At 41.6% G+C, this 144,179-nt stretch overlaps 2 protein-coding genes across 2 annotated transcripts; one reads left to right on the forward strand and one right to left on the reverse strand.

The window, feature by feature from the left end:
• Positions 1 to 941: 941 nt before the first annotated feature.
• On the reverse strand, positions 942 to 40,433 carry Mdh1b (malate dehydrogenase 1B). Its single transcript, XM_032901218.1, has 11 exons — positions 40,364 to 40,433; positions 36,584 to 36,696; positions 34,047 to 34,181; positions 33,728 to 33,870; positions 31,975 to 32,471; positions 30,007 to 30,148; positions 27,195 to 27,358; positions 23,427 to 23,566; positions 23,090 to 23,141; positions 2,762 to 2,827; positions 942 to 1,293 (listed from the first exon to the last, which is right to left on the reverse strand). Exons 1-11 carry the CDS (start codon positions 40,383 to 40,385, stop codon positions 1,217 to 1,219), a joined length of 1,551 nt encoding a protein of 516 aa, XP_032757109.1. The 5' UTR covers positions 40,386 to 40,433; the 3' UTR covers positions 942 to 1,216.
• Positions 40,434 to 40,717: 284 nt separating this feature from the next.
• Positions 40,718 to 60,111, forward strand: Fastkd2 (FAST kinase domains 2). Its single transcript, XM_032901219.1, has 12 exons — positions 40,718 to 40,785; positions 41,496 to 42,317; positions 44,246 to 44,349; positions 44,957 to 45,065; positions 45,317 to 45,440; positions 45,832 to 45,971; positions 47,258 to 47,430; positions 53,451 to 53,614; positions 55,475 to 55,687; positions 57,342 to 57,426; positions 58,909 to 59,023; positions 59,921 to 60,111. Exons 2-12 carry the CDS (start codon positions 41,583 to 41,585, stop codon positions 60,026 to 60,028), a joined length of 2,070 nt encoding a protein of 689 aa, XP_032757110.1. The 5' UTR covers positions 40,718 to 40,785; positions 41,496 to 41,582; the 3' UTR covers positions 60,029 to 60,111.
• Positions 60,112 to 144,179: the final 84,068 nt, after the last annotated feature.

Consider the following 144,179-nt stretch of genomic DNA (forward strand, 5'->3'; position numbering starts at 1 on the left):
CTATTGGTTGTAATGACTTAACAGTCCCCAATGAAATGTTTCCTAATAATATTCTGCTATACTCATAGATTGGTGCCTAGCCCAATTGTCATCAGAGAGGCTTCATTCAGCAACTGATGAAAACAGTTGCAGAGACCCACAGCCCAACATTAACCAGAGCTCAAAGAATCCTGCAGAAGAGGGAAGGGAGGATTGTAGGAGCCAAAGGGATCAAGGATATCCCAAGAAAATCCACAGAATCAACTAACTCGTATTCATACGGGGCTCACAAAGACTGAACTGCCTACCAGGAGCTGGAATGGGACTGACCTCTGCATGTGTGTTACAGTTGTGCAGCTTAGCCTTCTTGTGGGATTTCTAACAGTGAGAGCTGATGCTGCTTCTGACATTTTTAAAAACTACTTTTGGGATCCTTTCTTCTTACTGGGTTGCCTTGTCTAGCCTTAATATGAGGGAGGTGCCTAGTCTTACTGCAACTTAATATGCCATGTCTGGGTGATATCCCTGGGAGGCCTGCCCTTTTCCCTGGAATTGGGAGGAGGATTTAGGGGGATGAGGTGGAAACTTAGTGTGATGGAAACTCCCAGGAATCTATAAGGGTGACCTAAGACTCCTAGTAACGGGGATACAGAAGGAGGAATGGATTGGTGGAAAGAGGAGAGGGGGACTATGGGAGGAGAGGAGGGAGGGGAAATTGGGGTTGGATGTAAGATATGAGAGAATAGATACATCAAATAAAAATAAAAAAGAGTAGCAGGTGGAAGTCAGTACTTGGGAGCAGAAGCAGGTGGATCTCTGTGAGTTTGAGGCTAGCTTGAGCCAATAGTGAATTCATAAGCTACACAGTGAAACCCTGTCTCAAAAAAAATTTTTTTTTTAAAGAATGTCAGGTAGGAGATAGGTGACATCCAGGCAAAGATGCAATGATTGACAACACTATGTTAAAGTCTTTAAAACAGTGGTTTGTGTTCATTTATTTTTGAGAACATACAGTAATTGGCAAAAGTGGTAGGATGTGACTCTACCAGGTTTGGGGCCTGTTTCATTTAATTGCTTTTCCCTAAGTGCAGACACTCGCCAGTCTTTCTGTCTTTCCGTCATGTTTGTTCTGATTGAAGCTTTTCATGGTCCCCATGTTTTCCATCAGAGTCTGTAACCGGAGGAAAACATGGGAAGATTGTAACTCTTTAAAACGAACCAGCAGCTCCTGTTTCTGCTATCTTTTACCTTTGTTCCCCTCTTCCTCCAGCCAGGCTTCCTGCATTTGGTTTGGTTCAGTGACTGAAAGGGGACCTGTGTGAGACAGATTCGGTGGTGAGAGAAAGTCATTAACCATTTTCACATGGTAGTGTAAATTCTGGCTTCCTTCCTGACTTAGCTGTTCCTGTGTGTGAGTTTCCCTGCTTTTGCTCCATGTTCTGAGCTGTGCATGCATCTACAGTCTCAGTTCCTTTCATCTCTGGGCCTTTCCTCAGTGCATTAATTCTAGTCCTCCATGTTCAATTCCAAAGCTCATCATCGTGCTGAGCACTTTCAGAATACAAAGTTCCCGGGATTGTGTCCACTGGACATATAAATACAAGGGTGGAGGTGTGAGTGAACATCCTCATTGGTCAGACAAAAAGAAAGCTACACCAACTTGTTCATAAGAAATAGGGGAGCTCAGTTAAATACTTTGGCAAAGAAAACTCACATGGCTCAACATAGCTCCTGGCTTTTCCCATCATTCATCCTGAGGAAAGAACAGAACCCCCATCATAGCCTTGGTTATTAAAGTGCAGAACTAGATTCCAGGAAAATGAGGCAGCCTGAATCTCAGTAATGTAGGGTTGGGGAGCAGCTGTTAAAAAAGAATCACACTGCAGGGAGCCCTGATCTTCTGCTAACCCATTCCATTTGTTGAAAAAGAAGCCCTTGCTAATGCTTTGTCTACGACGACGTACCATTTGTGGTTTCCTGAACTGATGACTTTTCGGAGGTGAGCTGATAACTCAGACCTGAAATAATCCTCTGCAGTGAGTAGAGTACCCAAAGAAGTAATATATAAACTGTGTCGGCTATGCGGCAGCCGTTCTCGTTTCTCCTACCTCATTCCTCCTCCCATGGCACTTCCACAGTGGCCTGGTTCTATTAGGAGCTGCAAGATGTGAGGGCACATCTGTCTCAGTCTAAGACAACAGCTTTTTCCTGGTCCCATGGACAATGGGTCAAAAAACATGTCCAGCCAGATAACTGTGTTGCAAGTCTCTGCTAACCTTCCACAAATGAAAGCTTACCAGCCTAAGTCACTGGGAAGCTACTCAGTGAGGCCAGCTCCCCTCTACACAGAGGGATTCAGGTACAGAGACGGTAAAAATGGGAATGCACTAGATCGTTACTGATCTGTGTGCAGACTTAGAAGACAGCCTTGCTTCTATATCAGCATCCTCAAGTTTTCTCCTCCTACTCCCCAATTCAACTACTTCCTTGGGTCTCTCAGGCTCCCCTCTCACTGACCTGCTGAAGAAGCTTCCCCTTTCCTCTTGGCTGTTTTGGGCTTTGTAAAGGAGAATTAAATAGAGAAAATCAAAAAGGGTCATACAGATGGGGTTAGGGCTGAGCTAACGTGTCTTGGGAGTTTGACGCATGACGCGATGAGAAAGCAGCTTCAGGATGAAAGCAATTGTTGGTGCTGTCATCCCCCTGCCTCAGAGTGTTTCTGGGTTTGAAGAGGAGAGGCCGAGCTGTTCCCAAGCTCTGACCGTGAGCCCCACCAACTTACTGTCAGACTCAGCTTGTTCCTTTTCTTCATTCAGGCCTGTAGGAGAAGGCGTGTTATCTTTGGGATCTGAAACCAATAATTTAAAACGTTAGTTTTCAAATATAATCAATAGCCTGTGAGATGTTCTGAGTTAGTGCTTTTCAAACTTTGTGCCAGAAGCCATGATAAAATGTGTGTGTTTTCTATCATAGGTTGTGTTTTTGGGTACGTACAGATTAACCAAAAATTACTTTCTACAATACTCTTTTCTAAATCCCTTCTATTTACCACCATCCTTTAAAAAAATATTTTTTTGAGAAAGGATCCTACTTGTAGCTCAGGCTGGTTTCTAATTCGGAGTAGAGTTAGGTAAGTGCTTACATGCTAGGGTCACAAGCATTCCTACGCTTGGATTTCATATATGTGTGTATAGCATTAATTAGCATCTATGAGTAATATGTATTCTTAACACACATATGTTTTCAATATTTTGTATATACTTTCAATATGTAAAAAGCTTACTTCTCTATTATTTTGTTTGTTTTCTTTCCTTTCACCATCCTTTCCTTCCTTGTATCCAGTCCTGTCCTGTTTTATCCTGGCATGGCCTGTTCTATCCTTTCCAAGTTCAGTGAAAAAAAGATCTGATCTTAACTCACCTGTTATCAATTTTATAATGTTTCAATGGGAAAGTCCTTGTAATTAAATTGGTTTTCTTAACCATTAATTTTTTGCAGTCAACATGAGGTTATATGTTTTTATGTTTTTATGACTCATAAAGACCTATATGCTATGTTTGATTTTAATGCTCATTCACAAAACACCCTCTAAGACTCTGAAATCAGTGCCATTTTCTCTATTCTGTCCGAGGACTCAAGTAACTTGAGTTCTGCAGAAGAGTCTCACTTTGCAGAAGCGCTAAGTACCTCAAGTTCTAACTGGCAACTTAAATGGGAGTTTTTCTAGAGGATGTGTTCTCTGCAACTTGGTTTCTCCCCTTCTCATCCTGGAGACAGGTCAGTCACCTTCTTTCTGACAGATAAGGATTTTTCTCAGCTCTCTCAGGACCTCGGTGCACTCCAGCTTCTCATTAAGTATTACTTGACACTGGTTGGCCTTCCTGGAGGAATCATGCCTATGTGCACATTTGACCTAGGCTTCTCGAGTTCTTCTGAGTCTGGTACTCAGGTCTTTGGACAGTGATGTGGTCTGGAAAATCCCTCCATAGGGCCGCCTATATGATCAAATTAGTTCAAAAGGCCTGGCCTCCAACTATTTCATAACCTTATGGTCATACAGCCCATGATTCCCACCTGTCTTCCCAGGTCTGTTAGTCTATTGTGTATCATCCGACCTAACCCAGATACCTTACTGTTTATAGGAGCTATGTGCTTCTGGCCTTGCCTTGGTTCCCTGCAAGGCCTCTCTGCCATGCTCTTTTCCCCCTGGTAGATGCTTTACATAATCCCCTTTGCCCTCTACCCTTCGCTTACATACTTTTGTTCTAAAGCACTTGAAGGAAGGAGCCATCATGGTACAGCCTAGCTGCCATGTCACCTATTCTTGGAAGTCGTTCTTGACAATTCCAGTTACCTACCCCATTTGCTTCCACCTATCCTGGGCCTCTGTCACAGGAATCAAATGCTTGAGTCCTGCACCCATATCAACTCCTCATGTATTGTAGTCTAAAATTCTCATATTATTATTGAAAGGTTGGGCGGTTAGAGGAGGATAGAACCTTCATGGATTCTTCAAAAACAGGCTCATGGGAACCCATTGCTTGTCCTTCATGTGAAGACAGATAAATAAATCGTAAAATTGGTCTTAACCACAGACTGAATCTGACAGTATCTTCATCTCAACATGTCCCTTGACCTATGGAAGTAACTTCTAGTTGTTTTTTAAAATAACAACTAGACTAAACATAGCCCTCTCTCAAAATTAAAATTTTCTTCTTTGCTCTGATAGTTCACATACTAAAAAGTGAGGACAGGTGTTTTCTTTGAAAACAGGTGTCTTAGTTTGGGTTTTATTGCTGTGAAGAGACACCATGACCAACAATCTTTTATTTTTTTTATTGGATATTTTTTTATTTACATTTCAAATGTTATTGCCTTTCCTGGTTTCCCATCCATAAGCCCCCTATACCATTCCTCCTTCTCCTTCTTCTATAAGGGTGTTCCCCCTCCCCAACCACCCCCACTTTCCCGACTCCCCTCCCTGATATTCCCCTACACTGGGGGCTCCAGCCTTGCCAGGACCAAGGGCTTCTCCTCCCATTGGTACCCAACAAGGACATCCTCTGCTACATAAGCAGGTAGAGCCATTGGTCTGTCCATGTATAGTCTTGTGGTAGTGGTTTAGTCCCTAGGAGCTCCTAGTGGATTGTACTTGGTTAATTTGAGCTTTTGGACTAATATCCACTTATCAGTGAGTGCATACCATGTGTGTATTTTGTGATTGGGTTATCTCACTCAGGATGATATTTTCTAGTTCCATCCATTTGCCTATGAGTTTCATGAAGTCATTGTTTTTGATAGCTGAGTAGTACTCCATTGTGTAGATGTACCACATTTCCTTTGTTGAAGGGCATCTGGGTTCTTTCCAGCTTTTGGCTATTATAAATAAGGCTGCTATGAACATAGTGGAGCATGTGTCTTTGTTATATGTTGGAGCATCTTTTGGGTATATGCCCAGGAGAGGTATAGCTGGGTCCTCAGGAAGTACTATGTCCAATTTTCTGAGGAACCTCCAGACTGATTCCCAGACTGGTTGTACCAGTTTGCAATCCCACCAACAATGGAGCAGTGTTCTCCTTTCTGCACATCCTCACCAGCATCCGTTGTCACCTGAGGTTTTGATCTTGGTCATTCTGACTGGTGTGAGGTGGAATCTCAGGATTGTTTTGATTTGCATTTTCCTGATGACTAAGGATGTTCGGCATTTCTTTAGGTACTTTTCAGCCATGCAATATTCTTCAGCTGAGAATTCTTTGTTTAGCTCTGTCCTCCATTTTTAATAGGGTTATTTGGCTCTCTGGAGTCTAATTTCTTGAGTTCTTTGTATATTTTGGATATTAGCCCTCTATCATATGTGGGATTGGTAAAGATCTTTTCCCAATCTGTTGGTTGCCATTTTGTCTTAATGAGAATATCCTTTGCCTTACAGAAGCTTTGCAGATTTATGAGGGCCTATTGTCGATTTTTTTTTCTTTTTTTCGAGCTGGGACCCAACCTGGGCCCGTTTGCTAGGCAAGCGGCTCTACCACTAGCTAAATCCCCAACCCCATTTGTTGATTCTTGATCTTGAGCCCTAAGCCATTGGTGTTTGTTCCAGGAAATTTTTTCTCCAGTGTATGTGTTCAAGATTCTTCCACTTTTCTTCTATTAGTTGAGTGTTTCTTGATGTGGAGGGTCCTTGATCCATTTTGGAGTTAAGCTTTATACAGGGCTAAGAATGTAGAAGAATAGGCAAATCAATCTTCTACATGCTAACCTCCAGTTGAACCAGCACCATTTGTTGGCAATGTTGTCTTTTTCCACTGGATAGTTTTAGCTACTTTGTCAAAGATCAAGTGATCATAGGTGTGTGGATTCATTTCTGGGTCTTCAATTCTATTCCACTGATCTACCTGCCTGTCTCTGTGCCAATACCATACAGTTTTTTATCACTATTTTTTTGTAATGCTGCTTGAGGTCAGGGATGGTGATTCCCCCAGAAGTTCTTTCATTGTTCAGTATAGTTTTCCCTATTCTGGGTTTTTTTTGTTATTTCAAGTGAATTTGCAAATTATTCTTTCTAATTCTATGAATAAATTGAGTTGGAATTTTGATAGGGATTGCATTGAATCTGTAGATCACTTTTGGAAAAATGACCATTTTTACTAAATTAATTCTGCCAATCCATGAGTGTGGAAGGTCTTTTTATCTTCTGAGATCTTTTTCAATTTTTTTCTTCAGAGACTTGAAGTTCTTGTCATACAGATCTTTCACTTGCTTGATTAGAGTCACACGGAGGTATTTTATATTATTTGTTCCTATTGTGAAGGGTGTTTCTCAGCCTGTTTATCCTTTGAGTAGAGGAAGACTATTCATTTGTTTGAGTTAATTTTATACCCAGCCACTTTGCTGAAATTATTTATCAGGCTTAGTAGTTCTCTGGTGGAACTTTTGGGGTAACTTATGTATGCTATCATATCATCTGCAAATAGTGATATTTTGACTTCTTCCTTTCCAATTTGTATCCCTTTGACCTCTTTTTGTTGTCTGATTGCTCTGGCTAGGACTTCTAGTACTATATTAAATACGTAGGGAGAGAGTGGGCAGCCTTTTCTAGTCTGTGATTTTAGTGGGATTCCTTCAAGTTTCTCTCCACTTAGTTTGATGTTGGCTGCTGGTTTGCTGTATATTGCTTATACTATCTTTAGGTATGGACATTGAATTCCTGATCTTTCCAAGACTTTTAACATGAAGGGGTGTTAAATTGTGTCAAATGTTTTCTCAGCATCTAGTGAGATGATCATGTGTTTTTTTTTCTTTGCGTTTGTTTACATAGTGGATTATATTGGTGGATTTCTTTATATTGAACCATCCCTGGATCCCTGGCATATAGCCTACTTTATCATGATGGATGATTGTTTTGATGTGTTCTTGTATTCGGCTTGTTAGAATTTTATTGAGTATTTCTGCATCGATATTCGTAAGGGAAATTGGTTCTCTTTGTTGGGTCAGCTCTTTGTACCCAGATCCAGCTGAAAGAATACAGGTTTACAGGAGTGCTAACACACAAGCTTATAGAAGGGTCAAGCCACTGTCAGAAATAGCTAACACCAGAGACATCCTGATGGTAAGAGGCAAGCACAGGAACCTAAGCAACAGAAACCAAGACTAATTAGCATCATCAGAGCCCAGTTCTCCCACCAGAGCAAATACTGAATATCCAAACACACTGGAATAGCAAGATTTGGATTTAAAAATCACATCTCATGATGATGATAGAGGACTTTAAGGAGGACATAAATAACCCCCTTAAAGAAATACAGGACAACACAGGTAAAGGCCTTAAAGAGGAAATGCAAAAATCCCTTAAAGAATTACAGGAAAACACAACCAAACAGGTAAAGAAATCAAACAAAACCATCCAGGATTTAAAAATGGAAATAGAAACATTAAAGCCATCAAAAAAGGAGACTACCCTGGAGATAGAAGGATCAGGAAAGAGATCGGGAGTCATAGACGCAAACATCATCAATAGAATTCAAGAGATAGAAGAGAGAATCTCAGGAACAGAAGATACCATATTAAACATTGGCACAACCGTCAATGAAAATGTAAAACACACAAAAAAGCTCCTAACCCAAAATATCCAGGAAATCCAGGACAAAATGAGAAGACCAAACCTAAGGATAATAGGTATAGAAGAGAACGAGGACTCCCAACTTAAAGGGCCAGTAAATATCTTCAACAAAATTATAGAAGAAAATTTCCCTAACCTAAGGAAAGAGATGCCTATAAACATACAAGAAGCCTATATAACTTCCAATAGATTGGACCAGAAAAGAAATTCCTCTCATAACATAATAGTCAAAACACGAAATGCACAAATCAAAGAAAGAATATTAAAAACAGTAAGGGGAGGGGTTGGGGATTTAGCTCAGTGGTAGAGCGCTTGCCTAGGAAGCGCAAGGCCCTGGGTTCGGTCCCCAGCTCCGAAAAAAAAGAACAACAACAAAAAAAAAACAGTAAGGGGAAAAGGTCAAGTAACATATAAAGGCAGACCTATCAGAATTTCACCAGACTTCTCACAAGGAACTATGAAAGCCAGAAAAATCCTGGGCAGATGTCATATAGACCCTAAGAACACAAATGCCAGCCCGGGCTACTATATACAGTAAAACTCTCAATTAACATAGATGGAGAAACCAAGACATTCCATGACAAAACCAAATTTACACAATATTGTTCCACAAATCCAACCTTACAATGGATAATGGAAGGAAAACTCCAACACGAGGAGGCAAAAATACACCCTAGGTAAAGCAAGAAAGAAACCAATGAAACCAAAAGAAGAGAGACGAACAAACATAATTCCACCTTTAACAACAAAAATAACAGGAAACAACTATTCCTTAATATCTCTTAATATCAATGGACTCAACTCCCCAATTAAAAAAATAGACTGGATACATAAAGAGGACTCAGCATTTTGCTGAATACAGGAAACACACTCCAGAGACAAAGATAGACACTACCTCAAAGTAAAAGGCTGGAAAACAATTTTTCAAGCAAATGGTCCCAAGAAACAAGCTGGAGTAGCCATTCTAATATCAAATAAAATTGATTTTCAACCAAAAGTTATCAAAAAAGATGGAGAAGGACACTTCATACACATCAAAGGAAAAATCCACCAAGATGAACTCTCATTTCTGAATATCTATGTTCCAAATGCAAGGGCACCTACATTCATAACAGAAAACTTATTAAAGCTCAAAGCACATATTACACCTCACACAATAATAGTGGGAGATTTCAACACCCCCCCATCAATGGACAGATTGTGGAAACAGAAACTAAACAGAGACACAGAGAACCTAACAAGTTATGAACCAAATGGATTTAAGATATTTATAGAACATTTCATCCCAAAACGAAAGAATATACCTACTTCTCAGCAACTCACAGTACGTTCTCCAAAACTGACAATATAATCGGTCACAAAATAGGCCTCAACTCATACAAGAAGATTGAAATAATCCCATGCATTCTATCAGATCGCCTCGAACTAAGGCTGGTCTTCAATAACAACAAAAAAAGAAAGACAGCCCACATACATATAGAAGTTGAACAATGCTCTACTCAATGATAACATTGACAAGGAAGAAATATAGAAATTAAAAACTTTTTACAATTTAATGACAACGAAGGCACAATATACGCAAACTTATGGGACACAATGAAAGCAATGCTAGGAGGAAAACTCATAGCATTTAGTGTCTCGAAAAAGAAACTGGAGAGAGCATACATTAGCAGATTGACAGCACACCTAAAAGCTCTAGAACAAAAAGAAGCAAATACACCCAAGAGGAATAGATAATAGGAAATAATCAAACTCAGTGCTGAAATCAACCAAGTAGAAACAAAAAGAACTATACAAAGAATCAAGAAAACCAGGATCTGGTTCTTTGAAAAATTGAACATGATAGGTAAACCCTTAGCCAGACTAACCAGAGGGCACAGAAAGTGTATACAAATTAACAAAATCAGAAATGAAAAGGGAGACATAACAACAGAATCTGAGGAAATGCAAAAAAATCATCAGATCCTACTACAAAAGCCTATATTCAACAAAACTGGAAAATCTGAATGAAACAAAATGAACAATTTTCTAGACAGATACCAGGTACTAAAGGAACAGATAAACCATCTATTTATTGCTTTCAGCTATCTTAGTTCCCAAGCAACTTTCAAGACATGTTTATGTTATTCTCCTTCATGTTAACCAATCTTTCTTCTCCCTCTGAGTATTAGGACTGCCAATCATGTTTCACAGTACATTTTGACATACAAAATCCTGTTTTCTTAAGCTCCTTAATTAATTGTGAGTCTTGGCACACCACAGGATCTTAGGTCTTTTCCCTGCACAGTTTGTGCGACTAGCACCTCTTTCCTGGCTAGTGTTAAGTCAAGCCTCAAGTCATTAGTGGGAGCCTCAACTGAGAAAATCACACCATAAGACCTGAAGACCAGTAGACAGGAACGACTACAGGACTGAAAACAGAACACTCTGTGCCCATAACTGGATGAAAGAGAACAGGAGGGGTTGGGGATTTAGCTCAGTGGTAGAGCGCTTGCCTAGCAAGCCCAAGGCCCTGGGTTCGGTCCCCAGCTCAGGAAAAAAAAATGCATTGCCCTGAGTGAGTCGGGCTGGAGAGATGGCTCAGTGGTTAAGAGCACCCGACTGCTCTTCCAGAGGTTATGAGTTCAATTCCCAGCAACCACATGGTGGCTCACAACCATCTGTAAAGAGATCTGGTGCCCTCTTCTGGTGTATCTGAAGACAGCTACAGTGTACTTATATATAATAAATGAATAAATCTTAAAAAAAAAAAAAAAGAGAGAGAACAGGAAAACAGGTCTACAGCACTCCTAACACACAGGCCTATAGGATGGTTTAACCACTGTCAGAAATAGCAGAACAAGGTAACACCAGAGACAACGTGATGGCAAGAGGCAAGCGCAGGAACTCAAGGAACAGAAATGAAGACTACATGGCATCATCAGAGCCCAATTCTCCCACCAAAGCAAACACCGAATATCCAAACACACCAGAAAATCAAGATCTAGATTTAAAATCACATTTGATCATGATGACGGAGGACTTTAAGAAAGACATAAAGAACTCCCTTAGAGAAATGCAGGAAAACACAAATAAACAAGCAGAAGCCTATAGAGAGGAAATGCAAACATCCCTGAAAGAATTGCAGGAAAACACAATCAAACAAGTGAAGGAATTAAAAATGGAAATAGAAGCAATAAAGAAAGCACAAAGGGAGACAACCCTGGATATAGAAAACCAAAGGAAGAGACAAGGAGCTGTAGATACAAGCATCACCAACAGAATACAAGAGACAGAAGAGAGAATCTCAGGAGCAGAAGGTTCCATAGAAATCATCGACAAAACTGTCAAAGATAACGTAAAACAGAAAAAGATACTGGTCCAAAACATACAGGAAATCCAGGACACAATGAGAAGATCAAACCTAAGGATAATAGGTATAGAAGGGAGTGAAGTCTCCCAACTCAAAGGGCCAGAAAATATCTTCAACAAAATCATAGAAAAAAACTTCCATAACCTAAAAAAAGAGATGCTCATAAACATACAAGAAGCCTACAGAACTCCAAATAGATTGGACCAGAAAAGAAACTCCTCCCGTCACATAATAGTCAAAACACCAAATGCACAAAACAAAGAAAGAATAGTAAAAATAGTAAGGGAAAAAGTAACATATAAAGGCAGACCTATCAGAATTACACCAGACTTCTCACCAGAGATTATGAAAGCCAGAAGATCCTGGACAGATGTCATACAGACCCTAACAGAACACAAATGTCAGTCTAGGTTACTATATCCAGCAAAACTATCAATTAACATAGATGGAGAAACCAAGATATTCCATGACAAAACCAAGTTTACACAATAACTTTCTACAAATCCAGTCCTACAAAGGATAATAAATGGTAAAGCCCAACACAAGGAGGCAAGCTACACCCTAGACAAAGCATTAAAATAATCGTTTTGCAACAAAACAAAGAGAAGACAAGCACAAACATAATCTCACATCCAACCACAAATATACCAGGAAGCAACGGTCACTATTCCTTAATATCTTTCAACATCAATGGACTCAATTCCCCAATAAGAAGACACAGATTAACAAACTGGATATGCAATGAGGACCCAACATTTTGCTGCCTACAGGAAACACACCTCAGAGACAAAGACAGACACTACCTCAGAGTAAAAGGTTGGAAAACAACTTTCCAAGCAAATGGTCTGAAGAAGCAAGCTGGAGTAGCCATTCTAATATCGAATAAAATTGATTTTCAACCAAAAGTCATCAAAAAAGATAAGGAAGGACACTTCATATTCATCAAAGGAAAAATCCACCAAGATGAACTCTCAATCCTAAATATCTATGCTCCAAATGCAAGAGCACCTACATACATAAAAGAAACTTTACTAAAGCTCAAAGCACCTATTGCACCACACAATAATAGTAGGAGATTTCAACACCCCCTCTCATCAATGGACAAATCATGGAAACAGAAATAAAACAGAGACATAGACAGACTAAGAGAAGTCATGAGCCAAATGGATTTAACAGATATTTATAGAACATTCTATCCTAAAACGAAAGGATATACCTTCTTCTCACCACCTCATGGTACTTTCTCCAAAATTGACTATAAAATCGGTCATAGAACAGGCCTCAACAGATACAGAAAGATAGAAATAATCCCATGTGTCCTATCAGACCACGATGGGCTAAAGCTGGTCTTCAATAACAATAAGGAAAGAATGCCCACATATACATGGAAGCTGAATAATGCTCTACTCAATGATAACCTGGTCAAGGAAGAAATAAAGAAAGAAATTAAAGACTTCTTATAATTTAATGAAAATGAAGGTACAACATACCCAAACTTATGGGACACAATGAAAGCTGTGCTAAGAGGAAAACTCATAGCTTTGAGTGTGTGCAGAAAGAAACAGGAGAGAGCATATATCAGCAGCTTGACAGCACACCTAAAAGCTCTAGAACAAAAAGAAGCAAACACACCCAGGAGGAGTAGAAGGCAGGAAATAATCAAACTCAGAGCTGAAATCAACCAAGTAGAAACAAAAAAGACTATACAAAGAATCAACAGAACCAAAAGCTGATTCTTTGAGAAAATCAACAAGATAGACTAACCAGAGGACCCAGAGCATGTGTCCAAATTAACAAAATCAGAAATGAAAAGGGAGACATAACAGAGCTAGAGGAAATTCAAAAAATCATCAGATCCTACAACAAAAAGCCTATATTCAGCAAAACTTGAAAACCTGGACAATTTCCTAGACAGATACCAGGTACCAAAGTTTAATCAGGAACAAATAAACCATTTAAACAACCCCATAACTCCTAAAGAAATAGAAGCAGTCATTAAAAGTCTCCCAACCAAACAGAGCCCAGGTCCAGATGGGTTCAGTGCAGAATTCTATCAGACCTTCATAGAAGACCTCATACCAATACTATCCAAACTATTCCATGAAATTGAAACAGATGGAGCACAACCGAATTCCTTCTAAGAAGCCACAATTACTCTTATACCTAAATCACACAAAGACCAAACAAAGAAAGAGAACTTCAGACCAATTTCCCTTATGAACGTCAATGCAAAGATACTCAATAAAATTCTTGCAAACTGAATCCAAGAGCACATCAAAACAATCATTCATTATGATCAAGTAGGCTTCATTCCAGGGATGCAGGGATGGTTTAATATATGGAAAAACCACCAACGTAATCCACTATATAAACAAACTGAAAGATAAAAACCACACGATCATTTCATTAGATGCTGAGAAAGCATTTGACAAAATTCAACACCCCTTCATGATAAAAGTCCTGGAAAGAACAGGAATTCAAGGCCCATACCTAAACATAGTAAAAGCCATGTACAGCAAACCAGTAGCTAACATTAAACTAAATGGAGAGAAACTTGAAGCAATCCCACTAAAATCAGGGACTAGACAAGGCTGCCCACTCTCTCCCTACTTACTCAATATAGTTCTTGAAGTCCTAGCCAGAGCAATCAGACAACAAAAGGAGATCAAAGGGTTACAGATTGGAAAGGAAGGAGTCAAAATATCACTATTTGAAGACAATATGATTTTATACTTAAGTGATCCCAGAAGTTCCGCCAGAGAACTACTAAACCTGAAAAACACCTTCAGCAAAATGGCTGGGTATAAAATTAACTCAAATAAATCAGTAGCCTTCCTCTACACAAAAGAGAAACAAGCCAAGAAAGAAATTAGGGAAATGACACTCTTCATAATAGTCCCAAATAATATAAAATACTTTGGTGTGACTTTAACCAAGTAAGTAAAGATCTGTATGATAAGAACTTCAAGTCTCTGAAGAAAGAAATTGAAGAAGACCTCAGAAGATGGAAAGATCTCCCATGCTCATGGATTGGCAGGATTAACATAGTAAAAATGGCCATTTTACCAAAAGCGATCTACAGATTCAATGCAATCCCCATTAAAATTCCAACCCAATTCTTCATAGAGTTAGACAGAACAATTTGCAAATTCATCTGGAATAACAAAAAACCCAGGATAGCTAAAACTATCCTCAACAATAAAAAAGACTTCTGGGGGAATCACTATCCCTGAACTCAAGCAGTATTACAGAGCAATAGTGATAAAAACTGCATGGTATTGGTACAGAGACAGACAGATAGACCAATGGAACAGAATTGAAGACCCAGAAATGAATCCACACACCTATGGTCACTTGATCTTTGACAAAGTAGCTAAAACTATCCAGTGGAAAAAGACAACATTGCCAACAAATGGTGCTGGTTCAACTGGAGGTTAGCATGTAGAAGATTGATTTGCCTATTCTTCTACATTCTTAGCCCTGTATAAAGCTTAACTCCAAATGGATCAAGGACCTCCACATCAAGCCAGAAACACTCAAACTAATAGAAGAAAAAGTGGGGAAGAATCTTGAACACATGGGCACTGGAGAAAATTTCCTGGGCAAAACACCAATGGCTTCTGCTCTACAATCAAGAATCGACAAATGGGATCTCATAAAACTACAAAGCTTCTGTAAGGCAAGGACACTGTTGTTAGGACAAAACGGCAACCAACAGATTGGGAAAAGATCTTTACCAATCCTACAACTGATAGAGGGCTTATATCCAAAATATACAAAGAACTCACGAAGTTGGACTGCAGGGAGACAACCCTATTAAAAATGGGGTTCAGAGATAAACAAAGAATTCACAGCGGAGGAATGCCGAATGGCTGAGAAACACCTAAAGAAATGTTCAGCATCTTTAGTCATAAGGGAAATGCAAATCAAAACAACCTTGAGGTTCCAGCTCACACCAGTCAGAATGGCTAAGATCAAAAACTCAGGTGACAGCAGATGCTGGCGAGGATGTGGAGAAAGAGGAACACTCCTCCATTGTTGGTGGGATTGCAGACTGGTACAACCATTCTGGAAATCAGTCTGGAGGTTCCTCAGAAAATTGGACATTGAATTACCTGAGGACCCAGCTATACCTCTCTTGGGCATACACCCAAAAGACACCCCAACATATAACAAAGACACATGCTCCACTATGTTCATAGCAGCCTTATTTATAATAGCCAGAAGCTGGAAAGAACCCAGATGCCCTTCAATAGAATAATGGATACAGAAAATATGGACTACTACTCAGCTATCAAAAACATTGACTTTATGAAATTCATAGACAAATGAATGGAACTGGAAAATATCCTGAGTGAGGTAACCCAATCACAGAAAAACACACATGGTATGCACTCATTGATAAGTGGATATTAGCTCAAATGCTCGAATTACCCTAGATGCACAGAACCCATGAAACTCAAGGAGGATGACATACATGCGAATGATTCACTCTTTCTTTAAAAGGGGAATAAGAATACCTTTGGGAGGGAGTAGGGAGGCAAAGTTTAGAACAGAGGCTGAAGGAACACCCATTCAGAGCCTGCCCCACATGTGGCCCATACATATACAGCCACCAAACTAGATAAGATGGATGAAGCAAAGAAGTGCAGGCTGACAGGAACCGGATGTAGATCTCTTCTGAGAGACACAGCCAGAATACAGCAAATACATAGGCGAATGCCAGCAGCAAACCACTGAACTGAGAACGGGACCCTCGTTGAAGGAATCAGAGAAAGAACTGGAAGAGCTTGAAGGGGCTTGAGACCCCATATGAATAACAATGCCAACCAACCAGAGCTTCCAGGGACTAAGCCACTACCCAAAGACTATACATGGACTGACCCTGGGCTCCAACCTCATAGGTAGCAATGAATAGCCTAGTAAGTGCACCAGTGGAAGGGGAATCCCTTGGTTCTGCCAAGACTGAACCCCCAGAGAACATGATTGTTGGGGGGGAGGGCGGTAATGGGGGGAAGATGGGGAGTGGAACACCGGTATAGAAGGGGAGGGGTAAGGGTTGGGGGATGTTGGCTGGGAAATCGGGAAAGGGAATAGTAACAAATGCAGGGACAAAAACGGAGCAGACACTGAATGAAAGGCCATTCAGAGACCATCCCACCTAGGGATCCATCCCATCTGCAGACACCAAACCCTAACACTCTTTCTGATACCAAGAAGTACTTGCTGACAGGAACCTAGTATGGCGGTCCTATGAGAAGCTTTGCCAGCACCTGATTAAGACATTTGCAGACACTCACAGCCAACCATTGGACTGAGCCCAGAGAACCCAGTGGAAGAGTTAGGGGAAAGGCTAAAGGAGCTGAAGGGGATTGCAACCCCATAGGAAGAATAGCAATATCAACTAACTGGACCCCTCCGAGCTCCCAAGAACTAAATCACCAACCAAAGAGTATACATGGATGGATCCATGGCTCCAGCAACATATGTAGCAGAGGATGGCCTCATCTGGCATCAATGGGAGGGGAGGTGCTCGGTCATGTGGAGACTTTTTGCCCAGCAAAGGTGGATGCTAGAGGGATGAGGTGGGAGTGGGTGGGGGAGCACCCTCTCAGAAGCAAAGGAGAGGGGGATGGGATGGGGGATTTACAGAGGGGAGACTGGGAGGCAGGACATTTGACATGCAAATACATAAAATATTTTTTCTTTCTTTGAAACTTGGTGAAAATTTTTAGATTAAAAGGAACATTTTTTTCCTACTTCGGTCTGCATGCCATTCATGGCCTTGGGCTCCTCCTGGTTGTCATCTTTGGAGGAGCCAGAGGCCTTTTGACTTTTTAAAACTTAGTGTATAGTCCAAACGCTAGAAAAGTATTAAATTGATCGATGATATTTTATAGTCTCCTTTTCATATATCTTCTCATCAACGAGTTAAAAAACAGAGATCTCCAAACTCAGAGATGCAATCTCTCATTATTTATAAGTTTCTGAGTTTGGGATATCTGCGGCAGGGGGTTTAATTCTTTTGGAGGGATACAAAATCATCTAGATCTTTGTTAATAAAAATTCAGTCTATACTTTGCCACATTATTTCACAAGACACTCTATAATCAAGGATAGTTGGAAAAATTAGTACCAGTTACCAGTCAATGAGTCATATATAATTTTGTAGCCATTTATCAAGTAAGAAAATTATAGCCCTAATCTGCCAAATGCAGGTAGCCACCCAGAGGACCTGTAAATTTTAAGAATAAAAGAGCTTGAGTTAAAGCCAGATGCCCTTGGGTTTCTTCAGCCTACAGCCCCCCTTCATCCTGCCTCTGGACTGTGTTTATTTTGGCTCCATCCTAGGGACTTGGTCATCAGCCAAGCTCGGAATTCCCCAGCCTCACACTCTGCCCACACCTCCGCTAAATCTTCTTTGGTCTGAACCAAGAGCCTTCTGCCATTTTCTTTTTTACTAGTTCATTCTGAAAGACAGCAACCATCATAGATGGTTAGAAGTCGTAGCGATAGGGTCTTGGATCTTTTAAAGATCACCTCTGGTTGGACTTTGAAAACCCGATTCCTAGTTATTTTTTTCTTATGTGCTATAGTCAATGTTTCTCATCTTCACCTTCATCTTCACCTCCTTGGCTTGCCCCTCTTCCTCCTCAAATGCCAAGTGAACAACAAGACTGGGCTTATTCTTCATTCCCACACTCAGTGCTGATGAGCAAAATCACCTCAGCATCTATTTAGAGCCGAAGTAATAAAAGAAGTAGAATATTGAGAAATTTGTTTCCGAGACAATTTGTTACTCCAAATAAAGTCAGCATGAGAGACTTCAGAATAATTTTTGGAGCACCGCCTTAAGTTTTGTCATTCTTACAGAACGGGACGGAAGTACACACTAATATTTGGGATGGATGTCCAGGCTAATATTTGGGGTATGTTCCACTTCTGCATCCAGAATTGGATCTGCTGGGAATTGTTCTTAGGGAATCCCACAACCACACGCAGGACTACCTCCACGCTTTGGTCTCTGACTTCCATTGAACTCTCTGTACCTTTTCTGTATGGTTTATCCCTTTTAAAATTAGCTATTTCAAACTGCCCTTCTTCACTGTGGTCTCTGAGTCTCAGGATCTGGCCTTGTCTCATGATTTGTTCTGTGCTCTCCTTGCCTGTACAGATACAGATACCTCCATCTGCAACCATTGCCTCTTCTAGACTTAACACTAGACATGTTCCTAGTTTAGGACTGGTCCTGTGTTTGTCTGGAGGACTCATCTCCCTACTCCCTTGTCGCTGCACCCCTTTCCTCTCCAGTGGTGCTTAAACATTGACATCCACCTATCCAGATAGCCACCCATTTCTTTCTATTTTTGGATATATAAGCAATGTTCATGAAACCAAGTCTGAAGGCATGAGAGACTACAAGTGAAATGTTCCTTCCCTTGTCACTTGGGACCTCTTCCTAGGGATAACCAGAGATACCAGTTTCTTCTAAGAAGTAATGATTGCTGATTACTCCATATCCTCATATTCTGCACAGTTCTGTCTTTATGCTCAAAGACACATGTTCATTGTTCAGTAGACATGCTCACTTACAGGATTCCTGAAAATCTTGTTCATCTCTATTCTTTTCCTTAGTCAGGGTTTCCCAGCCATTCTGGTTTTTTTTTTTTTTTTGATTTATTTAGTATTTATATGAGTACATTGTAGCTGTCTTCAGACACACCAGAAACGGCATCAGATCCCATTACAGATGGTTGTGAGCTACTATGTGGTTGCTGGGAATCGAACTCAGGACATCTGGATGAGCAGTCAGTGCTCTTTACTGCTAAGCCATTTCTCCAACTTTGACAGTTATTCTTAAGACTTAGCACACATGGCAAATGACAAGGGCAGTAGAGGCAACCAGCTTGGGGACTCTAACTTATCCAAGCTATTCTTAGGACTGACACCAATAACTCCACACTCCAAACCCATTGGTGGTCCACTATTGGAGGAGTTCTATTCCAGGGAATGATACATCTTAAGGCCCAAACCCCTGGGTACTGTGTGTGTGTGTGTGTGTGTGTGTGTGTGTGTGTGTGTGTGTGTGTGTGTGTGTGTGTGTGTTAACTCAGAGGTTAATGTCAGCTACCTTCCTCAGTTGCACTCAATCTTACTATTTGAGGCATGGTCTCACTGAATTTAAAGTTCACTGATTTGGCTAGCGTGTCTAGCAAGCCTCCCAATCCTCATACTTGCTAGCAAGCCCTTTACCTACTCAACCATTTTCCTAGCCCTTGGCACATTTTATACCCCCTTGGATTTTCCTTTTCCTCTCAAATCAACTGCAACTCTTTCAAGTTACAGTTCTATCTGTAGCTCTCTATATCACCATGGCCACCTCTTTGTCAGGCTCTTAGCATCTCTCCTCCTGCTACAGAGTTGGCCTTCTTGCTTCTTGATTTTTCTTTGGAATCACTCTCCCATTTCAGACAATTCAGGCAGCAACCATTTTAAACTTAAAATTTACCTCTCTCTCTCTCTCTCTCTCTCTCTCTCTCTCTCTCTCTCTCTCTCTCTCTCTCTCTCTCTCTCTCCTGTCTCAAATCACTCATTTGTTTAAAAATGTTCTAGTTCCTTTCCCTGCCTCATGACACTCCGTTCGTCCAGCCCTATTTTCTGTAAACTCGCAATCTATCGTCCCTTTTTCTCTTCTGGTTTCATTTCTTCCTTTTACATCCTATAAGATTATTTTCACCACAGCTGTGAGTGACTTCTCTGCCATCTATCCACTGGGGAAGTTTGGGGCCTTGCGCTATGTGACTGGCCCTTTTCCCACTGTCCATCATACACCTTAGTCTTCCTTCCATGACATAAGATCATCCCATCCCATCCCTCCTTCGAGCACCTTTGCCAACCTCTCCTATGCTATGTAGCCACCACAGGCTGGATCCCCCTTTATCCTCTTGTTTTCTAGATAGATCTGCCATAATCATGTATCCACCGCTGTCTATGAAGCAGTAGCTCCCAATTTGACAACCATAATCCAGTCCTGAACTCTGGGAAGTGCGGCATTCTCTATCTGATATTTCCATTTTAGACATTGCATAGGTTATTACACAGTTGGGATATAAAACCCTGAGTTCACTCCAGTTATGCTCATATTACAACTCCTCATGTCCCTCTCATACCTCCTCACTAACATACCTCATATGCTAAATCCCCTTCTCTGAATGATGATGACCTTTTTGCCATTCCCCTTGTCAATCCATCTCCATAGTTGCCCAACCAGAAAGAACCCAAGTCTTCTAGCTCTTTCCAGAATCAGTCCATCATCCAGTCTTGAAAATTTTATGTCCTTATAGCTTTCACGTTTTCATTATTTTAAGTTTTGGCTGAAATCACCCTTCCTTTGTGCTAATGTGCTGCCCTCGTGATACCCATTGTCCTTTATGTCCTGCTCTTGGAACCATTTACACAGCCATCCTGGCCTCATAGCTCATTCTGTATGTCTGGTTTTTCTGTTCCTCTCATTGCCTCTCTGTCACCTGCTTGTTGCCAGTGCATGCTGTACACAGAAGCCTTCCATTAACTAACAAAGCTATTCTTCATGGCTTGTTTCTCAGATATTCATTCCCCTTGGCCGTTGGTTACCCAAGATTTTCTGCAGTTTCCCCAAACAAGCTAATCTATGTGTTCCTGGCCTAGGTCTGTGTCTTCTATTCCCAGGCATAAGCCCTCTCCAAATCCCTTGCTTCTCAATCCTGAGAAAGATATTCTTTGTGTAAGGCGGGGCCACCGTCTATCTTATCTACCCTGTATTTCCAGTTTCTACTGATGAATCACCATTGTTCCTCCACAGATATTAGTGGAAAGAAAGAATCTAAAGTTTGAAAAGATAATTGCTTAATGCTTTTTGCACAAACAAGTGCACACATGTCTACTTTTCTTCTTCCAGATGTAAATTGAGAATTTGTTGTTGCTGTTCTGTTTTGTTTTTCAAGACAGGGTCTCTCTCTTCTGAGTCCCGACTGTCCTAGAACTCACTATGTAGACCAGGTAGGCCTCGAGCTCACAGAGATCTGCCTACCTCTGCCTAGAATTAACACACTAGGGCTAAAGGTGTACACCACCATGCTCAATTAAGGTGTTTTGATTGTTGGTTAGTTGGTTGGGTTCTCTTTTTTTAATGACAAAGAGAAGAAAAAAAAAGGGGAGATGGCAGCACTTCCTCACCAGTTTATAACTAGAGAAAATGTCAATGAGGAAATGGATTTATTGATATTTAATGAATTTTAAATAAAGGTATTTGAAAGTAAATATGGCATAACATGTTAGATTGTGGTTCCCAAAAGATACATTGCAGTTCTCACTGCTGGCATTTGTGTTTGTAAACAGAGACTTAGCACAAATAATCAATTTAAAATGGAGTCAGATGGGGGCTACAGAGATAGCTCAGCAGTTAAGAGCACTTGTCATTCATGCAGAGGACCAGAGATTGATTTTCAGCATTCACATGGAAATTCACAACTGCCAATTCCAGAGTGCCCAACACTCCCTCATGCATAAATTCATCTATGCACACACATACATATAATAAATAAATACAAAGACAAAAGTCAGATTCCATTAGGACAGGTCCTAAATGCAATGACTAGTCCTTGTGACTAGAGAGACATTTGGAAACACAAACATCTAGGAGACCGACAGAAGTGTTCAGGATGGCAGAGAATGCCAAGCATCTCTTCTGAGGCAAGGCCAGGTAAAGAGGGATTCTTCTCCAGATCTTGCAAAGAACATGGCTCTATTGACACCTTATTCTTAAACCACCTAGTATATGGTGATTTGTTATATTAGTTCTAGAAAACTAGTAAATGTGGAATATACAAAATTTATATGGTCATAGGTTTCTGAAAAGGAGATTTCTCTAGCATGTTTATGTTTTTTGTTAAAGATACACTAAACTTGGCAGCTTGCTCTACTTATAATTTAGTTTAAAAACATATGCTAGTATTAATAGTAATTCAGTTATAAGATGTAGTGTGTGTGTGTGTGTGTGTGTGTGTGTGTGTGTGTGTGTGTGTGAATATGACTGTAGGCACATGGGCCCACCCATATGTGCACAGAGATAAGAGGAGGAGGTTATATCTCTTATTATTGCTCTCTACTTTGTTCTCTTAAGACAGGTTTCTCATTGTAGTAGAGCTTGGGGGCAGGCAGCCAGCAAGCCTCAGAGACCTTCCTATCTCTTCCATGTGTGTGTGGCTACACTCACTTTTATGTATTAGGGGTAAGGATTCAAATTTCATATTATATTTGCACGGCAAGTGCTCATACCCTCATAGCTACCTCTCTAGCCCTATAGTACCTTTTTTAAAAAAAATAAAAGAGATTCATTTTTATTTTATGTGTAGAGAGTTTTGTCTATACATGAAAGTATAGCACATACATGTCTTGTGACAAAGGGGCCCAGAAAATGACAGTAGTTACCCTGAAACTGGAGTTGTGGATGGTTATGAGTCACCAAGTAGGTGTTGAGAACAAAACCTAGGTCCTCTGTAAGAGCTGCCAGTGTTCTTAACCACTGTGATATCTCTCCAGCCCCGCTTCCCCAGTGCTATCTTATCCCATCACCCAATGGGACAACATATTTATGAGATTACCTTCTTCAATTGGTTGAAAAGTTAATAAGTCTCCAGATGCCACAAGTTTCTCCTGTTGAAAAATTTATAATCAGAGAATTAAATGACAGTAACCACTAAGCCATTCTTTAGTAGACAAATTCTTTGAGTCTTGATTTAAAATAAATAAGTAATTTTAACATGCTGAAGATTATAAAACTAGATGCATAATGTACTTTTGCTACATTCTCCCAACCTGTGTTGGTGTATGGTGTTCAGGGATCTGATGCAAATTGAGCTCAGAGTGCCTTCTTATACAGAATCATTTTAGGATCATTCTGAAGGCCGTTTCCTTTGCAGACCTTCTTTCTGCCATTACCTGAATCAGATCACCTGTGAGCCTGTTTATTATCTTCTCGCTGAGCGAAAGGTCTTCCAAATCAGTAAGAACCACCCAAGTTCCATTCTCAAATTTCACTGGCATAGAAAAGACAATCCCTTCAGGAATGCCGAACTGGCCTGCAGGGAGCACACACAAGCAAAGCATAAACAAATACAGAAGGATTCGGAAAAATAGCTGAAAAGGACACACAAAATACATGATTTTCAGATTTTATCTGTGATGTTTGTCTATGTGTGTGCGTGCTTCCCCACCCCTGCTTGCCTGCCTGTGTCACTCAAAAGCATGTGTACACATGTGGAGGCCAGGAGAGGGTGTTAGATGCCCTGGATCTGGAGTTCTTGGTGGTGCCTGACATGGGTACTGGGAACCAAATTTTGGTCCTCTGCAAGAGCAGGACATGCTAACCTCTAGGGCAGTACATGACTCTTAAGGACACTGGTGGAGGTACGTTTCTGGAACCTGCTCTTTGACTAGGACTGGAGCACTCATTCAGGCCCAAGCACACACATGTCCTCGTTCTGACCATCCTCCATTCCTTCCTATCTAGGAGTTGATGTGGCCTTTCTTTTCTGAGGCTTGTGTGTAATTTGGGCCTGTTTTCCATAGCTGTCCCATAACTCTGCCTGGACCACTTGATGAATGTAGCCTTCTATTTTAGCTTACTAAGTGTTTTAGTTAGGGTTACTATTGCTGTGATAAGACACCATGACCAAAGCAACTTGGAAAGGGAAGGATTTATTTGGCTTATGCTTCATCACTGTATAAACTGACAATATGATTCATCCGTGATATGATTACGGGGATGGTTTTTATTAAGAGCCCAGCTGGAAGAATCCTGAGCAGAGACGGAAATAAACTGAACTTGACCAGCAGACTGAGACTGGCCATGATAGAAGCAGGAGAAGAACAGAGAGATAAAGAGAGAAAAGGGGATGTGGGGGGGGAAGACAGACAGACAAAGAGAGAGACAGAGAGAAAAATATCAGGGTTATATCGGGAGAATGACTAGCCCAGGGGAAGGAAGCTATTGAACTTGAGGGAAGAGGGAGGAGGGGAGGAGAGCTAGATGCTGGCACAGACTTTGAAATGTGTAACAGGTGCTTGTGGCACTGAAGGGGCCTGGAGGGCGGCATGCACTTTGGCACGCTAATGGGCACCACAAGTAGCCATCTGTCCCTTCTGCCAGAGTTAAGAAAATGACTTCCTTTGGTAGAGAAGAACCAGCTTCATGGATTCTTGAGGAATGCTGGCTTTTGTCTAACTGCTGAAATTCTCCTATAGTCGGGTTGAACCCATTTCTGGGTATTTGAACTGCCTTTTGGAGTTTGGGGATTGAAGTCTTCTTTGGCTCTAGCAATCACCATTGTTTGTAAGGAATTCAGGAAAGGAACTCAAACAGAGGAGGAACATAGAGGTAGGAGCTGATGCAGAGGCCATGGAGGAGTAATACTTACTGGCTTGCTCCATACGGCTCACTCGGCCTGCTTTTTTAGAGCATCTAGGGCCACCAGTCCAGCACAGGCCCCACCAACAATAGGCTGAGCCCTCCTGCATCAATCAATAGTTAAAAAGATGTCCCTTGCCTGCAGTCTGTATTTCTCACCTGAGGCTCCCTGCCCTCCAGTGACTAGTATCAAGTTGACAGGAAACTAGTCAGCACACTACAGCAGCCATGTTGGCCAGGTGTGTTGAACTGGGATTGGAAAGGAGGTGGACAAGATACCTGATTATTTTCTTAGCGCTTCCATTTCTCCACTTGTGTTCTTGAAAAACTAATTGTACTTTCTTCCTATTGTATTTACAGCCTATGAATGCTTTCAGTTAGTAAAGTTGCAAAGTCCTGCTGTTATGCATAGCAGAAGCATGGCTGTCAGCAGTCATGGCAGTCACATCACAGCTCAGCACTGGCTCATATCGGGCATGCCATGGTGTCATATGCAGCCTGAGTTCTTTACAGAGACCCCACCATAGAAGAGGCAAAGGTACTGAATCACCTTGAAGAAAACAACTTCAAGACAAGTCAACAGAAAGCAAACCTGGGTTTTCTAAAGCAGGTTTATTAAGTAAAGAGCTTCTGTAACACTTAGAGGGGGGAATGTATGCTTTTCAAGAGAATCACACTCCTGCCATCTTGTATAGTCATTTTATAGACAAACTTTGAAGAATGGAGATTTTATTCATGAGTTCAGGTAGAGAAAAATGTGAAAAATTATAGGAATATGTCAGAACTTTCTCAGAATTAGGTTTACTTTTTTTTTTGTCTTTAGATATAGTTTATTGGGTATGCCATGGTGTCAGATGCATAGTGGGAATACGTAATTTTGCAAGGCTAATGATATAGAAAGGCCATTATATGAAGGAGAAGAAAGTCAGTAGTACTGTGGTCTTGCATAGTACATGTGGATCCCAGCAGTCTAGGGTGATTTTGTGGTGACAGCTCGGTAATCTCACTTCCAACCGCTGCAAAGCTTGTCCTTTGGCCCTGTGTCTACCTAGCCTATTTCATTACCAACAAAACCCTAGTGCTCTGAAGAAGCCACACTAGCAGACTATTTATTAGCAGGCTTCCCAGACTGTTCAAGCTGCCTGCATCCCATCTGCAGAGAGTGTGCTTTAAGGGGATAGAATGTAGGAGAACTTATCTAATAATTGTTATTATTGTAATAACTTTTTTGGAATTGTGTTTTGTAATTCTAATAATAATTGTTACTTCAACTGTACATTATCTGCCAAATGTCACATAAGATACTTCTCCCATGGAGATTTAGAAGGTGACATATAGGAAGCCCTGTCCCCAGTGCACATATTCTAACATATGCATCTCAAAAGGCCCGTTAAGAGTATTGTGTCTGAGAGAAGAACAAGATGCTGTGTGAACGTAGAAGAGAGATGGAGATTAATTCTTACACTATGGATTGTTTGAAGATGTCTCTGAGGTGTACTGAAATTGGATCAAGGAGGAGACAGTGACACTGCTGTTAAATACGGGGTACCGGAGGTGGATCTGATTGGTTCAGGCTGTTGTTCATTGGGTTGACAGTATGCCATCCACATGGCCATGTTGCTGACCAACCAAGGATAGAACTCAGCAGAGAGTCGCAGGCCTGAAGATCAGAGAGTGAACAAGACTGACAAGAGCCAAAGAAATGCTTGTGGTAGAACCTACAAAGGATATAACAGCAGACACTGTCTTTTCCAAGTTTATAAGGATGTTGGAAAACTTGTGCTTTCTTCAGTTTACAGCACATCTCTGCAGTGTTCGCTGACAGGCAGCAGTCTTTCTACATTTCCCATTCTACCTGTTCTCCTGAAGCCTGGGTCTCCTTGCACATTCAGATCCCATCTCTGTGTCTTCACTCTTGGTGTTCAGTGCTCTCCCACACTGGCCTTCCAAGTCAACATCAAACATCTGGAGACTCCTTGCAATGCCTTCTCTTCACAAAGCCCACTCTGACACAAAGCATCCTGCTCCCTGCAGTGAATGGACTTGGTTTTCTCTTTCTCAGCCAGACGCAGTGAGAATGCATTGGAAGACAACTTGTAGAGATCTTTACCTCCTTCACTCTCCTATACATTTTCTGAAGCGTGAAACCAGGTGTAATCCCTTGTACATTCACAGTAAATGTTGCTCAATTTTTGAATGGCAACTGACTGAATGAATGCATGCATGGCAGCGTTGAAATCTACACAACTTATTGGTCAAGCTATGATCTAAATAGGGGTTTACAAAATGGGAATCAGTACCTTCACTCATTACACCCAAGGAAACGATCTCTCCAGGTGGTGAGCCACAGTACCAGTACTTCAGGGTGGTGGCTATGCTGTGTGCTGCCAAAATGCCTCCAAATTGTCTTCCGGTGCTGCTCAAGTCTTTAAGCGTCCTCACAAATTCTTTTGTTATCCACTCTCTGCATGAAAAAACAGATGAAAGGGCCATCTTCTGAGCACTGAAACTCAGCACAGAGAACTTTATCCGCTACCTACGCGGTAATGAGACAGACCCAAAGGTCACAGAAGCAATTTCTTTCATTATGAATAATTATATTTAGATGCTTTCCTGGGACCATTCATATCCTTCATTTAAAATCAAATACATTCATTAAACAGTGAATTGTTCGCCCTGAGATTTGGGACAATATGTTTTATTGTCTGGAGTATAAATTTGGGCAAGAGCTCAGCTGGGTGAGAGGGAATGCCCCAGATGCCTGTACTTGACCCTCGGCAATCAGGAGAGGAGCCCAGTTCACACTGTGCCTAGGCATGAATCACATTCCTGAGCACTGGAGACAGGGAGGAGATAAAAGACAAAGGAAAAAGAAAAGGAAAAGGAAAAGGAAAAGGAAAAGGAAAAGGAAAAGGAAAAACTGCAACTTGGGATCTGGATCAGGGATGTGATTGTGCTTCCGAGGAGCTCCTCTTTCTGCATTCTCATCAGAATGCCAGTGTTTACCTAGATGAATCTGTTTGTTTTCCTTTTTATTCTAAACAGAACAGGTCACACCACCATTTTCGTTCTATCATCGGAGAAGCTGGGGCTCAAATCTGATGTAACTTCACTAAAGCCACACCAACTAATAAATAATGTTGACAGATTTCAGGTTTGCAACCCCATAGGAAGAACAACAATAGCAACCAACCAGACCACACACCCCCACCCCCGCAGTGCTCCCAGACACTAAGCCACCAACCAAAGAGTACACATGGAGCTACCCATGGCTCCAGTCACATATGTAGCAGAGAATGGCGCTGTCCAGCATCAATAGGAGGAGAAGCCCTTGGTCCTGTGAAGGCTCAGTTCCCCAGTATAGGGGAATGCTAGGATGGTGAGGTGGGAGTGGGTGGGTGGGAGGGGGAGCATCCTCATAGAAGCAGGGGGAAGGGGAATGGGAGAGGGGGGAACCTGGAAAGGGGATAACATTTGAAATGTAAATACATAAAATGTCCCATAAAAAAAGGGGGGGGGGATTTCAGCCTGGAGGCTTCTTGCTCCTGGGATGCACCACTTTTCCTCCCTGCCTCTCTTGGGACTTAATGGTCCACCTGACCTGGTCTACTCATCATCTTAACTCCTTTTCCTACCAATGCTTCAATTCCCTTTCTCTTTGGCGATGTGCGTGTCTTTACATTAACATTTGCTTTATGTATACCTGCTTTAGAGATAATGGTAACAATATACAAAGTATTGAAAAGTAACCTGCAAGGATAGCCTGAAATATAAAAATTCATAACTTTAAAACAAATCAGATGGGGGTGGGGACCAACTGGCTACTACTCGTGGATTTTTCTGATTCTTCAATAGAAAGCACAGAAATATGTGTGTAAAGAATACATGTTAGTTTCATGCAGACTTTGCAAACTGTTTTAATGGTGCTTGCCAAGGACCAGCCTTGGCATGGAGAGGAGTTCTGAGAGAAGAGTTGTCTGGGAGCGGTGAAAACAATGACTTGAAGTCAAATTGCAGGTCAAAGGTGGTGGCCTAGATTCCGCTGAGATGGCTATCCAGACTCTGCGTTCCCTCTCTCTCTCTCTCTCTCTCTCTCTCTCTCTCTCTCTCTCTCTCTCTCTCTCTCTCTCTCTCTCTGTGTCTGTGTGTGTCTGTGTGTATCTGTGTATGTTCTGCTCTGTTGTAGACAGCTTTTTTTCTTGCTATTCTAAAAACTCTCTGGTTGAAACAGCTCTCCTAATAGTAAAAAATCCAAAAGCTATCTGGATAGCTCAAGGCTTTTCTAACCAAAATTATTGGATCTTCTGACCAAATCAGAGATCCCGTTAAGAAAATTTCTTGAAGAGCTGTATTGCTTTCCAGAGATCTTGAGACAGCTCAGCTCTCTCTAGAGAAAAAATTCTAAAGAACTACTGTCTCTTTTGCTGTCTCATCTCATGCAGACCAAAAGCCCAGTTTTTTATTTCCTTCTCAATTCAGTTATTTATTCCAGGTTTCCTTTTGATTATCCTATGAATCAGCATCCAATGACCCCAGTCCTTTAATTCTTAGGAAACAGCAAGCACATATTTTCTTTTAACATTGCAAAAGAATTCAGAGATCTGCCTGCCTTTGTTAAGATAGCTGGGTGGGGCCTACCCTGAAATTACCATTTCTACCACACTTGGGTCTAACCTTGCTCTGTCCTAGGAACTGGCTCATAGTATTCATTTTGTTCATTTAGATTCATGAAGCCCCTCCCTCATGATCCATATTGCATCCTTATATATGCATAGTTGAGAATACATATACATATACATATACATATACATATACATATACATATACATATACATATACATATACATCACACCATTATGTCCTGGACTCATGCTGTCTGATTACTATGGAGCCATTAACATTAACAGAGAGGACCTTCTTCAGAGGAATGTGAAAATGTGTACATTATTACATGAACAGGACTTATGCCCACAGCAGCCATCACTCTCATGGAGGCTCACATGGGAGCCCTGTCACTTTGTTCCCACTTTGGGGTCCACAGGTGCTTACAATTGTTACACATCTATTTCATTTATCTAACGTTAGTATACTTCACTTAGAAAAATACTCTACCTGTCAAAAATCAAGCTTAACACAGAGTGGTAATATCCAGGAGGTCCCTTAATAGCACTCTCATAGTTGTAAACTTTTGCTTTCCTCAGATCAACGTAGTTATTTCCAGTGATATTACCCCAAATTATCACATCTTTGATTCCTATGCAGAACAGAATCAGAAATTGTTAAAATAAAGTGTATCAATATAAAATGTATTCAAATCCAATGCTTTGTCTGTGTATTTGTTTACAATATACAAACAATGTATATTTACATTGTTTTAGGATTGGTCCAGTGAAGTCCAAGCTCTCTAACCTGTGCAAAAGCTGGGGTTCACCTTGCTAAGTATCAGGGCTTGGTAGTCACTGGTGAACCGTGTGCTGGATGGGTAAGTCAAGGAATACTGAGGGGACTGCTGTGAAAGAAATTGTTAGTGAAAATTGTAGCATTTGTGCTGCTCTTAACTTCATTCCCCTTACACCACACACACACACACACACACACACACACACACACAGAGTGCATGACCACATGTGGATGAGTGTACATGTGTAAGCTAAAAATGGCATGGGAGACTGCCTCCAGCACTCTCTACCATGTTCATCAATGTTGCTGTAAGGACACAAAGGACCACCTCTAAGGATACAAAAAGCCAATGCTGATGTGATTCAGTGTTCCTTTTGTATGATTCTGATATCTACCAATTGGAATATCAATAACAAAAATTTAATTAGTTATAAAAACTTATACGTTTAATCTCTTTCTAAGCTTTATCTTGCATCAGGCATCTCTTATGGGCACTTTAGAAATACTGTTTGTGGTGGTTGTAATAAGAATAGCCCTCATTGGCTCATAGGTTTGACTATTTAGTACCTAGTTGGTAGAACTGTTTGGGAAGGATTAGGAGGTGTGGCCTTGTTGGAGTTGATGTTGGAGAAGGTATGTCATTGGGAGTGGGCTTTGAGGTTTCAAGAGTGCCCTCACTTCCCTATCTGAGCCTCTTGCTTATGGGTCAGATGCAAATCTTCAGCTACTGCACCAACACCACAGTTGCCTCCTGCCATGTTCCCTGCCATGGTGGCCATGGACTTACCCTCCGAAACTGTAAGCAAGCTCCCATTTGCAACCTTACTATATTCTGAGTTGCCTTGGTCCTGGTTGTCTCTTCACAACAGTAAAAAAGTAACTACCACACTATCTTATTGGATCTTCACATCAGTTCTAGAAGGGACTTGCTGTTTTGAAAGATAAATCTGAGGCACAGCAGTCTAATCTGACTGTTCAGAGTCAGACGAGGGCGAAAGGAGGCGAAACCATTTTAACATGGCCTTGGTGTTTTTTAAACAACATACCCTACTTTCCCCATTATTATCATGGAGAAATGGGATATTAGGTTAAAAATTACTACAACAAATATTTGCTAATTTTATGACAATGGACAGTCATAAGAGTAGATTGAAAGAAGTGTGCACAGCTGTCCCCCTTACCCATAGCTTCACATTCCATCCATAGCTCAACTAACTTGCAGTCTCTTCATTTCAGGGAGGGTGCAGCAGCACTGGAGATGGAACCTAGGCTCCCATGCATGCTCGTCAAGAGTTCTACCATTGACCTACCAGCCAGCTCTGTACTTTAAAATATGATAGGGAAGTTTTCAAAAACTAAGCAGCGGGTAAGCTGTAGATCATTTTCATTATTGTATGTCACTGTGATTTGTTTTATTAGGTTATTACCATTTATTCCTGCTGCCCTGAGTTTATGAATTAAACTGGACCACAGTATGTGTGTACAGGAAAAAGCTGGGCAAAGAAAGTGGGGTAGTCTAAGTGGTATCCCCTGAAAGAGGGAGAGCCACACTGGGTCCAATCCTTCCCTCCTAATCTATGTCGCATGTCCAGGATGGTCCTGGAGGATGTAGCTTTCTCTCTCTACTATTTGAACCCATGTTTCAAAACACAAACAAGACACTGATAGGAGTTCACTCACTGGATGGAATTGTTTTCATCTTTCGGGCCAGTACTGCTTTTGCTTGGCCTTCTAACCCCAGAGCCACTGCGATGATGTTGTTTGCGAGGCTAGGGGCATATTGTATGAGCAAAGTTGTTTTCAGATTCAGAAAGCTTTTCCCTCCCACGATGACTTTGACAGATTTGTGAGCATTTTTCTCTATCAGGTAACCATAGAGGCGGCACAGTGGTACCCTGCTTCGAAGGCAGCTCTCCATGTTGTACACTTCCTCGTCCGTGCTGTCATCCAGGATGATGATGACTTCAGCCTGAAGGAAGGCATCCTTTACCGTCGTGCAGAAGGAGACAGTGCGCAGGATTGGGGAGGCCAGATTCTCAGTTTCCATCACTATGTTACTAAGGCATTCCCTCCTCTGCTCCTGGTCAAACAGGGTCAGGCTGATCTCTGCCTGCATCCCGAACACTTCCCCACTTAGCAAGAGGGGAATTAAGTGGCAGCACACACGAGAACCTGCACTGTTGAAATGCAAAAGTTGGATGGAAAATGGTTAGATTCCTTGCCAATTCTGCATTTTATTCTTAACCAATGTTTCTGCATGTTTCCAGAGGATGAGTCACTATCTTACATGAGCAGTCTCACACTTGCACAGATGTGCCTAGGAATCCAAATCAGAACAGGGAAGTCTCACCACCCACTCCATCCCAGCATCTGAGGATACTAAAATGTACTGGTGTGTTAGATTTTTCAAATAAAAGAACTCTCCCACATGCAGAAAACAAAACAAAAAAATAAGCAAACAGAAGCTCCTTATTAGGTTGTTCTGCCTATAAACTCAGGTTTTCTTGTGAAAAGACTAAGATTCATGCTTCAGTTCCTCATTGTCCTTTATACCTTTATTTACTAATGAATGCCTTTAGTTTTGGACAGATTGCTTTTCTCAGTCTTACAAGGAAAATCCCTTACAGGGATGGGTAGAATAAGCAAAGGTTCTGTGCTCTATTTGAAACTAAATGTATCTGGATCTGCTATTTCAGTAACGATCGACTATAGGGGTTTGGAAAATGCATTTGTGAACTTTTATTTCTCTTGCTGGGTTTGGGAAGGGCACTGTGGTGATGCCCATTTTGGTGCTTTATTGTGGACAGGTTCATGGGTATGTGTGGTACAATTCTGAATCTTTTTAGTGTTTGTAGTATTCCATAGTTATGTATACTTCCTCAAAACGGGTATGTGTTAGGATTCACACATGTGGTGAGGAGGGCAGTATGAGGGAGATGGAGGGGCTGGAAGTGCAGAGAAAAAGAACAAAGAGAGAGGGTAGAGACGGAAGGAGAGGCAGTGACAAGTGGGGCAACGAGGAGGAGGAGCAGCCTTGGGATGGAGAAAGGGAGGAACCCCAGGACAGCTGGGTTGTAGACAGTTCTGAGCGCAGGAGGGAAAACCAAAGAAAACCAGCAGGCAGGGTGGGGAGAGAACAATGATCAGTGGGGAAAAACTCTAGGAACATTGCTTTAGATTGAGTGAAGACATGTATGCATGTAAATCCCATGGGGAAGGATGCTGGAGGCTAGACACCCAGAAACACTCATAACCATGTACAAACCAGATGTGTCAATACACACACACACACACACACACACACACACACACACACACACACACGTTTTTGAACCTGATTAGGTATTCTTCCATCATGAAATTAAGCCAATTACATTGTTATTTCTAAAAACAACAATCCAGACTCATAAATGCTGGGGCTTGACTATCCCACCTGGTAATCCAGACGTGTAAGGGACTGATGAGGTCTTTCAAGTTTTCTTTATCCAACTCTTGTTCTGTATGTGTCTCCATGTTTTCTTGGGCGATAATCATCATCAGCTCTGTCGTCATGCTGGAAGTGATGCCATAGTAAAGCTAAATACCAGGAAAGAAAAAGTCAGCCTCAGAGAATAGATCATTATCAGACAGAGCCAGAATAGAAAATAGAGTAGGAGAAAGAGGGCAGAATGTCTTGGAAAGCAAGAGTTTGAAATATAGAATAATGCTAAGAGAATGATATGTTTGAACACATAAGCAATGCCACCCGATACCTGGGCATGTTCCAGAAACTCATTGTATCCTCCCAAAAGCAAGCCCTTGCCTCCACGATCCAGCAACTCTCTCCAGATAATGGGGGAGATTCTGTGGTCCCACATATTCCTTTCACAGACATCTTCCAGCCACTCCTGTGGGAAAAGCCTCCAGTAAAAGTCATCTATTAAATCTGGCCAAGAATTCAATTTGATCTTGTAGGATTTAAACAACTGAGTAATGGCTTTATAAATTTTGCATTTAAAAGTATGTTTGTGATACATTCATATATCATCAAATGGTAAAACATAAAGGAGAAAATAGCAGCAAGCCTGGAGCGACTGCTCATGATACATAATTATAGCACCGTGGAGGCAGAGGGAGGTGGATCCCTGTGAATTCCGGACCAGTGAAGGCTGCACGGTGAGACTCTGTTTCAATGAAATAACAAATAAAGAAAGAAAATAGGGATGAGATAAATAACAAATTAATAAACAACAGGGAATATTCTCCAGGTCCAATGGCCAAATAAAGTGTGGGAACTTGCTTCTTTGCTGGAGTGCAAGTGCTTAACCTAAAGAGAGGCCATGTATTCTAAGTTGGCTGATTTTAAAGAAAAACACCAAGTTTTATTAATATATGAGTTGTTTCTAGTTTTATGGCCACATAAATTTTGACACTGCTTTTCAAATCTATGATTATAGCTCCTATGACTTAGGCTTAATTAATGAGCTAAAAGTTATCCATCTGATATTCTCATCATACTTATCAGAAAAAAGTTTGTGTTACCATTATCTGTTTGGGTAGACCCACTGCATTCTCTCCACAGTGCAAAGGAAAATGATTTGCCTGGATTGGATTCAACATGTGCTGGGTAGGGTATGGCCTTTTCTGCTTGTAATGCTTTCATCAGAAGCCCTGACTACACACTTACAAAATGTTTAACCTGACAATTAAGGTCTTGCACACATCTTTGAACCAAGGGGATCACTTTATAGGAAAAGTGGTATAGTACTGAGCATGTCAGTAGGGGATATATTGTCCTTATCACATAACACCGAACTTGGTAAAGGAGCAGGGCAGACCAGCAAAGCTGCAGACACCAGGTGGAAGACTGATATATGGAAGGAATGGTCTGGCTCCTTCAAGTTGTAAAATGTATTGTGTATCTGCAGTGTTTTCTTCTAATAGATACAGTACTTAGCATTAAAGAATCAAGGGGGCAGAATTAAGAGAGACCCTCTTTGCCATCATTCCCGGGAGCCTTCTTGGAGCATTTATGGTTCCCAAATTTCTTTACTTTAGCCTACGCGAAGGCTTTACATTTCCAGAGAGGAACTGTTCTAGCAGAGTAAGAGGAGTCTCGCCTTTCAGCTACAGCTGACATTGATCACAGTGAGATGAGAGGGCAGCAGGCAATGAAAGAAGCAATTTCTGGAGAAAGAGTAACTGGGTGTGCTCTTAAGGAGAGACCTACAACAGCTACTACCCAGACTAAAAACATCTAACATCTAGGTTATCATTTGGGCACCGTCCGTGATTCTCTGGCCCAATTTTGGACATACAAGGGAGAGTGTAATAGCCACGTCTTGAAAACGGACTGGGGCTCGCATCCCTTAGGTACACAGAACTAGGTCATCACACCTAACAAGTGGCCTAGAGCAGTAGAGGGAGACCCGTGATGGATGGTGGTGAGGAGAGATGAATGCCAGCTTGGCTCTGAAACTATGTGCAATGGGGAATACGGTTCATTAGCAAACCCTTCCTCTAATAGAGTTTTCCCAGGGATAGATCTTGATATGAATCCCAGAAGAGCTCTTACCAGATGGTGTGAATTTACTTAATGGAGCACACAGCTCCAGAGGCACAGTAGGTGGACTGTAGCTGATACTCATGAATAGTCCAGGTCCCTTCCCTCTTACAAGGAAGGCACTTGTGTCCTCAGTCACCAGGGATAGTAGAAGCCAATGGATTAACTGCCGAGTCTCTCTAGGACTGACCTCAGCTAAAGGGATTCCTCGTGACTAAGATTAAGCCCCCTTCTTTGGGGAGCCCTCATCGGGCGTCTAGTTGACGCAGGAATACAAAGGCTCAGCTACTTTTCTTCAGCATGGAATACCTTTGAAAGGATCCCCAACATGCTTTCCCTGTATGATCTCCAGACTTCTCTGTGGCAACTGTATTGTAGCTCAACTCCCCCGGTCCCCTACCTAATACTGCTACCTTCATCTTCATTCCTTCTCAGGATGTTCAGAGAGCACTTTCCAGAAAGACCTCAGCTTACTTGTACTTGTAGTGAAGTACAAACTACCTGTTTTCTTGGTAGGCCTGGGTGTGGAATCAGCACATTTATTCTACTTACTGCAGACTCCTTTGTGCTCTCAGGTATTAGCAAAAACCACGTCTTCAGATAGACGAGGAAGGACTCATTTTATGGGAAATCAAATATCATTAATATGTGACCAGTCATCCTCAGAACCTGACATAATATACTAGTATTTTATCAAAGTGGAACTTTATCTTGTGTAAGTGCATTTGACAACTGTAAGGTTCTTACCTCCCACTCGTCAGGATGTTTCGTGATCTTAAAAATCCGAAAGTCAGGAAGATTCTTTTGTAAATAGTCTGCCAGAAGTTCTGCCTTAGCATAATATGGGCAGTTTGCTTTACCTAGAAGAGTTCACGTTAGCTGTGCTTTCTTTTCAACACCCAAATTTCAGTGAGGTTATGAGGGTCTTATCATTATAACTATACACTTAGAGGATGCACCATGGCTACATAATTTTATAAGAAAATTGCAGAATAAACTTATTTAACACAAACATCTAATTTTGTTATATTAATAGAAATAAGGTGCATTTCATAGGTCAGAATCTTACACAATACAATTTTGCGGGAAAAGGAGAATGTTTTAAATATTTACTTTCCTCTAGTACTCTGCTGTACCACATAAGAGGTTGTAACATACTATATAAGCATGAGATACTAACAGTGAGCTATTCATTAGCATCTCCTCAAGGGCCCACTGAGAAGGCTCATCTGATAAAGACCCTTGCCAATAGGCCTCAAGACCCGAGTTTCATCTCCAGGACACATACTTCTGTTAGATTATTCTTTAACCTCTGCATTCCCCTGTATAAAATAAATAAATTAATGTTAAAAGAAATAACACTTGAAGGTAAAATGTGAGGTAAGGGGTGGAAATACAGTCCCTTTTAGACTTGATGTGTGGTCCCTATTGTGAGGAAGCTGAGGAAGAAGGAAGAATCTGGGGCAAACCTCTATTTTTGGGCTGACCTTAATGGAGAGAACTCATGGGTGAGAAATTCAGACAAATGTGTTAGTAAGAACGTACAGTGCCTGTGGAAAGGTGGGACTGGCAGGGCAGTCTGATGTGCAGGTGCATATGGAGAATGTTAAATACACTTTTTTTTTTGCAGTGAGGGGCACACAGGGAGTTAATCCCCCTTCCCCAGAAGTGGGATGGGTGTCAGTTTAGGAGGACAGGCTGGCTAAGTGCAGTACCTGCTGTGGGACATTCTTCCCCAGCTTCAGAGAGTCCTCAGCATCAATCCTGCTCAGCACCTCTCTATGGAGAAGCTTCTCTATCTAATTCAAATCCATTGTCAATTCATTCAAACTCTCTGTATGGCTCATGTTCAATGATCCTGTCCATTTTATTGAAAAATAGCTTGTAAAAGCCCTGTACCCAAGATGATCTCAATTACCTGCTTTCTCTACATCCTGGTTCCTTCTGCCCAGGCACCAATGAGATGATGGGGAGGTGGATAGAAAGAACAGAAAAGGAAGAGGATCCCAGCTCTGAAGCCCATACCTCCTGTCTTCTGGAAACCTTGCTGAACAAATTCTCCCTGCCCCATTAGACTCTCACTTCTGTTTCTAGTGTCTCATCTTGAGCATATTCAAATGCACTTAACTTAAGCTTCAGTTTCTCCTTCCTTTTATTTTTAATCAGTTAAATACAGAATTTTAATTCCATAGCTAAACAACGAAGGGTCAAACAACACATAGTTAGCATATCAGTCTAATGTACACAGCTATTATGAGTTACACAAGATATGGCCTAATAGATGCTAGGGAACTTTTTAAACAAGTTTTTACAAGTATTCATTTTCATCTTGAACATTAAAGTCATCACACATACAGGGCAAAGTCAGAACTTTTATATTTGTGTTTGCTCTTCACTTAACTCTTAAAACACTACTATAGTTGAATATTAAAACAAAAACAATGGTCAAGTAGTGAGCATATTATGATTACAGTCCTTCCCACATTCACTACTGCATACAGAAGGTCAAAGAGTGACTGGCCCATTAAGAGGTCTGACACTGAATGAACGCCACCTCTGGGGTGATGTTCATCATCCTCATATGCTTCTCCATTATAATGACGCCGTCTTTCCTGATTTGGATCAAAGTCCACCAGTTCTACCTGATCCATTCCATCAAGGGCAGCTCAGCTCAGGTTTTTTCAGAAGAGCTAGAGGTTCAAGGTCACTACCTGAAGGCTTTGAGTTTCCAGTTACAACCATATATGGTCTTTATAAGCGCACTCCAGCTCTACTCCCTATTATCCACGGCTAAATTGCTCAGCTTCTTCCTGAGTCTTTTCTGCTTGGTAACTCTAGTTGTTCAGGCATCTGGTTAACCACCTCTCCCACTGGGAAGCCCTTGACTAGGTAGACCCTCTACCACTGTTTCCTCTAGAACACTGTCCTGCTACTGTTATACACAAAGTACCCTGAATGTTTTATATATTTCTCTGAATATATAGTGAAGCAAAAGAACTTTCAAAGAGATGGTAAATGTCAACTCTGTGTAACAAAGAAGCCCAACTAAGACAAGACTGAATAGTTTTTCTAAGAAATCCTTGGTGATTGTGGTTGAAATAGTTTGTATAGGAGGTAAAGGAGAAGCCAGATTGAGTGGGGGAAAGGGGCTAGAGATAGAACAGCAGTGAGCTCTTTTAAGAAACTGGGAGAGTGAACTAGACTGTTGGGGGAGGGCGGCAATGGGGGAGGGTGGGAGGAAACACCCATAAGGGAAGGGGGAGGGGGGATGTTTGCCCGGAAGCCGGGAAAGGGAATAACACTCGAAATGTATATAAGAAATATTCAAGTTAATAAAAAAAAAAAAACTAGGAGACAGTGAACTAGATTGTTGGGGGGGAGGGCGGCTTAAAGGGGCGGAGTATGGGGAGGGAATACCCATAAAGAAGGGGAGGGGGAGGGGAGGGGGAGGGGGGGGGAGGGATGTTTGCCTGGAAACCGGGAAAGGAATAACACTGAAATGTATATAAAAATACTCAAGTTAATAAAAAAAAAAAAAAAAAAAAAAGAAACTGCATGGCACTACCTAAAGACTATACATGGACTGATCCTGGACTCTGACCTCATAGGTAGCAATGAATATCCTAGTAAGATCACCAGTGTAAGAGGAAGCCCGTGGTCCTGCTAAGACTGAACCCCCAGTGAACGTGATTGTTGCGGGGAGGGCGGCAATGGGGGGAGGGGGGGGAGGGGAACACCCATAAAGAAGGGGAGGGGGAGGGATTAGGGGATGTTTGCCTGGAAACCGGGAAAGGGAAAAACACTCGAAATGTAAAAAAAAAATACTCAAGTTAATAAAAAAAAAAAAAAAGAAAAAAGAAACTAGGAGAGAAAGGAGGAAGCGGGTGCAGCAAGCAGTCTGTCCCAGTAAATGGTAGTGTTGCTTCCAGCTGTCGAGATGCCTTTTAAAAATGCAGACTCATTGACACTTTGACATTATTTTTACCTAAATTCATTAATTGTGTTCAAGATTTAGTTCAAACTTTTTTTTAAAACTAAATGTTTGTCTAGTTTCTATTTGTAAGTCTAACCCCAGGCTCTGCCATACTCCAATATCCAGGCCCTCCATTCGACTATAAGTCTTCTAGTCTTTACCTTTATCTGGAGGTGGTTCCTTTAACAGCTCTCTAGTTAGTTCCTTCTCTCCTGCCATTCCTTATGCTCCCTATCCCGCCAACCCCGCAGAGGCCTGTACAGTTGTCATTACGTTAAACACAGCAGATCAAAGTGATTCCTTATACCTTTGTACCCCCCATGGGAATTAAAACTCTCTAAGGACAGAGGTGAGATTCCCCCCCCCCCCCAATGTGTTCCCACTGCTCATCAGACTTTGGCACATCCCCACTGTCTATCAAGCGTCTTTGAATAAATATATAGAAAGCCTGGGGTGATCCGTCTAAAGGATGGGGCTGCAGAATAGAAACTGGTTAACCAGGCTGGCGAACAGCCATGGGAAACGATCTGTGGGCTTACTGGAGAAGCACTCACCGGCGATCACAAATTTGGCCATGATTTCTAGCAAGACCTAGAAACTGGAACCCCGGCGTCACGGTTTCCAGGCAACCGCGGCGCCTACTAAAGCTGGCGCAGGCGCTCTCAGAGGAGGCTGCACCACCAGAGACTAGAAGTTCAAAGTCACTACTTGAATGTATTGAGTTTCCGTAAACAACTATACATGAACTTTATGAGCACCATGGTTTCCTACGGATCTCGGCTCTATCTCTTCATCCGAGAATAGAATCTATTCTTTCTGGCAGGTTTCCCCCCCAATCTACATGTGCCCTTCTACAGCCGCCGCGAATCTATACTTTTTGTCTTACAAAAGAATCCGTAGAACGTCACCAGACGCGCCGCTTGAGGCGGAACTGTCATGGCTGCGCCCGTGTGTAGGCACGGGGTTCTGTTCTAAGGTGAGTGGATGGCAAGTAAGCATAAGCGGAATCGTGGGCAGTATCGTAGTATTCTTTTTACTTAGGGGAGAAAAGTTTGAGAAGTGACCTCGTTCTTAAGTTTAGGGCGATGCGTTGACGCTGGGCGGCCCATTTGCGGAAGGACGCTGGCTCCGGTTTCGGGATCTTGATGAACCTGGCTGATTGTAGATTCTCGAGCAGGAAGAATATCGCTTCTCTTTTTTAATTCGGTCCCTAACCGAGGCCGAACTGCCCGAGTACGTTTTCTTAACAGTTTGCTTTTGGCCATGGCAAGATAGATCATCTAGTTGAAGTGTCCCATCAGTGAGTGATACACTTTTCAATGAAAGCCTCCAAAGTAGTTTCAACAAAGTTCCACTTAGCCGAGGAAGGAACATTCACACGAGCAATTCTTCTCTTCTTCCCTCCTCCTCCTCCTCCTCCCTCCCCCCCTCTATATATATGCTACTTTATCCGCATTTATTGATTGACTAATTGAAACTACTTTATCCACAACTCTAAAGTGACTTACCTGGGTACTTTACAAGGATGAAGTAAAAGTGGACAAAGCATACTGGGAACATGTTTTTACCATTTAAATATAAAGCTCTAGCAGCTCGTCAGTGCCCAGGCAAACCCCTGTTAGATGCGTTTCCCTCATTTAAGCAACAGTTTTTGACTTATTTCTTTTATTCAACTCTCCTCTACAGGACAGCCCATGGCATGTGCCCTTTTTCAGAAAGAAGTTAACTTGTGTTGCACTTTGGGTATTTGAAAGTGCGTTTGCAGATAGCAAAATGAATAACAGAGCACATGCCTTCTTATGGGGCATCAGACAATTCAGGACTTCACTTCCAAGAAGCAGAGCTTTGAGGACATATTCTTTGGGATTTTGCAAACCAGAAGTAATTCATTCAAAATGGAACCCAAGGAATCATCTGCTAAATGGTTTTGATGAGGGATTGCAGCCATCTGTTAGATACCTCTTTCAGGATATATTTATTTCAAAATCAGTAGCTGGCTGTACTCAAACTAGAGGCATAATCCATGCAGCTGGTTTTAAACTTGATAGAATACTTTGTCCTAGAAGACTGTCCTTTGACGCAAAACATTCTTTTGTCTCTGATGGGACATCTGATCATGATTTAATGAAAACAAACTTTCATCATACCTCCACTGAAGATGTGCTCACCAAGAAAATGAGACCAACTCCTGTGAATTATAAAAAGCTGGCCCAGGAGTGCAACTCTCTAAGCGATGTGCTGGACACATTTTCAAAAGCGCCTACATTTCCTGGTAGTAACTATTTCTTAGCCATGTGGATAATTGCCAAAAGGATATCGGAAGACAAGAGGCGCTTTGAGAAACAACTGATGTTCAGTCACCCCGCCTTTAACCAGCTGTGTGAGCAAATGATGAGAGAAGCCAAGATTATGCACTATGACCACCTTTTGTTCAGTCTTAATGCTATCGTGAAGCTTGGAGTTCCTCAGAATTCTCTTATGGTACAGACTTTGCTGAGGACAATTCAGGTAAGTGAAAAAGGAGACTAAATGTGGTTTTACTGTGTTTAACATATTTTTGAAGGAGTTCACGGGATGAAGATGTATAGCTTCCTTAAAAGACTATCAGCATAATATATGTTTTAATGTGCATTTCTGTATTATGTATTATATGGCTAGGAGATCTTAAGTTAGATCATTTCTTTTGCTTTGGAAATTTGTGAAAGCCTGCCCCACTTACTTTCTCTCAGGTTAAGTGGGAATGAGGGTTGGTTCATCAAAAGTAAAGAATGCTGGTGAGATGGGGTGAGATGGGGGGGTGGAGTGGGAGGACAATAGGCTTGAGTTGGGTAAAAAAGTAGTTGTGTATGTGCTGAGGGGCAAGGTCTTGAGGCTGAGAAAGATAGTAGCAAATAGTAAAAAACAATTTGTATGCCTGGTGGAGTTTGTATTTGCCCAGTAGGCACAGTAGTCCATTGGAGAATTTTAAGACAGAGATTGACATACTTAAGTTTGCATTTTCAGTTTCAAACAAAGGCGTCAAAAGCTTACTTGATGTTGTTTATATGGCACCAGATGTGAAGTAGTAATCATTTACTTTTTTACGAGTGTCCATGTTACTCTTAAACTTAATAATTAAGTATCTTAAAATGTATTAATTTCCTGGAAATAATCTGTCATATTTTGTTTCACTAGAGTTCATGAATTGAGTTATAGGTATATAACTTTTTAATTTTTTATGTAAACTCCAGTCATAGGTCCTCAAGCAAGAACTTTTAAATTTTGTGGTTTTGTAAGCCATAGAATAGCTGTTTGTTTGCTAGCATGGCATTCTTTTCTAATGTGGTAATTTAGAAATTGTCTGGATCCACTTTCCACTAACAGTGATGCTGTTTTGCATTAGACTTTTCATTCACATCTGTGTCACATCCTCACTGGGAACATAGTTGGAGTTAGAAAATCTGCATGTCATTGTGCTTCAGTAATGTGTGGGGGTGTGGTAAAGACATTTAGCCAGAGGTGAAAGGACAGTGTGCTGTCAGTGAATTTGAGTCAAGTAGCCTGACATTTTCCAGCAGATGTTATGAGGTACATATATAATATATACATATATTATGTATATTTATTATATATTATGTGTATTATATATTTTATTATTTTTATATTATGTATTATGATATATAAATTTATATAATAAAAGGTCTGTCTGTCTATGGAAACTCTCAAGGGAATGGTACCATTCCCCCAGTCCCTTAAAGCATTGTATTATTTCTGACTCAAAGCTTTATATGTAGTGATTAAGTTGTATTACTTTAGACAAGAGCAAAAGGCCTCCTCGAATATGGTCTTACTCTTGGGTTGTGGTTGAATTGTAGAGTACTAGAGAAGCTGTATCATCACTGTTCTCTTTCCAGAATGCCCCTGCCATTTCTGGAATAAACTAGTGCCCTAACTAGTTTATTAACTAGGTATCAGATAGTGGATAGTAAAATGCAGGGGGCCAGGTGAATAAGAAGATCCCCAAAGCAGTTGTAGCGTGATGCTCAGGAAAGGCTATGTGGAAATTGTGAGGACACAGTCTTCAAGGGTTCATTTAGGGGAGCGGTTTATCTATATACTTTCGTAGCTTTTCTGTTATTCTACTGTGCTGTCCTCCTGGTGGCTTCAGTGTTCACAAAGGGGTAAAAATTATATTTAATGCAAGTTATTTTCATAAGCAAAAGAATATAATATCAAATTGATTCCCAATGATGCTTAAGAAAGTGTTGGTGTATAGAGGATTATGTGTCCGTTATTTGGGAAAGTCACTGAATTGACATATATTATTCCCCAGAATAGATGTTTATTCTGGGGTTTGTGAATTACTGTTCTGGTACTTAGTGCTTTGAAAGTATGAGTTCAGAGGTTTTGCTTTGGAACTAATCACCTTTGGCCTATTTGTGATTATATTTTAATAGGAGCGCATCAGTGAGTGTGATGAGAGATGTCTTTCAATTTTGTCGACTGCTTTAGTGACCATGGAGCCATGCATGAATGTGAACGCGCTTCGAGCAGGGTTGCGGTAAGAATCTCTTAGACTTTCTTCACGTGGCTTTCTCAGTGTCCTTTAAATGGAGAATTACAAGACCCGAGGAAAGTTGAATTTTTGTTTTGGGAGGCACCGGTAAGGTACACATTGGTGGTAGTTAATACTTTGTTAAACTGAAAATTTTAATTCCGAATGATATAAAGCTGGATAGTACTTTTTTAAAGATGTGGGTGCTGTTGAAATTAGTTTTTCCTAGACTCTAGTACTGATGTCAGGGGAGAATTGACGTGTACTCAGTTCACAAGAGTTACTTGTATGCTATGGGGATTGCTCTACACTGGCTTATTTCAAGAAGATATAAAATTGATACAACTAATGTCATGGCACAGGTTAGTGGAGTTATGAGGAGACCTTTAATCTGGTGTGATTTGTTCATTATAAGGACAGTACAATAATGTAAGAGAAAGTGAACAGAATGATGTAGACTCTTCTTAGGTGATAACACCAGCTTGAGCAAGTAGACCACGTCCGTGGTTTTCATATCCTTGGCCTATTCCAAGTAGATGCTGGATCAAATGAAGTTGTCAGATTTCTGCTATGGAGATTCTAGGATTGTCCTGTTTCTTGTGTCTAATGACAGAATCCTGGTTGATCAGCAAGTTTGGAACATAAACGATATCTTCACCTTACAAACGGTGATGAGATGTATTGGGAAAGATGCACCATTTGCTCTTAAGAAGAAATTGGAGGTAAACACCTAACTTTTCTCTGGTGGGTGAAATTGGCAAAAACTGTCTTTGACTTGTCACTTCCTACAGTTATGTTTTTGGGTTTCGCTTTGCTGAAATAAATTAAGGCATATATATTTATTGGTATGTGTAAACATTTCTGTATATAATTTCTGTATGTGTCTATGTCATCTTTCGTAAGCGCCATCCTTGTTTTGTTAACATTAAACTTTTCACAAGTGTTAATTAAATGCAAGTTTGTTTTTCTGTAGATGAAAGCCTTGAAGGAGTTAGGCAGATTTTCTGTCTTGAATAGCCGGCATATGTTTGAAGTCTTAGCTGCCATGGATCACCGCTCTGTCGTCCTTCTGAATGAGTGCAGTAAGATTGTCATAGGTAAGGGAGGCCTTTCCTGTAGGACCTGCCACATCTGTAAGGTTGTCATAGTTAAGGGGGGCTTTCCTGTAGGACCTGCCACATCTGAAAGGTGGTCATAGGTAAGGGGGGGCTTTCCTATAGGACCTGTCACATCTGTAAGGTTGTCATAGGTAAGGGGGGGCTTTCCTGTAGGACCCGCCACATCTGACTTATTAACTGTTTTCAAACCTTGGCTTTTACAATGTAGAACTGATAACTGGTTTTATATAAATTTTATTTTTGCCTGTAGTTTTGTTTTCCTTCAAATACAGCGGTTTTTTTCCCCCCTAAAGAAGGTATTGAGTATCTTGAGTCTTCTGTTCAAAAACATTTGGTTGGTAACGCTTGTTTATTTAACTCATTCTTAAAGATAATATCCATGGGTGTCCTTTTAAAGTATTGATCAGCATACTGCAGTCCTGTAGAGACCTCCGATACCAAAATGAAGATCTCTTCAAAAGCATCGCAGATTATGTGGCTACAACCTTTGACATCTGGAAGTTGAAACACGTGAGTTTCAGGCCGGGCTATCCCTGAGCGACTGTCAGGAAGCTTGTTCATTCACTTGTTTTAAACATTTCTCCCTGCTTCGTAGAAGTCAGGCTTGAAAATACTCTAGTGCTGACTTATCTCAACTCCTTATCCTTCTGCAGGCTGCTCACTGATAGAGTCGTCAGTCTTTGATCAGTTTTCTATCTGAAAGAAACACATTGTTTAAAGTTCCTCTCTGGTTGGTTGTCAAAGGATTATATGGTAGATGGGCTAAATATTTAGCATTTTGTTTCCTATTTTCTTGTTAGCTTTTCAATAATAAAGATGGGTCTAAATAATAAGGCGTGACAGGTTTATGGTTTTGGAAGAGTAAAATGTAATAACTTCATGGTTTTATCTATTGTTTTCTTGGGAATAACAGCTTCTTAGTACTCACATTTAACAATCTCAGGCCTAACTGAAGCAGGTTGTAAAGCCTGCTTTTTCTAGGGAAGTATGTGGATCACTGGGTTCAGTCTGTTAAGGTCAATTTTGAGTTTATTATGACAATTGATTTCAGAGATAGTAATTCTTTTTTCGAAGCTGGGGACCGAACCCAGGGCCTTGCGCTTGCTAGGCAAGCGCTCTACCACTGAGCTAAATCCCCAACCCCAGAGATAGTAATTCTTATGGTAAATATTACCCTGTGGGAAATTGGAAGTGAAGTTTATGTTAATCATGATATTGTGCTCCTACAAATTAATATAAGATACAGAAATGTTTGAGTTACAAAAACAAATTTTGTTTGAAAATGCCATAGTGGAATCTAATACTGTGTATACTAATTTAAAAAAAAAAGGATTAAGATTCAGATAATCCAGTGGGGCATGATGGCACATACTGAGATCCCAGCTTCTCAGAAGGCTGAGGCTGCAGCATTGCAAGCTCAAGGGCAGCTTATGGGGGCAAAAAAAGAAAGAAAAAAATCTAAAAGTGAGTTGTGTCACCTACGAGAATGTAGGCAGTATTTGGAAGTGGGAGTAGTTCAAGATAGGGGTCATTGTGCAGAAAAGGCACAACTTAAAGTAATTTTCAGATCTGTCATATGAAAAACAGGTAAGAAAGGGTTTTAAATGAGATCATTGTATGTTTTGGTTCTCAGCTTAGAAGGAGATTGCTCATTAATCTGATAGCTGATTAAAGAAGAAGAAATTGTAATTGTTCCTTTTGGGGTTATACTTTGTTGCTTAAGTTCTTTGAGATTTAAAAACTTAGAGAGGCATCCTTTAGCCGTTGAGTAACTTCTTCTTCCTTCTATTTTTAAGGTTATCTTTCTCCTTTTGTCATTTGAAACTCTTGGTTTTCGACCTCCTGGTTTGATGGACAAGCTTCTGGAGAAAGTAGTCCTGGAGCCTGGCTCTCTGACCGTGAAGAACATTGTTTCTGTCCTTCATGTGTATTCTTCTCTCAATCATGTCTACAATGTCCAGAACAGAGAGTACGTATGCTTTTCCTTCTATGTCGTCACACGGTGTACTTAAAGAAACATCACAGATCTCGGCCTAACACGTTAGTGCACATGACCGTGCGCACAGACATCTCATCTAGAAGCACAGCAGCGTTTACTGACAGAGTTGAGCACTCTCACCTTTGAGGCTCTTTGTCTTGCTTGATGCTTTGTTCAGCCGTTCCTTCAGAGGTTTCATTTTGAACTTGTCCACTTTTCTCCTTTAACTCCTAAATTAATTGTTGTTTTTAACTGCCTCAAAAAGTTGAAAAATGTTTCTTTAAATTTATTACCTACTTATTATCTCTTTATTCATCCGTGAGGGAAGAGTTTTCAACACGAGCAATGCTCTCCTAGCACACTTTGAAGTGGGCAATACAGTGTTGCTGACAGCACAGCTGTCTGAAGCTGCATCCCCTCATCCTTGGACTGTCCCTGCCAAACAGCACCCCTCTCTTCCTCCCCCCTTCTCACCTCCATCCTACTGTTTCCGAGTTTGGAGTATATGTCCATTAGACTAACTTATTCACTTAACACAGTGTCCAAGCTCATCTGTATTATACCATATAAAAGAATTTTTCTTTCTTAAGGGTACATAACAATTAAAAATTTAATATCCCAGTTATATGTTTATACCATCTTCTGTCTATTCATCTGTCGATGGACGTTTAGGCTGTTATGTTTTGTGTTGAACACCAGAGTGTATATATCCTGTAGAGGTCCTGATTTTAATTCTTATACATCAAAATTTACTTGTAGCCATGCCTGTAATCCCAGCACTTGGAAAGCTGTGGCAGGAGGATTGCTGTAAGTTAGAGGCCAGCCCAGGCTACAGACTGAGGCTTTTGTTTTAAAAAATCTAAAACAAAAACAACAAAAAGGAGAACTATGCCTGAGTGTGGGTCAAGGAACCCTATGGTGGCCATGTCTCCCATCCCAGTTTTGTATTTGGATTTTTCCTTTTGGAGGAATCCTCACTGACGTAGGAGGTTTTCTCCGAGTAATGTGCACAGCGTGGAAGGGCTGTACCCTAGCACTGTGCACCATGTGGTGTGGAAGGTCTGTTACCCGAACAGTGTGCACCATGTGGTGTGGGCTGACTCCGACTGTTTCCTGTCTTCTTATGTGGCTTTGGTGGCCATCCAAACAGGTGCAGGGCACATCTTAGTCATTTGGGTTTGCATTTCCTCATGGCTGTTTGTGTAGCGCGACCTTTCTTATAGCTGTGCGGTGAGTGTCTGTTCTGGAGAAACATCTGGTACATCCATGCTGTAGGCATCCCTTCTGTTTTGTGGATTGTAACCCCCGTTGGGTATGCAGTTCATAAATATTTTCTGCTCTTCCCTTATTCTGTCGACTTTCACGTAGCAGAAGGTTTTTAGTTTGCTGTCGCCCCTTGACTATATCTGCATTTACTAAGGGTACTTTTTATATGGAAGTCTAAAATCATCGTTGTACACAATGTCATAAAATAAAGGTTTCCCATATATTTTTCTTGTAGGAGTTTTGGGAGTGCAAGTCTTAGGCCTAATCAGTTTAAGTTGATTTTTGTGCAAAGCGTAAGGCAGAGGTGTAGTTTTATTCTTTGTGGGCACATACCGAGTTTCCCCAGCCCTGCTGAAGAGACTGTCCTTTCTCCTTGTGTAGTCTTGCTGCCCTTGTTTGTTTTCATGCAGAACTGTGTGATCTTAAATTACCATAGCTTTGTAATATGTTTTGAAGCAGAAAGGTGTTAATTCCAGCCTATTTCTTTCTTCCCAGGATGGGGAAGAGAGTTCAGGCAACTTGGTTTCCATGTGAATTTCAGAATCACACTTATCTTCGTTGGGTTAAAAAAATGCTTTTGGGAGTTCGATAGAGATTTCACTGATCACTAAGTCATTGCTGATAATACGGACATTTGAAAACATTGGCTTGTAGTCTGGGGGTGAGAGAAGTGTGTTATTCGTTCAGCTTTAGTTTCTCAGCTTTATAGCCGCAGGGTGTAAGTCTCTCAAGTCCTTGGTTTACTCTTCTTGGTGTATTATAAAGGACACTGGACAGACAGCTCATTAGTGTGGGGACGTAAAGCAGATGCTATGTCTCTGTTTTGAATCTTATTTATTTCCTTTTCCTTTACCTTTTCCTGCTTAATTACTTATGTACCTAATTATTTTTATTTATTTATTTCGCTCTAAGCTAGAACTTCTAGTACTATATTAAGTAGAAGTGGGCAAGAAGAGGCATTCTGGTCTTATTTATGAGTTTATCATTTAACATGTTCCTGATTGTATTTTGTTTTTACATACGGCTTTATTATATTGAAGCGCATATCTTCCATACTAGATATATTGGGAAAGTTTATCCAGAAAGGTTCCTCAAGTGCTTTTTAAGGTAGTGGTGTGATTTCCTTTTAACCCTTTATTCTGTTAGTGTGGCTTCTAACATTAATTGGTGGCGTGTGCTGAGGCTACCTGGGTCTCAATTGTTTGTGGTCTATGTAGGCTCCTTTTTTATGTGTTACTGAATTTGGTTAGCTAGTGTTTTGTTTGTGTATAGCATGCTTGCCTACTTTTGATGTGAAGGTAATGTTGGTCTTGTGAGTTCTCTCTTATGTAGATGTTTGGATGAGTTTAAAAGGGTTGTGTTCATTTAATTTAATTCTTTTCCTTCTCAAGATCTGGTAGAGTTCACCAGAGTTTACCAGTGAAGTGCTTTGGTCTAGACTTTTTCATTGTTGAGAGGTGTATGAATGTTTTGCCCATATGTATGTATGTATGTATGTATGTATGTATGTATGTACACTAATAAGCCACCACCTCACCAGATTTTTTGGGGGGGGTAAGGTTTTATTGCTGATTTAATCTCTGTATTCATTGTTGGTCTATTTTGATTATTTTCCTTATGGTTTAGTTTGTTGATAGGTTATATGCATTGTTTTTTAAACTTGAGCTCACTATGTAGCCTCTGGCCTCAGCCTTCCCAGTGTTGGGGATTTTAGAGGTGCCCTACCGTGCCTAGTTTATGTGGTACCAGGGATCAAACCTGAGGCTCATGCTAAGCATTGTACCCACTATCTCCAGCCCCCTTCATTTTGTCTCCAGCATTAGTGTTGGTGTCTCAGCTCTCATTTCTACTCTTTGGATAACTGCCTTTTTCCCATTAGTTTTAGTTGCAGGTTCGTCAAGTCTTACTTTGGTTGATCTTTCCCTCTAGTTCCTATTGTTTCTGTTTAAATCTTCATCACTTTCTTCCTCTGCCAGCTCTGGCTTTGTTTTGTGCAGTTTCTAGTTTCCTCTCCTTTAAAGATTTATTTTCATTTTATGCATATGGATATTTTGCCTGTGCATATGTATGTATACTATATGTGTGCTGGTACTTGTGGAGGCCAGAAAAAGAAGTTGAGTCCTGGAACTGGAGTGTGAATAGTTGTGAGTAGCCATGTGGGAATGGAGCTCAGACCCGCGAGAGCAGCAGTGCTTGTAGCTGCCGAGCCATCTCTGCAGCCTCTTTTTCTAGTTTCCTGAGGTATAAATTAAGGTTTATTTGAATATTCTTTTTTAAAGGTAGCATTTATTACTGGAAACTACTATTGCTGCAGCTTTTTTAGAATACTGTTACTTTTGGTGTGCTGTGGCTTTGTTGAGATTTCTTTCTAATTTTCTATTTGAATTTTTTCCCTGTTATCCATGAGCTGTTCAAAACCATGTTGAATAATTTTTCCTGTGAATTTTCCAGTTTTCCATTTTTTAGTGATGTCTAACTTACTCTGTTGGACTGAACTGATATTAGTAAGATTTATACTTTCTTAACTGTATTAACTTTGTTGGGACCTCACATGCAGTTTGTCCTGCATGTGCTTAAGCAAGAGAGTCTGTTTTGATGATGTTCAGTGGGAGGTCTCTCTATCTGCACTCTCATCTTGAGTGTAGTATTGTTCAGGGTTCCTGTCTTCATTTCTGCATCGGGGATGATTGAATGAAGAGTAAGAACAGAACTCAGAATTACTGTATTACTGTCTGTCTGTCTGTCTGTAAGATCTCAATTTTGCTGTTTCCTCATGCCCCACTTTCATGATGAATTGACTCTTTTAGTAGAATGACTACTGTCTCTGTCTTTTGTGACAGTTTATGACTTTAAATATATGACCATCCTTATTATTCTTTGGTCACCATTTGCTTGTCCCATCTTTTATTTTTCTTCACTTTCAGATTGTGAACTTCTACACAGTATATAGTTAGACCTCACTTATATTGTTATCTGTTAAACTATTTTCTATCTTTTAATTGGAGAGTTTAATACATGTGTGAGTTACATTTCTTATTGCTGTGCTAAAATACACAATAAACAACTTTTGATCTGTTCCCAGTTTGAGAGTACAACTGATTCCCAGACAGGGAAATCATCATAGTAGGAACATGAGGCTGGTCACATGTCACCTACACCCAGGAAGGAGGGATGGATGCTATCAAGTAGTAGCTTTCTCATGTTTTATTTGGTCCAGGGTCTGAGGTCAGAAGATAGTGTTGCCAGATTGGGGATGGCTGTCTTCCCTTCTTAGTTCAGCTTTTCTGAAAACACCCTGGCAGACATACTCACAAGTATGTTTTCATGGTGATTGTGCATCCTGACAAGTTAACAATGAAGATTAATGACCACAGTACAGATATATTTAAAGCTTTTATTGGGAGAGCCCACTGCTATTTAGTTCCTGTCATTTTTTTTGTTTTTCTTTTGTGTGTTGTCCTTTGTAAGTTGTGTCTTTCTTTTCCTCCTTTGGTATCTTCAGTAGATGTTTTACTGGGGTTCCCGTGAGTCTTACATAATTATGCTGGTGTGGTAGGTAGTTTAGTCTCGTAACTCCAGTCACACAGAATATCTGGACAACTTTATTCTACCCGCTCTTTGTTATTGATTTTATAGTTTATATCTTTAAGATTGTGTAGTTATTAACTTTTAAATAATTAGTAGTTTTTCTTTTATCTTTTATACTGGAACTAAGAGTGGTTCACACTCTGCTGACGGCTGCGTGAGTCCAGAGTGGTCAGTTCCCAGTTTAACACCTCGGCCTGGCTGCTTTCTCCAGGCTGCTCATCCCATCCTCTGGTTCTTCAGTTCTCACCTCGCAGGCCTTCCTGCTGCCCTGCCCACTGACCAGTTTGATCTCAGACTTTGGCCTGCACACAGCCTTGTCCGCATCCCTGCTCCATGCCTTCATCCTGCTGACTTACTGCCCCGCAGTCTGCTGTCAGGGGTCCATTCAGATGATCCTCCCTACCCTTCAAATTCTCCCCCACACTCCTCTCTCCCTTCGACCCTGTCATAGTACCCTGTGTGTTTCTTTCTTTTTCTTCCCTCTGTTATGGTAGGGTTAACATATGCCCTGAGAGTCAGACTTAACCTGGATTCAAGGGAAGTCTGCCCTTCATTAACAGTGTCAGCTCCCCAAAGCATTCTGCTCCCAATCCATCTGTGCTTACCTGCTGGGTTCTGCTGCACAACAGTAGCTGCAACTCGTAGGGTTGGGCTTGCAAGTCAATACCAAGAATGTTGATAGCTAGGAATGTTTAATTGCTTATAAAACTGCAGCGCCAGTCCAGGCCTTATAGAAACTGACAAGTAGAAGGCTCTGGTGCCTGACCACTTAGGTTCTAAAACTGTCTCTATTTCTTGCCTATCTACTGTAATTAGTTCATGGATGAGTTACTCAACTTCTGGGCCTGTTCACTCATCTTTATTTATGAGAATAATAATACTGTTACCCCACAGGGTTTTAATAGGAGTGAAAGAACTGAAAGCCTGTAGAACGTTTTTATGCAGTACATTTGCAGGTATCTTTATTAGATATGCACACTTGCGCCTGGGTCTGCCACGTCTTGCAGTGGGTGTGGATGCTTATTTGCAAACCTGATTGTCTCATCTCATTTCTTTGCTTCCCTTGAAGACCTTGGGTCTGTATTATGGAGTCAGCTCTTCTGTGACGTTGTGCTATAGGCTTATTTGAAATCTGACTTTCCTTTGTTCCCCACAAGGTTCCTAGAAGCTCTGGCAAGTGCGCTGACTGGCTGTCTTCACCAGATCTCTTCTGAAAGCCTGTTGAATGCTGTGCATTCGTTTTGCATGATGAATTATTTCCCCCTGGCCCCTATTAACCAGCTTATCAAAGAGAACATCATCCACGAACTGCTGACCTCAGGTAGGAGTCACCTTGTCATTCTGAGTGGGATCTTTAGAGCAGCATTAGAGTACATGTTGCTGAGTACAGCTGGCAACAGTGAAATCAAAGGTCAGTGTTCCAAGCTACAAACCCACAGAGCTGTCTTTAGTGGCATCCCTACTGCAGGGGGAAGGGGTACAGTCTACACCGTCGTTACTCTTTAGCCTGCACTGTAGGCACAGGGTTCAGTCTGCACGTATCTAAGTTCAGGGTTCTTGAGTAGACATGCTTGCATTCCTTTCGTTACATATACTGTTAAAGCCAGTCCAAGTCAGCTAGGAACAGTTACTCCTCTATAATGAGGAGAGAGCCTGTTAGATCTAATGACCAAGGGAGTATTAAATTAGTATATTTATTTATTTATTTATTTATTGAAATCAAATCAATCATTGACTTTTTTTTTTTTTTTTTTGAGACCATGTCGATGTAGCCCAGGCTGGCCTACAAATCACAGATACTCACCTACCTATGCAGGTGGAATTCCCGAGTGTTAGAATTAAAGGTGTGTGTCACCATGCCCTACAGTCACTGACTTTAAATAAAGAAAACCAGTATTTGAGTAGATGTCCAAAATTTAATAACGTGTTTTAGAATAAAGCTATAATTCATTCTATAAATGATGTTATAAAGTTCTGAAATTGAGTTGTGATGAGTCAACACCATATATTGATTTTTAAAAAGCAGTTTGTGGTTGAAGAATAGACTTGGAGACCTGGATTCTAGTCCCAAATTCTTGAACAGTTTCCCTCCTATAAAACGAGAAGTTTAGATCAAGTCAGTTCTAACAATAGTTTAAAGAAGGAAACATTGGCAAGTGCAGGTTAGTGAGCTAGGTATTGACAACCAGGGAGTCACTGAGAAATAAAGAAGGGACATCAACTCTGTCCCCCTCCCTCTCCTCAGGGCTCACAGAGCTTTCCTCAGGAGGAGGCAGAAAGACTCTCAAGGTGGTGGAAGACTCTGAGGAAATAGTGCCTTCCAGACACAGTAGAACGGATACATTATACCACCCTCAAAGACTGTGGTAGCACACATAGGGTGTGCACAGGTTCCAGCCAAATGGGGTCCCAGCACTGAGGGGGAAGAGGACACGGGTCGCCATCCCTAATCACGAAGCTATCTGCAATTGATAGCCACTTGCAAAGTAAAAATTAGTGTTCTCCGATGCAGTCTCAATGGGCATACAAACCACGCTTAAGGGTGGGCTCCACGCCTAGCAGTAGATGGCCAACACAGAAAGAACTCAGCAGTAATTTTGTAGACATTTGTCTTATATTGGTCTGTTTGGGTTTTTTGTCATTGTTTGTTTTTGTTGTTTTTCTGTTTTTATTTTTTTGTTTTTTGTCTTACTAGTCTTTTGTTTGTATATTATAGTTTCTGATTTTGTGTTTTTATGCTTGTGTCTGTGTGTGTGTGTGTGTGTGTGTGTGTGTGTGTGTGTTTCCTGTATTTGTTTTTTAAAATTTTGGTTTGTGTCTTTTTTGTTTGCCCATTTGTTTTCTAAGGAGAGAGAAAGAAAGGCTATGGAGTTGAGTGGGGAGGGATGATCTGGGAGGAGTTCGGGGAAAGGAAACCATGATCAGAATATATTGTATGAAAAATATTTTGAATAAAATAATAGAGTGAAGTAGAGAGGGGAATGGGGGATAAGTGAAGGTAATGAGGTGAATATAATAAAAAATTCATTATATATATGCGTGCAGTTTAACCCGTCATTGTGTGCAGTGAACTAATGTGCATTAAGTAAAGGTTTTAAGAGGTGATTAGACACATAGATACATTAGTATTTTAAAGTATGACTTTAATGTTTTAATTGTGCATTTGCCTTTGTATTTTTAGGTGACACAGAGAAGAATATTCATAAGCTTCATGTTTTGAATACTTGTCTGAAACTTGATGAAAGTACTTACAAATCTATACATATACCGTTGCCACAGCTGCCACTGACAGCCTCACATCCAAACGAGAAGCTTGCAGAGGTGCTCAGCAGGCTTTTGGAAGGGGATGGATGCTTCTCGAGAAATGTGCAGTTGCCACATAATTATCACATTGGTATGGCTGTCCCTTTATTTTGTTTTATTTTTAAAATGTATTTTGTTTGTTCTGACAAAGGATTAGGAGAGTATATTCAACATGAGTGCCACCGTTATATCATTTCTACCCCTTTTTTCTTCCACCACGACTCCTGTGTCTCCTACTCTCTTGTAGATCCATGCCCCTTTAATTGCTGCTGTATGTGTATGCACAGGCACACACATGAGTATTAAATACAGCTTGCTGAGCCCCTTCGGTGTGGCTTGTTTGTGTATTTGTTTACCACTGACCACTCGGGACTAGGTAACCTATCGTGAGTTTGTCCCTGGAGAAGACTGTTCTTTGTCTCTCAGTAGATATTAATTGTCCGTAGCTCTTCATCTAGGGTAGGACTTGTGAGATTTTTTTCCCTATTCATACTGGCCTGTCAACAGGTGGTGGTGTTGCACAAGTCTTATCTCGGTGACCATACTGTAAAGATTTCTTGTCACGCGTAGAAGCCACTGTCTCACAGCAGATGCTCTGGTCCTCTGGCTCTTGGAGTCTTTCTATGCCTTCTTCTGAAATGTCCCAACCTTAGCTGAGGGACTGCTTTGTAGATGTATCAGCTGGGGCTAGGCATCCCCCAAGTCAGTTGTTCTCTGCAGTGGGAACACTTGGAGCTTTCTCTAAGAGTCTCCTTCAGAAAGAATCTTCTTTGGTGATGAGTGAGAGCTGTGCTTCTCTGCGGGTACGGGTAAATATTAGAAATGTTGCTGGGGGCCTGGAGAGATGGCTCAGCGGGTAAGAGCACCGACTGCTCTTCCAGAGGTCCTGAGTTCAATTCCCAGCAACCACATGGTGGCTCACAACCATCTGTAAAGAGATCCGATGCCCTCTTCTGGTGTATCTGAAGACAGCTACAGTGTACTTATATATAATAAATGAATAAATCTTTAAAAAAAAAAAAATGTTGCTGGTTTAGGAAGGTGGCAGTAGTAGGTTCTCTAGAGTCTGTGACCTCATCAGCTACAGGTTGATAGTATTAGGCATGGATTTACCCCACTTGAGCAGGCCTTCAGTCTAAGTAGACAGGTTCCTCCCAAAACATAGGTGTCACTATTGCACCGTGGGTGCCCTGCCATGCTGGTCATTATTGCATATCTGGGTAGGACTATTGATTGCTTTTCTCTCTTGCCAGCTTGCATGGGACCGCTGGACAGTGTGAGGGCTATGGAGGAGGCTTGAAAGTCAGTTCTAGCTCGCTTTCTCCCAAGTCTGTATATGAAGTGGTGGTGTCTTCAGCAATAGGATCTTACCTTTAAGTTCTAAAAGACAGCCAAGAGCAACTACGATAGCCTATATTATTTTGAGAAGCTCTTTGACTCCCCTAATCGATAGCTCAGGAGATTTCCCATGCCTGGCATGGGGTTTTGTTAGTAGTTGGATTCTTGTTTTATTACTTTCTAATATAATGACTGGAGTGTATATAGTATCTCATAGAACTGTGTGACCAGTGCATGAGATTCTACATGGCAAGTCCCTAGAGTAGAGTTTGCCACATTTTAAGTTCTCAGTTTTATCTTAGTTACTGTCATTGTTTTTCTGGTACTGTTGTTATTAGTCTTTTGATATGTGGAAATCACTTTGAGCAGTGTTTGAGAAATTAATATCAACATGTTTTTCCTTTCAGATTTTGAAATCAGAATGGATACTAACAGGACCCAAGTATTTTCATTTTCTGAGGGAGATGCAAGTTCTGCCACAAACATGCAGAGGTAGTTTTTACATACTTTATTTGCTGGGTGTTCTGAACTAAGATTTTTATGACGGAAGACTGAATATTAGATAGCAGTATCAAAAAGACCTTATGAATGCTTGTGGCTTGCATCATACCAGGGGCCTTTGCATACGGGAATCTGCTGCTTGTGGCTAATTACAACAGAGAGAAGTTGAAGCACCTGATAAATCAGATATTCTTTAAAAATCTAAATTTACATATTTTTATATATAAAGCCAACAGAACTATTAATGTAGTATAAACTTCAGCCAAGGTAATACAGTGACCACAAACTTAGGCATCTACAGAAATTAAATACCAATACGTTTCCCATCCTCCTTGTCCTTTCTTTATAGCTTTGAAATTAGTATTGTTTGTAGATCAGTGCACACTGAAGCTAATTCAAGTCATCAAGCCGTTTTCTTGACTCACTGTGCTGGCCGAAACATGGCTTTATATTCTGAGAATGTCCTGCCTGTTCAGGAGAAGCAGATCATGGACTCCTTCCACATGCATCTCTGTTGTCAGCCTTGTGGGAGGTTTGGCTAGGTCTGTGGGGCACACAAATATGAGTTGGATGTTCTGCCCCAGGGAACTTGTACCATGCTCTTCTCCCAGACAGGCAGGCACATGTGTGCAGTGAAGAGGAGGAGGAAAAACCTGGATGGATTCAAACTCTTCCTGGCCCATCCCCCTTCCTTCACACATCGTTCTGTCTTTGCCTGTTTCTACATCCATCTGGCTTATTACTATTTCTTGGTTAACTTTTTAAGTATTGTGTTACCCAAGTACCCTTAAGAAAGCCTTTTCTCATCCCGTTTAAATCACCTTTCCCTACTGTTCTGACGTAAAATGATATAGTAATTGGTAGCATAAGGTGCTGGGAAGTGCAAAAACTGAGTGGTCTGTGGTAAACATGAAATGCCTCTACTGGAAAGCAGTGTCTAGAAGATGGAATGGACATCTCTTTTGTTCTTTTTGTTCTTTTTTCTTTGTCCTGTCAGTGAACTTCCTGAGAGCCGAGAATGAGGAGGATCAGTGCGTTCCACTTTGTTGACGGAATCCCTTTTGGAGGAGCCTTGGTCTTAGGGTTTTCTTGTGTTTCATCTTGAGTTAGAAAGACCATGTACCATTCCTATCGTGTTCACCAGTAGTTCCACTAAGTAATTATATTTGGGTCAGAGCTTAGCACTGCCACAGAAACCCTTTCAATGGGTGTTTTCTTATTAGGAAATGTTCCTCCTTAGAAAGTAAAGCCATTCATAAAGAAGGCTGCAGAAATGTGTAAAACAGCATGTCAGGTTTGGGTTTACAAAGTAGCCATTGTATATTTGTTGTCTGCAGAGGCTAAGGAGCAGAAGTAAAGACAGTCGGACCAGCGGGAGCCAGGTCCGGAAGACTTGAGCCTGAGCTCCTGAGAGTGGGCTGCAGCGATTCCCAGAGCTCACCCGTACTGTTTGTGTTTGTTGTTTCTTTTCAGAGTGGCCGTGCTGTGTGTTCCTAAGTCTGCTTACTGTTTAAATTCAAACCACCTCAGAGGATTGATGGCCATGAAAATTCGACATTTGAATGTAATGGGCTTCCATGTCATCTTGGTAAGAAATAAATATGAATGGACCGTTTCTTGAGTTAGTGCTGTTCACTCTCCCAGCTGCCAGATGCCGTGAGTGAGGGTCACTAGGCTCCAGGGGAGCAGCCAGCATGGCGGCAACTCATGTTTTAGCTCTGGGTGTTTTTTTGGTTTTTGTTTTGGTCAGAAGGAACATTCTAGTATGTGATTTGGCTTCTACTCAGCTGGGTATTGTCATCTGCTCGGGAGTTTATAGATGGTATCTGGTCAGCCTTAATCTCTTTAATGAAGAAGAGGATAAATAATACCTTTTCATACTGAATTTAAGACACATGGAATTATCTCCAATTTTCAGATTATCTTGAACAAGGAATAATGTGAAGGCTTCTGTTTTCTGGGCTAGTGTGAAACTCTTATATTTTATATTCTTTGCCCGGAGACCTGGAAAATGATACTTCTCTTAGGCTTCCCTTTGACCCTCAGCACCACAGCTTTTCTCGAACAGCCTTTCAGATCCCCTGTCAGTTGCTAAGACCTTATGCTGATCTCTGGCTTTATCTGTGTGCTATTCCTGTGGCCCTGCAGACATCGTGAAGTGTAAACACACACGTTGTTGTACTTTAGTATCCAAAGGTGGGTTGGGCTTGGCTGACTCAGATGTGCTATGGCTCCTTTCTGCTGATGTCCTGGTTATTAGTTTAGAAAAGACCTTGCGTTGTTCAGAGAGCCCCTGAGGTTTTACACTTTAAGGTGTTAACTGCTTTCCTCAGTCCTAGGCTTATTGCATTCAGAATATGAACATTCGCTTGCTGACATTTAATCTTTAAAAGCTAGCTTGCTGCGACTCTGTGCTTAGGTCTCTAAAGAAGCTCTTATTTTATATGTTATCATTTCTTCACAAACTCTTTTCTTTCTTGGGAAGATCCATAACTGGGAGCTGAAGAAACTAAAGATGGAGGATGCGGTCACGTTTGTGAGGAAGAAGATCTATTCAGATGAAGCACTTGCCACTACTGACGAAAGCGTGTAAAGCTCGTATTAAATCAGACACTTGTCAGAACATGCACAGTTGTGAAATGACTTTAATAAAGTCTGTGATTCAGTCATCAGTGGAATAAGCTGGCTGATCACTGGAGCAGTGTTATTTCGGGTTGGGTTAAAGATGACTTTAAGAATGGAAGATGTGTTGACTCTGGTATTTTAGAGTACACTGAAAACACTGCAGAAGAGCCATTCTTCCACCTACATCTGCCCCGCTGACTGTCCAGATGAGGAGCTGTCTCTGAACTTTTTCTCACTGTCTTTGCTGTGTTAAAAGCTGGTTTCTTAGTTGTGTTGTGACGGGTCACATGTAAGTCTGTGTTGGGAGTTATTTGGAGTCTGAATATTTATACTTCTGTCAGCTGTTGTTAGACTCGGGTTTATACTTCAGATCATTCAAAGAGTGGCTAGGTAGCATTAGGTCATGCAAGAATTGGTGAGGTAGCATGTGAAATGTGAGTGAGGGACCTGGGGATGGTTCAGTGATTATGGTGTTTGTTGTGCAAATGTTACTCATGTGAAAAGCCAGGTGTGGATGGTTTTCTACAGTAACCTTGTGTGTGTCTAGAGGTGTGGGGGGTGCAGACAGGAAGACCCTAGGAGTTTGCTGGCCAGCTCTACTGTACATCCCATATCGGATGATGTGGAGAAGTACCGAGGAAGACATCCTGACCGAAACCTCTGGCTTCCACATGCTACCACATACTCACACATGCACAAAGCATGCACCAGAGGGTGGTGTGCACATATGTAGCATGTGGAGGACAAGTGGAGGTATGTCCTGGGCCACAACAGGAAAAACAGAAGGGAAGTAATCATATTTCTTAAAATGGACGGCTGTCAGTTGACATAAGGTTGGCCATTTTTGAGATTAATTTCTTTCTTTCTTTTTTTTTCCGGAGCTGAGGACCGAACCCAGGGCCTTGTGCTTGCTAGGCAAGCGCTCTACCACTGAGCTAAATCCCCAGCCCCTGAGATTAATTTCTTTGTCCTTGCCTCTCCCACTATTGCATGAGACCTATAAAATGTAAATATATAGCTAAACTATGAACGAGACATATTACTTTTAAATACTGTCTCCTTATTCTTTTGTTGAGGTTCGAATATTTTGTTCATTATATATGTCTGTCTATCCACTAACCATAGGATACAGTGGCAAATGTTTATGGTCATCCATGTAATTATAGCCTGCACAAGGAAGGATTATTCTATCCCTAAGCACCCGACATGTGCCTTCCTATTTGCTTGGCACGATTAAGTATGTGTTTGTGTTCTGTCTTCATTATCTTAAAAACCCTCTGAATCTAGCTGCTCTTAGGATTCTCTGTGGACTTTCATTTCCTCGTCTAGTATGTGGAGAAATTTTTTGTCAAGTCTACAGATAGCAAGGCAGGCTAGGGTTTGAATGTGAGCTGACAAACATAAGAATTGTGAGGCTTCCCCTAGCTGGCCAATTAACAAACCACAGTGGCATGACAACAGCTGTCAGATTTTATCAGTGTATCCAGATGCATGTAGAAAGGTCAGAGCTAAAAGGAAGTTTAGAGATCTCTAAGTGAACCCCCCCTCCCCCCCCACACACATACACTTAACAGATGAGGAAGTTAAGGTGCTAGGAATTTCATTTTTCTGAGTCGAGGTCATGCCATTGATCTCCATACCCTCTCATCCTCTGCTGCTCTGCAGTTTGTGTCCCAGGAGATCTGACTTCTGGTTCCATATTGGACATCGTCTAGCTTTGTGTGTGTTTAGCCAAGTGATCTAACCTTTATAAGGTTCAGAGTGAGATGGAAATACTGTTATTAAGAAAACCCAGGTTCATTCTTTAAATGTTAAGTGTCTATCAGTCTCTTCTAGTGGCTAATGATGATGCATATTCCAAGGACTGGACAGATTTATCGAAGCTCGTTCCCTATCTACCCCATGGACAATGACAAGGAAGCATTTATTTGTATACTTTTTATCCTCTCGAGAATCTCATATATGAGTACTGTATTTACATGTCTTCTACCCCTCCTCCTTCCTTCAACTATTCTTACTCCACCTTATTTCCTCTCAAATTCATGACTATAATTATTGTTACATATATGTGCATATATTTGGGCACACACACAACCTAGTGAGTCCATTTCATATTGCTTGTATGTCTATATGTTTAGGGTTAACTACTTGGACCTGGATAACCTGTTTGGGAGTCATCCCTGAAGATTGATTCTGCCTCTCTCAACAGCCTGTAGCACTTCATCTAAGGTTGGGTTGTCAGATTGCCCAGGTGTTGATTTGTCAGAGTCAAGTATAAAAGTTGCCTACTAACACTGTTCTGGGTTAATCTCTAGTTTTAGATATATATTTTATGAGGTTGGGTGCATCTATGCTTAGAAGTATAAAGAACCTATTTTCAATGAAAAGGAAAAAAATTAAAAAGCACTCTTGGTAGAGTGTTCCCTTGGTGAGTATGACATGACCTCTGATGAGTTTGGTTTGAACATATTAGAACGTATGTCTCCTTGTTTCTTAGTTTCATTTGCTTGTAGTATCTTTTTTCATCCTTTACCTTAAGGTGATCTGGTGTGACTCTACAAGTCTGGTCACTCTATCTTGAATAAGCAGTTGGGAATGAATTGGGGGCAGGCTTTCTTGGGAAGCTGCATATGGAAGGAAGCCTACGGGATAAAGAAAGGCACAGACCACTTGGGAGCACTGAGGAGTAAGATTCTCTAGGGAACCGTCGGCTTATATGGTGGGAAGGAATAGGCTTCATTTGAGGGATGGGGATAGGAGATCCTGGAAGAAGAGCTGGTCAGTCTGTTAGCACTTGGTGACACCTGGGAGGAGCTTGGAGGCCTATATAGTGAACCAGAGTGATAATCCATCCAAGGGCTTAGAGAAATCAGAGATCACAGAGGAGATGGACTGACTGTGGTGAGTAGGAAAGAGCACAGCCTATCTGATGGGCAGGGGAGGGAGCTCCCAGAGGAGAAAGGGAGCTATGGAGGAGGGAGGAGCAGGGCTTACCTAGCAATGCAAGGAGTGGCGGACCCAGAGGGACTGGGGGACCTTTGGGGTCAGAAGGAGCAGACCTAGCTGGCCACATAGGGACATCTTGGGGAGCCCTGCTGAACTGTGGGATAGGAAGGAGCAGGCTTCCCTGGCAGTGTGGGGAAGTCCTAGAAAGGCCAGGAAGGCCCATGGGATAGGACAGATGGTGGGCTGAGCTGGCTATGCAGCAAAGTCCTAAAGGAGCCTAGGAGGAGTGCATGCTGGGAAGGATGGGACCTAGCAGGTGGCATGAGAAGGAAAAGGCCCTAATTTATTATTTAAGTTTGTTTTTTTTTCTTTATTGGTTATTTTATGTATTTACATTTCAAATATTGTCCTTCCCAGCTTCCCCTCCACAAATCCCCATCCCATTCCCCTCCCCTTTGCTTCTATGAGAGTGCTCCTCCCATTTCCACCTCAGTGCTCAGGCCTCCACAGGACCAAGGGCCTCCCTCCCCATTGATGCCAGATAAGGCCATCCTCTGCTGCATATGTAGCTGGGGTCATGGGTCCCTCCATGTGTACTCTTTGATTGGTGGTTTAGTCCTTGGGAGCTCTGGGTGGTCAGGTTAGTTGATATTGTTCTTCCTATGGGGTTGCAATCCCCTTCAGCTCCTTCAGTCCTCCTAACTCTTTCACTGGGGTCCCTGGACTCAGTCCAATGGTTGGCTGTATCTGCATCTGTCTTAGATGCTGGTGAAGCCTCTCAGAGGACAACCATACTAGGCTCCAGTCTGGGAGCACTTCTTGGCATTAGTAATAGTGTCAAGGTTTGGTGTCTGCAGATGGGATGGATCCCCAGTTGGGGCAGTCTCTGGATGGCCTTTCCTTCAATCTCTGCTCCATTGTTTGTCTCTGAATTTCCTTTAGATAGGAACAATTTTGGGTTAAATTTTTTGAGATAGGTGGGTGGCCCCATCCCTCAACAGGTATTGTTACAGAAACAGACAGATAGATAAGTGGAATGGAAATGAACCCACACACCTATGGTCACTTGATCTTTGACAAAGAAGCTAAAACCACCCAGTGGAAAAGACAGCACTTTCAACAAATGGTGCTGGTTCAACTGGAGGTCAGCATGTAGAAGAATACAAATCGATCCATTCTTATCTCCTTGTACTAAGCTCAACTCTAAGTGGATGAAGGACCTCCATATAAAACCAGATATACTGAATCTCATAGAAGAGAAAATGGGAAAGAGCCTCAAACACATTGGCACAGGGGGAAATTTCCTGAACAGAACACCAATGGCTCAGGCTCTAAGATCAACCATCGACAAGTGGAACCTCATAAAACTGAAAGGCTTCTTTAAGGCAAAGGACACTGTCAAAAGGAAAAAATGACTACATCTGATAGAAGGCTAATATAAAAAATATACAGAGAACTGAAGAAGTTAGACTCTAGAGAACCAAATAATCCTATTTAAAAATGGGGTACAGAGCTAAACAACTCTCAACTGGCTCAAGGAATCTCAAATGGCTGAGAAGCACCTAAAGAAATATTCTACATCTGTAGTCATCAGGAAAATGCAAATCAAAACAGCCCTGAGATTCCACCTCACACCCTCATTGAATTTATCTGTACTTCTTTTCAGCACTGCCTACTTGTCCTAGGGCCTTATGCTCCATGCCAGATGAGTGATCTGCCACGGAGCCACACTCCCAACCCCTGTCAATAGAAATACTCAAAAGACTCCCAGGACACTTCCCTTTTCTTTTTGTTATGTTGGAATTTCCTTTCTAAAGCGCAGTAATAGGTATTCTGTATGTATATGGTGTGGGCTCTCCCTTTGTCTGGTGGATGCTTAGGTTGCATTACATCCATGTGTGAGCCCCACCCCCAGAGATTTTATCTCTTGAAGGTCAAACTGTTTTCAGTATTTAATTTCTCATCTCTAGAGTGTTCTCCTAATCCAAAGATTATTTATCCTTTATCATCTCCTTTCCTAAGGAACTTTATTGTTTAGTTTTAAGTGAAGTGTACGATGCCAAAGCATAGTTTACATAACCAAACCTGCTCACCATGAATTTCCCATTCAGAAATGGCAGAGACCCATGTTGGGCCAAGATCAATGGTGAGCTGAGTGAATGATTAGGTTAAAGAACAGCAGTGGCCATCACTTAGGTGCCAGGTTCTGTACTAGCATTTTACAGTGTGATCGTATTTATTTTACTGCACTTGTTTGACGGTTACTGATAATTTTTTGTATTCATTCCACAGATTAGGAATATTGATAAGGGCTTTAAGTAGTTTTCCTAAGAGATAATATTTAGGGGAAAAGAAGAGCCAAGTTCTAAACTCCTCCCCCAACCTCAAGCTCACAGCACTACACCAGTACTTCCCAAGTATTCCTACTGATTACAGTCAATCACAGGCTTCACACGCACAGCAACATGGAATTACATCATATTTTCAATTAACCTGCAACTTGCTTCTCAAGTAATGAAGTGTTGCTTTGCAGCTCGAAGATAGTTCCTACAGCAGTACCCTCAACCTAGATGTATGATTTGAGTCTTTGCTATTGGAATGGCCCAATGGGCTTTGGAGTGATCTTTTTGAACGATAATAACTCACCTAAGTGAGCATCTCGCTGCTATGGGGACTCAACCCATAGTAGGATATCGACAAATCATTTTATAGTGAAGACTAAGTCTACCATGGCTTGAAGTCTGGGAAAGTCTCTTAACTTCATAACCTTCAATTTCCTCATCTGTAAAATGGGGATGCTAAGAGCCAATCTGAAGGACCAGTGTGCATATTATAAGGACATTTATATGTCGTGCCCTACAGTTGATGCTTCTTATAATAGGAAGGCAAATTCCCTGTAGCTGAGTTATGGATATGAACCGCAGCTCTCAGCAGTGATCTTGAGCAGGAAGCTAATTGAGCATGGTTTCCAGCTGTAGTTGGGCTAAAGTCTGAAAAGCACGTGTGGAGAGAGAAGCTTCTCTGGCTTTCTCAGAGGCAAGGAACTGGAGATAGAAAAAACAAGAAATGAATGGCAGTGTCCCCTAGGTGGTGCTGAATCATCATGAAAAGAAAATTGGGGCACCTAGTATTTTCAGGGGTGACTTCCTTCTGGTTAGAATTTCAAATAAGAGCAGGACAGCTCCCTGGAATGTCTGGGAAAAAATGACCAGGCAGAAAGAGTCTTTTCAGGAGGACTGTCTATACAATACCTTGGGTCTGCCAGGCCTCTTAGGGCCTTGGGTTTGCTTGTGTTGGAAAGAGGAAGCAGGGTCAGACCAGCTTTTGTTCGCTCACTGAGAGTGGCTGTAGCTGTAGTTGTAGCTGATTTCATAGATGAAAGCCCATTTATAAGCACACCAAGGGGAGGGATCAGCTTGGGCTGTTAGCACCATTCCCCTCAGTGAACAGGACTGAGAGGAAGTGAGACCTCTCTCTGCCCCAGAACACATATCAATGCTGCTAGTGAATATAGCAAGAAATGCCCATTATTATTTACTGCACAACACCAAATGGTGTATGTTTCTTAGCTCTGCTCCCCTCTTTTTGAACTCAATTGCTGGGCCACTTATTTTTCCTTCTACACAGAAGTAACAGCATCAGATGAAGGCTGTCTAGCAACTTACATCTGGTGACTGTCAGGTCCTGGGAGAGGCCACTGAGGTGCTCTGGAATTGAGTCAGGAGCAGAAATGCTGTTCTTGAGGTCTTGGGTCTGGGTCTCACATGGGAGCCATGCACAAAGTTCCTGAGGCTCCACTTCTTGAGTTCATTTCCATGTTGGCAAAAATGTGAATTTGGTTTCCAAGGGAGACTGCTCACATGTATTAAAATGTCTTCACTGCTGAAGTTGCTTTGTGTCGTCCACTAAAGCCTTCTGCCATCAATCCCCATCTTCCAACAAGTTTTCCAACGTTGTGTCTTTGGGAGGTAACCATAGCAACTAAGCTTATTCAAAAATGACAGAACCTAGGCATTGAAGGGGGAGGTAACCCTGTGGTATTTTACACTGGGAATTTACAGGGCACTAATGAATCTAATCATTGTATATGCTGGGTACTGCTGTCTCTGTAGTAGGTGCTGTACTACATTAAGAGATGTGATTCTCACAACAACCCTATGATGTAGTCATTGTTATCAGCTTCAGTGGGTGGGGGGAACTCTGGGACAGATTTTGGTGGTTGCACAGCTATTTTGATTCTCCTATTTGGACTATTGCCCACAGGAAACTGGGGCATAATCTTCCAGTGTCTGATCTGCATGTGGTAAAATGGAGCCTGTGAAAAATGTTGAAGGCAATAGCAGAGCCGTAGATCTCCTGCCCCATCTCACTGATACCTCCTTGCAGTATATAGTATAGAGCTTGCAAGTAATCTCATCCGTTTCTCACAGCAAGCCTTGTGACTATTGTGTCTGTCTATAACTGAGAAAACTAAGAGACTGAATGACATTAGATGACATTTCCCAAGGTCACCATGTAGCATTTAGAAGACTTAGAAAATAAGTCCATCTCTATCTATTTACCTATCCATCATCTATCCCTTTATCCAATAAACTCTGCATTCATTTCATAAGAATGCATGAATTCAAAAAGTATTCTGTGCCATTGACAAGATTTGAAAGATCATATTTACTTCATTAGAAGAGTCATGGCATCTAAAGAGATAATATTCGGCTTGAGTATTAGAAAAATGCCATGATGGATATAAGCTGTTATATGTGAAAATCTACATTCTAATAAGCTTAAACATTGGTATTTATGTATGAGTATGGAGCTGTCTCTCTAAATTGTCTAAGATTATGAGAGAGAAAAATGTAAAACATAAGATTTTTTTTTTTCACCAAGGAGAAAGTTGGAATGCTCGCAAGAGAAAATCATCTGTATCTTGCAGAGATACCTGTTAAGCTTGAAACCCAGTGAGAGAGGAAGGGTCGGGTGTGACCTGCTCATTGAGAAATACCTGGTACCTTAGACTTGTGACGTCAGTGAACTAAAATCATAGCTCATGTTGACACTCAGAAGACTGCATTAAGAATTGCATTTCACAACTTGATGTGGATCAGTGTTGCTGGGCTTGGAGAAGGTGGATGGGAGTGAAACCTGGCTGTTACCTGGAGAGGCCTAGACGGTTGTAGTTACTTTTGGTGGTAGAACAAAAGCAGACACTATGAGAGGCTTCAGGGTCTCCAGGGAGCAGATGACAGGGAGATACTTCTCGTGGAGTAAGTGACTAATGAGGAAACTAGCAAGTCAGAGTGATGCTGAAAGGCACCTGCCCTATAGGACTTCCTGCCAGCGTTTGCAAAGGAAGCCATATGGAGTCTTCTAAGCCCAAAATGCATTTAGGGGCTCAGTTAGGAGCATGGTTAGTATGAGGGCTGCAGTGATAGAACAAACTGAGGAAGGAGAATATCTCTTTAAGAATCCCCCCCCCATACAAGGTTGTGCCAGCGCCAGCATCTGATTATCTTACTTAAAAGGACATCCTCAAAGGATACAAGACCACCAGTTCATAGACCTTGCCCTTGTCCTTTTTTATCCTTGTCCAGGAGCCAGAGGCAGCACAGAGAATAGTTTAGGAAGAAAAGAGAAAAGGAAAGATGGACAAGCTAGTAGAGGAGACTGACACTCCCCTCCCCTCAAATCACAAGAGCAAAGGACCTAAAATTGGGTGAGAGATGACTATTGAAGATAGATCAACAGATGCGCTTTTAGGATACCTGAAATTAGGTTCTTCTAACCACTGGATGCGAAAAGAGTTCTTTCTCGTATGCCAGAGGCATTCTTGTTTGGGTGAGGAAAGAAAGCTGACAGAGCCAGTAAGAGAGGACAAAAGAAATCCTCACTGTTTCCAGCCCCAGAACTGAGCCAGCCCATTGAGTGAACTGGTTTTCTAGCGTGAGCTTGCTGGTGTATGGCACACTTCCACATGAGCCCCCAGATTTCCCCTCCGTGCTAGTTACCCCAGCAGCAAGGCTCATATCCCATATGCTCTTCCTTTTAATGCCTACTAGTCAAAGCCTGCCCTGACTCTTTCTGCTCCGTTTCACATTTTTGCTTCAGGGTTATATCACCAAGGAGAAAGACTTTTTCCATAAATTGCAGGCAAGAGCTATAAACTCCCTCTGGGTTACTTTGTTGGGCCTTCAGGATGAGATTGGAATCTGAAGGGAGCAGATAGTACAATTAGAAAGAAATTGTATCAGGCAATAAAACATCCTCTAATACTGTTCGTAATAGCATATAACATTACACGGTGTGGGGCCCAAACAAGATGTACTCATCTGCAATTCTTCATGCTCACCAGGGGAAGACTTTTCCCTTTGTTTATTGTTTTAATCATGACTAACAAGCAGTGCGATGATAGGGTTATGGTGATAACAGCATAAAGGATGAAGTCTTGAAGTGAAAGTAGCAGGGATGGTATTGACCCTCAGTTCTGAAAGATGCTGGCAGAGCACGGGAGGCATGTGGTTTACTCTTCAGTGTGTGTGTGTGTGTGTGTGTGTGTGTGTGTGTGTGTGTGTGTGTGTGTGTGTGTGTGTGTGTGTGTGTGTGTGTGTGTGGTGTTGGGGAAATGGGTGAAGTAGGAGACAGTTTATCCTGAATAGGGGCAAAGTTGGTTGGCCCAGGCATTTTCCTCCCACAGGCTACCTGGGGTTCGTGTAGCTCAGAGGCTCTTTCTTTCATTGTGTCCTTCCTGTTGACTGAGAATTAATTCTTCAAGAGCTACAGTAATCCTTCCTGCGTGTGATCATAACATGTAATTGTTTTGAAGATGGAATATTACTCTCACAAACACTTCCAGAGAAGTCTACCTTCCCCAGGTCTGACATGGAGTTATCAGCACCCTCCTTTCCCACCTTCTTGTCCTGGGAGCAGGCTCTGGTTCCATGGCAGATGACTTCCCCAAGGTCCCCGAGCCTGATCCAATAAGTAGACAGCATCTCCACTTCTCTTCAAGAAACCAAGTCTGTAAGAATCCTCAGTGGTGGCAAATGTCCTTTCACAATCTGGCTTCATTTTAAACAAGTGATTAGATGCACTGGAGGGCTAATATTAGTGAATGAAGTCTCTCTCTCTCTCTCTCTCTCTCTCTCTCTCTCTCTCTCTCTCTCTCTGTGTGTGTGTGTGTGTGTGTGTGTGTGTGATAGCTTTTCCCACCATGACCCAGCACCTAAGATAATAAGTACAAGTGGAGAAAATGTTTAATTTTTGCTGATGGGTTCAGAGGTTTCAGACTGCAGTTGTGAGAATGAGTATTTACTGAGTCTGTTAAGAAGACTGAAGCCCTCCCACTCCTTCAAAATACATGTCACTGTCTTTTAAGCATTTCCCTTTAAGGTTTAAGTAAACACAACATCCAACTGTGAGAACCATCTTACCCATTTACAGGTGAAGACACCAAGACTTAGACTTTTATATTAAGCCACATGACTCTGAGGAAGTTATTTAAACTCCTAGCAACTTCATTCCACATGTTATATTATCTTGTAGCAAACAGAAGCCAGTCACTTTCAAGCAAAAGTCTTAATGTTCTCATTTTTATAATAGGATATGAAGGAGTGAGCACATTGTAAATGGGTGGCCATTTTTATTTTGAAGTGAGTTTCACCTTGGAAGAGAAATGCCATTTGTCTCTTCTTTCTGATCTGTAGGGAGTCAAGGGTGGTAGTGCTGCTGGGCCAAGGACGAGGAGACCCAGTTTCTAGGCCCTACCTCTACCATTTAAATAGTCCAGACCTTGGTTTCCTCCACTGTATGAAAAATGAAGCTGGAGTAGACCATTTCTAAGAAAGGGCATTCTTCCACCTTTACAAATCTTCAACATAAGCCTCAATTCTCCAACCCATCTTCCTAAACCAGGCTTTAAACTTCTGGATGAATAGGCTTCCGTCCCAGGACCAAGAATGTGCAGTCCCCCTTAAATCAAACTCAACATTAAATTGCACTGCAAACAAAAAGTTTCACACGGTTCGAATGTTGCTGTGTAGAATTTAATGAGCTCCATATGCCTGACCTCTGGAAGGAAATGATGTTGGGAACTGTAGCTGGGGAAGAGGCTAAGGGCATCAGCATCTGCTGTGAGTTACTTGGAGGGAAGGGAACCGACTGCATTTTTGTATCACTGCCAAGCTGGAGAGGTGGAAATGTTTTGCAATCTGTGCACTCACCTTCTGAGAGCAGGCTAACAGCTTTCCTTGCTCTTCAGCAAGTTGTGGAGGACAGCAGATTCTAGTTTCCTGTAGCTCTGTCAAGCTCCTCATGTCTGCAGGGCCGTTGGCTTTCCGGTCTGTGCTGAAGAGAGCAGGCTGCCGGAGGAGACACATGAGTGACGTGACTGACCGGTAGTCTTGCTGGAAAGAGTCTGCTATCCCTGCTGAGTCCTTCCTGAAACCCAGATCTGATAACAACATTCTTTCTCCTTATTCAGAAAGAATATGGGCCTTCTCACTGTTATGCATAGACTGTCAAGCCAACCTGGATACACGTTGGAAGGATTCTTTGGTCTTCTACCTTTGCCCTCTTGTGCCGCAGCTACAGCACTCAGGTTTCGTCTCTCTGGACTTTCCCAGTGCTTTCTCCTCTACAGAGTCCCAACCCTCTCTCTCATGCAGGATGCTCCCACACCACACAACTCTATAGCACTTCTCAGGACGTATCTCCCCACTCCCTTTTGTCCTCAGTGCTTGGTCTTTGCTATCTCATGACTCTGTTAGAGTGAGGAGGGGGCTGGACTGTCTGCTCCCAATCAGTTGGAAAGGTCTGTGTAGATGAGCCCTTGTGGGCTCCCGCCCTTTATTTCGCAGGGCAGAGAACAATCTATTTTCAGTAAATGTTGAGTGAAGACACGAAAGAAGGAAGCTATGACCAGAAAGTCTTCAGAGCAACTCAAGAGCCTGTCTCTTAAAGCCTTTTGATTCCTCTGATTACCTTGTCTAAAATAATTTATGTGCATGAGCTGTTCTGTGGCACATCCTTTCTGAAGACTATTGTTTAATGGCAGGAGACAGCTAGAGTTCTGACCCCGGGGAGTGGGAGGTGAGGGGTGCTATGGAACAGGACAGACAGAAAAGAGCACCAGCAGGTTCCTTGTTTCCTCAAAATGCTGCTGTGTGCCCTGCACCGAGGACACAGAAGGACTCTTCTCTTAGAGATGTGCTTCACAAAGTCATTTTCTGTGTCACTCATTGCAAACAGACAGTTTGGAGAGGCAACTATTTATGTCTTTTGTCATAGAGTAGGATTTCATTCATATTTTTGTTCCTACCTTCATTTCAGAGTGATGCCCAAGACCTGAACTATCTTTTGGCAAACCATCACTTTCTTTTTCCTGGTGCTAGATTCAGAATAAAATCAGAATAAAATCTTATACTTTAGCTTTTTATTAAGAGTTGTATCAAATTTGAAAATCGGAGTTCTGGGTTGTTGTATTTTAATGGGACATGGCAGCATTCAAACACATTGTCTCATATGATTTTTGCAACAGACTTGTGAAATGGATGAGGCAAAAATCAGAGGTAGAAGGTGGCATGATGCTATGTGACTCTCCTCTCAATTCCAGGCCTCTTAAGCGAGAGGACCCCATGCCATGCAGAATTGCATGATTTTGCTTACCCTTTGCAAGTGTCTAAATCCCAAGTCAGCAAGCCTCGTTGGGTGCTGCCTGCTTCCCATTGTCATGTGTCTCATGTGTGATGGGATTGAGGGAGGAAAACAAGAAGGACTGACCATTCCTTTGATGAATGTTTTGATGGAGAATCACAACTGAATTTACTCGGAGGGAGAAACTGGTTGTAGCATTATTGTTTGTTTGTTTGTTTGTTTGTTTTTTCAGGAAGGAATATAGTGAGTCCCTTTGTTAGAGTACCCGGACCCTCCTCAGAAAAGGTGAGGGCGATCAGTATGTTAAGAGCTCAGTTAAAACCACGGAACATTAAAACCAGGTAAACTGGGGGTTCCCTGTGAACACGCGCCTTCGTTAGAAAAATGGAATTTGAGGCTTTAAAACACAGCTTGTTTCCAAGTAATTGCTGAGTTCCCCCAAATCTTGTTTAACATATTGCTGGGATAATGCAGATGAGATGGTTAAAAATGGAAGGAAGAAAAAAATTCCCCAACACCCTTAGCAGAATTTGCAATTCATAAAGTTACTGCCAATTTTGCGTTATAGTTGCCATGGTAGCCATGGTAGGCTTCTGCTCAGACATTCCTCGGAAGGGGAAGGAATAGTATATAATAAGCTCTTCAAGTGTAATTTTTTATTGTAGTTGAATTAGTCTGTAATTCTCATGTGAGCAGCCCAGTAATCCGTGAATGCGCACTCCAGTAGCGATGCTGATTTCTTATCTGTGTGCTTACGCAGTCTATGAAAAGTTGCTGCCTGCTCCCAATGCTTGCTAATTAACTATAAAAATATAACAAAAAAGCATTATCGGCAATTAATTAATTACAAAAGCAAAAACACAAACAATAAAAACAGCATTCCGAACATGACTCCACGGGCCTGACTGGCTTGTTAAATGGAAGTGCTTTCAGCCAAGTTCATGTCTCACCCTGCTCCTTTCGTGTTTAGAGAAGGCCTACATATTAAATAAGGGAAGTACCCATCAGAGCCAGTCGTTAGACAAAATACATTTTTTTTGTGTACATAGAGAGCTTTTTTTGAAAAAAAAATGGGAATTTTCTTTACTCAGCTTCAGGGAAGTGAGTCTAACAGCTGAAGTTGCACAGCCCAGGTCTGACACAAAGGCAGCTTTGGGTTCAGCGCCCTATACCTCAGGACTGTATTTCACTGAGGAAAGACACTGTAGACAAGTCGTTTTTATGAGTTTGTTTTACATTGTGACAGAGTAGCTAAGGATAGGTACTTTACTGAGCTGCTCACACGAGCAGTGCTAGCCCTGGAGTGGCACCTCTAGTGGCATTGCATCATGGCAGTGGCCAGCACGTGGAAAGCACATGTGAGTGGGAAAACTCACGTCGTGAGACAGGAAGTCAAAGAGCAGGAAGGGCTGGGCTCTCTGACCACGGTCCTACAGACCCATATTCATCTCCTTAGTGACTCAATCAGCTTGCAGAAGACCCCACCTCTTTTAAACATTCCATCACCTCCCCAACCTTGACCTTCCAATGAGCAGCCCTTAGGGCACATGTTCACGACATAGCCTGACAATAACTGTGGTGGTTTGGATAGGTTGGTCCCCATAGACTCGTGTGTGGCTGTGGCTGATGGGGAGTGGCACTATTAGTGGGTATGGCCTTATAGGAGGAAGTGTGTCACTGTGGGGTAGGTTGTGAGGTCTCTACAATCAGGCTCCTCCCAGTGTGGAGAGAGCCTCCTGCTGACTCTTTCAGAAGAAGACACCGTCTTTTTTTATTCTTTTGTTGCTGCCTTTGTGTTAAGACGAAGAACTCTCGCTCCTTCTCCAGCACCAAGTCTGTCTGGACTCTGCGGTGCTTCCCGGGATAGTGGGCTGAACCTCTGAACCTGTAAGCCAGCCCTAATTAAATGTTGTCCTTTATAAGAGTTGCCTTGGTCATGGTGTCTCTTCCCAGCAGTAAAATACAAACTAAGACAAGCATCATTGGCCTTGGAGGCTGAAGTGTCTTCACTTGTATAAGGTCAGGGCTTTGTGGCAGTACTTATTAGAGTCAGAGGCAAGCAGATGTGAAATAGCCTAAAGTTAGCGCCGTGTTCTTCTCTCCTATCGTCTTCAACTCACTACAAAGTGGCTCAAAACTTACACTTATTATTGTACAGTGCTAGAATCAGAAGTTCATTGTGGTTCAGGTTCAAATTAAGAAATGGGTGGGCAAGGCTGTCTTCTGTAGGATCTCAGAGAATCGTTTTATTGTTGGCTTTTTCAACTCCTGGAGTTCCCATGCGTCCCTTGGATTGAGCCTCCTCCCTCCATCTTTGGACCTAGCAGTGTCCAATAGACTCTCGCTCACACCACTCAGCTTACTTTGACACTGCCTTTTCTGCCTCTCTCTTGTACTTATAAGGATGCCTGTGATGAGACTGTGCTCTCCCTGAGAAGCCAGGGAAATCACCCTTTCTTAAGGGCAGTTAATTAGCAACCTCCATTCTACCCATGGGTCTTTTGGTCTCATGGGTCTTTTGTCTGTCCGTATGATATTTGGCATGAATGAGTCAATACCTATAGCTTGCTGAAGTTTGTGTGGATCTTTTTGTGTTTGAGACAGGTCTTAAGTAACCCGTCTGGCTTTAACCCACTGTATAGCCGAGGATGAGAGGAAACCTCTGATCCTCCTTCACCTCCTCAGTGCAGGAATCACCAGCATGTGTCACCATAACCGGTTTGTGAGGTACCGACAATGGTACTCAGGGCTTTATGACAGCACTGCTCCTACTAAGCTACATCTGCAGAGGCTGGCTGGGCTGTGTTAAGTCTATAGATCAAGTTGGGAAGAATTGACATATTTGACAGCACTGCCTTCCCATCCATGATTATACGCATCTTCCATAGAGTTGCTATTGCTGTGACAAAACACCTTGACCTAAAAGCAAGTGAGGGAGGAAAGGGTTTATGCTCAGCTTGGTTTTGTTTGCTTTTGTTGTTCGCCTTTGTGTTTGCTTGTTTGCCTTTTTCAAGACAGGATTTCTCTGTGTAACTCTGGCTATGTTGGACTTATTCTCCAGACCAGGCTGGTCTTGGACTCAAAAGAGATCTACCTGCCTCTGCTTCCAGAGTGTTGGGATTAAAGCCATGTGTCATCAGTCTTGACTCAGCCTGCTTTCTTATAGAATCTAGGACTACCAGGCCAGAGGTGGCCCTGCCCACCATGGGCTGGGCCCAACCTATCAATCACTGATTAAGAGAATGCCTTGCAGCCAGTCTTATGGAGGCATTTTCTCACATCAGGTTGCCTCTTTTCAGATAGCTCTAGTTGTGTGTCAAGTTGACATAAGACTAGCCAGCACAATATATTTACCAAAGCTCTGGAGAGCCACTCTTTTAAAACTGTATATATTTTGTTAAATCTATACTCTTGTATTTTATTTTGGGGTTATTAATGGTCATGGTAACTTTTTTTAATTTAAAACACCATTCATTAGATGTTCACATGTAGGTAGGCACTGACTTTCTTATATTAATTTTGTGTCCGTTTTGGAGGTGGGCTGTGGGCTACTTTGGGATTGAACTCGGGGCATTGTGTATGCCAGGCAATCACTCTAGCAGTGAGCAAAATCCCTATCTCTCTACTTACACTTTATTTTTAGGCAGTGTCTCACTACATTGCTGAGGCTGGCCTTGAACTCACACTGTAACCCAGGCCAATCTTGAACTTGCCATTCACCCAGCTTTGCCCATCAAGTAGCCAGGGTTCTATGCTTGGTCCACTGGGCCTGGCTGATTCTCTTATACTTTCTATATAGTTGCTTATCAATGAACAAAGGTAGTTTTATTTCTTCTCCCCCAATCCCTAGACCTCCTATTTATTTTCCTCATCTGAGAAAACTCCTTAGTACTGACATGAGAAGCTGTGGTGAGCGAACAGGGCTTGCCCTTGCTTCATTTCTTACCTTATCGGGAAATTTCATAGTTGGTTGGAAGCTCTATCTGTATATCTAATTGTATCTGTAGGGCCGCTCTTCTCACCAGATAGTGTAGCATTCTTGTGGCTTCTGAGGGTAAGGACTCTTTGGGGATAAGGAGTCTGTACTTGGTTACCAGCCACTATAAATTCAAATGAACAATACTGAGACATTTCAACGTCAGCACCCTCTCTAGTGTTAGCAATAGCATATTTATTCCACTTAAGAAAGGATCTAGCAGGAGGAGACAGAAGAGGCTGCATCATGTGATGGTCTGTCTGCTTGGCTGTTTGGCTGCTTTTCTGCTCCGAGGGATTTGGGCCTGTGGTTGACACTCATATCTGGTTTTCTGCCATTGGATGAAGGTTCATTTCCTAAGGCTTTTGCTTAAGCTGTTTTTAACTGTAACAAACTTTATTTATTGGCACAAAATTAACAATCTGCTTGGACAAAGGGCACTGATTTCTAGAGCCCAGCCTGTGAACCTGGGAGTGACAGTAGAGCTTGACACTATTCTTCCAGGGGATCACACCACAAGGTAATGTCAACCCCGCATCAACCCTGTTCACATAGGTAGTGAGGGGCTTGCCTGTCTCTAGTTCCCTGAAAACAGAATGAAAAAGAATATTCTTGTGGCTTGAGTGTCGATTAGTAAGAAGGAAAACATTCTGACCAGTTCCACCCTGGAGACTGTGGTGAGGGAGACCACGGGATCTGTTCTCTGGAAGTCTCTTCTACTTGCCACAGTTTAGGTGTGGCTCAGAGGAATGTCAGGCAAGTGGCCAAGAGGTCACCCATTCCTCGCTCTTCCCTCTGAGTCAGTGGATTCTCTCTCTTTCCCTCTGCGTCTTTGTCTCTTTTTTCCCTCTCCCTCCCCCTTTCCCATCTCTCTGTCTCTCCTTCCTTCCCTGTCTCCTCTCTCTTCCCCCTCCTCCTCCTCCCCACCCTCCTCCTTCCTCTCTCTCTCTCTCTCTCTCTGTTTTTCCCTCCCTCCTTCTTTTGCCCCCTTCCTTCAGTCCCTCTACCCCTCCTCCTAGGGTATGCATCATTACTCCCACAGCTCCCTCCAGGGCACTCAGGCAACTGCAGACATCTGCTCTCACTGTGCTTTTTCTTGTGAGTTAGGGGTTCCCTGGTTGCTCTCTGTATACTGTGCTTTGGGCAAACAACTTCTGAACATAACCCCTGTGGCTAAGAATTATTCTGTAAGAAGACTTTATTCTGGTTCTTCTTTACCCTTATTTTTATTATTTATTTATTTATTTATTTATTTATTTATTTATTTATTTTTGCTTTCTCCTGTAATTTGGTCTAACTCTCACAACTGTCAGGTGGGTTATATCCAGTCCTTTGGTCTAATAAATATATTTTATTAAAAGAATTTAATAGTAATTCTTCTCTGAAAACACTCCACCAAGCTAATTGTTTTGCCACTTGGTTTGCATGAGGACAATGTGGATGGATCCTTCTTCAGATGTGTCAGCAAAGAGCAATGACTGTAGCCTAAAGAATTAGAGGTCCAGCCCACATATGCTCTTTGGTTGGTGGTTCAGTCTCTGGGAGTCCCCAAAGGTCCAGGTTAGTGGACTCTGTTGGTCTTCCTGTGGGGTCCCTGATATGCCCAGTCCTGCAGATATTTGATGTGCCAAGAATGAGAGAGAGGGGGCGTCAGATAATGGGATGTAAAGTGAATAAATAAAGGAATAATGGAAAAATAAAAAGAACAAGCGGTGGTTGCACTCATGTGTGAGGAGTGAATGGCCAGACATCGCTTACTCGTGCTTCTCCAGCTGTTTCCATCAAGGTTCCTTAGGTTCTCAGTCATCATGAGAGCAGATTAATACATAATAACATATAAAACCATAGTTTACCCTCCAGCTAAAAGATAGATATCAGAGACTTTACGTCTTCTTTTCAGCTCTTTCAAGTGTTTCCAGGCCTTCTGACCACAACTAGAATCCACTGAAATTCCCCTTTCCGGTCTTAATGCCCAAGTCCCCACTGACTGTTCCCAGAGGAATGGCCTCAGTCAGCATCATTGAGAGTGAGTGTAGACAAAGGGATCAGTGGCTGAGCATCTGCATCTGCACCAGACTGACTTAGAACCCTGTCCTGGCTCTGCCATCACTAGCCATGTGGGTAAATTTCCTAGCCTGCATGACCACCATCATCATCCATCTTAAGACACTTTTGGGAAGGATGATATCATCCATAATCACGGCAGAAAATAATAATAATTACAGCAGGATGGCAGGCATAAACAAAAGTTGTAGTAATAACTTTTAATTGGGGGTTTCTACCCCAAATTAGATTATTTAATACCCAAATAACAGGCACGAAACCTTTGTATTTATAATAAGCTTTAAAGCACTAGACCTACGTAGATACCATGCTGTTTTGTCTGTTTCCCTGTTTTGAATGTGTAGCAAAAACTCTACACATTCTATCTGGGCAGCTCTGATTCCAACTGTCCAGTCCTCATGGCCATGGTCTCATGATCCATGTCCCATGGGGATGGAGATGGATCTTCCTTCTCTTTCCCCCTCACTTAGTGGTCTCTTCTCAGACCCCAAGCTGGGAGACCAAATCCCTGCCTACCCGTCTTCCGCCCAACTACAGGCTGTAGGCATCTTTGTTAACCAATAGTTTTAAATTAAGGAGCAAGGTTTGCACAACAAAAGCTGGTAAATTGAGAACTCATTCATAGCCACAGAATTCTTTGGGTACAGAATTTAGCATTTCAGTACACAGCAACAGACCAAACCTCAACAAAAAGTGGCTGTGGTCAAACGATGATGCCTTGTCACTGAACTCTTAGCAAGAGTGACCCTTTCCTCTGAAAAGCTCATGGGCAATCATGAAGATGTAGACTACTGCCACCTGTGATAATGGGCAGGGTCCACAGAGCTCAGTGGTATTGCCAAGACCAGGGGATTTTGGTTGCTACTGTGAGTACTTCTCCAACTCCTCAGTCCCTCAGGGTTATCTGGGATGTTGAATGATACCAAAAGTTACTATCTACGACTTGGTTATCCTATAGAAATCACTGAAAGTCTTGGGTTTATTTCCTTTAAAAACAATACACTGTAGTGGTGTCACAATCTCCATGCTTTCATCTAGCATGTTGTGTGTTGTGTGTTGTGGTGTGTGTGTGTGTGTGTGTGTGTGTGTGTGTGTGTGCTTATGCACATGCAAGTAGATGCCTATAGAGAAGAGATGCTAACATCACATGTCTTCTATTGTTGCTCTCCACTTTATTTGTTGAGACAGGATCTCTCACTGAACCAGGAGTTTTCCATTCAGCTAGATTCTCTGGCCAGTAAGTGGCAAGGTCTGTTTGTCTCCACCTCTCCAGAGCTGGGATTACAGGAAATGCTTCTGTTCCCACCTTCTTATGAGAGTGCTACAGATCTGAACTCACTGGATTCACGTCTTCACCCTTCCACAGCAAACACTTTACCAAGTTACCTCTCCAGATCCCAGATTAATTATTTATACAATCTATCTCACTACCAAGCAAAACTCTCCTTCAGTTCGGAGCAAAGGTATACGGAGGAGGGCTTCAATAGTTCTGCCTTTGAGTTCACAATTGTCTGTTGTAATCTAGTCACCGGTGAAGTTTTCTGAATAAAGATGGGCTTTAAAGCTCCAGGGAAACCTGCATGACTTCTCAGAGGTCTGCTATGGGTCAGGGGCTCTTAATCTTCTCCTCGCAATTAAGAACTTGCATTGAAATAAAACACACACCTGCATTCCCTAGCTCTGTGAAGTACAGAATGAGGATTGTAGACCTTAGAGTGGCCTCAGTATAACCGCGAGGAACATGCACCTTAGTCTCACGAGAAGTCTTTGGTGACACTTGGAAAGTGTTTTCCAATTTGAGAGGGATATGAAGAACCTTCCACCACTGACACCACGGTACAAGCTAATTTATGCTCAGCCCTGATTTTACAAGAGACTGGGTCATATCTTGTGGAAATCTGTGGACAAGTGTTTTCTTGCTGGCATCAAGATGATATGTAGTTGAATTATTAATAACTTGTCTCTGCTAAAAGCTCCATAAACTAGCTTCATTAATGAAGCCAGTCATCTGTCCATCTATTGATCTGTGCGTCTGTTCACAATCACTGTTACATGTTAGTGATGAAAATTTAGGCAAGTAATATTCTGTTTTCTTGTGGGAGATTTGTAAAAGCAGTTCTTTACTGCTGAAGTCTTTGCTACACAACTACAGGGACTATATTCTCTAACATGAGACTTGGTTGGACAAAGAGTAGTTAGTAAGCAAGATACAAACAAAAGCCTGGCCAAGCTTGTGTGCATTCTTACCTTCTCATCACTATAAGAAACTGTGTTTTAGCCTGTTGGCTGGCTGGAGATGGTTGAAACAGAGATGGATTAATATTATTCTAGCCAAGAACATCTGGCATCAGCTAAAACCAGCTGATCTGCTCCTGTTAATGTATCTCCTGTACACATGAGGTTGTCTGACTGAGACAGGATGAGCTGTCTAAGATCAGTCAGTGCTGCCCAGTCAACCATTCCAGCATGGATAAGGATTGCTTAGCGCTGAATGCCATTGGACCACTGTGAGAATCGTTAACGAAATAGCTCTGCAGACTCTTGTCTGTGTATCTTTTCTCCTTGACAACTATGCTCCCGTTTTTCTTAAGATGTATTGTGAGCCTGCCAATTTTATGTTCTTAGATGTCTCATCATTTTTTATTTAGAAGGATGCAGTGGCAGCTTGAGACGTTATCTCTGTTGCATTCATTGGTGATGGGAAACTCAGGATAAAGCTACGAAAGTCTTATGAGCGTCTGAAGACCTAGGCTTACTTGTTTACTGTTCACATGGCACTAGGGCATGGCACGGCATCACACACATTCTGTGTGCTAGAAAATGACATGAGGAGGTTGTTTATGTTATAGTCTCCTAGAGGATGCTTCGGATTGGTAAACAAACCAAACCAGCACAATATGGAAAGTCCCAATACAGAACCTTGAGCCCAGTTTTGAATTCTAAGCATATCCCTGTCAAGAAAAACACCCCAAAAAATAGTAAAACACAGGTAGACCATTTGCTCATTCATGAATAAATGACGAATGATTAGTGTGGACAAAATAGTAACTACATACTTGACTTTTGTTTTTTTGTTTAAATACTATAAGTGCTTATAATTTAGTATGGTGGGATTGATATAACACAGACGGTTTGAAGAACTAGAACGTGGGTTCACAGTGTACTTCAAGGTGGAAACAGGAAGGTCTGAGTCATTAGGAAAACTGCAGGGGGCTTAACAATGCAGTGGAAGGCATGTCAGGATTTGAAAAGATTTAGGATGAGGAGACAGGGAACAGTGCAGGAGAAGGGCACTAGGATCTAATGAGTGTGATGCCTCCCTTGGGCTACACAGGTAGGTGTGTCATGAGCTAGTTCACCACAAAAAATGGGTAGAAATGATTTTACGAGCTCTAAGACCCATGCCCACCACATGCTTAAACTTAACAAAGTAGCTAATAGATTTGGCATAGACTGTGACGGCCTCTCACCAGTTGACACTGTGAAAACTCTATTCTTGAAGTGACTGAATCTGTAGTCCATTTTAAAGGTGGGTGGCTGGGCTTTGTGGAAAATCTGTTACTTAGCATAGAGAGCCTTGGGCAGACCTGGGTTTGAAGCTGGTGCAATCATCAGGGATGTGATTCTCTATAAGACACTTGGCACTCTGCCTTGGAGTTTAAAGTCAGGATGATAGTCCTACTTCATAAGGTGAATTATGCATTGTGCTACACACTGATAGTTCAGCGTGCATAATATGCATAATACAAGAATGAGTAGGTGAGGTTTCTGTATGAAAGCACATCTTACTAGATTCAAAAGATAAGTTCCCAAAAGATCATTGTGGTTTAAATTTTAATACCTTCCTTATATTGGAAATGGGCTGTTTTAAAAGTCCCCCTGGTGACTCTTCTTGCTAAACAGTGTATTGTTTCTTAGATTACATCAAAATTTGAATGTCCTATTCAGAATAATTACTTCCTTAAAGCATGGACTCTAAGAGCTGGCCACGTACGGAGTAAATTGTAAATCACCTACCCAGTATTTGCTACCCAACTCTTTCTTTTTTTTTTTTTTTTTTTTTTTTGGTTCTTTTTTTTTTTTTTTCGGAGCTGGGGACCCGAACCCAGGGCCTTTGCGCTTCCTAGGCAAGCGCTCTACCACTGAGCTAAATCCCCAACCCCAACTCTTTCTTAGTATATAATGTTATTTGAAACACTAGTGTGCACAACTAACTCATCCCATAATGCATTGTTTCTTGCATTTAAGAGTGGCCAGTTTGCTATCAACTGAAGCCCACAGGGAAGGCACCAGCAAGAGTCCCATTCGTTCTTATTCCTTTTTTCTCATTCTCTTGTCTGAAATGAAAGTTGACTGTCTAGAGACCCATAGACATCTTGCAGTCTTGAGAATGGAAGTTGTACACTTAGGATGATGCAGCTGTGTCCCTGATGACTTTATATCTGCCGTATCAGGCCCGGATTGCCTATCTTTAGATGCTTTTTTTTTTTTCTGAGGCAGAGCAATAAGTTTCTATTTTAAGCCTGTGTTAGTTCTGCTCTCTGATACTAGCACCTCGCTGCCATTCCTAACTGGTGCCTCTAGCAATATTAATGACATCATCAAATTCTCTGGGCTGAAATAATCATGCTGAGCATCTCTCCAAGCATCTCATTTATGCAAGATCACACCAGACAAGTTAGTATGCTGTTTTTCAGTAAAAATTAGCCAACATTTGTTTTGACTGGAGAGTCAAAGGAGGAAAAGTCTAATCTTGGATGACTTGGAGGGGGATCTTTACCAGGAAAGTCATAGGTATAATAGATACCAAGCAAATCCATAGTTATCCAGGCCAAGGTACAGATGTAAATGAATGGGTGGGTATAGGCAGGACATTACAAACAAAAGGAACAGTGTTTGCAGAAGCCGCATGAACTTGATCTTTTGGGGGCAGCTTCAAGTACTTATATAAATTGAATACAGTACCAGAGATAAGCATGATGTGTGGATGAAGGCAGCAAATAAAGCCAGAAAACAAGGCAGGGTAATGATGCACCATGGGTATACCAGATAGAAAGCTAAGCAGTAGTTATCCAGGTTGCAACATGGACATTCAGAGTAGACACAGAGTTCGGGGCACAGGGCAGATAGAAGTGAGGCAGTCTGTGATTGGTTGGCTTAGCCAGATTACTGGGTTAGGCTTTTAGGTCGAAGAAGAGGCAACAGCTACTAATGACAGCTATGTAGAACAAATTAGAAACTTTCAAGGTGGCACTTACTGTGTCTTCTAAGAATCTGAAATGTCCGTTTTCTAGTTGAACACTAGCTTGATAGCGACTGGCTTACTAAAAATTAAATTTTATTGATGAGAAGGGTATACCATCTGGCTTTTCTCTGACTGGTGGAGATCTATTTCCCTGGATGTAATAAAGATGTAACCTCTGCCACAGGAAGCTATTACCTGATATTATTTATTTCCTGATAAAAAAGGAGCAAATCATGGCTGGACATCTGTGGAAAATGAGTTTGTAATAAAGCTAAGGTAGTTAATGTCAAAATGAGAGTTTCTTCTGTGATGATAAATGTCTACTCTGTTGAAATAGTTTCCATAAAACTCTGTAAATAAGAGGATAGAGAGATTGTGTAATTGTCAATGAGGCAATAAAGAGGGTGTTTGTTTATGAGGCTTGCAATCAAAAGTGAGCCCTAATTCCTATGAAGAATGAAAATAATTTTGGCGTATCAGTTTAACAATTTAGAAGTCTCTGTTTCAAAAAAAATCATTGTAATATGTGTTTAACATTCATTGGCTAATAGAAAGGAATGTGTAGCATACCGCTGGGAAAAACAGGCAGTTGCCACGAGTGGGAGCAGAATGCTAATAGCTCAGAAAACAAATAAGAGCCCGATGTTGACCATTCTGTCTACATCAGGGTCCTTTAAAAATTGTTCTGGACGATTATGGCTTATAAAAATCTACTGCTTGATGGCTGTCTGTATTGGGAGCAGACAGGATGTGGTGCCAAGGGCTGAAGAATATCTTCACTTCAAAAACCTGTGGCCTTTTCTCTTTCAAAGTCCTCGATGAAGAATAATTAACTGCTTCTGTGGTGTTGAATATGATAGCAACCCACTGGCTCCGTATACTCTGGATGAGAATGCCATTGTCCCACTCTTGTGGGGGTGGAGGAAGCCCTGAGTGAGCGTGTATTGTTGACGTTGGCACAGCCTTGCCAAGGACACCAGTGTCTCAGACCCATGGAGATGGCAAAGCCTTCTCTGGGTGAGAGATGGCAAAGCCTTCCTCTAGTTCAAGTACAAGTGCTGATGAATGTTTCACTTTTAGCTAAGACTAGCAAAAAGAGGGCATCCATTGTGCCTTCCCTCTCTTGCATGCTTCTAGCCTGAAACTGAGTCTGGACATAGACCGCCCACAGAGACTGGCTAATGCTTCCTCCCCTGTCATTTATAACAAGTGCACAGAGGTCCCAAGTAGAGCAGTAAGTGCCCTCCATACTAGCACGGCCTTTCTGCATGTGTGTCTGGCATTTCTTCATTCTCACATTGTCCCAGTCCATGTTTTCAGGACCATCCATGCAGAGAAAAGCACAGTGTTATTGCCTCTGACTCAGCTTGGATAGGGAGTGTAAACGGGGAGGCAAGGAAAATAGATGCACCCACATCCAGGATGTTGGTGATCCTCTAGACCAGTGGTTCCCAGTCTCCCTAATGCTGCGACCCTTTAATACAGTTCCTCATATTATGGTGACCCTCCAACCATAAAATTATTTTCATTGCTATTTCATAAGTATAATTTTGCTACTGTTATGAATCATATTGTTAACTTCTGATAGGCAGGATGAAAGGTTTGACCCTGACAGGGGTCACAACCCACAGACTGGGAACTCTAGAATATAGTTTTAGCAGTCAGCGAGTGCTAGTGGGGAATAGTTTTCTTTGGATGCCTGTAGGAGATACCAGAAAAGCTTCCTCTTTTAGGAAGCAGGTATTTCTCTTTTAGGAGCCAGCTATTCAGATGAGGCTGCTTCAGCAAAGACACCTAAACATCAGTGGCTCAGAAAAGTTAGACCTTTGCTGTAGAGACCACAGTAGAAGATAGGGCAGGTAGATGGTTCTGTTCTAATGGCCATCATAGGTTTCAGTTTCTTCTCACCCATCGTTGCACCTTCTTGTATGTGAAAGGGTTGTTTGACTCTCACAGGGTTCATGACCCAGGGGTTGAGAACCACCACTCTAGACTATAGTTTGAGAGACCAGTGAGTTGTAGTGGGGAATAGCTGGACTGTGATCCACACATAGTCAAAGCCAGGCTGTAAGAACCACACCCTCTTTCCAATCCAGCGTGAGAGAGAATAGGGGCAACTTTTTCCTTTTCCAAGATACTATAGAGAAGTTGCTCTTCTTATTGGCCAGACCATCATCGCACGACTACCACAGTAACCTGAAATGATCCTGGAAGATAAAGCATCCCACTGGATGGCCGAGTCACCAATTAAACTCAAGTGTTCTTTGCTGAGAAGACCGGACAAATGAGCATGCTGGGGGTGTAGAGCAGTCTCTGCCACACAGCCCTTATGCTGTACTTTACTGCTTGCTTTCTTTGGGGTGAGTGTCCCTTCATGAGTATTTGAAGATAGGCCTCTGCCTCTTATTGATGACTCCCAGGTGCAAGTGGTTCATTACTAGGAGAGAACTATCGGAGACTATACATTTCAACATTATATTTAAAGTGATACAATTTGACCACTTTACACATTTTAGATATTCATCCATGGAATTATTTCTATCCTATTATGGCAAACTAAATGTGGTGGTGATTATATTGGTCATCGTATTTGCCTCCAATGGGAAACCATATTCAAGGGAGATGTCAGTGTGTAGGCCAAGTTTTTGCATTTTGTTTTTTGGGTTTTTTTTTTTTTTTGTATTTTCATAACCCTGACTAGGGAAGTTGGCAATTAAGATTTTCTAAGAGATTAATGAAATTTGAAATTCAGTGGAGTGCTTTGCACATTTAACAGTGAAAGAAAATGTATTAAGAATGTGCGTGTGTCTCCGAATAGAAGCGAAAGAATATGTATTAGGAGTATGTGTGTATCTCAGAATAGAAAGCTGTGTTCTATTAAAGTCAAACATACATAGATGGATTGAGGCTTGTGTTTGTTTTGCAATGTTAAGTTGGTGTTCTAGAGATGCCTTAGTGCTCGGCGACGAGTTTGTGGCTGGTGAGTTGAAAGCTTCAGAGACACTGAGAGTCTTCCCCCTCTGAGAGTCTCAAAGAAGCATTTGGGGTCACAGTGTTACCAGAGCACTGAAAATATTTGTGGATAATTACTATATTTGTAGTTTGCTAATCTGTGTTTTGTGTACAGGCACCCTGTGCTGTTTCAAAATAACTCTTCTGTAAGTTTGTCTCCAGGATTCAGGTGACATGAAGCAGAGAGGGAGGGATCGGATGAGGGAGAAGGGAATGAGTGATGGCTCTTAACAAAGGTTGAAGCCCTTCAGTGGACTGAAATAAAAGAGGGGAACACGAGCATGGGCATAGGAAGTCCTGATACCGTGAGGTATGAGGAGCTCAGGTTGGGGTGGGGGAGAGTCAGAGTAGAGATATTGGAACAACTCCTGTGGGAAATGAGGCAGCTTTGAGGTCCCTTCAGCACTGCCTTTCTTATTATCCTCTTTCCTCTGTAAAGATGCTCACATGCTTGCCCTCTTAAACATACAAAACTCACACAAAACCCTAGTTTCCCCTCCAGTCATGTCCTTCTCTTCCTTTCCCATCAGAGACAAACTCCTGAGGAGAGTCACCACCCTCAGTTCTTGGACTTCCACTCTCCCTTTTGTTCCGTCCCCACGGTCTGCCTTCCCATTCCTTCAAGAAATCATGCTCAACAAATCCTGGTGAGGCTCTCATAGAAAGTATAGCACTGACTCCATCCTTCTAATACTTGACTTATGAGATGCCCTCCTCACCCCACTCACAATTTCATCATAAATATATGAGTGTTTTACTGCATGTATGTTTGTGCACTATGTTCATGCAGTACCCACAGAGGCCAGACAGGACGTTTGGGTCCCTGGGCCTGTGGTTATAAATGGTGCTGAGTTACCATGTGGGCCTGGGAATTGAACCGATGTTCTCTAGAAAGGCAGCCAGTGTTCTTAACCAGCTCCACTGTTCATCTTTCCAGCCCCAACACAAGCTTTTGACTGTTCCTTCTGACTTGTAGTGTTCTCCCCCTGCCCCACACCCCTGCCCCACCCCTGCCCTGTTTCCCCAACATTCCTGTATCTCTTATCTGTCCATCTCACCTCTGCAGGTTTCTTTCTGCCTCTTGCAGTGCTGATGTTCCTCAGGGATTCTCTCTGGGTCTTTTCTTCCCAGCTATCCTCGCCTTGCTACATAACATCACCACTTGCTCTTAGTTTTCAGTTATGCCTTTATGCCATTAGCTTCAGATCCAAATTTCCACCTCCTCCTCCTCCTCTTCTCGGCTCCACACCGACATCTGCAGATGTTTCTTGAAGTGCTGCACCAGCAAGTCCTAAAGTCATTATATCCAGTGCTCACCCCACCACCATCCCTTCAACGTCACCTCCTTAGCCATATGCTGCCTCGCCTAGTCAATGCCATCTGTGCTCATTTGTCTGACAGGCCAGGAATCATAGCATCAAACAGTCAAGCTTCCGTCACCAACTGTCACTTCTTCAGGGTATACTAGAATATTGTGACACATTACTGACTCCCTGGACTAGCCACAAAGATCTCTTACTTACTCTCTCCCTGTTTTGAGTCCATCTCCTGGCCACATGCATGTCTCTTCATTACAGTTAAAGTGTCTTTCCTAAGTATAAATGTCATCATTTTATCCCCTTGAATTTAAGAAAAGATGTCTCTTTCTCCATAAAAATCAAACTTTTACCTGGATCACAATTTTTCATGGCTCTCTCTCTCTCTCTCTCTCTCTCTCTCTCTCTCTCTCTCTCTCTCTCTCTCCCCGCTCCCTCTTTCCCCCTCTTCCTCTCCTTTCCCCCTCCTTCCATTCTTACTTTCTTTCTTTTTGGTCTGGCTAACATTCATTTGGCGAATATTTTGTTAGTAAATTGTAGCATTACCATGGCACTAAGAACTGAGTAGTGAACAAAATTTTAAAAGTGCCTGTCCACCAATGTTAGGACTACTTTAATCACGTTCAGAGTCATTTGTCATGGATGGCATCCAATTAGACCTTGTTTGTAGATCAGAGGGAAATTTTTCACTACACTTTCCCTAGGGAGACACACTGAGAGGCTCACCACACTAAATGAAAAGCTAAATGCTGAGAGGCCTTATAGAAACAATACTCACAAACGTGCTAAGCTCAAGCAGTAATCAGCCCTTGGAAACGAACCTGGGAAACCTGGATGGATTCCATGTGCTGCTCAACTGCTGTGATGAGCTCTACCTCCTTTCCTTAAATGAGGGTATGATGTAGGATGACTTCTATGATTCCGATGGTTAAGATTCAAATCTTTTAGAAAATTAGTAAAAACTAAACTTTGTACTCAGCTCTGCAAGATAATCCATTCTAGAGAAGCAGGATAGAGAGTAGTGTGGAATTAGCAAGACTGTTTTGTATAAAAATTTGCTAAGTGGGCATATTTCATGTATTCTTATTTAAATGTGGGGTGTGAATTATGGAAGGGAATCAGGTTGACTTCTGATACAGTTATACCCTATGGTCAAATAGCTGCATCTGCTTGTTGAAACTGAGGCTGTCAACTGGAGGGACCAGGTGCTGATGATTTGACTGTGATAGCAATAGAGATAGAGAAAAGTCCTTGGGTACAGGATATCTTGGTGGGAAGAGACTCTCCACTGTACACTGCTCCAAGTCTGTGCCTTGGTTAGACTTTCTATGTAAAGCATTAAATCTACATGTATGGTAAGTGATCCTGCAATCACAGCACATAATCGTCATAGCCACCACCACCACCACCACCACCATCATCATCATTATTTTCTTCATCTCTGTATACTTTGCTTGCTCTTCTGAAACTGCATCATGTGTGCGTGCCTGCTGCCCATGGAAGTCAATAGAAGAGATCAGATTTCCCAGAAGTGGAGTCACAGATGGTTGTGAGTCACTGCCAAGTACTGGGAATCAAACTTGGGGCCTTTGCAAGAGCAACAATTGCTCTGCAGTGCTGAGCCATCTCTCCAGTTCCTGTCGAGTGCCTTATTTTACAGGGTTATTTAATATGACTTAGAAATTAAAATGCCATATATTTAAAGTGTACAACTAGATATTTTGATATATATGTTTATTTTGAAGTAATCATGTAATCAACCTTACATACATTCACCTCAGAAAATCAGTATCTTAGAGACATTTCATCTGCTGTATTGATTTCTGCATTCTTCACAGTAGCTAAAGTATATAAAATACCAAACTCTTTATTTTTAATTGGCGTAAAACATTTCTGTATATTTATGATGTACAGTTGTATAGTTTATTTATACAATGTAGGATGAGCAGATTATGAAAATTAGCATTTTCATTTCTTCACATATTTTAATTTCTATGTATTAAGAAACCTCAAGTTCACCCTTTCTTGCTATTTCTATTTTTAAAGCATAAATAAATGTAAAAATGTAAGAGAAAGATATTCACCCTCATAGAGTGGTGGTATGAACCAATGTGACAATACCTGCTTCTCCAATGAACAAAGATGTCTATGAAGAACCATTGGACACCTCAAGCTGGGATGCTGGGATGAGAGACAAGCTTGGTCCCAAGTTAAGCTTCCTCTGGGAAGCACAAGAATGTTTGGCAACCCCATTCAAAGGCTGACGGAACACACTGCTGAAAAAATAAAGCCTGATAACACATACTTTTAAAATGAAGACAAATGCATTTTCGGTTGATTTTATTTTCTCATTTCTCCACAGGGGAACAAGTGGCCCAGAAGTACCATAAGTAGAATTGGCATTAATCATGATAATTTACCTTTTAGGTAGAAAAAAAATTCCCCGAAGTTCAAGATGCACAGGTTGTATTTTTAAATTTCTGGCACGTTTGAAAATCATAGTCTTATTCTTCCGAGCAATTACTAAACACAGAAGAATGGAAAGACCAGGGGCGTCATGTCAGATGTTGGTACTTTCCTTTAGGATGTTTATTTGGCTTGGGGAGGGGGGCTGGGGGGAAACAACATTACTAGGTTTCCACCCCAGCATGTCCAGAACAAGATTTCCATGGAATCCTGATAGGAAAAGTAGAAAGTGCCTAGAGGAAAAGAACAGAATCGGACAGGAATCTGGAAATACGAAGTTATAACCAATATTTCTCCATGGATGAGCTGAGACTATATCTCTATATATACCCACGTCTACATCAATAGCTTTTTGATCCTTCTGACACCTTTCCTCCTGCCTGCATTGTGCACAATGATATAAGCACTCTGCGTCTGCAGAGCCAACATCTGGGATGACCCAAGGACGCACCTTGGAATCAGCCTTCAGTTAGGGCAATTGGGCAACCAGACTCATTTGGTTTCACAGTGGTTTGCATCATACACATTTAACTGTGTAATGTGAATAAATACTTCCCAGTGCCGAGCTCTGTAAAGCAATAGCCACACAAGGAGCTGATCTCTGACCAATTCAACTCCTCTTTCCACCAGTGGCGGCATAACCTTTCCCCCTTCTTTTCCTTATTTCTTCCTGGTTTCCACTTAATGGGTTCTTTGTTTTACACACACACACACACACACACACACACACACACACACACACACACACACACACTCCACTCCACCCCACACTGGATTTGAAATTGCCTTGAAATATAAAAATAACAAGGTCTGTGTGAAGAAATTGAAGTGAAAGGGAAACTGGATTGCAAGAGTGTGAGACAGCAAGGGCTGAGGTTAGCATCCGGCAGAAGAGATGGATAATAATTCTATTTGGTAGCCAGAAGTTGGCCACAAACTCTGTTTTGAGCGACTTAAGAAGAACGTGTGATTAATTGTACATGTTAATTTTTTAAATCAACTTGACACAAACTAGAGCCACCTTGAAAGGGGCAACGTTAATTGAAGAATTGCCTCCATCAGATGGGCTTACAGGCACGTCTTTGAAATATTTTATTGATTACTGATTGATGTGGGAGTGCCTATCAAAACCAAGGCTGGGCTACTCCTGGGAAGGTGGTTCTGGGTTGTATAAAAAAGCAAGTTGAGAGAACTTTCTATTCTCTATTCTATAGAAAGAACTATCTATTCTCTATTCTATAGAAAGTGAACCTGTAAGCAACTTTTCCCCCATGGCCTCTGCTTCAGTTCTTGTCTTAGTTTCGGCCCTCACTTCTCTCTATGAAGGACTGAAGTTATAAGGAGAAATAAGCCATTTCCTCCCCCCATTTCTTTTGGTTAGGGTTATCTCATGGAAACAGAGAACCAAACTAGTACAGTTGCAATAGTTAGTCGCTCAGTTCTTCTGAACTTGCTATATTAGCTTAACTAGTTTTTCATATTTTACTTAGCTGCTACCAAGCTTTTTGACTGCTTCTTTATTCTTCATTCAATGAGTTGAATCAGGGATAAAGAGAAAGATACATCATAGAATGATTTAAATCTGGGTTCTTAATGGAGCAGCAGTTTAAATATCATGCTTCCTTCCAGAATCAAGGGTATATTTAAAATGTCACATCCATAAGGTCTTCCCTGGACCACAGTGGCTTTGAAGGGCTGTATGAGCACAGGGAAGAGGTTGGCCTTTATAATCTAGACTCTTCTTCTATAGCAAGTCAATCACATACATGCATTTACAAATGTCTGATGTAGCATGTGCTGAAAGGAGGAGCACAATTCAGGTTCCATGGGAAGGAGCTCTGCATTCATGAACTTTACTGGGGTACTCTTAGTGTGAAAACCCATTAAAAGTGGTGGAGAAACAGTATGTAAGACAGGAAGTCAGGCTTCAAAGCAATCACCAAGGCCTTGGTGATGCTAAGCAGCTCTGTGTCTTGGTCTGAATAGGATGAGGGAGGTGGGCCTTCATAGTTCCTGATGGATCAGTTCTTGGAACTTCCCTGAAGGGAATCATGCTTGCGAGAAAATGGCTTTCTTCAGTGGAACACTATCCCTACAGCAGAGCTGTCCACTGCTAATATTCTTAGCTGCTGGGGTAAAAAAAGAAAGGTCTAGATGTCACAATTCAGAACCCACTTGGCTATGTATGGACTCTCCTTGCCTCATATATATCCCAGGAACCACTCATGTGAGATTACAGTGGCATCCTTTTCCTCAGAGGAACTTTTAAATGGAAGTTTTGTGGGATGTACCACAGCTCCTACTGATGTCTGTCACCCCTAGGGATACCTCACTCTTTTAAGCACTTCCATAGCTTTCTACGGTTCAGTTCCTCTTAGTGGCTGCTCTGCCCATTGTCAGCCATGATATCCAGAAGTTGGCCAAAGCCAAGCTGCCCAGGGATAATGCTGCCCCTTAGAGCAGTATGCTTCTTATTTTGTTTCATAGAGTACTTTCTGGATCCTCTTCTAGGTTGGGCTACTTTGGTGGGATTTTCAGCATTACCTGATATATCCACAATTGCATACTTCTGTAATGCTTTTAGTTTTTCCTCTCATTTTATGTTGCAATATTTCTGCCTGACTTAATATGAGCCATTGCTTTCTCTAACCTCTCACAAGCCCTGGTAGTAACAGAAATGTTACCACTGTCTTGGTCTTGCTAAGCATTAAGCTCAATCTTATTGTCATGTCTATCCACATTCCAGTATCTGCCCTTGTCTTTCACCCATATAGAAACCCTCAGAATTCAGTCTCTCATGTATTCTGGGCTCTGTCTAGAACCTACAGCTGCTTTGGTCTATTCTCCCTTAAATATAGTAGGAAGCCAAAAGGTAAGAAGTCATTTTTTGCTGTGACTTAAACTTAGTTTTAAGTTTGGGTCCCCTGGAGCTTGGGAGCTGCCTGCCATGGGTACTAGGATCTGAACTGAGATTTTTCTAGATGAACCTTGGAGCCACCTCTTCAGTCATAACATTAACATTTTACTGGAAACAGTGGGCTACTTGTCCAGGAGATTCCCGAGAATCTAAGAGCTTAATACTGTTGAATTGATCAACACAGACACCCCCATCTTAAACTTCATACTTCCCATTCTTTTCTATTCAAGACCTTAATAGTGGCATAGTAGACCTGTCAGGACCATTGAGTTATAGTGAATAAGGGGCTTTGCCTGCCCTTAATGGTGGGAGATTTGTCATTTGATATGTTCCAAAGCAGGATTTGGTGATCAAACTTGTCTTTAATTAGGTCACTTACTTGTATTATATTATTAAATTATTATTATTATTATTATTATTATTATTATTAATTCTGTAGCACCTCATATACTAGTCATGGCTCATTGTGCCTGCCTCTGTCCATGTTTACCATTGGTGAACATTTCTTGTCATTCTGGGGTTTGTCTGCCTTCAGTGGTAGGGCCATTGTTATTCATTGGATCATAGCTGAACCAGGTCCAAATCTTATTTTGAATCATTTTTGACAACTTATAACACATCAGCTGTCACAGATCAAGTTCCCCGGTAGCTACATCTGGATTAATCTTTGTGGGAAAGAGAAAGAAATAGGGGCAGACAGAAGAGATCTCTAGTGGTGAGGCATTCACAACTAAGACCCAAACAACTGCATTGCTTGTCCTGATACTATGGTCACTTTTTGTCATCTGAGATCAAGTCTCAGCCTTTATATCCTTGGTCTGTGATTGGATGTGCGCCACTTTCAAGATGAGAATGTGAGCTCAGGTTATACTGCCCTCTCCAGTAGAGAATATTCTATCCAGAAGAATTCAATTATGAGCTGTCAGTCTTCACACTTGGAGTTTGGGGAATGAGGGATTCTGTGGTGAAAAGGGGGAAGAAGCAAGTGGAGGTTTCAACTGTAAGTTTCATGCGTTCCTCCTGTGACACATCCAAAGACTGTTTTGCTTTTAGCTCTATGAGCAGATACAATATCGTTGAATTGTCTGAGAGTGCAGTTTAGAATACAAAAACAAATTCGGGGAGATGAAGGAGAAATCGTTGGATGCATCTGGTTTTATAAAAACAGAATCTTCTCATGGTGGTCACCTCTTTAAAATTCCTCCCTTCTCTCAGTCTAAGAGAGCCTGAGGTTATTAATTTCAGTCTCCCCAGGTCTCTATCCTACAAGCAATATGGTTTATCTTCTTAGATAATACAAACACCAACAGATGTGCTCCCTCCCCTCCAGATAGGCAGACTGGAAGGCTATTCCCAGCTTGATGAATTGTAAATTCCTCCACTGATTTAATGAGAGCTGGTTTGGAAATGCAAGACAGAAATAAGGTGGGAGAACAATGCCACATTAAATACAGTTGTCCCTTGGTATCTGTGTGGGATTGGGATTGGTTCCAGGTCTGAGAATAGTCAAATCCCTTATACAAAATGGTATATTTGCATATAACCTATATACACTCTTCTTTACATTTTAAATTATCTTTAGATTACTTGTAATACCAAATACTATGAAAATGTTGTGCAAATAGTTGTTGTACTGTGTTGTTTAGGGAATAATGATTAGAAAATAGACTATATATGTTCAGTGCAAATGAAACTTTTAAAAATGTAATTTCAAAGCAATGTTTGTTGAAGCATGAGTGAGGAATGCACAGACACATGAAGGGTTATCTTCATTCTATAAATATTAGGATGAATTTCAGACATACATAATTATGTGCTTCAGAGATGGGATAGGACCGTCAAGCACAGTAGTAGATACCATAATAGAAATATGTAATGTTTTAAAAAGCCAGTCTTCACTTCAGAAATAGCGAGAAAAGCTTCCTGAGGGAGGGGCTGTAATTTGAATAGAATATCATAAGGCAAGTGAACACTCCATGTGTGTGATTCTGTAGTTGTTGAGTTTGTATATTTATCTACCTCTAACATAGTAGGTAAAAGTTTACTCTTCTATTCTGCATTTTACCTGTATCTCATAGTTAATTATCATGTGTTTGGTGTGCCTAAAAATGAGAGCACAAGTATATGCATGTCCACTCGTGTGTGTGTGTGTGTGTGTGTGTGTGTGTGTGTGTAAGCTCAAAGTTGACATCAGATGGTTTCTTTAATTACTCTTCATTTTATTTATTTAGTTAGAGTCTCTTGCTGAACCCAGAGCCTCCTAGTGGAGGAGGAATGAGTCAGCAAACCCTGACCAGCTCATAGTGGCCCACACAAGTGCAACAGTAGCTTCTGCACCTGCTAACCTCTAAAGCCTACCTGACATTGGAAGACAGAGCAAGTGACCAGAACAACCAATTAGATAGTACCAACTACATAGAGCAAGCAGCCATGGACCAATGGGGCCTGGATGGAGGGTATAAAGTCTTGCCTCATCCCTGAAATAAATGAGACTGCTTTTGTCACTTGCATGACTGCCAGAGTCTGTGTTATTAACTCTACACCTTCTTACCCCTGCCCTCAAGGGTCTTGGTTGGAGTTGTGAGCAACATACTAGTTCCAGCCAGTTACTAGCCAGCTTATCCTGGGGCTTCTGGTAGTTTCCTAAGTGCGTGAATTGCAGATGGATGCCATGCCTGCCTGGCGTTTTCATGGGTTCTGGGAATCTAAACTCTAGTCTTCATGCTTGTTTGCAAACACAATTTTCAGTGATTTATCTCCACGGCCCACACTTTATTTTTTGCAGGGGTCTAATTATTAAGACACTTCCATTATGCTGCTGTTTAGCAGACACTGTGATGTTTGCATATATGGTGTGGTATTATGAGACCGTACTGCTAAGAAATAGTGGCAGATTGGATGCTCTTTTTATTTGCTTTCTCTTTGTTTCTATTTGCCAGTTGGATGTTGCTGTCTCCTAGTAACAAGAGACAAAGGAATACATCCATAGCTGGTGCAGTTTTACCTCAAACATGCAGCAAAGCAAAGGACACAAATTGACTCCTAGTTCTTAACATCTCATGCTTCTCTGGGTGGTAGACCCAGATACTCAGAAGAGATAAAGTCAGATGATGAAATCATATTTTTCCAACTCCTAAAGCATTTAACTAAAGTTCATGTTTTTCCTCTATAGGTTTAATGTAAGTCATTGTAAAAAATAGAAAATTCAGACAAGTAAAAATTGTGATTAAGTATTTACTCATAATTCTTAGTGAGAAGGAACAGCAATATGGCAGTTGGAATGCTGCCACTAATAAGAGATTATTTTTAACTGTTATGGTAGAGTTGCAAGATTCAAATTCATACACATACATATTCATATGCACACACATACATATATACACATATATACATGCATGTATACACTCATATACAATCCTATACAAATGCATATGCATACTCATACACATATAAAAACATGTATGCAACACACACATGCATATCCATGCATATATAGACATGCATACACTAATACACATATATACATACATAACTATATATATGTACATAATATTCATGCACATAGACATACATGCATTCATATACATTGCACATACATACATGTGCATGCACATATTCATACACATGTGCACATGCCACACATATCCATAAACACACGTATACATGCACACATGCTCATATATATAGATGCACACACAAATACACATGCATGCATATACTCATAAATACACAAATATGCCTGCATTCACATGTTCATGTGTACATGCACACATATATGCACCCAGAAACATATGTGTATGTATGTGCATATGCATATGTCTATACACATGGATATTATGTGCATACATATACATGTATATAGTTATGTATGTATATATGAATACACACACATGCACATGCATGCATACACACATATATACATTTATACATGTATGCATACACATATACTTACACATGCTTGCATACATACACACAGACACATGCACACATATACACATATATGCATGCACATACATATATAGATGCATACACACATGTACACATACACATGTGCACAAATTTTACACATGCATGCACACACATTGTGGTAGTTTGAATAGGTATGGTCTTCATAGATTAATGTGTTGGAATGCTTGGCTATAGGGAGTAGTACTAGGAGGTGTGGAGTCCTTGTTTGAGGAAATGTGTCACTGTGTAGGCGGGATTTGAGGTGTCCTATGCTCAGGTTCTCTCCAGTGTGATCCAGTTTCCTCTTGGCTATCTTTGGATCAAGATGTAGAAATCTCAGCTCCTCCACTATCAAGTCAGCCTGCAAGATGCCATGCTTCCCACCATAATGATAATGGACTAAATCTCTGAAACTGTAAGCCAGCCCCAATTAAATATTTTTCTTTATAAGAGTTGCCTTGTCATGGTGTCTCTCACAGCAATAAAACCAAACTAAGACACACACACACACACACACACACACACACACACACACACCCTACACACATTAAAATGCAATTCATAGCCTGTTTTCTAAAAAATAACAGTCAGCCTACTCTTTCTCTTCTTTCCTTCATGTTTATTTTAATTAAACTTAGCTTACATAAACAATTAGAAAACCTACTGTTGCAAAGCTCATGGGACAAGGCAGCAGTAATGTCATTGCCCAGTCCCAGTGAGGCAGTTTTGAACATAACATGGAATTCAAGATGCTTCAAAGCCCACGTCACTGTACTATCCTGAGAACTCTTGTTCTTCTCAACAGGAAATGGCAGCTATTGGCCATGGCTCTTCAGAGTTGTTTTAGAGCAGCACTCCCAGGTGTCATGGTTACGGTGATGTATAACATAAAACAAGATTTGTTGATTTAGGAAAACTACAGCACATATAAAAACGTCCGTTCGTAACCATTTGCTCAGGCTGTCTTTAGAGGGATTTGATTGCATCTAGTAAATCTTTCTAAATGAAATCTCCCTCGTGGTAGCTGTAGGTCTGCACTGTGAGTCCTGTTGGAAAGAGTTAAGATACAAATATCAGGGAGTGGAGCAGAGAGTTGAGCAGCAGACCTGAGCGGAGAATATTGATGGGATGACAGAGGGCAACAGCCCTGTCCTGGAAGTGAACTATATTATGAAGGCAGATGGTCAACTCAATATATGTCACTCACCATAACTTGCTCTAAACTAATTACCTAATGCAAGAAACAGATGTCTGGAAAGCCTCATAAACAGATATATGAGTGATATATGGGTGACTTTTCAGTTTAGTCAAAAGGATGGTAGCTATTAAAATGCCATTGATGTCCCAAAATAGAAAAAATACATTAAGTGGCATTTTATTATTCGCCCCCACCCCAGAACTCAAAGCACTCAATAACCAGTAATGCGACCCATGCATATTATTAGCTATAAAATCGGGCTATTTATGAGATTGCTTACTTTGTGGAGGTCATTGTGCCTTTATTTAAATTATTGCTTCTATGAATTAAATTGTTTTCTGTGACCTGTGAGCTTTAGTGCTGCTCTGGAGGGCTCAGTGACAGGCAAGTTCTGTCCCCCATGCTCCACAGGGGTTTGCTGCCTCCTTTACAGGAAGCCACTGGGAAAGCTAAGCCCTGTTGGAATAGAAGTGAAGTCAAGTTTCTCAACACTCACTGCATTAGGTTGGAGAGGTCTAACCCTGACATGTCACTTGACCTGTGACTATCTGTGCTCTGATTCAAGAGCTCTAATCTGATCAAAAGTAATCTATACATTCTAACTAATACCTTATATCATTTCTGGTTTTTTTTTTTCTGACTCATGGCCCTTAATAAGAAATATTGTCGGATCCACCCACCATCCCAGGAACAGATGGCAGAAGTGATTTGTATGTAGTTTCCTGAGCCCTATTATCTAGCTCTGGGCTCACTCTTCAGTCTGGAGGAACACTGTGGGAACCCAAGAACATCCTGCTTCTCTGTGGAAACCTTGAGGGAGTGGCAAAGCTACAAATCTTGGAACCCTGCTCGACCAAACCCATTCTAGTCAGATCCACTCACCATCCCAGTTGTACACAGCCTACAGAGGTGAGTTGAGTGCAGTCTCTCTGGAGGACCTTTGAAGGACCCAAAGAGTGTCCTGCTTCCCCATGGAAACCTTTGGGGGCTCTGAGACTAACCATCTTAGAACCCTGCTCTACTAATCCCAAGCCAGTCATATCTGCCTGACATCTCAGTTGAGTCCAACTGGGACACAGCCTGCAGAGTGGGGTCTGCCTGAGGAATAGCCATCAGAGTCTGGTACCCTGTCCTCCATTGTCTGGCCCATGGCTCCTCCCACCTTCCTGAGAAGTCCTGTTGCCATCAGGATCATCCAGCTAACACCAGGGAAAACCAGATGCCTGAAGGACAGTATGAAAACACAAGCAGCAAGACTTAGGGCAATATGGCACCATCAGAGCTCAGCTATCCTGTTAAAACAAACTGGATATCCTAATGAAACTGAAGCACAAGAGGATCTTAGATATACAGGAAAATACATTCAAACAGGTAGAAGAAGCAAATAAATGCAAAGAAATACAGGAAAATATAATCAAACAGTTAAAGGATAAAACTCTCTAAAATCTGAAAAGGGAAATGGAAGCAGAAAAAAAAACCAAATTGAGACATTCCTGGAGATGGAAAACCTAGGAAAGAGAACAGGAAGTACAGAAATAGACATCACAATAGAATACAGGAGATGGAAGAGAGAATGTTAAGTATAAAAGATAACAATAGAAAAAAAATACATTAGTCAAAGAAAATGCAAAATAAAAAAAAAAGCTCATGACACAAAACACCCAAGAAATCTGGGACACAATGAAAAGACCAAACCTATCAATAATAGAAATAGAAGGAGAAGATTCCCAGGTCAAAGGCCCAGAAAACATCTTCAGCAAAATCTTAGACAAAAATTTAACTAACCTAAAGGTTAAAGGTACAAGAAGCTTACAGAACACCAAACAGATTGGACCAGAAAAGAGAATCCTTCTGCTACATAATAATCAAAATACTAAGTATACAGAACAAAGAAAGAATTTTAAAAGCAGCAAGAGAAAAGGGCTATTTACATATAAAGACTGACCTGTCAGAATTATACCCGATTTCTTATCTGGGACTCTAAAAGCAAGAAGGGCCTGGGTAGATGTTTTGAAGACCCTTAGAGACCACAGATATCAGCCCAGACTACTATACCCAGCAAAACTTTCACTTACCATAGATGCAGAAATCTAAACAACAATTTCCCACTAATCCAGCCCTAAGGATACTAGAAGGAATACTCCAACTCAATGAGGCTAACTATACTCAAGAAACACAAGAAATAAGTAATTTCATGCCATTAAAACCAATAGAAGAGAAACACACACCCACACACACACCCCCCACACACACCCACACACACTCAACAACCACCAACATCAAAATAACAGGAAGTAATAATCATTGGTCATTAATACCTGTCAACATCAATAGACTTGATTCCTCAGTAAGAAGACAATGGGTAATAGAATGGATGTATAAATGGAATCCATCATTCTGCAATTTACAAGAAACACATTGCAGCAACAAAAACAGTTATTGTCTCAGTATAAAGGACTAGAAAATATTTTCCAAGCAAATATATCCAAGATACAAGCTGGACTAGCTATTCTAATATCCAAAAAAATAGACTGAAAGCAATCAAAAGTGACAGGGAAGGACACTTCATACTCATCAAAAGAAAAATCCACCAGAGGACATCTCAACTCTGAATATCAATGCCCCAAATGCAAGGGCACCCACATTCATAAAAGAAACATTACTGAAGCTTAAATCACACATTGAACTCCATACATTAATAGTAGGGGACTTCAACACTCAACTCTCACCAATGGAGAGATCATTGAGACAGAAACTAAATAGAGAATTAATGAAACTAACGGAAGTTATGTTTCAAATGGAGCTAACATATCTATAGAACATTTCACCCAAACACAGAAGAATATGTCTTCTTCTCAGCACCTCTCCAAAATTGACCATTGTCACAAAGCAAGCCTCAACTGATGTAAGAAGACTACAAAAATCCCATGCGCCTTGTCAGATTGCCATGTATTGAAGTAGACTTCAACAACAGGAACAACAGAAAGCCCACATATTCATGGAAACTGAGCATCTCTCTATCTAATGATCACCGGGTCAGGGAAGAAATAAAAAAAGAAATTGAAGACCTTATAGAGTTCAATGAAAATGAAGGCACATCATACCCAAACCTATGGGACACCATGAAAGCAGGACCAAGAGGAAAGTTCATAGCACTAAATGCCCTCAAAAAGAGATTGGAGAGTTTTTCAAATTCAAGTGGATCAAGGACCTCAACATAAAACCAGACACTAAATCTCATGGAAGAGAAAGTAGGAAATACCCTTGAATTCATTGGTACAAGAGACAATTTCCTGAACAGAACAGCAATGGCTCAGGCTCTAAGATCAACAATTGATAAATGGGACTTCATGAAACTGCAAATCTTCTGTAAAGCAAGGGACAATGTCAATAAGACAAAATGGCAGTCCACAGATTGGGAAAGAATCTTCACCATCCATATATCTAACAGAGGGCTAATATCCAAAATTTATAAAGAACTCAAAAAGTTAAATACCAACAACCCTCCCCCACAAAAACACCCCCAAATTTAAAAATGGGACACAGAGCTAAAGAAAGAATTCCCAACAGAGGAATCTCGAAGGGCAGAGAAGCACCTAAAGAAATGTTCAATATCCTTAGTCATCAGGAAAATCCTAATCAAAACAGCTGAGATTCCACCTCACAATGGTAAGAATAGCTAAGATCGAATACGCAAGTGATAGCACGTGCTGGCAAGGATGTTGAGCAAAGGGAACACTCCTCCATTGCTGGTGGGAGTGCAAACTTATACAACTGCTTTGGAAACCAATTTTGCAGTTTCTCAGATTAGAAGTAGTTCTACTTCAAGACCCTGCTATAACACTCCTGGGCATATACCCAAAAGATGTTCCACCATCCCACAAAGACATTTGGTCATGTATGTTCATAGCAGCTTTATTTGTAATAGCCAGAATCTGGAGACAACCTAGATGTCCCTCAACTGAAGGCTGAATAAAGAAAAGTTGGTACATTTTACAGAATGGAATACTAATCAGCCATTAAAAACAAAGACATCATGAATTTTACAGGTAAATAAATGGAACTAGAAAATATCATTCTGAGTGAGGTAACCCAGTCCCTAAAGGACATGCATGGTATGTGCTCACTTGTAAGTGGATATTAGCCAAAAAGTACAGGCTAACTCTACTGTCATTGACAGACCCAAAGAGGTCAATTAACAAACAGGGCCCAAGATAGGATGATTGAATCTTTCTCAAAAGAAGAAACAAAATAGATGTCAGAGGTCAGTGGAAGGGGATGGGGAGGGAAGAGGTGTGGGGTGGGAAGAAATGAGATCATATGTAGGGAGAACAGAGGAGAGAGAAGAGAGATTGGTGGTGTATGTGGGGCAATTTCTTGGACATGTGAGAGACCTGGGATGGAGGGAGGCCCCCGAGGGTTTATGGGGGTGACTCTCGCTGAGACTCCTAGCAGTGGGGATATGGAGCCTGAAGTGGCCACTCCCTGTAGCCAGGCTGTACTCCCAGTAGAGGCATAAGGACAGCAACCTACCCATAAATCTTTTGCCCCAAAATGTGTTCTGCCTACAAGATGTGTAAGGACAAAGACAGAGCAGAGATTGAGGGAATGGTCAATCAATGGCTGCCCCAAACTGAGACCTATCCCATGGCCAAGAACAAATCCCTGACATTATTAATGATAGTCTCTTATGCTTGCAGACAGGAGCTTGACTCAGCAGCCAATGGAAAGAGACGCAGAGACTCATACCCAAACATTAGATGGAGCTCGGAGAGTCTTATGAAAGAAGTGGAAGAAAGATCGAGGGGCCCGAAAAGATGGAAGGATGGGGACTTCACAGGAAGACCACCAGAGTCAACTAACCTGGACCCTTGGGGCCTTCCAGAGACTGAATCACCAATCAAAGAGTGAGCAAGGGCTGGACATAGTCCTCCTTGCACATATAAAGAGGTGAGCAGTTGGACCCCCAACAACGGAACAGGGGCTGACCCTGAGCCTGCCGCCTCTCTGCCTGTTCTAAAGCTCTGCCTCGTTATAAAGCTGAGAAGTACTTTCAAAGTCTGTTTGTTCTTTTGCCTTGAGGACAACCGTAACCTTGACTCTGATTTGAGTCCTTCTAATCCGTTTTTTTTTTTATTAGACCTTGTAACCTGTACATAAAAAACAATACACAGATTAAAAATGTGCAGAAACACTCGTGTTTTAAACAAACATTATCTTTCCCAGTTTTTATCCAGGTTGCTGTGGGCAGAGTAGATTGTCATTTTAACTCTGGCTTAAAGTTCCATTGTTAGAGCTAGATTAGAGAATTTTTTTCTAGGAAAATTTTGATTATTTCTTAGTTTTTCTATTATCTACAATGTACAACATCTCATGCCTGGTATGGGACTTGCCTGTCCATTTGATTCACTCTTTTAGTGGTTTTTCCCTTTCCCCCTTATTTATTGCATGTGTTATTTAGATTTTCAAATACAGTCCAATGTTCTGTAACCCTAGTGTCTTTTCTGCTTTATTATAAAACACTGTTCCCTGTTTTGTTGCTACTTGAACTTATCAGTCACTTCCTTTACAATTGGCGCTCATTATTTTTCTAACAAAATTTTTGTTTGATTTAGTGAAGATAGCAAATGCTAATTTTTTCTAAGAATATTAGGTTTATTATTTACATCTAAATCTTCAATCCATTTGGAGTCACATTGTGACTTAGTGTCGAAATATTATTTTTATTTTATTTTATTGACATATTGCTATATTTCAAACATCCTAATTTTTTCTTCATAATATGCAACTCAGGTATTGGCAATGGTGTTTGGGTAGACAGAGGAAAATAGAGCTGAGAGTATGAACCACGGAGTACATTGTGAGCATTGCTGGTGTTCACTCTTTACTGCTCTTCCTGGAGACCCTGAAGTCTGCTTCTGGGCAGCAATGTACCCAAATGGAAATGATATGTCTGCTCTCAGATAGGACTGGGCAGTCTTCTTTCCATCTCTCAGCTTTCTTCTGTGAGCTGGAGGTGAGAGGAGAACATGAGATTGCAGAGCCTGAGTCAGGGCTCCCGGAGCTTCTTCACGCACGCACGCACGCACGCACGCACGCACGCACGCACGCACGCACGCACGCACGCACGCACACATTCATCCATTCACGCTAACACTGAACTCTGAGCGAGAAGAAAACTAAGTGCTAAATGGTGGAGTTCAGGACTAATGTGTCACTGTAGCTTATCTTGATGGATTCTCCATGGTTCTTACTCTGGGCTCTGTTTGCCTCCATTAGATCATCTGTCTCACCAAACACTATCTTAATTATTTTGCGCGCGTGTGAAGTCCTGTTTCTAATAGAGCAAGCCTCCATTCCCTCTCTTATCTTTTTCAACTTTTTATCTTCTCAAATTAATTTTGGAATCATTATGAAGGTTAATGAAACTGCCGAGACTATGATTACAATTTTATTAAATCCTTGCTTCAGTTGGGAAGAAATGACATGCTCATTATCTGAGTGTCTACCCCCGAAGCTTGATAAATCTCCTCCATTTATTAGCTTTAACCACATTAAAATGCCAGATCAAAAAGCCATGGGACCTGCCTGAGGGATCAGCTAGAGTCCGGAGAATGTCAGGCTCACGAGGGGTGTCGAAGAACCACTGGGGAACTAACAGTTTTCTGCTTGCCTCAAAGAGTCTCATTTGGCACTCATTTGAACTAGTTGTTTGGGTCGCACCATGTTTTAGAAGCTTCAATAATTTTAAAAAAAAGTAGACATTTACCCACAAGAAGATGATATAGGAGAGAGGGACTTGTAGGACACTGGTCCTCAGTAGGGTGGGATTTGACTTGCGGGGAACACTTAGCAATATCTAAACGCATGCTTCTACATCACAGTTGGAACAGTGGACCTCAGAAGCGGGAGTTCTAGCAACCACCTGACTGTGTCACCTTGCAGCAGCCTGAGGAAGTGTCTGAGGTGGAGAAGCCCGAATGACTCAGCAAAACATCTTGACAACACAGCACCTCCTATCTGGCTTAAAAAACAACGAAGAAAATAAGAAAGAAACAAGCCAGGTGATGGTGGTACAGACAGGTGGGACGCAGAGGCAGGTGGATCTCTGAGTTCGAGATCAACCTGGTCTACAGAGTGAGGTCCAGGACAGCCAGGGCTACACAGAGAAACCCTGCCCTGGAAAAACAAACAAAACCCAAAAAACCAAAACACCACCACCAACAGAAGAACCAAAACCAATGAAACACCATCACTAACAACAAAACACAATCTCTATTAACCCCTGAAGTACTGGATTTTGAGTTTCTTATCCCTTTGCTTTTCTTTATGCTTGACTCCATGTGTATGCACTCCTAAAAACACATTGCTTACTTTTTGCATATTTTAAACTTTGTAAAAATGAAATCTTTTGTATTTTATTTTATGTATGGGATGGTTAGTTTTCATTGTCAACTTGACACAATCTAAAGTCACCAGGAAAGAACATCTCCAGGGTTTGTTTAGATTGGTAGGGCCTGTGGCTGTGTTTTTGAGGGGAATGTATTGAATGTGCTAATAGAGGTGGGAAGACCTGCTCTCTGTTCCTTTGCTAGGCAAGGGCTCGAATCACAGAAGAGTAGAGAAAGTGAACAGGGCACAAGCATGTGTGTATTAATATGTTCCTCTCTGCTTAACTACAGCTATGATATGACCCGCCTTCTCTAGTTCCTGTCCTGTGACTTCCTGAAATGGGGGACTGAAACTGGGAGCTGGCAGCTAAAACAAGCCCTTTCTTTCCAAGCTGCCTTTGTCAGGGCGCTTGAGCGTAGCACAGACATGAAACAGACATCTCTGTTATCAATTTTGTCATCCATATTGGAATATGGGAGCCACAGTTCATTTGGCTCACTCGTTTCCAATATTATATTATATTATTGTATCATATCATACTATACTCTATTACATTATAGAATTTCATTGAGCGAGTGTAGCACATTTTCTTCTATTATGGGGAGTTTGTTCTGTACATTCTTACACTTGTTTCCTGGGGCTTTTAAAAAACTCTAGTGGGAACTGAATGAAACATGAGATGCTCTCAGCAGCGGTGTGCAAGCGTTCTGACTCTCCATAGTCTTGCTAATGCTAATATAGAGTCTGACTTGATGGTTTCTGTCTGTCTGGTGGTTTTCAGTGTGGTTTTTATTCACGGTTTCAATTTGCACCCCATCAGTTTGAAATAGAGGGACTATACCTATGCTTATTGGCTCTTTGTGTTTCCTGCTCATAGAGATATTTGTTTATACCTTTTGCCCATTAAATTGTTTATCCTTTTCATTTTTATGAGCTGGTAAGCATTCTACCTAATCTCCTTCTTATTGTATGAATTTCAAGGACATCCCACCAATTAGTGATTACTTTCACCTGACAAATAATGCCTCTTAATGGCGGGAGACGGCTCAGTGGCTTACAACACTTGCTGCTCTTGTAGAGAACCCAAGTTCAGTTTCCAATACCCACATTGGTTGGCTCACAACTGCTTACAACTCTGATTATAACGGGGATCTGAAGCTTTCTCCTGGTCTTGGTGGCAATAACTAAACATTGGAACAAAGAAGTCTATTACTTTATTGCAGCCTAAAGAATCAATTTTAAAATGCTTTAAAATCATATTGAAAATATTATTTCCCAAGTCAATACTAAAAAGTTATGTTTGAAACTTTAAGTCGACTACAATAAAGAGTAAGTTATTTTGTAAGGGGCATCATCTTAATTTTTTCTTTTCTTTTTTTTTTTTTAGGAGCTGAGGACTGGACGGGGCATCATCTTATATTTTCAACATATCTAGCTAGTCTTTAAGCACCACTTATTCAAATTCCTATCATTTTTCACTAATATGTGAAGTCTCAGTCCAATGTATTAATATTTCCATAAGTGTCCAGGCACCCTTTGGACTCCTTCTGTTGTGTTGTTCTTATACCAATGTCACATAGTTTTTGTGATTAGCCCCTAGTGACTAGCGAGATAGGTTATTATTATTATTATTATTATTTATTATTATTATTACTATTAAATTGTTTCTGCTCTTGCCAACCTCAGACTTCAATATAAACTGTACCATTGCCTTATCAAGACCCATGGAAAATATGGTTAAGGATTTGACTGGAGGGGCTGGAGAGCTAGCTCAGCAGTTAAGAGCACTGGCTCCTCTTCCAGAGGTCTTTCAAATTCCCAGCACCCACATGTCAAGTCACAACTGTCTGTGACTGTAGTCCCTGCGATCAGATGCCCTTTTCTGGTGCACAGAAAGACATATAGACAAAACACTCATATACTTAAATAAATAAACTCATCTTAGACTTTGATTGGAATCACATTGACTTTCTATATATATCTGAGAAAATTAAAAATAAAAATTTTTTTTGCAGTGTTTGGTTTTCCACCAAGGAGTGTGGTACATCTTTCCATTGTCTTGGCTTTTGCCGTGTGTTGTGGTGGTTCGCTAACATCGTTTTCATCAGTAATTCTGTCTTAGTGGAGGGTCTCGTCAACATCAGCTCTACACCCCTGACCAGCAGTGTTCTCAAGTTCTCATAAAACCATTAACTGGCCCCAATTTTAAATAAAAATTTTAAGAAATTTATAATTTTTTGGTTGAAGTTTAGTAGGGTTCTACTCAGTGCGCTAATTGTTTGGTTTTGCTGCTTTTATTACTTGTTATGTGAAAGAGCTTGTCTGTATACATGTGCCCCACGGGTGTTCTTTGTGTCCAGAAGATGCCGGAAGAGAGAGTCGGATACCTTGGAACTGGAGTTACCTCCCTGTGCCTGTGAGGCACTATAAGGGTGCTGACATCATCTGAAGAGCATTTAGTGCTCTTGATGCTAAGCCATCCCTCTCACAGCTTTGCTTCTGCTGCCTTTAACTACCGCAATATACAGAGTAGGAGTCCGTTCATCAGACACTAACGAGTTATATTTATACAGTACATGGTGTTTTCATATTCCATGTACTAATATCAAAGACGTTTCAGTGGACTTAGGTTAAGGTAAATTGAGGTAATTTACAATCTTATGTGACCAATTTCCTCTTCATTGGCCTCTTCTCTAATCTTATTTCTAGAACAAACCTGAAAACTATTTTCTGTTTGAGTCTAGTAATATCAACCCCTCCTTCAGACTATACATGGAGGCTCAACTTCCACTACTTATGTTTTAAAATTAATTTTAAATTAATGCTTTCTATCTCGAATCTCACTCAAAAACTATTATCTTTCCCCTACAAATAATAATTATGACTTTTTCTAACAATGAGAAAATTGTAAGAACAGTAAAATGAAAGTCAGATGTGCAGCACCCACTTACCTCCTTTTCTCCCTGCTTTCTCTTTTGACAGAGATTCAATGTGTAAACCCAGACCAGTCTCAAACTCACAATCTGCCCGAGAGCTGGCATCAGAAATGTACACCATGCCCCACTCCACCAACTAGTATAACATTTCCTTATATTTACTTCATCCTTTCTCTATTATCTATCAAATGTATGTATGTATACATGCATGCATGTATGTATGTATGATATATATGTATATATACATGTACGGTATATGCATGGTAGATGTATGTATGGTGTATATACGTATGTATATATGTATGCATGTACGTGTGCATATATGTATGCATGTATTACCAATCAATCATCTATTTTGTTAAATCTTTCCCAGTAAGTTATATCATTATGACCTTTTACCCTTGAATATCTTAGCATACACCCCCTAAAAATGACAATGTTTCCAAACAGAACCCAATGCAATTGTACCACAAAAGAAAATGCAAACTGTGTTAAAGATGTTTGACTCAGTTACCCAGTGGTAAGTTTTCTACTTCCACCCTGCCTGTGTGCCTGTTAGCTACCACTCCTCTTTCAAGAAGGACATTTATAACCAGGCATGAGTTTTAGTTGTCTCTACATAATGAATCGAGTTAAAGCACGGATTCTTCATGTAGCATTCTGACTGCTAACAGGATCTATATTAGGAGTTTGCCGCCCTCTCAAATAGTGTACATACAGATTCTCATTTTCCTTGGGAAGAAGTCAATGCTGAACACAGACACTTAAAGGTGTTTGTGATTCTCAGAAGATTTGAGAACATCCTTCTAAGTGTGCCTGGTTACCCAGCGTCTCGAGTAGAGTTGTCCAAATGACTTGCACATAAAAGCCACACATTAGAAATATTCCTAAGCTTTACTTAGTCTGTATATTGCTGATGACAGGCCAAACAGGAGTTACAATATTGAGTGAAGTACAGAGAAGTAAATGTGACCACTAATTAGAGTCCAGCTTATGGTGCTGTTGTGGAGAAGAATAATCTGTGAGCTTAAATCCTATTCAACATCGCGATCACCTATATCATTAGTGGGAGATGATGGCTGAGCTGGGCTCTTTGTTAGTCTGTAAAAATGAAAACATTCTCTAAAAGTTAAAGCCTCCTATCTGCTGACAGGCTCTAATGGCTCTGAGGCTGACGTGTTAGCTTAGTTCAAGTATTTCATAGATGATTAGAGTTAATGAGCAAAGTGTAAGCAGGACTCGACTTAATGAATGTGCTAATTGTTTTTCTTGCTGCAAATATTAGTGCTTCTTTTAACCATAATATACAGAAGATTAGGACCCAATTCATTATACTTTGTCTAATGAGTTATATTTATACGATATAATGGCATTGTTAAATTCGCACAGTACCCTTCTTAATATTCACAGCACTTTACTAGCGCATGCTATTTTAAGCTCAAAGCAGTCCTTTGTCAGTTGGGAAGGCAGGAATAACTGTGCCTGTTTTACCCTGCTTGTTATGAGCCCAGACTCTGAATGCACACTGCCTCGGCTGGAGAACCAGCTCCACTTGCCTACCTCTGTGTGACCTCTGAAAAGCTACCCCACTCCCCGAGTCTCAATTGTCTCGCTCACAGAGAAGGTAGGATTTGGTGAATTGGTGCTTGTGAAGCATCTAAACTCTTCCTGGGAACAACCGAGACCTCTAAGCATGTAGGCAGGATTTTTCCATTACAAACATCCTTCTGTCCTCCATTCCCCATATAGCACCCAGAGCACTCTTTGAAGACTGAGAGACCCACATGGCCCCTGGCTGTTTGAAACACCCGGGCACATCCTGTAGCAAGGGAAATGAAACCCAGATATTATTGACTGTGGCCAAGTGTAATCTGCCCCGCTTAATCCTATACTAACCTTTTCCTACCCATTCCGGGATCTGATCTACCTCTTCTCAAATAGCCCTAGCTCAGTCCGGGCTCCGACTCCCCTTTCTCTGTCTCCTCAGGCACCTCTCAGTCACTGTGGCAGCTGAAGGCAGATTCAGGAACACAGGCCTCAAGTCACTTATACTTGGCTCCTGCCCCCCTGCTCCGTTAAGTGAAAAGTGTGAGTTCCCGTGAACCCCAGGGCTAAGGTCACACTGACTATCAGCTTGCTTTACCCTCTTTTGCTCACGGCACACATCACACAGCCCAAGCAGCTGTGCGCACAGGAGTTTTATCTGAATACATTTGTAGTGGTGCCTGCCTGACTTTCCCCGGTTTTTACTGTGACTCTCGTGAGCTTTCTTAGCCAATAGCTCTTCTCCCCAGCTCAGTGCGTTCCAGGGTTGCCTCTGGGTGTTTTGATTCACCAGTGGGAAGGATCTCTTGGGGGTACTGATATTCAGGTTGGAACAAAATTCAGTTCATGGAAGCTTAGCGAGGAGAGTTGTGGGTATTACAAACAGCAGGTGCCAATCTTCTCTGAACTGAGGAAACAGCTGCAGAGCTTATTTGAGTGACTGGTGGTGGGGTGGGGGTTGGAATGGCTCAACTGTGACTGGTGAGCAGGAAAGAATTTAAGTTGATACCGAAGAGAAGTAAGGGTCTGATCAGGAAGCTCTTTTTTTTTTTTTTTTTTTTTTTTTTTTTTTTTCTGTACCAGGGGAGCAGGCTACAGTATGGGCTCAGTGCAAGGCTGGGGGTGGGGACGACTCTGTGGGGGCTTTGTGCAGCGAAGGGCCACAGTCTGGAGGGAGCAGAGATGTCACAGTAAGAGGCTTTCTTCTTCGAGTACCCTCAAGTGTCCTATTTAAAGCAGGTTTTCATCTGTCAAACAAATGAACTGTCCTTAGGTGTCTAGTGGCATTGGCTACAGGACCCCCACAGATACCACATCAAGCCCCTTATATGAAATAGCATGGTGTTTCCATAGAGCCAGCTGCATCCTCTCATGTCCTGGTTACTCATAATTCTGGGTACAACATAAACCTAACTAAACTGACTGTATGGTTTACAATGACAAGAATGAACACCACATATTCAGTACAGATACACTTTGAAGAATATTGTCAAGCTGCAGTTGGTCGAATCTGTGACTGTGGAATCAACACAGAGGGCCATCAATTGTAAGGTGTTTCCTTCAATTCCCAACTTGGAAGGAAAGTCTTCCAAGCTCACAGTCCCTACCTAGATAACAGACTGAGTCATTTCTTGGAAGTGTAGTTCCATGTTCTGTGTCACCCATCCCACCTACCCAACCCAGTCAATTGAACCAGGATGGACAGAAGGCAGGCTGGCCAGCACTCTGTGGCTCTGCTCTGCCAAGCAAGGTTAAGGATGGCTAACAAATTACTCAGAATAAGCCTCATCGTTTGTCACAGCCTCAATAGCAGACGATAGCACTACTGGAAGTTTCTGCAGAGAAAATTGCCCCAATCCCTCACAGGCCATGAGAGAAGAGTTATGAATTAGAGCCAGAAATGAGCAAAATGTATTAGTAAGCACAAAATCCAAACACTACTCAGAACACAATGGTCAGGAGAGGCAGTGGCCGAGGCAGAGCTGGGGGCCTCCAGCCTAGTGGAGTTCGGTCATCGGAAGGTGTAATATGCAAAAAAGAGGGGGTCAGTTTCTGGGGTGCTGGAGCAGCACTGTCACCCACTTGGGGCTACTTGGAGCAAAGCCTGGATGTACTGCTGTTCCCGGGTCCTTTCTCACGTTGGTCTGACTTCTTCCCTACCCATCACTCCTTGGAGTAAACCCAGTCCTCTGCCAAAAGCAAGGCTGACCCCATTGTACCCCACGGTACCCCATTTAACGCTATCTTGCTTACGAGGATTCTTCTACATCTTCAGACACATGTCTCTGAATCATTCAACAGTGCTTGGTCATAGTTTGATCCAGGTTAGATGCTGTCATCTGCAGCAGAAACTTCCCCTTCATAGACAAGCGTAGCATCAAAACAGCATAGCAGCCAATGGCAGACAGTTACTGTGAAACAGTGAAATGCCCACCTCTAGTAGACTTTCTAATTCACTGAGCTGTGCGCTTACACTTTATGCATCTTTTCTGCATGTAAAATGGAATTTAAAACATGTTTTCTAAAGGACGCAGAGATGCGTCACTTCTGTACTTGTCCTATTAGAAATTCATAACTTTTTTTTTGAAAGAATCCCAGATGCTTTGAAGGCATATGAAGCCCTTTCTTCGGGTTCCCCCATAGCCTATTTTCTTTCATGATCTCCTAAAATGCAGTAGTTTGGCTTCACTCCCTGAAGCAGCCTGCAGTATGCCATCTCATATCTCACATCTCCTTCTGCCTGTCTGGTCTGAGGATCCTCTTGGTCTGAGGGAGCCCCCAATGCTATCACACTGTGAGCTCACCTCCTCCTGCCTGTGTGATGTGTTCCACTATACTGTTTTGTCTGCTTGGCTATTCTGAGCCAGCTCTGAGCCACAGTAGTGCAGGGGCTGTGGTTTTCTTCTATTTCAATGCATAGCACAATGTTCCGCATACAGAGTGTGTTACCCACAATAAATATCCACAGTCTGCATTGTATGCTGACTTCCATACTGACTGGGCATGTCCTCCAGAACAGAGAATTGATACTCTGAATATTTTTACTGTGAGAAATACATAAGAAATGAAAAAGATCCTTCTTTACCCATGGTCCCTGTGTGGAGTAATGTGCCTATGTGGCATGTTCCACAAAGCACCAAGATCTCAAGCCTGTCCCATTGTCCCCTGGATCCCACTAGAGAGAGGTCAAGTGTGGTGTGCAAACCTTCTATCTCAGGGAACAAGCTCTTTTCACTAGAGTAGAGGCGCTTTCTGGACTCACTGGAGTATGGCTCTACTGGGGCAGGGTGGGGTATTCCTGTTCTGTTCCTCATATTCCACATGGTGTACAACACACACACACACACACACACACACACACACACACACACACACACACACAACCCTCATGGCTCCTGATGGATTTTTGGTAGGACAGGATTGGTATGCGTCACTCTCTGAATATGTATATCTGGCCTGAGAATCGTCTTTCCAATGCCTCCTCCTCTTTGTCTGAGGGAGCACTCAATGCTATCACATGTGAGATATCCAAGTGTCATGCTACTGAAATGCCCAATACTACATCAATCACATAATTTATCCCCCAATAAACCAAACAAAAAGACACAACTTGTTATTACTAAGGTATTGGTAAGAAAATATCCAAAGAACGGCCTGATCAAAATAATTCGGGGAGCCAAGTTCTCTGACAGAAAGTCAGCTTGCAGTTCTAAAATTATCTGTAGGGATTTCAGGATTATGGATGACTATTCCAAAGTCTACCTCATTAGAAATTCTGCTGCTCTCTGGCTAACGCGCATTAGGAAAGGACAAGAAAACCGTCGGGAAAACAACAAAATGACAGTTCCCCTGAAAATGCCACTTGTGTTTTAGTTATTGTAACCTAATTCATTACAAAGCACCAAGATTTGAGTCTGTGATTCCCCATAAAAATAATTTCTCTGCCATCTCCCTTGAGCACCATTGCAACCTCGAGAAGCTTTTTATTAATTGAATTGATAATTATTGCCTCAGAAGTCTGATCAGTCCAATAAGCAGGAGTGAAGAGAATTTGAATGCAGAATTCAACTATGACAAGACTTTAATATTAGGCAGGGACTAATCAATGTAGCTTGGAGTCCATTATTCTCGCTTCGGAATGTTCTGTCAGTATAAACATTGGAAAGTATTTTCTTTTCAAAGCATAGTGCTTTATATATATTATGATAAAACACCATGACTCAGAGATGGTAGTTAGGACAGCTAGACATCATGGCAGAAACAGCTCCGAGAGTACATGGAAGCAGTGCAATCATTGATGACTACAACAAGCAAATGGCGTTGATTTGTGGCTCTGTGAATTCAATATCTGGGAAATGTTTAAAGACCCTCTTTTTGATGTCTACGGTCTGATAATCTTATTAAATAAGTTCTTGCCTGTTCTCATAATAAATTCAGATGTTTTAATATACTACTCCCCCCAAATTTTTGTAATTCACAGTGAAAATTACATCAGAATCCAATGTATATATATGTATATATATATGTATATGTATGTATATATGTAGAAGTGCCTCAAAACTACTTTTCTTGTGAACTATGTGTTATGATATTTCCTAGTCTGTTTTTTTCTTATTTTAGGATAAATCTATGCTGTTACTAAGTTGTCCTTATGTCCTTTTTGTGAATCATGTTTCTAGGTGAAAAGCACTATTTATAACATGCCTGTTGGGCATCTGCCATTTTGTTTCACCTGCTTTGCAACCACCATGTGACTTAAGATGACATTCACTTTTACTGTGTCCCAGTGTTATTGGTCAGTAATTTGAGCCTTGATTCTCTGAGAGTTTTGTATGTTCTATCAAGCATTAGCGAATTCACATGATCCTGCTTGACTGAAGGAAGGTTTGTTATAATGGATCCAAAATGTCTTCCCTCACAGATCTAGGCCTTGCTGGGATTGGCTCAGATGAGCTTAGTGACTATAGTGCCCACCTGGACAGTGGAGAAGCTAAACTTCTATGGAGGATGAAGCCTCTGCAAACAGAATGGAAACTCTCATGGCTTTCTATGTCCTAGTCTCAAAATCCCATTGTATTATATTATTGGGACTGTTAGGAGAAAGCAGTCACAGGGCCCAATAAAATTTGAGGAAAGAGGAGATAGAGACTGCCTTTTAATGAAAGCAATGTCAAAGAATGTGCAGCCATGTTTTAAAAACCAAAGAAATGCCATCAACTCATGTTTCTATAAATTAAGAGCTGAGAACATCCGTGAATATCGTACTTTTATTTTAAATATAAATATCTGACATAAAATTTATAAACCACATTTTCCTCTCTACTCATATACGAAATTTAAATGTTTTAATGTGGTGTTTTTCAAGTGGTTTGATCATAATTGATTGTGAAAATACTATTGTAATTTATCACACACACACGCGTGCATACACACAAACATGCTCACACACACATATGCTCTCACATACGTGCACATACACACACACACACACGCACACACACACTACGCAAATATTATAAAGCAACAAGTTCCCTGTATACACCAGTGTTTTCTCCTTCTCCTCCTCCTCCTTCTCTTCTTCCTCCTTCCTCTTTCTTCTGCTCTTTCCCATCCTCCCTTCCCCCAGCCCCCTTCTTGTCCTTTGTAAATAATGCTGGCTATAGCTACTGAATAGATTTTGAACTCATTCATGAATTGTGACCCTAAGTTTTAAAAAGCACGGTTTTAGTAATTCAATCTCCTTTTTCAATTCAGGTCCAAATTTGTTCTTTTCAGACCCTTAGCTACTAGAGATCAAGTGGTTTTATTATTGGTTCTCTCGGATGTCACTGTTGACAACTTCAGCCACTGAACTGAATGAAAGAAAAAGAAGAAATGAATGGACTCACATCTCTCCTCCTGTTCACATTTATCTTGAGTTCTCTTTGACACCCGTGTCATGGTTCAGCAAAGCAGGAGCAGAAGTCACGCCACACGCCATGATGCACAACACCGCTAAAGACTTGTTGGATATATTTCTTCCCTTTTCTTCTTTCCTTTTAATCTCCAGCAGGGAAGACTGAACGTTAAATAGAAACCTCAGATACAAGTTCAGGACTGCAAGGCTGACTCTGTGCTTAAAGTGCACAGGGTGAGTCCTTATGGCTTCTGTCTGTGATAGGGAGTGTGAGCACGTGTGTGTGTGTGTGTGTGTGTGTGTGTGTGTGTGTGTGTGTGTGTGCACGTGCACACAGAAGCAATGGGGGAGAGGAAGACAGAGAGATTGGCAGACAGGGGCTTGTGAAATTCTTGAGACATAGATGACAAGGAGTAAAGTGAGGAAGGTGAGGGTGGGAAGATGAATGTGTCGAGGGAGAGAGCAGAAGCCAGCTCTGTGGAACTAAGTTAGGATATGGGCCTTACCTTGAAAGGAGTAGGGAAATGGTCCATCCTAGGGTATCCTGCTTAAGCAATCACAGGCAAGGTCAGCACATGAACTGAGGTGACCCTGTCAAATACCCTCTTAGAGTGAACCTGCTGGGTCAAGATGCAGCCGAGAAGGCTGAGACCATGGGCAGATGTGGAATGATGACGGAGTGGTCCACCACCCAGAGCTTTACGGTAAGCCACTGGGCTGTACCCAGCATCACAATGGGGGGCATGTTTAGAAGCTCAAGGGTGCTCTAAAAACCCTTAGGGCTATAGTATCTGGCCTGACATGGCACTGTCCCTGTCCTGGATTTCCCCAAATATAAATGAAAAAGCAAGAGTAGATCAAGTGTTTGTGTCAGCCGTTGACTTCTTTGTTTGTTCCTTTGTTTTCAAATTAATCAGATTCTAAGTGTTTAGGGTTTGTGGCATATGGTCTCTGACAACTCTTCTTTGTTGTTTGAAGGCTGTCTCAGACAACGTAAAAACGAATAATCATGGCAGTATGCCTATAAATTCAAGTTATTTATAAACACAACTCTCAAATACCATGAACTATTGCCCTATGATTCTTTATTGGTCATTGAAAACTCTGATGCCCATTCTTAGTTTGCAGGCCATGTAAAATGTAGTATTGTTCTTCTAGACCCCATGACAGCAAAAATAAGAGTGTTTCTAATATTCCCATCAAAATCAAAGGATTAAAAGGAAGTTACCCCATCAATCCTTATATGATCCTTCACAAGAAGAGGCAACTATTTTACAAATGCACTTTCAATAGTTTTAAAGCACTATATTAAAAATAAGATAGTAAGGCAAATATTTGTTCACAGTGAATCACTCACAATACTAAAGTAGAAATATATTTGAATGTCCATCAAGATATGAATGGTTAAGCAAAATGCAGTATGCACAAACAGTGGTATATTATACAGCTTTCAAAAAGGATGAAATTCTGATGCATACTATACCTTGGATAAACAGAGCGTGCAAGAAAAAAATACAGAATAAATTTGCTTATATGAGATAGATAGAGTAGACAAATCCACAAAGACAGAAAGTAGGGTGGTGAAATCAGGGACTGGAGAAGCAGGTATGGAGGGTGAAACGTTTTTATTGGAATGGAGTCTCACTTTGGGGAGATGGAAAGGTTCTGGAGATACGTGATGGTTGATTAGGAGGTGGATGTGCTTAATTCCAGCAAGCCAATCTGATGTCTATGTCAGCACCACAGTGAAAACAAGAAACAAGAACAGCACAGTGGTTAACTTCATATCACCTAAGACGAAAGAAGAATTAAGAATTGTCAGCATGACCTACACCTTGAACAGTAGCCTGAACTCTGAACGCAAAGTGGCCATGGTGATGCTATGCTCTGAGCTCTTCGTTCTGAGCATTTTATGACATTACTTTAGAGAACCCATCCACATGTTATGGTGGACAGATTTAGAGGGTCTTCTTTGTCACAGAACCCATGGGCACTATTGAGGGCTTGTGCCCTCAGAGCCTTTGTGCCAATCACCTGGACAATGCCTCCTAGACTTTTGGAAGCCACTTATATTACTATGTTGAACCCTACCTTTGAATACAAAGGTTTCAGGGTATTTTGGAATCCATTGTCCTCTAAAGGAGAGAGGGTTTGGGAGCTGAATCCCAGAGTTTAGCTATGAGCCTAGCACACACTGTTAGTTTATGGTAAGGTGGAGGCTGATGTCATGAGGTGACTGATAATGATGTGACCAGGGGGATCTGGGCCATCATTCTCTGTAGCATCACTAATGCAGCCTCTTAGCCCACAGACTCCTGGCTCAAATGTTCGTACGACACTACTAAATAATAAATATGTACGTGTCTCATCTCCTGCACTTGACTGTAAGGTAAGGGCAGGAGCTGGGCCTCTTTAATATTTATACCTCAGAACTATCACCCTGGGCCGGGCTCTGCCTCAAGTAGGCACTCAGCAAATATTTGCTGAATGAATGCATACATGAATGTTAAATCCTCTGCCTGCAGACTTCCCCTTTGTTTCCAATTTTCTCCTCCATCTGATACACACAAGTGCCTTTTGTGTCCCTTCCACAGATATTACAAATGCCCTTGACAATGCGTGTGTGTGTGTGTGTGTGTGTGTGTGTGTGTGTGTGTGTGTGTGTTAGGGCTCACTTTCCCTCATTGATGCTGAAACAGACTGGAGGCCAAAAATAGAAACCTCCTTGACAGCTTTGCAGAGGACTCACGTCTCCTGCTTCTAACTGTGACTCTGACTCTTGGAGATTCACTCGATTTTTACCTCATTTAAAGAAAAATCAGAGGGTTTCTCCACATGGTGGCTGACACTGGCTGCAATGACCCTCTGAAATTAGGGATTGGGGAATATAGGGATATGTCACTGGAACAATGTCACAGCGTGTTTTAAGAATGCTTAAAGTTTAAAGGCATATGAAGGAGGGAGCAGAAATTCCTCTCTCTCTCTCTCTCTCTCTCTCTCTCTCTCTCTCTCTCTCCTTTTTTCCCCTCCTTTTTTTTCCTGTTGAGGTTTTTTTTCTTTTACTGTCTATTGTAATGTTAAGTGTTGGCCCCCAAACCCTAGAGTCTGCAAGTAGACCCTGGGACCCTGCCCCCAACTTAATTCTGATTGGTGAATAAAGGTGCTGACAACTAATAGCTGGGGAGGAGGGACAGAGGTGGGGAGGAGGTCAGAGAGTGCTTGGGTCAGAGAGGGCATAGCAAGGAAGGGAAAAGCTGCCATGGTAGAAGAATGACCAGGAGGGAGAGAGAGAGAGAGAGCCATACTGGAGTAAGAGTAAAGGAAAGGTGGCCATGTGAGCTGACCAATTGGAGCTAAGAGTGCCCAGATGGAACACAGTAAATAGTGAGTGATGACTTGGGGTTATGATGGGAAGGTATTCTACCAGCATGGAGGGTAGGTTGCTGCCCAGCTCTTGTGTTGCCTAAGGCTATTTAAAAATAAAAGGCTGTGTGTGCTTTTATTTGCTAACATAAATGGTTAAAGACAGGAAGAAACCCTGCACTGGGATTTTTTTTTTTTAATTATTTTTTTTTACTTCACTACCTTTTTCCTTGGCCTCTCTCTAGTGGTTGTTCACTTTCTTTCTTGATATCTCTGGCTTGTGGCAGGGTTGGTGACCTGCATGAGCTTCAAGTCAGCACATATTATACATTTTTGAAGGGTAGGACTGTATACGCACTGTGTTTTCCTCATAGCTGTGCGTGTGTGTGTGTGCGTGTGTGTGTGTAGTTATCTGTAATTCATATACATCAGCATTAGACAGAGGGCTTGGCCTCTTTTTGGTGGGGATGCTACAGTATGCTTGGATGGTGGGATAGATTCAGAACCAATAAAAACAAGTGGACACCTAAGTGACGAGTGGATAAATAATGAAATGTAAGGATATATTTTTAATAACTGTCCCTACCTATAGCAAGGTGCAGGCTCTACCACATGGGTTTATGTACTTGTTTAAATTGTAACTACAACACACATATGTGCAGAGGCAGCAGAATGCCATGGTTACTGCAGGACTCTGGAATCAGACCATAAGGTCCTGGTCACAGGTGTGGTCTGGCCTTTCCTTCCTACAGAGACAGAACTCGCTTTCCCTGATGTTGAGCCAATGTACTTAACTCTGTCTCTGGTCAGGTGTCTCTGAGCATGAATGCTTTCCTCTTAGCTTCTATCTCCTTCCTTACAATTGTAAGAGATCTTACCTTACAATCTTGTAAGAGATCTTACCTTACAGTGAATGTGAAATGACATGATGAGTAGCGTGAAAACAAAGCACATGAATTTAAGGATTTGGGGTTTATGACCCTGAGGCTCCATGAAGTTAAGTAACTTGCCAATACTCACTCAACAAATATGTATCAGATGGAGAAATCAAACTCAAGTGTGATCCCACAACCTCCAAATCTTAATCACTTTATCTTAAGGGTAGCCTGGAGAACAGTGCATTGTTACTGGGTTTGTGTATGAAGTGGAAGAGTCACAAAGATTGTGAGTGGGTTTGAGGAGTCAGCAGGATGCATTGAAAAAGAAATATAGACTCTAATCTCTGACAGTTTTAATTGTCAACGTAATAGGATTGAGACTCTCCATGAGGGATCGTCTAACCCAGGTTGGTCTGTGGATGTGTTTCTGGGAGATTGTCTTGTTTACGTTAATGGTTGTGGAAAGACATAGCCTGAAAGTGGGTGACGTCACTCCCTGGGTTTGGATCATGAATTGTATAAAAAGGAAGACATGATCGAAGCATGAATAGACATGCGTTAATCTACTGGTCTCTACTCTTGGCTGTGGATGTGACTAACTGATACATGTTCTCATTGCCCAGGCTTCCCCATAAGGACTTCTATAAACCTCCACTTACAAATCACAGCAAACATTCCTTTTCATGCTGCTATTGTCAGGGTGTTCTCAGACCAATGGGAGTTGAAAGTAAGATGGTTCCTGCACAAAGATCTAGATGAACCAGATCTTCCCATCCACTGTACAAGCCACCACCTCTCAGTGTCCCTTTCTTCCTACCTTCGTGTCTCAACTTTCCTTCTAGGCTAAAATGCCCATCACTAAGGATGCTCTGAAGGCCCAGAACAGTTCCCTGTCTCTTCTAGGCCCTCATACGTTGTTTTATTTCAGGGCTTGTTTACCAAGGACAAGAAACTTGAAGAAAGAGAATCTGGTCCTTGGTGTTTACCTCTTCAAGTGTTTCCCTGTAGTTGGGATTGACATCTGTAAGGAAAGTGTGTCAGCTCTGCTCCTCTTAGGAGAAGCAGAGTGTCTTCAAAATTCAGGAGGTGGAGAAAGCTGCATGCACAAGGTTTACTTTGTGCTGGTGCCTTTCTATGACCCGGGCACTGTTTATATCTCAAAGCATGGCAGAAAGCTGGAAAATAAAAAATGTTTTGTATACCTACTGGAGACCAGAGTTAGCCTTGATTATATTTCACATTTTCTGATTTTAGTCTCAGTCATCCTTTCCTTCTCTATTCTTGGGATCTGGAATCTTAACAACTAGCTGTCTCCAGAGAGGATAAATGGTAAGGTAGAGACATGGAAAAGGGGAGGGGAGGAAAGAAGGTATAGTAGGACCCAAGGGAGGTAAGAGTAGGAAAGGATTCATAGTAGGACCTAAGGAAGGTGGGAGTAGGAAAGGAAGCATAGTAGGACCCAAGGAAGGTGGGAGTAGGAAAGGAAGCATAGTAGGACCCAAGGAAGGTGGGAGTAGGAAAGGAAGCATAGTAGGACTCAAGGAAGGTGGGAGTAGGAAAGGAAGCATAGTAGGACCCAAGGAAGGTGGGAGTAGGAAAGGAAGCATAGTAGGACCCAAGGAAGGTAGGAATGTTATGTCAGAGGTGTCGTGCAGCCACTTAGGGCAGTGGGAACATCGAGGAACCAGATCTTACAGAGATCACTAGTAGAGTCTGTCCTGTCTCATTGGTCTATGGCTCTGTTCTTATACCAACACCATAATGCTTGGATTGCTGTTGCCTGCCGAATATTTTGAAGCCAGGTGCTATGGGGCCTCCATATCTGTACTTTTGCTCTCTTTGCTCTGACTATTCAGCTTTACTGCATTTGTAGACATTTTAAAGACGCCAGTGCCATTCAGTTGTGAAAGGACAGCCTCTTAATAAAGGATGCTGGAGAAACTGCATGTTTGTATTAAAGAAACAACCCAGGTTTCTTACCATAAACAAGATTAAACTCAGACTAAATTCTTAAATGTAACACCCGAGACTGTAGAATGGTTAGAGATGTCAGGGAAAAGCCCCACGACACTGTCACTGCAAGGACCTTTAGCTGGAACTTCAAGAGCACCAACAAGAAGCAGGCAGAATGACTTCAGAGCAAAATTAATCTGGACAATAAAGGAAACAGTCACAAGAATGAATGGAAAATTTATAAAATGGAAGAAATATTTGAATGCTTGATAGAATAGTTTTCAGAATCTACAAAAAAAAAAAAACCCTCAAAAACTGCATGGAAAAATAATCCCAAATGATGAAATTTTAAAATGAGCTACAGAAATAACTAAATATTTCTTCAAATAAGATACACAGATGACCAAAAGATATATATAAAATGGGGTGAGGGTGGAGCATGTAGCTCATTGAGTAAGAGCACTTGCTTTATAAACATGAGGAACTGAGTTCAAATTCCCAGCACATCCATAAAAACCCAGTTGTGGCTGTTCATACCCGCAACTCTAGCATTGAAGGGCTGAGATGGACAGATCGAAAGGCATTGCTGTTCAGCTAGTTTGACCTAAAAACCTTTCAGTTCCGTCAGAGACCCTGTCTTTGGGCAATGAGCCAGGGAGCACTAGACAAGGATTCCAGATGCCTTGCTCTGGCCTCTGCATATGTAGGCGTGGGCAAAGAAACCTTCACACTCATATGTACATTCTATACACAGTTCACACACACACTCACACGCACACACACACACACACACACACACACACACACTCACACACTCACACACACTCACACACACACACACACACACACACACTCACACACACACACACACACACACACACTCACACACTCACACACACACACTCACACACACACACACACAGAGAGAGAGAGAGAGAGATATTAATTGTATTATCCATTAGAGAAATACAAATAAAAAAACCACAATATGATATCGTCTCACACCAAAAGAATAAACACCAGTAAGAATGTAGAGAAGAGGAAATTTTAAATACTGTATATGATTGTAAGTTTGTACACTCAAAGTCCCTCAAACATGGAAAGGGGAACAACCACATGCCCCATCAGTCCTACTTCTGGATACTCACATATTCAAAGGGCAAGCTTGAAGAGGCACCTACACGCCCATATTTACTGATGAATGGATGAGGAAAATGTAGTATATGTATTACAGGACATCATGTTCAGTGAGATAAGCCAAGAATGGAAAGACAAATACAGCATGACCTTTCTCATGCATAAAATCCAGAAACACGAATCTCAAAGAAGTAGAAAGCAGTTATTACCACAGGCTGGGAGAACAGTGAGAGGAGGAGGTGAAAGTTTGGTCAATGGGCACAGTGTTGTGTCTAGGTAAGACGTATTGATGGTCTGTTGGGTGACAGAGTGAGCATAGGGCAATCATAACACATTATGTTCCAAATAACTACACTTGAATATTTTTATGACAAAGAAAGGACAAATATTTAAGGTGGTGGGTATGCTAATTGCCTTGATTTGATCACTATACAATGTGTTGACATGCAGAAGTATCACGCTACCCTCCACACATTGTTATGTGTCAATAAAACAAAACAAAAACACAATGAAAAACCTGAAAGACTCGGCTGCCATATACCAGAGCATGCAGCCTTCTGCCTGTGCGTGGAATGTCTGGAGGAGGACCAACCACACTCTTAGAATCACAAGTCTTTGATACAGCTTTTTTTGTGCTTCTCTTCCTCCAATGGGTCGTGATCAGCCATCATCTAGATTGTATCAACAAAAGCCGGGGCAAGAGAACAATGCTATAGGCCTACTTTCTCCCTAGTTGATTTGGTCAGGCCTCCTGCACAGGCACAAATCTAAAGGAGGTGAAAATGTAGTTTTATGCATTAAGCTCTGGAAGACTTTTCACCCTCAAAAAATGTCCTCGAGTACACTTGAAAATCTGGTCGTGGATTCCTTCAACTTCCAGTTCAGCACGTCTTCTTTCAGGACCTTCTCATCTCTTACCTGAACCATCGCAGCAAACCTGGTCCAGGCCTCCGGGTCCTCCAGCCTTCAACTGATGGTGATGCTGTGCAGTTTTCATTATCATCAGCTTTTAGAACCTTCACTTTCTATTGTTCTTCCGAGTAAACTGTGTTGTAAGCTCCCAATATGTAAATTACTCTACAGAGCCCTGCTCTGTAGAGGGGCTAGACACAGGGAGAACCATGCTCACCCAACCTGCCTCCACACATCTTCTATAGTAGTGGTCTTAACCAGTTCCTATCCCTTCTGAGTCATTTGCAGGACTGTTAAAAACCCATTCTCTATATTCTTCACCAGCACTGCCCTCTTGAATGAGTACGCTGTTTCCCCCCACTCTCCATCCCGACCTTTGCATGCCTGCCTCTGTTCTCTGCTCCTAGTTCTTCTCTCCTTCCACGAGGGGATCTCTTACCCATCAGTGAGGGAGTGCCTCAGAAGTCATCTTCTCTTTTCCGCCTGTAATATGCCAGAGAGACCGGTTACCCTCTGTCTCAGTGACGCTGTCTACTGTGTTGTTTTGTCTTCTTCTGAAGCTTGTCCTCACTTGTCCATGAGAGTGGCTGCCCATTACTGCTTCTTTCCTTCACGTCAGTCCTGTATGCTAGCACGGTGCTTGTCATAGAATATGTAGATGACCACTCAGCAAGTAGGGAGAATGGTGCACCGAGTCCAAGCTGGAACCCATGTAGTCTAGCAAGCTTGATGAAGATAAGTGAACACATTTTCAGTTATTATGAGCCAAATCATGACGTAACTTTATCTTTTAAAATGTATCAATCAGTCAAATTAACTTTGGGGGGGGCTACATTTTCTTTTTCTTTCATTTTTTTCTAAAAAAAAAAAGGCTTAATTTACTTTATTTTTCTGCTATAAAAACCCTATGTTGTAGCTACAGCTGGCGCCTGGGTCCTCTGAACAGAGACTTGGATGTGGATTTTCTCAAGATTGTCAGTGAATTCCTCATAGGAAGATTTGGTAAACAGTCTTTTTCCGGAGATTGGGGGCTGAGTGGCTTGTAGGTCTTAGAGATGTCATCAAAAGTAGCCTTGGGTAAATTGCCCAGGGTGACAGTGCAGCTATTGGCTGATGTGCATCAACTTCCTAGTCACAAGAGCAGAGTCTTGGGAACAGGAATGAGATGTTCTAGCACAGAGCCACATCAGCTGTTACCTTGCATGGAAAAGTAGGCTTTCTGATAATATTTCCCCCCACCCCCGGAGTTTCTTGGAAGACAGCATGATAGAAAACTTGACCAAGATGATGACCCCCTCAGATGGCAATGGCTACCTTCTTGGAGCACTTAACACCAAGACCAACATGACCACTGTCATGTCCCCAATAGTGTCAAAAGCACTGAGCCTGGTCCACTGGCCAGCCTGAATCTGCTTCTACACTGGTATGATCTTTAGAACCTTATCCTTTAGAGATGTTTCCAGGAAAAAGTCGATATTCTCAGATTCCTTAACAGGCAGAGACTTGATCAAACATCCTAGCTTGGTGACAGGGATCTATTCTTTGTCTTTAACTTTAAGTCCATATGACCCACAGCATTGACCATGGTCATGGCTTTGACCATGACCTGCCAGATCCTCCTTGCAAACTACAGTATCTTCCCAAGCCCAGGCCCTGGGAAGGCCTTTGGGTCTTCCGACTGTCCCAGTATCACCCCAGTATTCGGTGTTTACCAGAAGAAACTTGGCCACATTTTCCATCAATATGCCCAGTGTCAAGTGAGATAGATCCCAATGGTTCCTTGACTTCCTAGGAATTGAATCCTCCTCTCTCTAAATACCCAGTTTACACAGTTCTTTCTCCCTGGGGCCCTTGCTGGCTTCTTAGCCCATGATTCTCTCATTGTATTGAACTCTTCTAAGGAAGGTCACCTCTGCTGAATAACTTACTCCTGAACTCCCTGGACTCAGCCCATGTTGTGGGTTGAAGTGTGGTGCCTTGTGAAAACAGGAGCTTGGTCCAGAGGCTGGTGTGCTCTGTCTGTCCAGCTAAGTGATGAAGAGCCCAAGTTTCTAAGGGCTTATTGTTAAAATTCACTATCGAAATTTAAAAACTAAGAAAGTAGTCTTGCTGAAGCAGATAGAGTTTGTTCCTGTGAACCATGTGCTTCTTCTTAGGAACTGTGTTAGGAAGAGAAGAACTATAACTCATAAATACGATAATGCCCTCACAGGAAATGCTTGTTTGGATCTGAGGGGAGAAGGGCTAACAGGCCCAAGCTCTGCAAACATGGCGCCGACAGGCATGCCTTATCCTATCCCTCTACCTTGCTAAACCATTATATTACATTCCTAGCTAGCTCCCAAAGTCCATTCATTCCCTCATTTGGCCATTGACTCATTCCTGACACTGATCACCAAACTCCAACTATCAAAGCACCAAGGTCCAGCAGTTAAAATTCTTTGACTACATCTACTCATAGGTTCAGTCAGGACTTACCAGCTCATCTTAGCATAGATTTCCATCTTTCCCCTTAAAAACTGCCTCTGCAAACACCTGCTGTTGTCTTTGCCAGATCCAGAAACCTCCTTACCCTACCACTTACCATTCTGGGGTAATAAATCTCCTTTGCGCTGAGAACTTGGTGTCTAGGTGTGTTTTGTGCCAACTCTGAGGCCCCTTACAAGGGATTTGGGGTTTATTTTTCTTTGTTTATAAGAAAGGGTTTCGTGTAGCCCAGGTTGGCCCCAAATTTGCCAAGGCTGACCTTAAACCCTAGATATACCTGCCTCCACGTGCAACTTCTGGGATCATAAGTATATACTGCCACCCTGGCTATCCAATGAAAAATTATTTAGCATCTTCCACACATCATGAATGCAACCATATTCAATTAAGGGTAAACAATATCTGTGTTAGCAGAACGCAGTAATCATTATAGATCAGAAAAAGGCAGCTAGTGTGATGAGCTTGGTGGTTTGTGATGCTTGTGATTTATCTGACAGGGGGAGGGGGTGGCAGGGAGAAGTCCTGGGAGCTAAAGAAGAGTTGGAAAATGGAAATACTGATTGCAACAGTGTCCCCACCGGCTAGGGTGCAAGGCAAGAAGTTTCCCCTGGCAGTGGTGGAGGGGTTTCAAGTGAATAACACCACATCATCTTGCATCTACTTTAAGTCATTTATTATCCTACCAGGAGCTAGTCCTTCTTTGCTATTCACAAAATTTCAGGAAGATCTGGTATACACATTGGCCCTTTGTCAGTAGTGAATTTTGAAGAGATGAGAAAAAATAATTATCTTTTTCTGAAAAAAAAAACTAAGGAGAAAAATGGTCATGCGTAGCATGAGAGGAGGAAGCTAGCTATAGGTGATGAGAGAAAAACACCGCCAAGAGATCAGAAGGAGGTAGGGCCTGGCAAAAAGCAGTGAGGCTCCTGAGGCTCTTGGTAGACCTCTTGGAGGGATGCTTGAGTTGACATGCTTGTCCCAGTTTGTGAGCTCATGGTTCAGGACTGAGCCATTTTAATACAAAGTGGCCAGGGGAAGCTAAGGGGTGAGGACTCAGTCTTCAAAAGGCAGGTGACACAGTAGTGTGTGTGTGTGTGTGTGTGTGTGTGTGTGTGTGTGTGTGTGTGTGTGTGTGCGCGCGCGCGCAGAAGCACACATTCTGGGAACTGAATTCAGAACTCCTGGAGGAACAACAAATGCTCTAACATCTGAGCCATTTCCCCAGCCCTGACGTTATATACTCTTGACATCATTATTAATTTCCATTTCAGAGCTTAGTGTCTTGGGGGAGACTCAATAAAGTTTTTAAGATCAAACTCTTTAAATTTTTATTGGGTTTGTGCAATGCTGGTGAGCCCTCAGCTCTGTGTGTGTACATTATGGCTACAGACAAAACGTTTACATGTACCAAATGAGCCCCCTTTTCAGAGGGAAAACAGCTCCCAAAGAAGCTCACCTGCTTCTCTTGACAGAGATAGTTAATTCACACACACAGATGCTTGGCTAAGTCCCTAATTTTTCAAATGGAATTTAAGTAGGCTAATTAAAATAACATGGAAATAATTTTTAGTGTGGGCCTTTATAAGCCTTTCGGTTCTCAATTAGAGTCTTGTTTCTAATAATAATAAAAGGCAACAATGCACCCAGTAATTAGTAAATTAAAACCATCAAAGTAAACCTCAAGGCCTGATAAGAGCTCCAATTTTTTAAAGTGTTCTCATGTCAAGAGGTTATTTAAAGTACAGGTTTTATAGATGCTTTCCTTTTAAGTCAAATTCTCTTAGGTAATCAGATACTGAGCAGCGTTGCCTTTAATTTATCTGGCCAAGCCTCCTGCCATCTGTTTTCCCATAATGCTCTCATTCTCTCCTCCAGATGTTTGGCACAGGATCTCAACTTGATGACTATTTCTTCTAGTTCTCCTTCACCTCACAAGAACCTTCCAAGCCATAATTCTTTGGAAATCGACACAAGGAGCTTTACTTCAAATTACCATCTTTCGCTTAACAAGATCCATCTCTAAGGTCAGTGATAGTTTTTTTTTTTTCTTAGAAAATTGTTTTCCATGTAGAATTCCCTGGTTCCCTGGATGTGCATATTTTGAAAAAGACACTAGAGAATAAGACACCTAAACAGCGTGGGTCATGTTCACATGAGGCAGGCAAATTCAGCAACTGAGTTAGATATCACCATTTTACTTTGAATTCTTTCTAAAGATTTGATTTACGGAGAAATAGAGGTTTTCTATCAGTCTTGCTACAGCTTCAACTTTGATCAATTCCTCTATTCAGTAGAGGGTCAAACACCTGAAGGGAAAGAAGAGGGGTCTTCAGAACACGTGTCAGGAGAAGATCATTTGTGCGAGCCCACTGAACAGACAAATGACCCACCTCCCGCCTCCCATCTCCTGTGCTCTTGCTGCGTCAGTGATCTCTGCTGGTTGGTGGATCAGAGACAATCCAAGCTCTAACTAATCTGCCCTGTCACAGAGCGAGCCACGTGAAAACAAAGGTTTTAGTGCCTGGAAGGTAAAACGACTTTTAAGGAAAATCTCCTGGCAAAGAAAAACTTTTCTGATTAAAATGTACAGCAAGCCAGGAAAAGTCTTCCCAAAGCCACCTGCAGACATTCCGCTCGATACCTGTATTCAAAGCCGAGCTGGAACTAAAGCTAGTTGACCAGGAAGAGAGAATATATAAATCAAATCTTTAGAAAGAATTCAAAGTAAAATGGTGCAAAGTGATCTGGAAAATCCTGTTTAGGGATAGCCTGGGCTAAGAATGAGATCATATCTCAACAATGAAACAATAACAACAACAGCAGCAGCAGCAACAACAACAACAACAACAAAACACCTTCAAACACAAACAGGAAAGGAAAGAGGATGGAAGGAAGGAAAGAAGAAAGGGAGGGAGGGGGGAAAGGAAGGAGACTGATTTTTCTGTAGTCTTCATTTTGACCTCTTCTCTCTTTACTCTTCCTTTCTTGCTGCCAACAACTGGCAAAGTTTTGGTTGGCGCATGCTGCACAAAGCCGAGCGTTAGCCTACAGGCTCTCAGGGCCCAATGCATCTATCTCTCCTAGCAGAAGTTTTCTGAAGAGAGCATGGCATCTGTTTAGGAGACATATGTCAAGGTGTTGAGGGACAAGTGCAAGATCCACCCATCAGTCCGGATGGAAGGACTCTGCAAGAGACAAGGACGCAGCTCCTTCCCGGAACCAGAAGAGAGTAGAAGAACAAAGGAACAATGGATGTAGAGGCCCACAGGAAATGAGAGGATGGAAGTAAGAAAGCCTAAATGGGTGCTTTTAGGACTAAGGGTGTGATGTCTCAGCTCTCAGGGCAGTATGATGTATAACTCATAAATGGATAACATGAATATGGAGCTAACTTTGAACTTATCGCCCTGGCAGTCCCACTGTGTAATCTTGCCCTGATGGACTACATTCTGGCTGCATTTTCCTAGCCTTCTTATAGATGAGCTGAACTGCCCTGCTCACCCCTCCATGAACTGATTGGTAAGCCAGTTGCTGCTGAGTGATCTCTGAGAAACAGCTTTGCACTTTTGAATGGTGGCTGTTTATCTATATGTTGAGAATAATTTCCCAGCATTAAGAATTAAATGTGATAACACCCCCCAATGACCTCTTTCTTACATCATTGCTTGTCATGAGTCACCCCAAACTCCTGATTTCCCAGTTTTTGCTTATAAAGTAAGGAAGCCCCATTGGTGTTCTTGCCTTCTCCCTGACAAGTTCAAAGTCTGTTTACTTTAAGCTCATATCATCCATTATCACAGACTACTCGGTGTCGTAATATGAAGGGACTCTTTCTTCCCTTCCACTGATTTATAAACACCAGCAGAACATTGAGTCTTCTGTTTACCATAGTGCCTACCAGTTGGCAGGATGCACACCGTACATTCTTTAGATAAAATCCCCAGTGTTGTTTACCAGAAGCCCTACACAATGTTTTCAATTATGAACCCTTAAATTTAAAGCAATTCCATTAAAATATCAAAAATAAGGCAGACTTTCCCCCCTCCAAAAATAATAATCCGTTTTCAAAGACCATGTTTTAAATACCAAGTCACAGTTCCTTGGAGATTATCACTGCCTGGGTCATAACACGTACAGTGTTTTGACATAAATCAAGTCGATAATGTGAAATTGAATAGAACTTATTTTGAGCCTCAGACTAATGAAGGAAGGAAACTAGAATCACTTGGAAAGGAGCTGCCAAACATTGGACAGCCTGCTAATGTGAAAAGATGGAATGCTTCTCTTCTCCATCCCTAAGTCACTGGGACGGCAGGTGTGCCTGGTTTATGTTGTTGCTCCTGTTTTTGATTGAAGAGTAAACTCTGCCTATAGCCAGTTAATCATCTGCGTTTTTCGGAGAACTTAATTGAGAGGTTATTGCTGGCTCTGCTTCCTTCTTCCTCTCTATCTCCTCTGAGCACCAGCAATCACGGTGATGTACGGCTTTGCTGGCAACTCACAGGGCACATCCAGAAGCACAGATCATGGTTGTTAGACCTGCCAGATGTTCCTGGTCCCTTGCCGTAATTAAGTTCCAACTTAGCTGGATTGGAAAGATCAGGAAACCACAGTTCTAATTAAGAATATTCATGAGTTTGCACCTTGGAAAGCGGGCAATCACATGATGTGCCAGAGTGGACGCGGTCCTTTGAGAAGGGAATAAAAGTAATAATAATATTGCAATTTTAAATAGATAGCAGGAACAGACTGTGGGGTATTCTGCAGTGAAATGGAAGTATGTGAGATCGAATGAACTATTTGAACTCAGTCAAACCTGTCTTAATAAACTTGAAAGGGCTATGCCAGGGACTTCTAATACTGGCTGCACGTTATTATCTAAAAAACTTTAAAAAGGGGAAATCACTCAAACCTGGCCCCTCTCCCTCCTACCTCAGGGACCAAGAAAAAGACACAGCATCCTCATTACCACCTCTAGAAGGAGTCACCTCTAGGCAGTTGCTATGGCAACCATGAATGTGTTCTTAGACATCCAAACTGAGAACTCAAAGCATGTTCAGTTGGACTATGAACAGTGCTGTGTTGTGACATGCTCAGAGTCAAGTACCTACCCTCTACCATTCTTTGGCTACCATTGGTTATCAGAGGTTCCTAACACCCTCTCCAGAAGGAACAAAGGATACCTCCCTGGAGAGATTGCAGGCAGAGAGTTGAATCCTTTTCTCCTGGGTCTCTTGCAACAGCTGGAGTTAGAACCCTCAAAATACAGCAGAACATGGGATTACAAGTGAAGAGAGTATGAATTTATTTCTGCATTATTTTATGACACTTGAGAAAATCACCAGTTCTTTTTGCTAATAATTTTCTCATCTAATACAAGAAAGTTTCTCAGAGATTGCCTTAGCTAGTTGGAATAGTTTTTGAAGTCAACAGTTTCTACACTGTATTCGACATCTAGTTAAGGGGCTCCCGTAAGCCATTTACCTTCTTCCAGATACTTGATTTTCCTTGAGAACCCAGTCTTCCCTCACAGTCTCTGTCCTGACTGCATGCACTTCATGTTTCACGGGAAAACATCATTCATGTTCACCTCATCATGAGGTGAACGTTTGGGAGATGCGACTGAAACCCAAACCGCGAGTGAAACACAATTCTGGAGCCTTAGTTTTAAACCACGGTGAAATACAAACTCTTCATTATTGTTGCTGTGCTTGAAGTTTTCAGGATGTAAAACCCCAGAGATGCAAGGACAGGCCTTGTGTCACAGAGGGAGAGCACATTCGGTGGAGGGCAAAGATGTGCTGGGCACCTCTTTTCAGCTATGCCTGGTGTTGGCATACTGTATGCAGCTATAGAAATCAATAAATCTCTCTTAAAAGTCAGGTCAGTTTGAGCCAGATTCTCTCCTCTTGTGAATCAAAGGGTTCGAATGAATATGATCCCCTCATTTTGAAAACTTAGGAAACCAATGTCTAGCATGAGGACTTGTCTAGAACTAGGTAGTCAGACAGGGATGAGAACCACTTCCAGAGCCTTTCGGATCAAACACTTTCACGGCACGCTAAAGTCTTGAATTAAAAAGCTACAAGTCCTGATATCTCTGAAATCCCCCTTAAGCCAACAATTTCATCATTCTAGTGATGCCAATCTTCTTATAGCCTTGCTAGGTTTATTCTCTTGTAGCCTTTCGTTATCTTGTGTACCTGCTAAGCAAACTAATGAAAGTCTATTAACCAATGATCTATCAATCACTGTCTTGACACAATCTAGACAAAATAAACAACAGGATGCTCTGTAAGTTTCTCTGCAGGTTTAGTTTCCAAGCTTATTTCCCAGGAGTTTTCCTTTTTATTGAATTGCGGTATGACTGTTTCGATTTCCAACCAGAGCAGAAGAAATGAAGATCTTAAACGAAAAGAGTGCAAAGCCAGAAGAGCTTGGTGTTTGCTAAAATTGGACTCTCTAAACCATCCTTCTCAATCTGTGGCTACTACACATTTTGCTAAACCTACTGATGTACCTCAGAAGTTTTACTCTCCGTAAATCGTATACTCCCATCACATACCTGCCTCCTCTATCCTTGGACCTTGAGGCCCAATCTCCCAGGAACCTTTTTTAATAAACTCAGAGTCTTATGATCACTCAACCACAATGCAACCTGCATGCATATGAAGTGGTGGCTAGAAAACATGTCTATTAACAGCCAAGTGCATTGAATCAAACATGCCTCCTTTGACTATAGCCATGGCCCAGTACCAAGTTAATTTATTTATTTTTATCAGCATATATGTTAAGAGTTTCTGGTATATTCAAACCATTTCTAATTTTTGAAATTAGATATGAACCATGTTTGATCAGAATGAATCCCCTGGGATTCTGGGGCCTGAAGTGCCATTGCTAATTGTCATATTTTCATGTTCATGTCTTCAACAATGTAGACGTGATATTGTGGACTGGCACCCAGAGGCAGTGTGAACTTGAAAATCTGAATTCTGAGATCTCAGATCTTCTTCGCTGCCCTCCCCACTCATCGCACATCATCTGGGACAGAGAACGTGTGAAGCTTTAGTTGTCTCTACCTCCAAGAACTGCAATCAGTGAGAGAGAAAAGAAGAAGGAACATCCTTGAGTTTTGTGTTATGATACTTGGACATTTGCAAAGTTCTCTGTTCTTCTAAATAGAGGAATAAGGGTTGTCTTCTTTTTCTTTAACTGAGGAGGAATGTTAAATATGTTGATATGTAACTATTAACTTTAGGAATTCTGGAGAGTGTAGAAGAAATAAGGTTGGTGTTGGGCTGCAGAGATGGTTCAATGGCTGAAAGGACCTGGGTTTAATTCCCAGCTCCCACAAGACAGCTCACAACCATATGCTAATTCCAGTTCCAAGGAATCTGATACCTACTTCTCGCCTCCACTTACACCAAGTATGCAAATTGTGTACAAACTTACATGCAACAAAACACCCTTCCACATGGAAATAAAATCTAAAAAGAAAAGTTGCTGTCAATTTTGACATATTAGAAAATTAAAAAGAAACCACAAATGTATCCAGCTATTTTTATTGGCAATTTCCATTTTACTTTTTCATTGAAAAGAATATTTTCTAATTTATATACAGATGTATAAGTGTATAAGGACATAACTGTTACATATGATAACTCATTTATTCACCACAATGTTCCTAATAAAATAAATATTAATATGTTCGTTTTATAAATGGAGACTGGCTTGAGGATGCTGAATAGCCTTTGTGGATAGTGAGCCAATGAAATGAACTGGAAAGTCAAGTTTACCGTCCCCTAGTTTCTGTTCTAACCACATGGCTTTCTGAAACACGGTCTTGACAACGGAACAATACCTTATGTGTAAGCTGTCAGCGTCTGTGCAGTGCGCTGTGCACCTGCCATTTCTGGTTATGCTCACCACCCTGGGAAGCACACAGTGTTATCTGCACTTACAGATCAGGAAACAAACCTAAGTACAATCCCCGAGGTCATAGAACTCAGAGCTGGCAGAGTGACACCACTAAATCCCATTCAGCATTCAGCTCACATCAGTGAAGCATTGCCTCTGTGCTGGGCAGCCAGGAGGCAGAACTGAGTCTGAGTGACAGGAAAATACTCCTCTCCAACACTTTCAATGTTAGTGATGTCTCTTTGGATAGCGGTATTGACACACGCAAAAAACTGAACAGCAGACACTGTGAAAGCATTAATTTCTCTAAAAATAGACTTTGATCCCAGCAAAGGACCCTGAGATATCCCAGAGCCTTTTAGACAATTACTGAACTAAAGTTAATTCATTTGGTTTTAAGTCTAGGGAGAGGATCTGATTCCTTTTGGACTTCAATATTATTGGCTTTTCTTTTTCACCCCACCCCAGCAGGTATTCCTCAAAGTAAGAGCTTCACTGAGCTAGCTGCTGCCCATTTTCTTTCCCAACTCTCGCTCTGTCTCTGTTTTCTTTCTCTCTCTGCTAGGCACTACTCATGAGGCTCTATCCCATCCATTCCAGTCCTATGCTTGCCCAGCCTCTTTCAAATCGCTGTAAACTGTTGTTATTGATGTATTAGAAAACTGTCCCAAAGTTCCGCAGTCCTGCTGTCAGTGTAGTAAAGAGTCAAGTACCTAAAGATCACAGTCTACTTTTTAATCCTATTTCTGAAGGGAAAAGGTGAGAGAGAGAGAGAGAGAGAGAGAGAGAGAGAGAGAGAGACAGAGACAGAGACAGAGACAGAGACAGAGACAGAGATATGAGAGAGATACAGAGAGGCAGAGACAAAGACCATACATATATGCTAAATTAAATTGTTTTCATTTTATATTTCTAATTAGAAAATTTAATTTATGCTTTTCTATACTTGATGTCTTTTATTTATTTATTGGTACTCTTAACCACACTTCATAAGTGCTTGATAAAAAAACTAATAATCTTCAGAATCTTCAGGAAGCAATAAAGACAGTGGTCTTATAGTATGCTGCTCTTTGCATCCTCCTGTCAGAGAAAACAGGGGAGGACAATCTGTATATCCAGACTGTAGTGACCATAGGAAGTCCAATCAAGGCTTTGGACTTGATCTTATAATGAGAAACTTGTGGAGGTAACATAAAAAACAGTTATGCTAGGACCTATGAGAGATTGATGACCCTAGAACTTACATCGGTTCTCAGTTACCCCACTTATAAGATGGTGGTCGTTACAGTAAATGCTTGATGGAATCATTTGAAGAATTAAAAGAATGCATGTAAAATGCTTGGCAAAGAGATACGGAGTTACTTCCGAGGCTGCCATAGCAACTACTCACATCATTCATACGGTACCAATCACGTCATATCATCCTATGTATTAGACACCTGGAACTGCACTGGATAAGTAACACACTGATATTTTTAAATGAGAGGAATTCCTTCTTCTCCCAGAAGCCTGAAGTCATGATGCAACATGGTGGCATTTTGTTTGGGGCAATGAGAAATTTCCTGTGGCTGCTCACTTCTGGTAGAATTCCTTGACATCTCTTGGATGAGGCTGGGCCATTTTCTCTGTCTTCATATAGTCTTCTCCTGTGGCTTTGTGAGCCATATCACTCTCTGCCTTTCTGACGGATGCTTGGGATCACATTTAAGGTTCATTCAGGTTTTCTGGAATAGATCACACCTACAAGATCCTCTTTCTAAATAAAGTTACAGTCACTGGTTTTGGGGGTATAGAAAAAGGCATAGGTCTATCTTTAGGGCAAATAGCAGCCTTCCCTGCCAAATTAGAAGGTAGTTGAAAGGAGTGGCCCATTTCCTTCATCTGTGTATGCTTCATAACATTAAAACATCTAGAACTATAAAGAGAAAATGATGGATTCGTGGGTGCTCACAAAACTATTAATAAGTAAAAGGCTGAAAAGTATATTATCAAAGAGGTCCTGCTTGGACAGTTGATCTGAGTATGTGTGCCTGTACTTTCTGATTTTCAAAGTCAATACAGGGAGGTACTCAGCTAACATCCATTCAAAGAAAGCCCTGATCTTAAATATTTTATAATTCTCTAATAGTTGTATATATCAATAAATTATTAAGGGCAAAATACCATTAAGGTTGTGTTGCCTATCTAGCCATTGCCTACATGGTTCAGTCCTGCCCTGAGTGGCTCCATGCTGGAAGGGACACAACGACAGAAGGACAAAGCCTCAGGGCTTGCCCACTTGCCTCTCAATCCTGTGAAAATTCTAGCACACCCAGACAACAACCGTCACTGAACTCTCATTCTTCCCTGGTCTTTATTGACCCCAAACAAGCCTGCCATTCATAGCGCTCTGAGTTGTTACCTTTCTGTGTGAGATAAACTTCCAGATTCTCCCTCTTTTTTGAATTCTCCTGGAGGCTGAGAGGCACATTTCCTCCATCAGGACTCAGGAGGAGAAGGTATTTTGAAGAGTTTTGAATAGACAGCCACTGCTTTGCTCGAACCCACCAGCCTGTACTTTTTGCCTTCTCACTGTGTCCACTAGCCACGGCAGCGAATTAGCTTTTTCCTGCTGATGTATACTATCTCAACATCAGATGTTTGGCAAATGGCCCACCTGGGTCCTGTCTAAATAAGATAAATAATTCTTGAACGAGTGTGAGATTAAAAAGACAGAGTGTTTGGGTGCACAAATCCATTTTCTTTCTTAGAATTGTAGAAATCACAAAAACGAACACCAAAGCAAGTCTCACACTTTTCATTGCAAAGGAGAAAAACTCAGAATAAAGGCCCACTGCTGAATGCATTGCTTGGTCCAAGGAGAGCCATGGCGCATTAAATTCAATAAACCACTCAAGCTTCTGATCGAATATATTATGGGAACACTATAGGCTACAGTTTAAAAGATTAGTCCAGGAAGAAACAATATACTAGTGTATTGGCTTTCTTGCTGGCAGTCTCAGCTCCAGGCAAAAAGACGGTGCTACCTGATAGTTACCATAGCAACCAGGCAAGTGTTCAGCTGGAGCATTTCCAAATAGAAAAAAATAGCACACCATACACGAGTTGCCGTTTGAAGAGAAAGAGATTAGGCAGTGCTGGGAAGATGGCAGCATGGGTGTTTGCCAGCACAGATTTTGCAGTGTAAGGCTATGTAGCTTTTGAGTTTTGTGGGTTCTCACCACAACTGTTTGGGGGTTCTAAGTTTGGTGGTACGGTGAGTGATTTTGGGGGGTAACAGTATGAAAAAAAAAAGAATGTTGTACCTGCAGGAGGACCCACTTGGCTGAGATGTGAGCCTGCTCTCTTCCCCAAAAAGTCATTCTTTAATGACTTACTGGACCCACCTCTGGATTAGACAGCCACTCACACTGGAGTACACATCCACCTAAAATCCTGCACGCGCTGGCCACCTCCCACACTTGTACACCAATTCTTTAATGTTCAGAGGTTTTAAAGAAGGAGAGGTCCATTCAGTGTATGCAGAATCATTTTGGTCCATTTCAACATTGGCCTAGAAAGTGGAGTTGGTGTCTTACCTCTGTGTCACTCCACAATCAGAATCTTCTCTTGTCACAGCATCCCTGGGACTTTACACCTCATTTGTATGTTTGTTCCTTTATTTTCTACAAGTGTTTGGCTTCCTGGTTGCAGACTATCCCCGTGGGCCAGATCTAACCTTTTATTTGACATGACATCTAGCCAATGTTTAAAGACGGAACTGACATTCCAATCATGTAACATTCTAACCCGTGTTCTTGGTATCGCTAGCGCCAAGAGGTAAGCATCACTTTTAGAGCAAGGTCTGAACCCCTTGCCTGGTCCATGCCCACCATCACTTACCTGCCAGGCTCCTATAACATCCAAAAGGCCTGTAAAGTCTCCAGCGTCTTGAGGGGTAGAGTCAGCAGCTCATGTGCTGTTCCTTTCTTCCATTGTTAATACATTTGCTTGCCCACAGAGCCATGCTTACTTATCTTGTGGATATGACATAGGATTGAAGTTTTAAAATTGCATCATCCGTGTGATGCGTGCTCGGACTCTGCTTCTCCAATGTGTAGTGAAGTGAGTACTTTGCTTGTGTGCTTGGTGTCATGATGAAAAAGTGTGCCTGGTGTCATGATGAAAAAGCCATACTGTTAGAAAGGATGTTTTGGTAATGAGCGCCCCACCAGATCTGGGACCCCAGCCTAGGTGTCTTTTCTTTGCTTAAAATAAAGGGAAGGCTGTGCAAGCCTCTAGCTTGTGTCGGGATAGCTTTCACAGGGCTCAGCTAGGAATCCATTCTTGTAGCTGTTAGGTACAATTAATTAATTCATCCACCCATCCATCTATCCATTCATTCATTCACTTGATCAGTAATTTTGTCAGTTCTACTGGTTGTGCTTGACAAGCAGGCATTCTGAATAATGGCATGGAGGAAAATACCCAAGTCTCCGCCCTCATGATACTTATAGTTAAGAGAACTCTTTTTCTTTCTTGACCCATAGAAGCTAGAAATGAAGTTCCTGATGAATTCTGGAGACATCAAGTTGTGGGAAAGAGGAGTCAAAATAAACAGAAAGAGAAGGAAATACAAACGCCAGTAAAATGTGTGAGAACGGACTAACTTTCCTGACAGCCATGAAGTGGAGGTGTGTTTTGTTTAATACTCACACTCCTGACTCTTCATGAGAAGAGAACTTGGCATAATGTTTCAAGAGGGTAGCTCGGTGATAAGTGTGAAAATTACCTACACATATTTTCTACTTTGAAATTCTAAGACTGGTTCTCTTAGAGAACAAGAACAGACACAAAGATTTATGTATAGAGATCTTGATGGGTGAGGAAGATGGTTTAGTGGATCAAGAACTTACTATGAAAGCCACAGGAAACATAAAATCAGGGCAAACATGGTGGCTACCTTAATTCTTCACATTCACATTGAGGGGACTGGGGACTGCCCCTAAGGGCAATTTGGCTAGCTAGACTAGTTGGCATCAGCAAGCTCCAGGTTAGATAAGATGCCCTTCCTCATTAAATAGACAGCAATTGAAGAAGACACTCAAAGTCAGTATCAGCTCTCCATATTCATGGACCCATACATACACACTCACCTGCACACACATGTACTCCTACATGTGCAAACTTTTGTACACGCATGCGTATATATCACATACACAAAACGATTGTTAATTTAGAATTAATATACTATTAAGTTAATATCATAACTAAATAACCAGTATGTGTTGAGGATGCCCTACACAGTCTGTTCTCTAAAACACCAAGTGACTCTTGGAAAGAAGCATGCTTGCTAGCTGAGGAAACAGCTAAGGAAGTTCACAGAGCCTGTGCTGACCAGCTGTTAGGAAGAACGACTTGGAAGGGTACTATCGCTTTAGTCAACCCATTGCCTTTCTGTTGCATGTAGAAGAGAAAAAAACAGACAGTGTAGAAGTTTCATGTTGGGAACTCAATTAGAAGGTCTGGAGCAACACACACACACACACACACACACTGAGAGAGAGAGAGAGAGAGAGACAGAGACAGAGAGAGACAGAGAGAGACAGAGACAGAGACAGAGAGAGACAGAGACAGAAAGACAGAGACAGACAGAGACAGAGAGAGACAGAGACAGAGACACAGAAAGACAGAGACAAAGACAGAGACAGAGAGACAGAGACAGAGGGAGACAGACAAAGACAGAGACAGAGACAGATAGAGAGACAGAGACAGAGAGACAGAGACAGAGGCAGAGACAGAGAGAGACAGAGAGGGTCAATACAGAGTCAATACAGATTTATCAACTTGGAAACAAGATATACCCCAAAGCTGGTTAGAAAATGGTGTTTATAATGTGGTCCCTATGTATAAGAGAACCAGTTTATGGACACATTTTAGTGTAGGGATATGGTTCAGTAAATGATGGTACTAGGTTAGGAAGACAGATATCTAAGGCTATCTTTCGAACCATTGTGTTTCTCTTCTATATTTTTCTACCTTTAAAATATGTATCCTTTATACACATTTCCTCGAATTTAAAAAATATCCTACTGTCCCTGGCTTGGTATGAGCATTCCAAGTATTTATATAGCACTGTAGTCTTTTGCAGTTGTGAATTAACATTGCTTCCCCTGGGGTGTTATAAGACTCATCTCGAATTGAGAGTAGCCTGACTTGGGTTTCAGGCCAACCTTGTCTATTAAAGTGTCCAGGTTGTGACTTGAGGGAAGTCGCTTCAACTTGCCTGGCCTTGGCACTGTGAGATGGCTCAATGAGCTGAACTCTGATGTCCCCTGAAGCTCTAATATTCCATGCACTCCTGTGCATTCATTTTCTCCTTTTGTGACAGCCTGCAAACATCTCCAGTCTACAGGAGTCAGAGTGGAGAATATGAAATTATTTTGGCCTATAGAAAAGCATGGATAAACACCTGCCTAACCCATTTTAAGAAATAATAACATGACATTTGTAAACCACTTTGCACAGTGTTGATGAATCCCTCCCCGGAGGCTATGAGTTTGACTCTACTTATTGTAGTAATTTTCACGCCAGTATTTGGAGAAAGATTTGCAACTGTAAGGGAGGGGGAGGCTTTCTCCCGCAGGGATTGCTAAGGCTGTATATGCCTTTGTGTTGCAGGAACAAACTGTACTCAAGGCCAGCTTTGGGGACACACAAAAATGATCCAGAAAAAGAAAATGGAGATGCTTCAAGTTCTCTGTCTCTCTAGCCGTATCTGAGGGAAGTTGTCCTTCCCTAGGGTAGCAGAGCTGGGCTGGACTTCCCCATCAGATCCGATGCAGCACCTCATGGGCACTGCTGTTTAGCAAAAACTAAAGTGATGTTTGCCAGGTCCCGTATCTTGCAAAAATAATTCTAATATTGCTGAGCAAAGGTTCTACGGGAGGCTGCTTTCACCTCCAGGTGTGCAGAAGTATCCTGGGCGTGAAGCTCGGCAATTTATGAATGGTCAGAGAAGACAGCGTCCTAATGCCTACCCAGGTAGAGAAAGCAGACTGCGAAGTGACCATACTCCTTTCCATGCCTGGGAAGATAAGATGAGCTGCAATGACGCTTTGATGTTGAACATTTCTGAGCTAAAAATTGCTCAAAACTAACTTCTGAGAAGTCAAATGGAAGCGAATTCATTTTCTTCTTTCTTCTTTCAAATCAGAGTGCTGGGAGTATTTTTAAAAACCTTTTGATTCAAGTTCACTTGAAATGCATATCACTCATATTTACAGGGAAGACACGTTGCAGCGATGAGGACTCTGGTTGGAAGCTACGTTACAAACCTGAGCCCCAGAGCCATCTCCTGGATGGGCATCACTGCCTCCTCCACAGTCCAAAGCAGGAAACCCAGAGGTCCCTGGGGCAGGAGGATGACTCGGTAAAGTGTTTGCCTTGCAAGTGTTAGGAACTGAACTCGGTCCTTTAAAATATAGAGTTTAAGAAGCCAAAATGCATGTTATGATGTGCAATTGTAATTCCAGCATGGGAGGCCGAAACAAGGATCCCTGGGGTCTGCAGCTAGTCAGCCAGCCAATCTAGCTTGTAAATTCCAGGTCATGAGAGACCCTGTCTCAAAAAAGATGGCAGACTGCTTGATGTTCTCTGATCTCCACTTCAACACACGTGCACATGTGCATGTGCATGTGCACACACACACACACACACACGTACGTGCACATGCACACACACACACACGTACATGCACATGCACACACACACACACACACACACACACACACACACACACGTACATGCACATGCACACACAGGCACGGAGGCACACAAAAGATCTTTGCACTATATCTAATGACAACCTTCAATGATATGTTCTTTTGGTGAATGGGCCTCTTTCTAGAATCTTCCCAAGCCATTATTTACTCTGAACACTTTACCTCAACCCTATCCTACTATTTATGAAGCATTCCCTGTTTGCTTATAGCTCTTCACTCAGAACACTTACTTTCTAGCTCCCTCTACGTTTTCTGTCATTCAAGACCCTGGGTCCAAGTCCTGTTTTCACTACAGAAATAACGGCCATAATTTGGGCTAATGGCTCCCATGGCCAGCATGCGGCTCTGAAACATGCCCTGTTCACTGAGTTCCTGTCATTTCTCTGCCCACTGTATGACTCCTAGGATCCAGCTCAGGTCATCGGCCTTGGTGGCAAGTGGCGTTACTCTGACCTCCACATGGGCTCACACAAGCCACCCTCTCCGTTTCACTCCTTTCTATATGACAATCCCAGCACATCTTTGGAAGGGACTATTCTTTATCTTTTGTATCTTCCTGGTGATTTTATCAAAAGCAGCTGACTGCACTGTTTGGCCATTACTGAGTTTCCCTTCCATATTGTTCCACTGTGCTGAATGCCCAATCTTACTGACATGTCATACTATCCTAATTACCATGGCTTTGTAATATAATTTAAGACAGGACTCACAATATCACTAGGTGTGATTTGCTTCCTCAGCATTATTTGGGTGGGTTCAGAGTCTTATCTCTTCTTATGAATGTGAGCGGCTTCCAGATTAGAGATTGCCCATGCCCTTGTTTTAAATCATCCTTAATCTCCTTATTGTTAATGCCACTGTGAGTGGACTGTGCTTTAATGCTTTTTCAGCTAGACTGTTATTTGCATGTGAAGATTCTACTAAGTCTGTCTATTGATTTTGTATCCTGACACTTTACTGAATTCACTTAGTTCTAAGTTATTTTGTAAAGGATCATATCACCTATAAGAAGATGCTGTCTCTGTCTCTGTCTCTGTCTCTGTCTCTGTCTCTGTCTCTGTCTCTCTGTCTCTCTCTGTCTCTGTCTCTGTCTCTCTGTCTCTGTCTCTCTGTCTCTGTCTCTCTCTGTCTCTGTCTCTGTCTCTGTCTCTGTCTCTCTCTCTCTCTCTCTCTCTCTCTTTCTCTCTCGTCTCATACCTCTGTTCTT

This window comes from Rattus rattus, chromosome 4, assembly GCF_011064425.1.
Source record: "Rattus rattus isolate New Zealand chromosome 4, Rrattus_CSIRO_v1, whole genome shotgun sequence".
NCBI classification, from domain to species: domain Eukaryota; kingdom Metazoa; phylum Chordata; class Mammalia; order Rodentia; family Muridae; genus Rattus; species Rattus rattus.

Excerpts from the sequence above, each read along its gene's own strand:
- Mdh1b (XM_032901218.1), bottom strand. The coding sequence starts at position 40,385 with ATGGCCAAATTTGTGATCGCCG. Across the intron at positions 33,871-34,046 it reads AGTTTCTGGAACATGCCCAG|CTTTACTATGGCATCACTTC; the intron begins GTATCGGGTGGC and ends CCTGGTATTTAG. Across the intron at positions 30,149-31,974 it reads GATGAAAACAATTCCATCCA|GAATCAAAGATGTGATAATT; the intron begins GTGAGTGAACTC and ends TGTTCTGCATAG.
- Fastkd2 (XM_032901219.1), top strand. The coding sequence starts at position 41,583 with ATGAATAACAGAGCACATGCCTTCTTATGGGGCATCAGACAATTCAGG. Across the intron at positions 57,427-58,908 it reads TCTGCCACAAACATGCAGAG|AGTGGCCGTGCTGTGTGTTC; the intron begins GTAGTTTTTACA and ends GTTTCTTTTCAG. Across the intron at positions 59,024-59,920 it reads TGGGCTTCCATGTCATCTTG|ATCCATAACTGGGAGCTGAA; the intron begins GTAAGAAATAAA and ends TTTCTTGGGAAG.